The sequence below is a fragment of the Rhopalosiphum padi genome, chromosome 2, assembly GCF_020882245.1.
Source record: "Rhopalosiphum padi isolate XX-2018 chromosome 2, ASM2088224v1, whole genome shotgun sequence".
NCBI classification, from domain to species: Eukaryota; Metazoa; Arthropoda; class Insecta; order Hemiptera; family Aphididae; genus Rhopalosiphum; species Rhopalosiphum padi.
In genome coordinates this window covers 77837223-77939220 of record NC_083598.1, presented here as the reverse complement: position 1 = coordinate 77939220, position 101998 = coordinate 77837223, and the positions used below count along the sequence as shown (strand labels likewise).

At 27.0% G+C, this 101998-nt stretch overlaps 13 protein-coding genes across 30 annotated transcripts; 6 read left to right on the top strand and 7 right to left on the bottom strand.

The window, feature by feature from the left end:
* Nucleotides 1-4710: 4710 nt before the first annotated feature.
* On the bottom strand, nucleotides 4711-20110 carry LOC132919643 (uncharacterized). Of its 12 annotated transcripts, none has more exons than XM_060981385.1 (16): nucleotides 19710-20110; nucleotides 19329-19438; nucleotides 13742-13968; nucleotides 13248-13664; nucleotides 13096-13179; nucleotides 12055-12197; nucleotides 11804-11980; nucleotides 10803-11024; nucleotides 10494-10689; nucleotides 9767-9827; nucleotides 9589-9696; nucleotides 9097-9177; nucleotides 8666-8797; nucleotides 7245-7318; nucleotides 6992-7121; nucleotides 4711-5672 (listed from the first exon to the last, which is right to left on the bottom strand). In XM_060981385.1, exons 2-15 carry the CDS (start codon nucleotides 19413-19415, stop codon nucleotides 7025-7027), a joined length of 2106 nt encoding a protein of 701 aa, XP_060837368.1. In that variant the 5' UTR covers nucleotides 19416-19438; nucleotides 19710-20110; the 3' UTR covers nucleotides 4711-5672; nucleotides 6992-7024. The 12 variants fall into 12 exon arrangements, with proteins under 12 accessions (XP_060837368.1, XP_060837370.1, XP_060837373.1 ...); XM_060981387.1 differs by having other exon boundaries at nucleotides 7106-7121; XM_060981389.1 differs by having other exon boundaries at nucleotides 5489-5672; nucleotides 7106-7121; nucleotides 8666-8825.
* Nucleotides 20111-20246: 136 nt separating this feature from the next.
* Nucleotides 20247-23382, top strand: LOC132919644 (vesicle transport protein SFT2A). Its single transcript, XM_060981396.1, is given in 6 exon segments — nucleotides 20247-20508; nucleotides 20700-20781; nucleotides 21906-22084; nucleotides 22175-22292; nucleotides 22401-22412; nucleotides 22414-23382. Coding segments are annotated over 5 exon segments (495 nt in total). The 5' UTR covers nucleotides 20247-20508; nucleotides 20700-20712; the 3' UTR covers nucleotides 22531-23382.
* A 6664-nt stretch (nucleotides 23383-30046) lies between these two features.
* On the top strand, nucleotides 30047-34092 carry LOC132922137 (importin subunit alpha-1-like). Its single transcript, XM_060985486.1, has 11 exons — nucleotides 30047-30199; nucleotides 30309-30383; nucleotides 31443-31544; nucleotides 31900-32062; nucleotides 32156-32312; nucleotides 32375-32769; nucleotides 32835-33010; nucleotides 33076-33258; nucleotides 33325-33507; nucleotides 33573-33716; nucleotides 33784-34092. Exons 3-11 carry the CDS (start codon nucleotides 31473-31475, stop codon nucleotides 33859-33861), a joined length of 1551 nt encoding a protein of 516 aa, XP_060841469.1. The 5' UTR covers nucleotides 30047-30199; nucleotides 30309-30383; nucleotides 31443-31472; the 3' UTR covers nucleotides 33862-34092.
* Nucleotides 34093-34371: 279 nt separating this feature from the next.
* Nucleotides 34372-34956, bottom strand: LOC132919087 (uncharacterized). Its single transcript, XM_060980435.1, has 2 exons — nucleotides 34477-34956; nucleotides 34372-34389 (listed from the first exon to the last, which is right to left on the bottom strand). Exons 1-2 carry the CDS (start codon nucleotides 34954-34956, stop codon nucleotides 34372-34374), a joined length of 498 nt encoding a protein of 165 aa, XP_060836418.1.
* A 2996-nt stretch (nucleotides 34957-37952) lies between these two features.
* Nucleotides 37953-41656, top strand: LOC132922567 (palmitoyltransferase ZDHHC6-like). Its single transcript, XM_060986141.1, has 9 exons — nucleotides 37953-38194; nucleotides 38253-38434; nucleotides 38497-38581; nucleotides 38650-38809; nucleotides 38891-39008; nucleotides 39151-39288; nucleotides 40325-40390; nucleotides 41101-41288; nucleotides 41348-41656. Exons 1-9 carry the CDS (start codon nucleotides 38131-38133, stop codon nucleotides 41454-41456), a joined length of 1110 nt encoding a protein of 369 aa, XP_060842124.1. The 5' UTR covers nucleotides 37953-38130; the 3' UTR covers nucleotides 41457-41656.
* A 1259-nt stretch (nucleotides 41657-42915) lies between these two features.
* On the bottom strand, nucleotides 42916-45610 carry LOC132923518 (peroxiredoxin-6-like). Its single transcript, XM_060987564.1, has 5 exons — nucleotides 45488-45610; nucleotides 44296-44452; nucleotides 43471-43691; nucleotides 43314-43392; nucleotides 42916-43090 (listed from the first exon to the last, which is right to left on the bottom strand). The coding sequence occupies exons 1-5, from the start codon at nucleotides 45571-45573 to the stop codon at nucleotides 42941-42943; spliced, it is 693 nt and encodes a 230-aa protein (XP_060843547.1). The 5' UTR covers nucleotides 45574-45610; the 3' UTR covers nucleotides 42916-42940.
* A 6248-nt stretch (nucleotides 45611-51858) lies between these two features.
* On the top strand, nucleotides 51859-60972 carry LOC132920335 (origin recognition complex subunit 1). 3 transcript variants are annotated; one of them, XM_060982631.1, is made up of 22 exons: nucleotides 51859-52060; nucleotides 52230-52394; nucleotides 53246-53314; nucleotides 53390-53464; nucleotides 53526-53591; nucleotides 54220-54345; nucleotides 55058-55126; nucleotides 55187-55267; nucleotides 55507-55632; nucleotides 56173-56244; nucleotides 56309-56392; nucleotides 56542-56589; nucleotides 56670-56729; nucleotides 57155-57280; nucleotides 57777-57970; nucleotides 58641-58743; nucleotides 58827-58997; nucleotides 59060-59209; nucleotides 59278-59393; nucleotides 59451-59612; nucleotides 60260-60384; nucleotides 60463-60972. In XM_060982631.1, exons 2-22 carry the CDS (start codon nucleotides 52230-52232, stop codon nucleotides 60624-60626), a joined length of 2352 nt encoding a protein of 783 aa, XP_060838614.1. In that variant the 5' UTR covers nucleotides 51859-52060; the 3' UTR covers nucleotides 60627-60972. The 3 variants fall into 3 exon arrangements, with proteins under 3 accessions (XP_060838614.1, XP_060838615.1, XP_060838616.1); XM_060982632.1 differs by lacking the exon at nucleotides 53246-53314; XM_060982633.1 differs by lacking the exons at nucleotides 55058-55126; nucleotides 55187-55267; nucleotides 55507-55632 and having other exon boundaries at nucleotides 51860-52060.
* Nucleotides 60973-61925: 953 nt separating this feature from the next.
* On the bottom strand, nucleotides 61926-63165 carry LOC132920336 (KRR1 small subunit processome component homolog). 2 transcript variants are annotated; one of them, XM_060982635.1, is made up of 3 exons: nucleotides 63059-63165; nucleotides 62467-62991; nucleotides 61926-62395 (listed from the first exon to the last, which is right to left on the bottom strand). In XM_060982635.1, exons 2-3 carry the CDS (start codon nucleotides 62968-62970, stop codon nucleotides 62024-62026), a joined length of 876 nt encoding a protein of 291 aa, XP_060838618.1. In that variant the 5' UTR covers nucleotides 62971-62991; nucleotides 63059-63165; the 3' UTR covers nucleotides 61926-62023. The 2 variants fall into 2 exon arrangements, with proteins under 2 accessions (XP_060838618.1, XP_060838617.1); XM_060982634.1 differs by having other exon boundaries at nucleotides 62467-63088.
* Nucleotides 63166-63255: 90 nt separating this feature from the next.
* Nucleotides 63256-64079, top strand: LOC132920337 (small ribosomal subunit protein uS14). The gene is made up of 3 exons (XM_060982636.1): nucleotides 63256-63435; nucleotides 63783-63882; nucleotides 63950-64079. Exons 1-3 carry the CDS (start codon nucleotides 63374-63376, stop codon nucleotides 63956-63958), a joined length of 171 nt encoding a protein of 56 aa, XP_060838619.1. The 5' UTR covers nucleotides 63256-63373; the 3' UTR covers nucleotides 63959-64079.
* Nucleotides 64080-66701: 2622 nt separating this feature from the next.
* On the top strand, nucleotides 66702-70067 carry LOC132922083 (outer mitochondrial transmembrane helix translocase). The gene is made up of 7 exons (XM_060985409.1): nucleotides 66702-67083; nucleotides 67143-67187; nucleotides 67251-67428; nucleotides 67489-67689; nucleotides 68337-68533; nucleotides 68643-68830; nucleotides 68911-70067. The coding sequence occupies exons 1-7, from the start codon at nucleotides 66946-66948 to the stop codon at nucleotides 69041-69043; spliced, it is 1080 nt and encodes a 359-aa protein (XP_060841392.1). The 5' UTR covers nucleotides 66702-66945; the 3' UTR covers nucleotides 69044-70067.
* A 723-nt stretch (nucleotides 70068-70790) lies between these two features.
* On the bottom strand, nucleotides 70791-72216 carry LOC132919086 (uncharacterized). Its single transcript, XM_060980434.1, is given in 2 exon segments — nucleotides 70791-71819; nucleotides 71821-72216. Coding segments are annotated over 2 exon segments (813 nt in total). The 3' UTR covers nucleotides 70791-71402.
* Nucleotides 72217-74614: 2398 nt separating this feature from the next.
* LOC132921552 (carboxypeptidase D-like) lies at nucleotides 74615-86381 on the bottom strand. Of its 4 annotated transcripts, XM_060984628.1 has the most exons (11): nucleotides 85786-86378; nucleotides 83682-83982; nucleotides 83234-83361; nucleotides 82216-82367; nucleotides 81924-82111; nucleotides 80018-80095; nucleotides 79298-79483; nucleotides 78918-79036; nucleotides 78402-78581; nucleotides 77480-77626; nucleotides 74615-74768 (listed from the first exon to the last, which is right to left on the bottom strand). In XM_060984628.1, exons 2-11 carry the CDS (start codon nucleotides 83884-83886, stop codon nucleotides 74694-74696), a joined length of 1458 nt encoding a protein of 485 aa, XP_060840611.1. In that variant the 5' UTR covers nucleotides 83887-83982; nucleotides 85786-86378; the 3' UTR covers nucleotides 74615-74693. The 4 variants fall into 4 exon arrangements, with proteins under 4 accessions (XP_060840611.1, XP_060840608.1, XP_060840609.1 ...); XM_060984625.1 differs by lacking the exon at nucleotides 74615-74768 and having other exon boundaries at nucleotides 74958-77626; nucleotides 85786-86381; XM_060984626.1 differs by lacking the exon at nucleotides 74615-74768 and having other exon boundaries at nucleotides 74958-77626; nucleotides 83682-83965; nucleotides 85786-86381.
* Nucleotides 86382-93034: 6653 nt separating this feature from the next.
* On the bottom strand, nucleotides 93035-96043 carry LOC132922846 (tRNA-dihydrouridine(20a/20b) synthase [NAD(P)+]-like). The gene is made up of 6 exons (XM_060986568.1): nucleotides 95832-96043; nucleotides 95593-95714; nucleotides 95453-95528; nucleotides 95204-95387; nucleotides 93865-94069; nucleotides 93035-93786 (listed from the first exon to the last, which is right to left on the bottom strand). The coding sequence occupies exons 1-6, from the start codon at nucleotides 95915-95917 to the stop codon at nucleotides 93407-93409; spliced, it is 1053 nt and encodes a 350-aa protein (XP_060842551.1). The 5' UTR covers nucleotides 95918-96043; the 3' UTR covers nucleotides 93035-93406.
* Between the last annotated feature and the right edge of the window lie 5955 nt (nucleotides 96044-101998).

The window sequence follows — 101998 nt, the reverse complement described above, 5'->3', positions numbered from 1 at the left end:
TGCCAGATGCCTCCCCAAAAAAGCAATTATTCACCTCACACATATTTTCAACTCTGTCCTTAGACTTTCCTACTTTCCAATACTTTGGAAATACTCAATTATTATTCTTGTCCCCAAGCCAAATAAACCTCCTGACTCTATCTCCTCCTTTCGACCAATAAGTCTGTTGCCTTTTTTCGCAAAAATCCTGGAAAGACTCTTACTGAAACGTATTCTACCAAGCTTAACGACAAATTCCGTTCTCCCCGACTACCAATTTGGGTTCCGCAGTGCTCACTCAACAATACATCAAGCTCATAGAGTTATTGACTCAATTTCCTTTGCACTTGAAAAAAAATCATATTGCACATGTGCTTTTTTAGATATCTCACAGGCTTTCGATAGGGTTTGGCATGACGGGCTCTTATTCAAACTTAAAAAATTTCTGCATCCGGTTTATTTTTTAATTATCAAATCTTATCTCTCCGATAGATACTTCAGCACCCGTATAGGTGATACTCTCTCTAGTATAGCCAGAATCTCAGCTGGTGTTCCTCAAGGCGGTATTCTTTCCCCTGTACTCTACAATATATACGCCTCAGATCAACCAATCACCCCACACACTCAAGTCGCTGACTACGCTGACGACAAGGTAATTATTTCCATAAGTTCAGAACCCATCACAGCTTCTAGTCACCTGCAAAATCACCTAACCCTAATGGAAGACTGGTACACTAAATGGAGGTTAAAAATCAACCAATCAAAGTCTGTACACACTACATTTACCCTCAGACTTTCACCTTGCCCTGCTGTCTCCATCTATGGAACCCAAATTCCTAATTCGCAAACAGTGAAATATCTTGGTCTAACCCTAGATCGTAGGCTAACTTGGGCACAGCATACCAAATTGAAGCGTCTTAATCTAAACTCTCGTTTTCGTTTACTCAAATCGTTCATTAATAATAACACACACACTAACCTTAACACAAAACTACTTATCTACAAATCCTTAATCAAGCCAGTTTGGACTTATGGTATTCAGCTATGGGGTAATGCTAAAAAATCGAACCTGAACAAAATACAAACCTTTCAAAACTTAGCCCTCAGAAAACTTCTTAACGCTCCACCCTACGTCTCGAATAGCACTATCCATTCTGACTTAAAAATGAAAACAGTCCACGAAGAAGCAAAAATACACTATAAACGCTTTCATAGCCGTCTATCCTCTAACCCTAATCCGTTAATACGTGATATCGCAGTCCCGACCATTCCTGGCAATCCGCCCAGACGCCTCAAACGTAGCTGGTGTCGTGACCTCCTTGTTCCCCCCTTGTAATAAAATTCAATTTAAAAAAAAAAAAAAAAAAAAAAATTAATAAACAAACAAATAGAAATCTCTAAGTAGAAAAAAAAAATAATAATAATAATAAATCATTAGTGAGTGTCATTACTGGATGGCTTCTCATATCTTGTCTGCCATGTAAATATACATGTTTTATGTTAGTTTTCTAGTTTTAGATATTAATGTTTAATATGTTTATGTTTTTCTACCCTCTGCCTATATACTTATTGTGCCTAATGGGTATAGATTGTATATTTTAAATAAAGAAAAAAAAAAAAAAAAAAATTTATGCTTCAATGCATAATAAACAAATCAGATACATACACAAGATGACTGAATGGCTATAATACGATTGAGAACGTTCGAAATGGAACAATGAAATAACCATTGACCCCAAAAAACAGTACGATTGAGAAAAAAATATGTGCAACATTGCCGATATAGTTATATTCAAGTCAAAATAAAATAAAATAATTAAACATTAAATAAAATAACTCATAAATTAGAAAAATATGTCAAATAATAAAAAATTCATTGTCAATATAATAATATAACCTACTTATAATTCAAAAATTTAAAAATGAGTTAAATTTTAATTCCCCGATATATATTTCCTAGATATGATAAACACTTTATTAGTTTTTCGGAAGACTTATTTTGTCTTATACAACCATGATATTATAATATGTAGGTACACGGGGAGTGACCAATTTGAGAAAATTGAGAAATTTTAAACAAAGGTTTGGTTGGGATCTCAATGACTCGGGTCCTATTTGTTCACACGTTTTTCCAATAAACCTAATGATGATCGAGCGGCGTTCTGAATAGGCAATTTGGGTACACAAGTGCCGTGCGAAACCTTTTTTTTATAACCACTATGAATGATACTACGATTTATGATAATTGATAAAGTTTGATGAGTAATAATGTAATATAGCCAACATAGGATTTAATATATTGTTCATTTATAACATTTTTAATTTTTATGAAATATATAGCTACTGAATGAACTATATAACATACAATCATTATTAAATCTTCAAATATTGTTACAATATTCATTTTTGGTATTTCAGGCTATTCAAAAATTCAACATGTATTTTATATTCATTGACTAAAATGCTATTCAGCAATATCATAATTAGTATTTTTAATTATTTATTAATAATTAATAAACAAAAAAAATATTTCCTAGTGAATGAACACATTAATCATGTAAATAAACCTCTAATACCATATGAATGATGAACAAATATTTTTTTTTGCTTAAAATTTAACTCTATTTTAAATTATGATACTAATAGTGATAAAAGTGATACTAATACTGAAATTATGTATTAAGTTAGGCAATAAAAAATTGATACTGATACACATCTATTATCTTATACATATAAATATATTAATGTTCATAAAATCAAAATAATATATATAATACATAAACTTTTGTCCATAATACTTTGATTATTTCTTTTTATAATAATTTAAAACATATAGATTCTTTTTTTCTTTCAATAAAAATAAATATTATATTATAATAACATAACATTGGAACTTATGGAACTATTTTTACAATTGAATTAATCACATGTTTAAAAATAATAAAACAAATACCTTGGAACTTTATTTTCTAATAATCAATAATCATTATCAGTTGTACCTACTACCTAGATAGTTAATATAGATATATTATAAAGTTTTTTAAAATCAAAACATTATTTATAATATACAAAATATATTCAACATAACAACAGTAACAACAAGGGTAAATAATGAAAGGAGGTATTGCCGGTATTGGTGTGAATCTGCAAAACACGCGCGGTAATGTTGAAGCAGCTATAACAATTTGATTAGTAGACATTAGGCCAGTTTATAATGTTATAAATGTAATTTGTGAAAAAATGGAATTATATAAATTAATATATTGTTAGAAAAATCTAACACGTGGGCAATTGCGTAAAATAAAACACGATGTGCGTCTGTGTGTGTTGAAAAAATACTTTTGTTTAATAATTCTATATCGATATATTAAATATATTATATTATATATAATAATATAATATAAATACATTATAAATATATATATAACAGTGCTCTTAGTAAAAAAGATCGGCAACAATGATACAGGGAACAGCACCGAAAAGAACTTAAACAACGTGATGCAGAAAGAATATGATTTAGAGGAAGCAGAAAGAATGGATAGTCAGCAATATGTACAGACGTACAGTCGATTGCAAGTAATTCGAATTCAGATAATGTACAACAAAATTTAATCAGCGATCTGTATCAAGGCAACACAAGTCACAACGTTTGGAAATAACACAAAATAGCAATAGATAATATTCATTAGAGATGTTGCATTATTACATTTATATATTTTTGAATGTCTTTGTAAATCTTTTAAGTACTTCATATGGAAATAAAAAACAAAATAGTCTTATGACATTAATTTAGAAGTTATTTCATAATCATCTTATTCACCATCTATTTTCAACATTATTAGAAAATGAAAATTTTTGATGTTTCACATCTGCCAGGCGTCCCGCGACGGCTCGATTTTTTTTTAATTATTTATACCAATTTTTTTTTTTTGCAAAACCCTTCCTTTCAATTTTGATCTTTTCGAAAATCTTCATATTGATCACCATAAGCTAATATCAATATTCGTTAGTTTGTTACCTATTATAATTTTAGGATTTATTGATTTAATTCGGTGTTAATTTTAGCAGCTCAAGTTATAGATCAATAATAGCATGATAAAATAGCATGTTTTCTACAGATATAAAAGACAAACAGAAGGCATCACTTTGTAAATTAATAAATACTTGTGGCTATGGACTACAAAACTGTAGCTATTTGAATATTTCATAGATAATAAAACAATAGAAACACATGTTACTATTCACCAGTGTGAAAATTGTACACCTATAATACCTACAAAAAAACTGTACAATTCAGAAAATTTTAAATATTTGAATTGATAATCAAGGAAAACCTTGTATTAAAAAATCATTGCATGTTTATAATTTAACTTAATTTTTGCGGTTACTTTTATTTTTAATCTTTACAAATAACGAGGCACATAACCATATGAATATTCCATAGTACGATATTTTTTAGTGTATTTGGTATACACCTGAATGTTTCTTATTTACATAAAATAATACACACACACGCTTGTTTTGTTCTAAATATTTTACCAAAGAACAAAAACACATTTCATATTCTTAGTATACTATATGGTATTCAAGTTACTGGACTGTTTTTCAAATTCTAAAAATACGGCAATAAATAAGCTTTTCAAGATATTTACTTTTGAAAATTAAGATAATAATTAATAGCAGAAAGTACAGAATAACTTTTAACATAATAAGGTATTGAACACAGATAGCTATAATAAAATTAATATTGATTTATTTTAAAATGTAGGTAGTATAAACGCAAAAATATTATAGGAATTTGTACATTGTTATAAATTAAAGCAGATCGCAATAGTAACAAAACTTGCAGTCCATAAAATATAAATAGACTACCTAAACCAAAGATCAAGATTGACTAAAAATAATAATTAGAGACAGTAATAAATAAGTCCTGGAAAAAATATTTTAAAGAAAAAAATAACAAATTAGAAATAATGTTAATAAACAAAGTATTTTTATCTTATAACCACTAAATACAGTAATTAAAGAGTATAATAAATTAATAAATATTGTATTCTATATTTATAATACATAGGTAGGTACAATAAACTAAATATTTATTAATTTTATTTTTAATAACATAATTATTATTGGAAGTGTAATATATTTAATGAAAACATTTTCAACATAAAATAATAGTTGTTACTTTAAGGAATAAATCCCTTATGTTTAAATCATAATTTAATTCTAGAAAAATTGTATTAATGTAACACAAACAAAATATATAATTCATATAAACAAAACAAAGATTGACTAGTTTGATTTTGGTAAAGTGGAAAAAAGATACTTATTTTAAGCAAAAAAAAAACCCCCACATTTAAGTTACACAAAAAATAAATATATTATATATATATTTATATATAAATATAAAGAACATAAATTATACATTTGGAAACAAAACTTATATAATACAAATGGATAAACTTATTAGTTGTAGAAAATAAATGGTAAATTAAATTTTTATTTTAAATTTAACTATTAATGGAACCTTAAACATGGAATGTTTTTGTTAATACTGGTCGTAGAGAACGTTTGGAAGAAATCAAACATTCGGTAACGTTCTTCCTGCATCCATGAGAAATTTGTGCTTTAGCATGCCGATACGTATACGATTGCCAGACACAGACTTGGATCTCTCTGTCATATCACTGCACCTAAAAATATATAACACTGTGAGTTTTCAATTATATGTGATAAATTCATAAGGTATCATATTGGAATTATTTTTTGCTATAAAAATATTAATAAAACAATAAAAAATGTCTTGTGTATTTTTACATAATAATAACAGCAACAGTTAAACATAATTTTTATATTTCATTCTTTGGCTTTTTTCTATTTATGTAATGAGTAATGATTATTAATGTGTACATTATAAAATTTATTTGAAATCAATAATTATGAAAACTTTACTTTAACAAAAATCATTATAATATATATTATATACTTAAATAATTTCAATTATTCTTAGTTATTAACAAATCTAAAAATATTCTTACTTATTTTTTGTGTTAAAATGATTGACTCCTACATAATATTAAAAAATATAATATATAATCTTTTTTCCTAAAATTTATATAAGTTAACTTAATAATTAAATTATTGGGAAAAATAAAGTAAATACAAATCGAGTCTACAATGTGAAGTTTTACACTTGTGTTCTAATTACTTGGTTTCATGGTTTTAATTTTTATCATAATGTTTGACTATAGTATATTCAATATTCATTTTAACTTTATGTTTTTAGAGATGTATAAGATTATAACATTTTTTGTTTTATAATAAAATTAAATGCATTCACGAAATAAAAAAAAAACTATTTCATGTAAAGAATATAAATTGTTTTATTTAATTGTCTCTCACTACAATTGTTATTTGAATTATGTAAATTTATACACAAATATTTTTAGGGCAATACCTCAAACCAATAATTGATTATTATAGTTGATCACTTTTTATTAAATGAAATGACAATATTTACCACAAAGTTTTAATTAATTCATTACCAAAAATTACATGAAAATATGTTAAGTGTTTTTTTTTTTTTTAAATGATTACATCATTTAAAGAATGCATACTGGTACAATTTACCATTATTTAAATTCAAAATGTCTCTTGTCTTTTAAAAATATGGAATAGATTAACATGCAATGAGGGAAATAAATAATAGTTAGGTAGTTTGGAAAAATTACTACCATGCTTAATGATACATTAAAATTTATATGAACTACATGTAAATGTTTATATTGAAAAAACCTACAAATTAAATAAATTATAAAAGTTAATAAAAAATTAATGAAGCATAATTTCAAAATATTAAAATAAGGAAAGTAGTAAATGATAGTATATCATAAATTCATAACACACAATATAATATTTAAATTATTCGTAATTTATTCCACTGACATTCTATACAACTTCATAATTCATTAATATTAAGAAAAAAAATAATAAAACCCTATACTTAAACTACCTTCATGCTCATATAAGAGTGAGTGCCAGATGGTCAAAGCATTATTATAGACAAGCAGAAATAATCGAACGCACACATTGCGAATAAACAAAACACCATGTCTAGTTTATCTACCTTTCCCAACGTGAAGCTATTGTTGACAGAAATCGCGTCATTGTTTGCATAAACAAAACATATATTCCACGTGTAAATAATCATATTTTAATACAATGTATGAGTATATACATCAATTATAAAATAAATAATTAGTTACCTTATTACAGGACGACCATTTGCCTGTCCTTCTCTATCGAATGTGCATAATGTTGGAGCTGTGGTCGACCGACACTTAAAAAACAAAAACAAATACATATGTATGAAATACAGGACAACCTCATTTTTCTTATAATATTGAATTTTTAAAATCTGAGTTTTAAAATATATTTCAACCATAATATAAAATTGTTTACACTAGTTAAGGAGTGTCCTGAGACGATACAAACTTGTTTGTAATATCCTTTATAATTTAATGTAAAAAAAACTTATAAAGGATATTATTTTTAAAAATTTTGATATAGATACCGAATTCAAAATGTAAGCAAGTAGTTATTATAATGCTTTTACTAAGGATAATAGTCCTTAAAAATTATTTAAAAAAATATAAAATAGATATTATATTAAATCTAAGACTTATTCAACATTTTTACAAATTAAAACATGTTAAAGCTTCATATCTTTCAAAATTATTTTCTTCAGAACACTAAGTTAAATAATTAATAAACAACTATTTGTTCAAATTTTAATTTTGATACAGGGACATTTTTAGAAAAATTATCCATTAGTTTACATTTAAAAAACAGAAATTTGTAAATCTACAGGACTGAGGACACTCAAGTGGTACAACAGGTGCTTTTCTGTTATACGAAACTGTCGAGACTACGCCTTTTTTCTCGCGACTACCACCCAAGACTACCTCAGTTATCGCGACTATCACAATTAGCTGAACGATATCCATGCGTTGCGTTCTAGCGTCATAATTCACAATTGTTATATCTATTATATTATATATATATATCATTATTCATTACCTATATTACCTATTAGTTTTTGTAATCTGATGTTTCTCAGGTCACGGAAAGTAGACTGTTTTGCAGAAATTCTACAGTAATCTAGTCTAATGAAAGTTGTGGTGTTTGTCGTTTAATTAATTTTGATATAGACGTGTGATCTCTACCTAATCGTACACCAAGTGTGGCTGTAGCACGTAACCTGTGGCGTGCACCGTGTAAAATAATAAATATATTACAAATGACTACTGGGTATTTAAATCTTTTCTTTATTCCTTTTTTTATATATATAATTCGAATGTAGCCATCCCCACAATACCTACAGCTTAAAAAAAATATCAAAGAATTAAATATAATTAAATTGTTAAGAAAACGTCTCACCAACGGGTACAACATCCTCTTAATAATATAAATAAAAATAAGGTATAGTCTGTGATAATAGGAAAGTGTGCACATAATGGTAATCTTAGATAACAGAAGTAGTCTTGAGTGGTTTTGCGATAATAGCTGTAGTCTCGTATAACAGGAAAGTACCGTGCAACAAACCTCAAGAATTTAAATATGGTTTAAGTAAATAAACTTAAAAATTCCTAAAATCAGATTTTTAATAACTCCTATATTTACATACTCTGTCTGTTTGAGTGGCAGCATTTCTCGTTTCTATTGTTGTTATTGATGGCCGTGGTCGTTGAGCTATCTGTTCGTTGAGCATTTGAATAGTACGGTCCTTCTGTTCCATTTGTTGTGCCATATAAGCTATCTGAAACGGATGATCCGCAACTCAGCTCCTGATCAAGGAAAATGCATACTTGTCTCCGAAATGTAGTGGGATATTTATAAATACATATTTCCCTCATATTTAAATTGCTTAGCATTAAAATAATCATGCAAATCATGCTTCTATCTAAGTCATTTCTATTCAATGAGGTATTTTCAAATGAATAACAAGACACATTTTGAATTTATTAAATAATGTTTAAAATAGTAACAAGTTAGTTAGAAAATAAATGGAGACATGTATCTAATATGTATTTGAAAATTTGAAATAATTTAACTAACCTGTTGTTTCAAATCCAAGATTTGATTTTCGTAACAGCAATGGACTTCCTGGTCTTCTGGGTACGTTATATCTTGTTTGTCCTAGAATTGCACACAAATTACTTTCCATAAGAACATGAGATAAAAAAATAATATTGATGAATGTCGAATGATGATCCTTAAATAATTCAGTTAAAGGACATAAGTAAATTGTTTTTCAACCTTGAAAAATAGTTAAAAATAACAATCTTAAAATAGGCCTTGGATTTCGGAATGGTCAGTGATGTTTTTATTATTTATTTTAAATAGACGTAATCTATTTTTAAAATTGTTTTTAATTAAACTGTGTAGGTACTCGCTACAATTTGTTATATAGAAATTATTTATAATTACTATTTATCATTATTTTATATAGTCATTATCAATTATAAACAATTTTTAATTTGTAAACATCAACATGTTTTTAATATATAATATATACTAGTAAAAAATATAAAATATAATTTAAATTACCTCTATTAGGGCACGGTTTAGTTCGAATAGCATGTTCTTGATACTCGCTATGTCGTCCGTTACCTCTCGAAATCGATCGAAACTCATTAACACATCCCCATTGCTGCCCTAATAACCACTTCAAAATTACTCAAAATTGTCAATACCGCCCAAAAATTAAAATAAATTTCCTACTTACTTTGGAATCTGTATCATCTTTGACTGGAACTACTTCATCTTTGAGTGAGCTACTACTGTTTCTAAAAAGTTAAAAACATAAAAAGATTATAAATGTGTGTAGACAGGTAATACTGGTAGGTAATAGGCATATTCCATTTAAACATGACATTATCCTTATTTATTTACATATTTCGCTTAAATTTTTCTAGTTTTAGTCTAAATTTACCTTTTAAACACTCGTTTTGACTTGTTAAATGCTTTTATCATTTCGAAATTTTAACACGTTTAATGTATATTATGCATAGAGTACTATTTTATAATCTTATTTGATAGTTTTTAAGAAATGGCTAAAAAGAAACACGTAAGGAGAAAGGTTTGATACTATGTTATTAAAAAATGAGGAAAAAATAAGTGACGGGAAAACAAACTACACGGTATATGGCTAACCGGTTTAATGACTCAGATGCAGGCAGTTGTGGAACACTGCTATGTAGGTACGTAAACGTTACACGACCAAGGACCAAGGTCATTAACATTGCCTCTCTTTATTCATATACAACAATGAAATATTTTTTCCCCCACCAAATATCAATTTTTTACTCATTCGTCGGCATGCAATATACTTATATGTATACGTTACGTCTACACTCTACAGTCTACACGGTACACCATACACGGTCGTTATAATTAAATAATATTACATGCATGTAGACCACATAAATACTTAATTATTATTCAATACTCACCTCGGAGATGTCAAAGATTTCCATTCATTAAATGCATTTTGTTTGGTGTTCTCCAGTGTTTTCAATAGGTCTTCATTATCAGGATCGACTGATTTATCATCTGCTTGATCATAGTCAACATCGAGCATCAGGTCATCAGAGTTGAGACTCTCACTTAAAGACCCATCAGCACTTAGTGATCTCCTTAAGGATTTGGCTATAATTTGGGAAAAATGTATAAGCATTTTAAAATTATCATTGAACTGACTATGATATACTTTTCATTTAAATTTTAAATATTTAAAACTAAATAAATCTATAAATTATTACATTTTTTGTTACAACTGGAATGGTTTCCAAGTCTAAATATAGCATCGTCAATGTCTTCTGCATTACAAGACTCTGATGGAGGCCCACTAAACATAAGTGCAGGTTGATCAGCTATCTCATCATCAAAAAAATCTCTAGTGTCTGATGAAAAAGAACCAGATTTGGAGATATTACATCGCAAAATTGGAGACATAGTGTCACGTTTGTCATTATTTGTAGATTCTGTAAGGGTAAATAGAATTTTACTATTTTCATGTACATTAACACAATGCATATTATATCAAATATATATATAATAAAACTGTGCTCAAACACATTAAGATATAAAGATTTTTTCATAAATGTATATTATAATTTTCATTTTCCAAAATGAAAAAAGGGATGAATTATTTTCTAATTAGAATTTATGTAAGTGATAAACATCCCAGAATAATTTCAATAAATATTATTTTTTGACATTGCTATACAAAAAGGTTAATTTGTTTTTTTTTCTATTAATATAACCCTCCTGGTTTTGTTTTCTGTTTATATGCCTGACAGTGAATGGAGAGCAGTAGTGGAAGTAGAATACAAATGTAATCGCCACCTATACTTTTTTAGAGACATCATATTTGCCATAACAATTAATTACTTTAATTCTTATTTATATTTATGAATAAAATTAATATGAATTTTGAAAAATTAATAAAAATGTAATTAATTACACAAATAATTGAATAATAACATTGGAAATTTATAAATATTACTATAACAGTTTAACTTGATATTAAAATTTAATCATTTTAAAAATAAATAATATTTTATAATATCAGTTGTACTATCAACATTTTTGATGTAATATTAATAAATATTTGATTAGAAAAATGCAAGATTTTAATTCAAAATTAGAAAATATTCTATTGTATAACTTTAAAAATAATTCTTTGTTGACACTTAATTTGTTTTATTACTTACATATATTATTTGTCCTAATTTTTTTTTTTTACTAGAATATAATGTACCTGTCTTACTATGTGGAAATTCAGCTGATTCTGATTCAGTGGGACTTAAGCATTCATCATCTGGTGATGTTTCATCCTCAATTCTTATTGTAGAAGACATAGCAGCTAATGTAGCAAATGTTGTATCTTCAATATTCAATAAGACATCACGTAGTGATACAGACATATCAACATTGGCTATATAACAGAAATCATTAAAAGTCTATATTAAGACTTTATTCATTTAATTATACACTATTTTAAGCAAATACCAAATTTATTATCAATGACATTTATTTTATCTTTCATTTCTGTGAATTCTTCTACTGCTAATGCTTCACCAGGTCCATATTCTTCATCACTACATGTATCTTTTCTATCAAATGGTTCAGTCTTTTCTTTTACAAACTCCTCTCTGTTAAAATATAATTAAAATTAACTGTATTTAATAGTATGAAACATCTATAAACTAAGATACATATTAACATATATTTCAACCCAGTGTCCTATCTAAAATGTTTAATAAAAGAAAATTATTTATGGAGGATTTAAATAATAAAATCACATAAATCATAATCAGGTATAACTAACAAATAATAAAAAAAATGCTATCAGATGTAAATTTTTCCAAGTTATCAATTGTTATAAGATTATTAATATAGGCATGCGCAGAAATTTTGTATGGGGTGTGCCAAGAAGAAAATTGGGCCGCTTTCCCTTATATGAATAATAATTCAACTTAATTTTGCTATTCAATGATTCATTTTTATATTCTAATAAATTTAATTCTACATTCTTAAATTTTTAACAATTATTGTTGTATCATTCCTATATTGTATTGTAATTTGTAGCATAAATTTAACTTATCTTCAAAAAAATTTTTTAATCATCATTTGAAGGTTGTTATACAATAAAGATAAATTAATTGGGTACATAGGCATAATATCACTGCAAATCATTTAGGAATAAAATGATCTCAACAAATTATAAATGACTGTTGAAGTTATGATCATACAACTTATGTATTAATTTGTTTTTAAATTTTCATTACAATAAAATAAAATAATTCATTTTACCATAAATTGAAAATAATTATAAGTCACATAAAAACAAATCCATAAATTCGGATATGAATTTGATTCAAACCCGGATAATTTGGATACTCAGATTTCATGCTTACCACTACACAGCATTATCGAGCATATACGGATTGTGATCAAGTACTATTTTAATTGTGGTCCTCACTAGATATCTTATCTTATTGTTAATAATAATATTATTTTAGTTAGATTATTATGGAAATAAATTTTTACTTGTCGTGTTTCTCTTCATAACTGCTTAAATCTGAATCGTCATCAGACGATGTCAAATGTTTTGAAGACGAACTTGATACTTGTCTATTTAAAATAAGTTTTCAATGAAAACATAAGTAATGTATTATATTATAAATATATTAACTACTAACCTCAAATATTTATTAGCTCGTTCTCTAATTAAAGAACCTTTGGCATTTGAATTTATTGTAAGCCTTGATGGTCTATTAAAAGCAATTACTTCAGTAAATTCAACAGAGTCGGATAACTTTCGAATGGTCACTCCTTGTTGCATTTGTTTAATTGCTTCATTTTTTAGTCTCATGTTGGTAGCGGTTTTAGCACTTTTATTGGGACTTTTAGACACTTGATATCTGATCGGTATTTGAGGCCTAGGTAAATGACTAGAGGTAACTCTGGATACAGCAATTTTTGTTCCACTTGATAAAAGTTTAGGAATTTCCCTTTTTTGTGGTTCTGATTGACTTCTTCTTTCTACTTCTACTTTTTTTGGTGTTACTAGAGTAGTGGGTTGAACAAGTTTTGTTGCTGGTTTACAAAATCCAAACCTATATATGAAAAAAAAATTGAATTGAGAAAAAGGAATTTAATAACAATTACAATTTTTGTAAGGTTAGGTACAAACCTGTTGGGAGAAGGTGTATTACTTTTAGCTATACTTCTTGAACATTTTTCCGTAGGTGTTGACATTGGTTTGGGTAACATTTTAGATTCAAAATTGTTTTGCTTTTCAACAGATTGAATAGGAGCTGATATTGGTCTCATCTTATTGGTTTGGGTTGTTTTTTTGAACCCAAAAGACGATGCTAATCCTTTGGTTGCTGGTATCTGTTTTTTTGGGTATTGATTAGCCTAAAATAAAATACCTAAGTAATAACTCAACTGTATAACATTGATAGTATAGTATTACGAGTGTGAGAAATATTGTGTAATACACTAGAACACCATATGGTCATAGATGTGTATAATATAGGCATGAGTTATTGTAAACATGAGGCCATTCCCATTCCCTATTCCATAAGAGAACATTAAATTAGCAAGGCACTGTCAATGACCTGAATTATGTTTTAATAATTTAATATGGGCATACTAAATATATTTATCATTTATTAACTACTAACTAGGCTTAAAAATGTATACCGTATATCCAGCATATTGTATAAATAAGGCAAGTGTAACTAGGTGATCTTGACTACATTAAACCACTATAACTATTTACCTAAGCTATATTTTTAAAAGCAATTTAAATTAGTATTAATCAAAAGGATCAAGGACAAAGACAATAACACAACATTTATCATTGTTCAACTATTTTTTTTCAAATTAAAAAAATAGTTGAACAATGATAAATATAGGCTATATTTGTTAATGTTTTAACTTAAAATATTAAATTGTTGGGATGTTTAATTAATAGCTATCATTGATTTTAGAATTTTACTAAATACTTAAAAATTTTCTTTATTAAGTATTCTGTACCTATATTATCAGTATTACCTGAAATCTGAATAGATAGTATAGTAGGATATAATAGGGACCTATTATGTATTTTTAATTTAATATAAGTAATTAGTTTATCAAAAAATTGTGAATTCGCGTATCATTTTGGGAAATTCTGATATTATATTTTATAATATTGCTCAAGCCCAAAAGCACCCCCCCCCCCTGAATACGGCTCTGCTATACAGTATACGCACCTGTACAATAATATAAACACTACTATTATCTATTAAGCTTATGTAACTTTCATAATATGTGTACATAAAGCACATAAGTTATTAATATAATACTTTAATTTAGTATACATTTTAAACTTTAAATTTATAACTTATTCCAAACTACTCCAATATATATAAAGAATAATATTAATTATGAATGTATGCGCGATAAACTAGAAATCAGAAGAATAAAGCATATCTTAAACAATATATGCGATTAAAAATACAGATAGACAACCAATTTCACATTTAAATCAATATTATACCATGAAAATAATTTTCTCAAAACGAATACTCATTGCTCCCCACTACCGGAAATCATGGTTCCGACTGATTATTGTAATATACATTTATACACCAAAACATCTATAATGCATTGGATAAAAAATACTACCTAGAATAAATAATAGTCAAAATAGCAGAAATAATCCGAAAATCTGATCATGATAACAAATTGAAGGAATCATTTTTAATTTTAAAACTTTTTTTTTTATTTATTGCAGTAATTTATTTAAAATTATTAATCAAATAACATTTCGTATAGTCATCATATGATATTATTAACTAATAATCAAATTAACGTCCAATATTCCAATAGATATAAATATTAATACCTACCTATATAATATAACAAATCACAATATTAAACTTTGCAATGTAATAATAACTGAAATGATAAAAATATTTAAATTATATTATTGTATGAAATATTAATATTCAATATTCGTAAATTATTGTTTGTACACTTCAATAAGTAAATTACAATTTAACTATTCAGCTATAGCGGCATTTTGGAAAATGAAAAACAGACATAGGATGTTTGGATAAATTGAGAAGAAAATAATTTTTTTATATAAAAATAAAATAGGTAATTTAATCATCGCGAAATATTTTTGATTCTTCATATTCTTTTAACGTAATAACTTGTAACTAAAGTTTCACTAGTCAGTAAGGCACATCATTAACATTTTCAATGTGATAATTGTTAGATACATACTACATACCTACCTACTCCCTAGTTTAGAGTGTATTACTAGACACTACAATATATTTTCTTAATTATTCACTTTTTTCTTAAATATAGTTTTTGAAAAAGATCAAAATGCCAAAATATGTTATTATAAAAAAAATGTAATAAACGATTTCGTATTTTAAAATCTGATAAATGATTAAAAAAAAAATATTAAATTATTAATACATCATTCTAATCAATTGCACTATTAATTAATATACTTTACTTAAGAGTTAACATGATGCCACATTTACATCCGCAATACGCCTTAAGAACGTACACAACATACCAAATTTGTAGTCATCAATTCCAATTTTGAGTGCACTTATTTACTTATTTTACCATGGTAAAATTTAATAATATAGTGAATTGACATGATAGATTTTAGAACTCAGATCTGCGGATTTTCGTGGGTTATTTAATATTTTACGATATTTTAATTCTTAAAAGGACGTCGTACCCGCATGTGCTGTATTGGTCTTCGTCCTACTAACGTATACAATACTACCAAAGCAAATTGGAGTTCAGCAAAATCTATCTTATGTTTTTAACTTTAATTTTAGCCAACTTGCCAATTATCAAACTTAAAGTTGAGCATATTATCTATGGCATAACGAAAACTTTTATTGGTATTTTGATTTTAAACCAAGTTAGTTTGCTATATATGAAATATTAAAACTTTAAAATACTCATAACTCACTATAAAATTAAAATATCAATAAAAGCCTACATGGGTTGTGCTGAAAGCAAATTTTCTATGTATTGTAGTATTGTACGTTAGCAAGACGGAGACAACACAGCGGATACAATGTCATCTAGAGCACGTTATGGGTATCTTTTAATTGTAATATTTTACACTTACTTGCTTCAAAATTAAAAATTCGTAAAAAAAAAACCAGTACGAGTTTGATAATAGGAAAATTTTCTCAAGTATAGTAGAAAATTGAAACTGTTATAAACAAATTTGATATATCGTACGTTTACGTTTGTATGACTGAGATACTATGCGGGTGTAACATCCTTTTAAGAGCATCTGAGCATGTCGACGCACTATTAGTTTTCTTTCGCACATATGTTCAAATTTGTATCCAATAGAACCAATATTATGTTCTTTACTTTAATAATAGAATGAATTGACCAATGACCAAACTTATAGTTAAGAAAATTATCTATGTTTATATTTGGCTTTTTTACGATATTTTAATTTGTATACAAGTTATAAGATCTAAAATATTACAATTTAAAAAAGTTAATGCTGCTATACGCCTATACATATAACAAATATATTAAATATATTATATATCGTAAAAAATCCAACATTCTAATAAAGACAATTTTCTTAATTGAATTATATAATAGATCAATTCATTCTAATATTACAACTTATTACACTTGAATACATGATTAGCTATGCTAAATACAAATTTTCCATATTGATTGTGGGTTAGGAAAAGAAAAAAAGTTTAAGCGCTACACCTAAATGCTATAATTTAACGTCAAATTTTTAGAATTTTATCAGATTAAAATACTCATTAATGTAAATATAGATTTAACTTCCCCTAAATTTAGTTTTAAAGTTGTAAAATCTTGTTAGAAATTTTATTTTATTAAGTATACAATGTATATATCTAATATTGATATATACATCACTAAATAACTAACCCCTAAAATTTCCCTAGAATTTTTTGGCCTAGTTTCGCTAATGTGTATATCCTATATTATGATAGACGGAAATGTACAAAAAAAGACACAATATGATACTATCCACGTATTTTACATTTCTACTTATCAATAAATTATAAGTTATTGAATATTTCTAGAAAACAATTCTAGTAGATTTAATAATATTACCATTATTTTGCAGTTATTTTGTAATATTTTCTTGAAGTTTCTTGTCTAATGCAATTCTGATAAGTACATACAATTATGCAACATGGTTTAATAATAATATCACCTTAATATCAGTTAAATTGTATTTACTACTGCAGGTCTGCAATGCTATTTATAAGGAATTTTAACACAATAATATACAAAAACTCAATGTCAAAGTTACCAACAAATATTGATTTATTATTTGATAAGTTATATTTTAAACATTTAAACTATTAAATAAACTATCACGTATTACTCATTTATATTATTTTACAATGAGCACGTTTATAAAATACTGCAGCACTAATTAATATTATCAACCGAAATAATATATTAACATTTTATAATTAATTGTACTTAGAACGTTTTTATTAGATGGAATCATTTGAGTTTTAAATGTAAAGTGATTTGTCAATAAATAATGCATGCACAATGCACATTAGAAAAAATAAGTATAGAAACAACGCGAAAATCCACTGCAACTGAATACGAATAGGCACATATTATGAAAGCCCGGGGGGTTGGTAAGGTGCTATATGCACGCACCTACTGGACATGCTCAGTAGAGTGGATCAATACCGAGAACATGCCAAGTCGAAGAGGGTAGAAATGATCTCGGAAAAAAGATGATGAGTCATCATTATTTATTTTTATTTTTCTATTTCACCAACAATTTTTATTAATAATATTATTATTAACTGTGGGATGTTAGTATAAATATAATTTACATAGCTGATTAGCATATTAGATAATGCCATAACGGATTAATTGCAATATTTATTTTGTTCTTTTAATGTACCTGTAACTTAACTTATTTGGCTTTATTGCTTTAACAAAGACTTGAAAAGATGAAAGTCACCAAGGAAATTTTTTTATAGAAAAGAATAATTTCTTCTATTATATTATTGCGTTGTTTTCTTCACTTTCTATTGTTTAACAAGTTGACACATGTCTCCATAACAAAAACCTTGAAATGTAATCTGTGAAATGTTAGTTAAAAAGATAAAACTGAATATACTAGAATTTCAATGATTCATTCACAAAGGATAATAAAAAATGAAATCCATACCAAATAATATTATATTAGTATGCTTAAATGGGTAGGTATATTGTTTTGTATTCATATAAACATGCTTTATAACAATGGTTATAACTTGAACGATTACAAAATGTATAATGTCGCAATTATGATAAAATTATATGAACAGGAAATTATTTTATATAACAATTGAATATATAATTAAAAATTAAAAATATATAAATATAAATTATGTACCTACCTAATGGAATTTATATTATACTTTGAATAACTGAAAAATAAATTGTTTACCTATAGTTCTACCAAAATCGTAATTTAGATTAAATGAGTTACACAAATTGGCAGTTATTGCAAGTTGATGTATACAATTACTATATTATACCTACACTATACTATATTTTGTTGTACCTATTAATATATTTTATTACACAAAACATATTATCAATCAGTTTTTGTGCAAAAATCATACAATACATTTTAAAACAACCACATAGTATATTTTTAACTTATTATTCGTCTCTTTTATGAACATCTCAAAAGACGTGAAAACGAAAAATAATACTATTATTCTTACATTGCTGGACGGCAGGAAGCTCATGATGGGTAGTATTTTTTTTTTGTGTACAGCTTTAGACGTACTTTTGCTCGAATTACATCCCATAAATATCCAAAGAATCGCTCAAACTACAAACAGAAATATTAAAAAAAAAATAAAAATTAATTAAGTTATATTAACAATAATTATAAAAAAAATCGACGTATAGATTATATTTTATGATGATTTAATATGAATAAGAGGTACTGAAATAAAATAAATATGATTAAGTATTGAATACATGCACATCGTCGCAGAATGCAGTACTATATTATAGCATACATTTGATGTGTACAATACTTTAGTGTCTAGTATATGTATTTTATATATATATGTACTACGAAATATTATAATAAGTACCTATAATATTACGTATGGCACGACCGAGTATATTATATATGCAGTTATTATTTGCGACGGGTTTAATCGATTTATTTGTACGATGATAACAATAATACGCACAACCGTTCCAAGGTCTAACCGCGGTTTAATTTCGCTGTATCAGACACATTTCGGATCATCCGTCACATATTATAATAATCGATCACGCACGTCTATTTTCGGTATTTATCCCGACGAGCGAGTTGGATATAACACGCACAACTCACAAACAACACAAACCCACAACACCAGACCAATGGGCTCGACGGTTACTACCGTACTGGCGTACTATAACACTACTAAACGCCCAAAACCTAATAATTAATGAATAATAAAATATTATAGTAAATACAAATCGGCGCAGACAGTTGTCGACAACGTACGGTGCGGCGGTGGGGTGACGATTACGCAAAGGAAGGAGTGTACTGTGTACTACCACCACCGCCACCACCACATACACCACGATCGGAATCGCGTTGCCCCGTCGCTTTTCCGACACGACGAGTCAGGCACTCAGGCGCGCGGTGTGCCCTTATCTCTTATCAATGTTTAAAATATATTTCAACAACAAAAAACAATTATTTTTCCATTTTTTCCTCTTAAATAATTCGTAATAAAAATTGTGCGTTATTAGAATAACTCCAAAATAAAATAAAAATCGTAAACTGTAACTTCTTCAAGACTAAAAACAATTACAACACACTTGATTGTGAATAATACGTTTAACTACCATCTACTACTATTTTTTAGTTCATTACTACTGCTGCCACTGCTACAGGTTACATATTAATTCATTATTATTATTTAGGGTTACGTAGATTAAATTTATTTAATCTTGTCCTAAACATTTTTACAAAGCATCAAATTTCTTTAATACAAAATTAATTTTTTTATGCGCTAAAATTGGAAAAAGAATATTTGATTTTCAGCCCTATTTATTAGAGTATTATAAAATATTTTGTTTCATAGACGATATTTAAATATGGACATGTTAAGGAAAGCGTTGAGTGGTCAAGATCGAGACAATGATAGTTCTACTGGAATTTTGCCTGTAAGTAAATTTTACTCATTACTAACAATATTATGTTCTGCTATTGATTGAAATTTGGCATTTGCAGTCTAAATAATATTACCATTGTTAACATCACTGATAATAAAAATACTAAAAAATTTTATATATCTGTGGTTAACATACTTAATAATAATACTTATTCTTTTTGATAGCAATTGTATTATTTGTCAATTAATATTTGTGTAGAAGGATGTCAGAATACAATATTAATTTATAAACCTTACGATATTTAAGAGGTATTAAAGCAAATTTTAGAACATTAACTTCCTAAATATTAACTTTTATAAAAACATTTATAAAATCAAGTTACAGAATGGTTACTTAATGTCTATAGTATAACTCAATGATTTTGTATGTAGGGCCGGATTAAAGTTTTTGCCGCTCATAGGCTGAAATAAATTTACCACCTAAAACAAAAACAAAAAGCTATTTCGTTTTGACCCTTAAAATTTGCCGCCCTAGGCCTTAGCCTAAACAGCCTAAGTGGTAATATGGCTCTGTTGATATGGGCATTTAGTTTAAGTAGTATAGCCACTTGCCCATACATAATAATAATAATTATTATTATTATCATTATGAGGGTTGCCAGACAGATTTTGAATTGCACAAATTAGGACATGATATTTATATGCTATCTTATTAATCCAAAATTATTTACAGGATGTTAAATAATTTATTACTTATATAATTATATTTAAAAATCACTCTGTATAATAGTATACACCTAACTCTTATATAGTTATATGCAACTTTTGTTATTCTAAATGTTTGGAAAATTGTAATCTAACACTCAATTAGGGGTGAACATAGATGGAATTTGAAAATAATTTAATTTGATCATGAGTACAATAGTACAAATATATTAATCTGCACTTATATATTTGAATTGATTTCATTCCTATCCATACTTTTAATTTAATAATTGAAATTATGTTGTAATTAAATAATAATTAAAATGTAAATCAGTATCTATAAATTAGTAACCTTTTTATTAATATTTAATATATTCACTATTATTTTTATTTAACAATTGTTATTCCTAATGTACTCATATGACACATTTTTAGATAATTAACTTGAATTATAATTGTATCTGTTTGCAGAATGTTAATCAAATGTCATCATTAGAATGGTCTACTCGTATAAAAGGATTTATTGCATGCTTTGTAATTGGAATATTTTTTTCATTATTGGGTGCAACAGCATTAGTTTTACCTCTACATAGAAAAATTGCTGTATTTGGTATTTTTTATACACTCGGAAATATTACATCGCTTCTTAGGTAAAATACAATAAAATATTGTATAATACTGTATATTGTACTATAATTTTATATATTATAATATTATATATATATTTAATTAATTTTCAGTACTTGTTTTTTAATGGGGCCAGTAAAACAAATAAAAAAGATGTTTTCGTCCTCTAGAATTGTTGCAACCATCATTGCTCTTGCAATGATTGTTCTTACATTAGTTGCTGCAATTGGCGTAAGTTTCAATTAGAATTTTTTATTGAATTAATTGTTATCATTGATTATAAATACTAATAATATATAATCAATGTTGTTATATTATTTTGTATTTTAATAATTTCAGATGAAAAATGCCCCCATTAACTTTTCTTTGCATTATTTTTCAATTTCTCGCATTGACTTGGTACTCGTTGTCTTACATACCTTACGCAAGAGATGCCATTAAAAGCTCGATGTCTACAATCATAGCATAATTCATTGTTCATTTGTTTAAAAGTTAATAAATTAATAGTTAACTTAAAATTGTTATCATAGATGATAGAATACAAAAATAGACACTATTGTATCTATCAATTTGTTATACAGATTGTATTCCAGTACGTTAATTTGTTGAAATTTATACTTAACTATTTAGTGTTTAATGTGAATCCAGTTATCTGCTAAGTCATAATTTATACACATGTTTATACACTGTTGTTATTAATACTATATGGGTATTTATTTAATACAAGCATTTATTGAAAATATAGTATTTCATAAACTTAATTAATTGAATATATTGAGAATTTGGATAACTAGCAATAACTAATGAGATAAAAAATTGTTTATGATACTGTTAATTATAATTATTGTCTTCCTATAGAATCTGATTTTGTTATTATTTAAGAGAAATATTTTATTTTTTTTATAGCTAATTGATTGTAATTTGAATCTATAAACATACAAATGTTCACTAACTAAACTATGTCAATTATTATATTGTATTATGTCAATTAATTATGGTACTATGTCAATTTAATTTGGAAATGTTATAAAGTTAAGTTTAATTGTAAGCAATAATGTAATGTATGTGTTAAATTATATTTATGATTATGTTTTTTGGTTATTATGTTGATAAATATAAAATTAAATATTCCATTTTTACAATTATGTGAAATGTAAAAATTAATCAGTAAATAAAAACTACATTTATTTAATAAGAATTCATTCAAAAGTAAATCAATTAAGTTTTAAATTTATTTTTGTGTTTAATTATATAAATAGTCTACATCTATTAAATAAATATAATTTGAATTCAACAATAAATCATAGCATATGAAAAACAATTTTTATTTGAGATGGTTTGTGAGTCTATATTAGTGTTTATTATTATATAATATAATAATTTTTCTATTTTATAGTTTTATTCCTAACAGAAATAAAATGTAAGGTTGAATTATTTTTTCAAATAAAATAAAATTAAAAAATGTCATTGTGTATATAATAATATACATTAAAAATGTTAAGTAAGTATTGACTTTATTATAGATATCTATGAATAATATTTTTAAATTACAATAAAATTAATAAAATGGTTATTCTTTGTTTAATTATTTAATTTTATCCAAGTTTGAGACTTAAATGCACCTAATGTGAAAATGTACCTAATTATAATATTATATATTTAATATTTTTAAATATTATAATAAACAACCTTGCATTAAATTCAAGCCTTTGTTATAACAATTGAAGATTTCATAACTTAACAACTACAAAATAAATTGCAAATCTTAGTGAATTTCATGATTTTTTTATAAAATCATATAACCTTCAGACCATGTATCGGCTGTATCTTAAATATTTCTAAATGACTATAATGACACTTTAGGACAACCTTAAATTAAATTTTCAAGGGTTTTAACCAAGCAACATTTTTTAAAAAACATCAGGAATTTAAAATGTCTATATTTAGCTCAAAAAGAGTAGATATTCATATACTTTAAAAATGTGTTGTGACTAAGAATTGGTAATATATTAATATCATTGATTAATGATTAATGATTACCTATGTCCTATAATAGAATAGACACATAGGCAAATACCTATATGGCTATATAGCATATAGGCAATGGTATAGGAATTTTCACTGACTAACATTTTATTTATAATTGCTGCCAACAGGTAGCGTTGTATGAATGATTATATTATTATTATTATCATTTTATATATAAAAGAAGAACAGGCCTTTTTTGTGTTCCAATTTTGTGACTACACTATTTAACTTTTTCCACAGGGTTATTCCAAATACCCTTCTGAGTGTAACCACGTCACCCGGTTTTTCATTTTTTTGTCTGAGCAGAGGTAGAGGGGGGTTTGTATTTAAAAGTTACGTGTTTTTAAATAATTTAACGATTTTTTTTTTCACAAGGTAATACGAGAAAACCACTTATTATTTCTAATTTTATTTTATTTGTCAGTTTAGTTATAAATTAAATTAAATTATAAAAATATTATAAATTACATTTCTAGGCTTTAATAAGAATCGATTATTTAACACGAGCGAAGCCGGGTTATTCAGCTAGTATAGTAGTATAGTATATAATATTATATTCTCATAAAAATGGAAATTTAGTTAACACACGCTAAATTCGACCAAAAGCAAAACAAAAATATTTATACTAACAATAATATATATATAGATCGAAAAAAACGATTTAATGAAATACAATACTTATATAGTTATATCTATTGTTAAACCATCAGTTCAATCCTACAGAATAGTCAATAGATAAAATGATTCCTTATACCTATTACCTAGGTAGTACTTTAGTTAATGGCGAATCCAGGAGAAGGGCCACAGGGGCCATGCCCTCCCCTCGTTGGCCATATTTACTAGTTTTTGTTTTTTGTTTTTTTTTTTTTTTTTAATATAAGTATATTTACAATCTGTAATAAAATTAAAACAATAAGTAAATTTGATATTTTTTTTTTTTTACAAGGTTTGGAGGCTTGAGTGAAAGGGTAGGAGGTACCCTACTTCAAACTGGTTTTTTTTTTTTATTTAGCGAAGTAAATCACGAGGCCAATTTCAGTAAAATATCTATATCTGTTTGTGTGAGAAAGGCTTTTAATTCATTCATTTGGTGGATTAGACCGTTAGCATTCCAAGTAATATTGTTAGCGGGTGACTAATATTTTGAGATCTATTTATCATTGCTTAAAAGTTTATTTATGACTGTAGTTAAGAGAGAGATAAGAGGATTTATTGTGGCTTTAAAATCATCTAGAAAGGACGATAATTTTTGGGTTAAAAGATCTATGTGAGCAGAGGAGGGGATGTTAGACTGATTGTTTTTGTTTACATTGGTAGTATTGGTTGCTTGGGCATAGGTTTTTTTTTTCCGAATCGGTAGTTAAGTTTGAAGTAGTGTTTACATTATTTAAATTAACATTAATATTTTTGGAAACAGGTTTTTTTTTGGATATGATAGGTTTTTCTTTTTGATTGTTGAGTTGATTGAAATTCTTTATGAATCGGGCAACCTCTATAGTTGGCTGGATGGTTGCCTTCACATAAGGCGCATTTTGCAGGGAGGCTTTTTGATTATTGGCAGGTGTCAGAAAGATGATTTTCTCCACAACGGACGCATTTTGGAGGGTGGTAGCAATAAGATTTGGTGTGCCCAAACCCTCGACATCGAAGGCATTGAATAGTTTGGTGGTTAAAACGAGGCTCTTCAACCTTAATTTTGGTGTAGTGTATAAATTCGATTTTAAATATATCTTTGTTGTTTAATGCGGGCTCTAAGTCGATAAAAAATATCGGTAGTGGCAGTTTCGTGGTGCGTTGAAGAACATTCGTGATGTTTCTGGCAGTATGGCCTAAGGATTCTAGTTCATTTTTTATTAAATTTATCGGGGTAGTATAGTGCAAGTTTCTGAGTACTACTCTATATGCTTTCTCTTGCTTTAATTGATATGTATGAAAGTCTGCCTTATTTTCTTTCAGGAATCGGATAACAGATCGATATGACTCTGCTGTTTCCGTGGAAAGTTTAATACCATTTATTGAACTTTTGCAAGAGAAATTGTCACATTTAATTAACTCCTTAATTTGTGTACAAAATGTGCTATAGTCATTAACTGTTCGAATAAATATTGGCAGTGGAGGTTTGATCTCGACAATCTGTTCATTATCTAATTCCATATTGGTGTTCTGATAATCAGTGTCGACCGTTTCATTTGTGGCATATAATGAAAAACGATTTTTAGAAACGTAAGTAGCTTGTTTTTTTTGAATATTATTCCTAGGACCTAGGTGATTGTGACGGAGAGAAGAGTCGTTTCGAATTTGTAGGAAAACTGAAACCATATCCATCTCTAGAGGTAGGTGTTGATGGAGAGTTTGGAGATTTGTTTTGAGATTTATTTGGCACGCTCTGTATGCGAGACTTTTGAATAATTAATGGAGAGACGGTATTTTTGTTACTCATTATGTGTTTATATTATCACGGGTAGCTGGTAGGATTGGGTAATGAGTGATTAGCGGGCCGGCCGAACGGCCGCCGTGAGCTTAGATAACTAAACCTAATTAATTAGTTAATTAAATTTATTACCAATTTGAAAATGAGACGGTCCAGAGTCAATGTAGAGATGTGAGATGTCGCGTATTGGACTAGGTGAACTTTGGCGAAGGAGTATGTTTTTTTTGTGGAAAAATTTAGAGTACTTAACACGTAATGAGAAGAGAAGAAAATACGTTTGCCGCGTATGATGTTTCATTATCAACGGTCACGACCGAACTGAGTTTTTGTTTTAAAGATTTATATTTATTTTTATACATGAACGCATACTAGACATATTAGTCTTATAAAATTTAAGACAGTGTGTGCCCTACGCCCCTACCTCTAAAAAAATTCTGGCTAGACTACCTAGATAATAAACCAATTCAAAAACTTCCACTCAATGGAAAGAGCACTTTTAAAATTGGCTATATTAATATTATCTCACCAATTTATCCAAGTCTAAGACCACGGCTACCATAAAACATCTTTTAATAACCTTTATTTTTTATTTAACTATTTATCAGCAATAGTACATTACTTATTATTTATTATTGTATATAGGTACCTATTTGTAAATTGTAAAATTGTAAAATTCGTTTTATTGTAAAAATATGAAATAAAATAGAATAAATAAAAAAGAAAAAAATATATGAAAATGATACCTAGGTATTCATTATTTTGTTTTAAAGCTCATTGTTCAAAAGCATTAGCCGTAACTCGTACTGCTACTACTAACTTGTACTAAGTACATAGCCACATAGGTACAGTTTTATGTGTATTATTATATTTTAAAATGTAATGATTTAAGCAAAAACTAGTTTAACCTACTATATTACAAAATAACAATATAAAAAAAAAATAACATGAATTATCTAATATATTTAATGATACAATTATAGTCTGAAGTCTCCGCTAAGAATCGTTTTTCAGCTATATGTAATAAAAGGTATATTATTTATAAACCAGGATTAAGATAATTTTGGGCCTGGGCATGGGCGTAGCTAGAATTAAAATCAGGGGGGGCAGTGGCATAGTCAATTTTAAATCATTAAAATTCAATTTATAAGGTGTAAGAAATTTAATTTAGTTTAAAATGCAAGGGGGGGGGCACTTGCCCCCCTGTCACACCCTCGCTATGCCCATGGGCCTGGGGCTAAACAATTTTAGTGGCCCACAACCATAATCAAAATATTGGTGACCCACAAATAAAAATATTTTAGACAAAAATAAAAATGTTATTTATATAAATAATTGTACATGTTTCTTTTGATATACGAAAATACGAAGTATACTTTTATTATTATATCATTTATATCCAAATATTTTTGATTTAATAAAAAAAAAATTGTACTATTCACTAGTCGCCCACTATTGTTCTGGGGCTATGGCCCCCATGCCACCCTTGATCCCTTAACTCAAATTTAAAAATATTTGTTCTGTGGTACTGTAATATATAGCGTGGTAATTGGTCAAAAAGTCTGGATTCAGTTTTTATAGTCGGACAAAAAGTCTGAACACATTTTTAGTAACGGACAACAAGTCCGAAAATACAAAATATTCTATATAATTAATATTTATTTTAAAAATTTAAAAATGTTTGTAGACATTATATATTATACACATTATACACATATTATATTATTATATTTTTTCTATTTTCTTATTTTCATTTATAATTATATAATTTATTATTCATTTTAATAAGTACGTTGATACTAAATACATAATATTGTATTTAAAAATATTAACATGCAATCACACGATATCTTAGGAATAACATTATCAAAATTTATTTGGAAAATTGTAATAAATATATAAAACTACATTTTTTTATAATATTAATTTAATTTTAACTATCAAGTATTATACTTTATTCTTTATACATATTATTTAATATACATAGGTACCTCGTACCTAACTATAGTGGAATTCCGTTTTATTTTTGTTAGTTATACGAAAATATAATATAAATTATAATAATATATTATGTACAAATATTTTTTAATTTTTAAAACTAATATTAATTAATAATTATATAAAATAGTTTGTACTTTCGGACTTTTTATCCTCTAACTTTTTGTCCGCGATTCACATAGCATACCTATAGGCCAGCGTTTCTTAAACTTGTTTTATCCATGGAACCCTTTTTGATGTCCACTTTTATCATGGAACCCCTACTTTTTTTTAGGATATTTTGCAAATAAATTATAATCATACAATAATATTGTGTTAAAGGTATTTAATTCAAAAAACATGTTAAAATAAAAATCAAAATAATAGTAATTGTATATATATATAATATATATAATAATTCATTAATAATAGTTACTTTAATTAAACTAAGTATACATTTCAATGGGATAATTGAAATTGCTTTTTATTTTTACAAATATTCCTAATATTGGGCTTTATTGATGAAAGTTGTATTATAATATTAGGTTCGGCATCAAGTCTGTTGCGGACGTTGCGGTATTTTGTTTTTGTCGATACATAGGTGGAGAACCCCGTTTCACACATATAAGTGGTTGCAAATGGTAAAAGTCCCAACACGGCCTTTTGTGACAATTGCACCAAAATTAGAGATAGCTAGCTGATAGGCTATTCCAGGGGTCCCCAATTAATATTTTTGAAGGGCCACATAGGGATTTGAAAATTTTTCACGAGCCATCAAAATTCTAAGTACATATTTACATTATTTAAAAATCAATAATATTTATCAAAAATAATAATTTAAAATAATAACACATATAATGTTGTCGTGATATGTATTATTTACTATTTGTCTGCGGCTCGGATAAAATGTGTTCGCGTGCCGCCATTTGGTGACCGATGGGCTTTCCATACGGCTTACATTATAATTTAATACAAATATTGTTTTTCTATAATGCAAACTTTTTTCTCCACTACTAATATTTAATTCGATATTTTAAATTAATTTTCTTGAAAATTTTGAAAAAATTACTTAAGCTTCGCGGAACCCTGAAGTGATATCACAGTTTAAGAAACGCTGTAATAGGCTATAATATATTATTACTAATTACTATCAACACTGTCTAACCGCTTATATAGTTGTATTTTATGAGTTACGGGTTGATGGACCATTTGTCAACTTTTAAAACTATAATACTAGCTAATATGTAATAATATCATTAATAAATTTATAAATTATTATAAAGAAATAAGAATTTGAGACTAATCGACCTCAACGATATCAAGAATTTATAAATAGATTGGGTTGTCCACGGACAACGGCTGACCAGCCACTAACATAGACAAATATAATGTATAAGTAGTCTATAATGGTTATGGGAATTGGGAGTTATGGCATATAAAACCATACATTGCTACATACTGGCATACTATTGTATTTTTCGTTCACAATAACTAAAACGATCGGGAATTTTCGGTCATTAATAAAATAATGAACATATTATTATATAATAATATTATACAGTCTGATAAGTGGCACTGGGCAGTGACCGTCGACTTCGCTGCTGTGATCTTAATACCTTATTCGATACTTCGACCAACAATCAACAAGACAACGTTGTACAGTTAATTTAATTCGATTTCTTAACTCTTGCAGTCGTGTCTGTTGGTCAGCTCTCTAAATAATTTAATTATTGCTTAAAACAATTTGCTTTAGACAATTTCGAATAATACTGATTGTGTAATAATTGTAGTTTTATGTAATGTTCATATTATAGATAATAGCTGTCCGTTCTTAAACTTATTCCTATAAATAACCACCAAAATACCAGGAAACGAATTTTAACAAAAGAGTAAGTATTTTTCCGATTTACCATTTCCTTTTTATGTGTTTAAAATTTTAATTAAAACATTTCTTCTCTACTGTTATAAATAATACCGGTACCTTATGGTTATTCATTGTTAGTTTTAATTGGAGAGCCGGAGCGTATTTTCTGTTTTAGTTATAACTTTACAAATTATGCATAACATTCTAAAATAATACAATTTATCATGTTGATAGATATTATTATATTAACGTTGAAAAATAAAAACAATTTCAATTACTGTTAGCTTAATTGCTTAATACCATGAATAGTTAGTAGATAAACTACGACTACCTACGGGCTAGTAGCTATAGGTACTGTAATATTTTTTAGGGATGGGGGAGTAAAAAACTTTCTTATTATGTATTTATATTCATACATTACATTACATTTTGTAAACACAATATTATTTAAGCCTTATACATAATATAACTGTCAAAGGGGAGCCCTCCCCCCATTCTTGAATCCACCACTGGTAAGAAAATTATCTTCTAAATTATTAGATTAAATATTAATAGAGGTAAAATTCAAGTTTGTAAAATATTAAAACCACTTGGTAGATAGATTAGTTTGAATATATGCGTATACCAAATCAAAAAATTGAATGGGATTTTTAACATTTTTACAAATTGCTATCAATATTACATGTTGAATATAACTAGAATTTGGAGCTTAAAAACCTAGAATTTTGTAGGAGTTGGAGTTTTTTCCTGTATAATAAACAATTTTTCTGAATAATTAAAATTTAGTTGATCACAAATAAAAAACTTTTTTTAAAAGAAAAAAATTGTCAAGTTTTTAGTTTACATTTAATTAATCATTTATAATTTTCCAATTTAGAATTTTGATGATTTGAAGTTGTCTGACTGACGCTGTACTATATTATTATTGTGTTACAACTTTGATAAATTACAATTAATAATTTTTAAGATTTCATAATATTATCATAGTTTTATTATTGTATTTTTTATTTAATATAATAATGTATATTCGTATATTACTCACCTTTTTTATTACCAAAGTTTATTGAATACATTTTTTTGGTAGGTTCAAAACTTGGGATTGTCAAAATTAAGAATGCCTGTGAAAAAAACCATTCTCAATAGTCGTAGTTTTGATGTATACCAGGATAGAAATAAGTACTATGAGGTAAAAGTATTATATATTATTATTAGTATTACATAATAATATTGTTATTCATGTGTATAATTTTCACCAAATTTGACTGCCATAGCTGAAAAAGATACCTTAAGTATACCCAATGAATTTATCTATATTTATTTATATTATATAATAATCTTCATTAGAAATTTTTTTTGTATTTGATTTGATTTAAAAATAACTAATATTATATATATAATCAAAATTTCTGTTTTATAAATTAAGATATTAATTATAATTTATTTATTTATATATATTAACAGGCGGAGCCCTATACAACAATTTAGATAACATATAGAAGTTTAAACATGTTAATAATTCAATAATTTATATTGTTTACTAGGATTTACGTCGTAAGCGCAATGATGTAACTATTGAATTGCGGAAAACCTTACGTGATGAACAATTGAAAAAGCATAGAAATATTGTGTTAGATGCCCATAATGATGAATTGGAATTAAAACCTGAACCTGAAGTTGAATTGACAATTGATGATATCAAGGAAGGTGAATTTAATTTCTTTTTTTCAATATCTTATTGGTTAAATTTTTTTTTTTTTTGCTTATAATTTTAACTTATAATACAAATATTGTGTCAAGGTTTAAAAAGTCATACATCATCAGTTAACAAATTAAATTGCTTAAAATATGCTCGTAAGATGTTAAGTTCAAGGAAATGTGCTCCAATTGATGACTTTATTAAAGCTGGTATTTTACCAATGTTGATGGATTTCTTAACATCAAAATATAACAATAAGTATGATGGTTAATGGATATTCATAAATTGTTAATGTTTTTACAAGTATGAATTTTTTACAGCACTGATTTCCAGTATGAATGTTCGTGGATATTGACAAATGTAGCATCAGGATCATCAGCAAACACCATTTCTATAGTTAATGAGGGTGCAGTTCCTTTACTTATTAATTTGCTTAAATCACCAGATATACGTGTGATGGAACAAGCTGTTTGGGCTTTAGGAAATATTGCGGGTGATGGACCCCAACTTAGGGATATTGTATTATCTAATGGTATTGTACCAATTTTAAACAGTTTATTAGAAACAACTGAACAAGTAACTGCACAACAGAACATAGTATGGACGCTATCAAATCTTTGTCGCAGCAAAACTCCTCCTCCAAATTTTAATTATTTACTTCCATCTATACCGTTGTTGGTTAGAATGTTAAGTCATAACGATTCTCAAGTTATTTGTAAGTAACTATTGAAATAATACTAATGATATAATAATAATATTATATATATTTGTACGTGTTAGCTAATGCTTGCTGGGCCTTATCGTATTTGACTGATGGGAGCAATGAAAAAATTCAAGTAATTATTGAGGCTTGTGCATTGAAAGCAATTTTAAAATATTTAGAAGTTGATGACGTTTCTATTCTTATACCTGCACTACGAGTAGTTGGTAATATTGTTTCTGGTAATGATGTACAAGTAAGTTATTGTTTTATTTTATACAATTTTTTATTTTAATTATTTAATCTATGAAATTTATGTAGACAAAACATGCGTTGGATCATGGTATACTTAAATACCTTCATAATCTATTAAATCATAGACGTATTCCTGTTGTGAAGGATGCTGCTTGGTTGTTGTCAAATGTGATGGCTGGTAGTGTAGAACAAATTCAAGCAGCTATTGATCATAATCTATTGCCAGTTTTGATTAGAGCTCTACAACGTGTAAATTTATTACTAAGAATTATGATTGAATAGGTTTTGAAAAAACATTAATGTTATAACTTATAGGGAGATATCAAAGTACAAAAAGAAGCTGCTTGGGCCATAAACAATCTATTTAGTGGTGGTTCTAATGATCAAAAATCTCATCTAATTGATATTGGAATATTGGAACCTTATTGTGCCTTATTAATCTCTTCAGATGATAGAATGGTAGAGATCATATTGGAAGGTCTTAATCAACTATTGGAAGTAAAATACAATTGCTTTATTACATTTTGACACATGTCCTAACAACAGTATTTTATGCATTAAAGAAGTCTGACTGCACCAGAGGCAAGATTTGTATGTTAATTGAAGAGGCAAATGGATTAGATCACCTGGAATCATTGCAAAATCATTCTTCACAAAAGATTTATGAGATGTCATTCAATATAGTGGAGAAATATTTTCAAGGAGAGGTTTGTTTAACATTAATCATTTCACATGTTAATCATAAAAATAAATGTTTTTTTATTTATAATTAAGGATGAAATTCAGGAATTTGACTTGGGAATAATTCCTCAAGATATGAGTTCAGGAAATTTGTTCAGTATTGATAATTGACAAGAGAAAATTTATCTCAAATATTAAGTATAACTGATTGATATATAATTAACCGGTTCTTATTTTTCATTCAATTATTTTATATACCAAAATCATTAAATTTATTTTTATGTTATCGAATTACTTATGTTTAGATTTTCAACTAGTTATTTTTTTATACAAATTTATATATTAAATATAATGTTTTTTCATTGATTATAATGCAAGTACATATATACCATTATACATACACTGTATGGCTTTTATAATTTGAAAAATTGTATATAATTAGGGCAGAGAAGTTATAGGAGGTAAAATTGGAAAAATATGCACATAAAAAATTGAAAATATGCATTCAAATTCATTAAATATGCAAGATAATATGCACAAAAAAAATTGAATTATATTATAGAAAAATAAAAAAATTAGATATAAAAGAAATATAAAAATCATTGTATTGCACAATTAATTTTGTTTTAAATATTTTCTACGTCGAATGATCGCCGATTGTTAGTATGGTTTTCTTCAATCTCAAATTTTGGATTTATCCTTAAAATAAATATTAAATATATATTAATACAAAAATAGTTTTAAGAACATTTTTCTCTCACCTGATAAATTATTGCATTGCACAACTAATGTTTTTTTAATATTTTCCACGTCGAATGATCGCCGATTGTCGGCCAGTATGGTTTTATACCGAGAAAAACTTCTTTCGACGTCTGTTGATGTTACTGGTGCATATTTATAAAATGTTAAATCATTTCCCGTTAGGTCTTCTGGTAAACCATCCATCGATGAACTTTCTCCATTCAAAATTTTTAAAATTTTCAACAGTATTTCAAACCCAGAGTTTTTTTCTAAAACTTGGTTAAATTTTGTATTTACTTTCATTCCAACGTCACCTGCTACTTCGTCCAATTTATTTTTTGTGAACATTACTGTTGTTACTGAATCAGTTAGTGATACACCTTGTGATTCTAATTTAGTTATGGTTGATGGTAAAAACCCATAATTTGAATGTATAAAAGTCAAATTTGGTTCCATTGAAATTTCATTTAGAAGGGCTTGAGATTCTTTTATAGATACAGCATCGTTAGAATCAAAATGTTGCATAACTTCTCGTACTTGCTTAAAATATTGGCAGTAATAAGAAGTAGCTTCAATCCAAGAACCCCAACGTGTAAGTACAGGTTTGGGAGGAAGTGGGATTCCGGGAGCTTCTGTCTTAAAAAATAAAACACGTGAAGGTGCTTTTAAAAATACTTGCTTTCCTTTTGCCACCAATTTATCAACTCTAGGAAAATGACTCCGAATATTTTCTGCCACTCTATGTAATCCGTGTGCTATACAAGTAATATGGATCATCTTGGAGTACAAAGCCTTGATAGTTGTACCTGCTTTCTTCATGTATGGCGCAGCATCGCTTAAAAATAGGAGGACGTCATCATGACGAACACCGTCGGGCCACAGGAGAAACATTGAGCTGTCAAAAAGTTTGGTTATTGTAGAAAAATTGGCTTTTTCTAAAACTTCAGTATTTAGTAAAAATATTTTTCCGGGTGTATCCTTCAGTAGAGTTCCGATTATTACGTTTGCAATATATCTCCCTTGCACATCTGTCGTTTCATCTATAGAAACCCATATTTTATTTCCTACAACGTCTTTTCTAATTTGATCAATAGTTTCTAAATAGCAATCGTTTGTATAAGTTTTCCTTAACGTTGATACACTAGGGATGTCATTTAGAGTATATTTTTCAAGAAACGATCGGAATTGAACATTAGAAATTTTATGTAAAGGAATGTTTGCACACATCATAGCCTTGCATAAATCATGTGAAAAAACAGATTTTTTGTTTGGCGGCTGTGATATAAATTGTTGTTTATTTTCTGCAGGTTTATTTCGACGAGCTAATAATCGTTCGTGTTTATTTGTTTTTATATGTTGAGTTACTGTAAATTTTTTCTCAGCACTTACTTTAACTTCGCAAATCTTACAATAAACCATAGTACCATCGGTAGCAAATGTATCTTCACCAAACTCTTTCACATACTTGTTAAATATATTCGCATTTAATTTTGGCATTGTGCAAAATGTTAGCAACAAAAACAACAAACGGCACGCACTTTCGTATCGATTGACACTTAACACCATACTAACGTAATATTACTGACGGACACTGGACACATAATAATGTTGATATAAAATTTAATATAGATACTTAAATGCCAATTACTTCAACATGAAACTAATAAAATATAATAATAAAGATAAACCTTCTATACTACATAGTCTACACGGGCATCGGGTGGTGTACAATACTGGACCGCATCCGGCCCGAGAACCTTTTTTATCTTACTATAGAATGACGGTTTAGAATCTTTTGCTCTCTATGGCGTGCTAGATTTTAATTTTCTAAGTTTTTATGTAGAATATGCATGAAATATGCACAAAATAACGAAATATGCAACTTTCTTTTAAATCTTTAAAATATGCAAAAATATGCAAAAAAAAATTTCAACTGGGGGGCCTATGATTTATATTTATATCTTGGTTTGCTATAAAATAGAGGACCAGAATAAAACATGCAAATCCTATAACTTCTCTGCCCTATATATAATTTAAAAAATATTTTTTTTAGAATCAATTGTATTTGACATGTTGTGAAATGTCGTACATTTACAGTTATATTAAGTTTATTTTAAAAACATAAAAAGTGTAAAATATTTTATTTCTACTGCTACCACCATTTATTTTACTTTGTGTCTATGTTTACCAAATCATTTATAAAATTTGTTCTTTTAATTATAAAACATTAGATAATTATTGTGTTCATCGTAAATTTCTATTAGTCAAAAAAAATATTGTTCATGTTTAAACTTGAAAATAATTATACAACACTAATAATAACACAACAATGTTTAATTTAATTTATAACAGTCAACCTACATATTATAAATGTTGTAATCTAAAGTAAAACACATTTCTAAAAGATGGATTCAATATTGAGCTAATTCTTAATTTTAGCAAATACATATTATTCACTGATTAGTGGGATAGTTAAGGATAATTTTATAAATTTGATTTTCACTATGGTTAAGGAGTTTTAGTTATCAAACTAAAAGTTGTTATTTATCTGCTTATAGAATATATGAACATTAAAATTATGTAATTAAAGTATTAAACACCAACAAGTTTAAATCACTGTGGATTGAATACTTATGGTAATTTGGACAAAAAGTGATAAATTTTATAAAAGTCATTATGAGAAAATAATATTATTAAAAGTGTTATACTATTAAAATATAAACCAAACATGATTTTTTTTATGCTTTCAATAAATGTGTTTGTCACTGCTGGTTGTCAGTAAAACGGGGGTTATATATTACATTATTATAAATTATTACAGTATATTGGTGTCCTGTATAATATCAATGAAAATTCTATTAATATTTTGTATTATATTATTTGTAGCAGTAATAATAATTATCTACAAATTGTAGGCACTATGTATGTAAGATAAGATCATAAGAGGGGGGATTTAAATTTAAATTTAAATATGATCCTTAGCGAGAAACACAGTTTACTAGCCTACATTTCTAAAGTTTTTTATTAGGTAATACTAATACTCAGTGCTCGACTTGAGGAGGGATGGAGTACCCCAACTAAATTTTCAGACATTTTAGCGTACCCCTACTATTATTTTTAAGGGGAACGCACGGGACGCTTCATCATTTTTCTTTTTTATCTAAATGTACGAAATACCATAATATATGATAAATATAATAGGGGGCGAATATTTTTAATTTTGCCTTGGGCGCCAAATCTTAACGGCACTGCTCAAGGTACTGTATATACTATATACTATATATTATATATAAATATATATATAGCAGCTACGATCCCTGAATTAAAATATATGTACTTAAGGTATAATATATCTTGATGAATGCTACGATCACAGAATAAATTTTATACATTTCATGCATGCTACGATCAACAATATAATATAGTATATTTGTATATTATAGTATATACATATACTAACTGTTGTCTGTTATGCTGTTAACAGTGATAACACAAATTATATTATCATTGATAAATGATTATAGTCTGATGAAACCTATATTATTTTTATTTTAAATTTTTATATTTGAATACAAATAGATACATTCGTTTGAACTAATAACTAAACTTTAAAGGTTTCTTTAATTATTTATTTCTACTTTTCCGCTATGAACATTATATTAAATTAATGGAAATTTGTTGTGCATCGACTTACCCAAAATGCCTTCCGTACGTCAATCATCTTTAACAAGATTTCTCCATTGGGGACCAATTTTGTCAATTAGTAAGTTTTTTAAAATTTGTTTAAGTATGAGTGTAATTTTTGATTTTTATTATTTCAGTAATTTACAAATTTGTAACACTGACAACGTTATATTTTACGGAAATGTGGTGGCCATGTTTTGGTTCATTGGGTGGATTTCTCAATAATGCACTTTTACTGACATTATTCGTTATTAGTTTTTCATGTTATTTGAAATGTGTTATCGTTGGTCCAGGATTTCTCCCACTCAAATGGAAACCGGTATTATACAATTAAAATATTTTCAATTAAACAAATAACTGAATTTGATTTTTGTTTTATAGGAATTTGAAAAGGACCAACAGTATTTGCAGTTTTGTACAATATGTGATGGGTATAAGGCACCCCGTGTACATCATTGCCATAAGTGTATTAATCTGAAACATTTTTAAATGTCATATTTATCTGTTTAATGTGTTTTAAAATCATTAATTTAGGTAACCGTTGTGTGTTAAAAATGGATCATCATTGTCCATGGTTAAACACTTGTGTAGGCCATGCAAATCATCCATCTTTTGTGATATTTATTTTTGTATCCATAGTAGCAGCTATTCAATCATCCACATTATTACTCAGGACCCTTCTGCTTGTACTGGCGTAAGTAAGTTTAGTTTTTAAAATTAATAATGAATTTAATTAAAATTTATTTTTTATATTTTGTATTACATACTTAAACAGCCAGTATGGACATCGGGTATTGGTTTTTTTTCCATTAAAGTTAACCCTTTTATGGCTTACAGCGTTTGGATTAGCTATATGTTTAATCCTCACTCTCAGTTTACTGTTATTTATACAAGTTAGTGCATAAGTAATTATTTAAATAAATATCTATTTACTTAATATAACTTGTTTAGAAATAACAAATTGTATTACTTTGTTTATACATGTAAAATTTAATGAATTGTTTAAACTACATAAATAATATATTGATTTAACAGATGAAATATGTACTAAAAAATTGTACGAATATCGAAGACTGGATTGTAGGAAAAGCAATATCAAGACGTGAACAAGATCGGAATTTGCCACCATTTATATATCCATATAATTTAGGAAAATTAAATAATATTAAAGCAGTAAGTGAATTTGTTTTAAAAATATAGTTATACTTACTAAAATTAGCTAATTTTGGGCATCTTTAATTTTATCATGAAATCTTAATTTAATTTAATTTTAATTTTTGGTTTGGTTATACAGTGAAACCTATATTATATTTTAACAGATAGTCACGAGATCATCAAATTTGTCTGTTATAGACAAGTGTCTGTTTTAGATAAGTGTTAGTATTTATTTTGTGAAACTCGCATTTTGTATCCATTGATTAAAAATATTGTATTTTTATGAAAAAAAACTGATGTTAAATATTATTAAATATATTTATATTGCTTTACTTAAAATAATAAATATACATACATAATTATAAATATATTTACAATTAACGTTAATATTATCAGCAATATGAGAATATTGTATCAGGTATCATTTGTGCCTTGTACAGTAAAGTGTTGATTTTCTGCTCTAATTGGCACTAAGAAAAGGGGGGTGCAAATAATCAAATAACCATTAAGAATAAAGTTAAAAACTAATTTACTGTGTGAATAACGTACCTATAATAGTATAATATGATACATTAAAGTAAGCCATAGTAGATAATATATTTTATATAATTTATTTATTAATCATTTATCATTTCATAATCTGTACTTGATAAAATTAATATAACGAATGATAAAACTGAATTAAATTAAACTAAAAATAAATTTGTACAAACATTTTGTAGTGTGGATAATCGACACTACTGTAAATGCGTTCCACAATCGCAACAGACTGGAAACACTGTTGTTGCATAGTATATTAGTATGTACAAATGTATGTCATTATATTTGAGTTTAAACTTAGATTGTTATTTGTTTTAAGGTATTAGGAAGAACTGGAGAAATAATACTATCTGTGTCTGTTTAGATATGTCTCAATACATTAGAATACCTATAATTTGCCAGTACTCTATATTATTTTGTCTGTTGTGAGAGATATCCATAAAGGTCAAGTTAGGTTTCACTGTATACAAAAAAATGCTGATCATTTTTTTCATTGCTTGTTTTTTTTCTTTAGTTTTTTTCTAAAGATGATGGTATTCATTGGGCAGTACGAGATGAGTGTGGTGAATATGATTTAACTGTAAGTAAAAAGATAGAGTTCTCTATATTTATATATATATATATATTTATATATATATATATACAGGATGATTCTTTTATCATGAAACACTCATTATTTCAAAAAGTATTCATGTTAAAAAAAAAAATTATTTGCCTTGGTACAGTTTTCTAAATTTTGAGCACAGAAAAATGTTAATTTATTTTAATTTAAAATGTTTATAATATTACTGTTTGTTTATTGTTCATTTCTTGTGATACTTAACTGAGTATTAAAAATATACTATAGATACATTTTTATTAGATCATTAAAATATTTTTATTTAGTTATTTTTTAATTTAATTAATTTAATCTATAAAAATTATATTTAATAGTCATTTAACATGCTACTTTTTGTGTGGTTATCATATAAATACAAAATAAATAAAAAATAATTTGATGCCATAACTGCTACACATTATGTTATCATATATTTTTTATTTGTGCAAACATTTCTTTCTGTGATGAAAAAAAAATATAATACTACCTATTTGTAAATGTGTTATATATATATATATTATAATACATAAGCAATGACACTTTTTGAGTTAATATTAAATTAATACTTGTTATTACTTCTAAAGATTACTTATTAACTATTATTATAATTTATAGGTAAAATCCATTGTTGTATCTTGAATAGAGTAACATATTAACTAAGTAATATTTTATTAAATTGTATATTTTTAAAGATTGAGCAGTTAGAACAAAAATTAATTAAAGAGTCGTGGAAACAACCTATGGTAGTAATTAAAGAATACAATGGCAGATGGTTTCCATTAATGTTTGGTGTGTGTGTTTGTTGTCAAATACCATGGACTGACGAAACACGGATGCCATTGAATGTTGGTGAGATTGTTCAAGTCACCAGATTTCGAAAGTAAGATATTTTGTTTATATTTTTTAACATAATTTAACAATTGACATTTTTTGTGTCAGATATTGGATGTATGGTCATAAAAATGCTTCCAATGGTACTCGGCAACGAGGATGGTTTCCAAAACCTTGTGTGTATTCAATACCTAGCACATTGAAGAAAGACAAATAAATTCTAACAATTTTATTTTGCTATTTATGTTGATATATATTCTATACCACATTTGTGTTAACATTACTTGAATTATTTTAAAGTCTTTGTAAAAAATAATTTGTAATATTTTTATTAAAATTAAATAATTCAATAATAAGATTGGTTTTACTTAATTATAATATTTATAAATATATTATATTATATATATTCTTTAAAAATTATGTTGAAGTTCTTTTAACCAAAATTTGTAGATCTATATGCTATAATTAATATTTTGATTACATTATTAAAAGGTAAGTAATCTAACTTCTAATCACTTCCAACAGAATAATAGTTATGTTAAGTGGAAAAATGTTCTATAAGAAGCGTTATGAAACCAATATGATGTGAACTTTTATTGATTCAATAATCTTATATTGTATTTAGCATAGGACACTTCCAAATTTTAAAATAATATAATCTACTTCAGGAATTGAAACCATTTTAAATTTTAATGGTTACGGTTTCGGTTTTCTAAATTTTCTAGTTTTTCAGAAAACCAGTTAAATCGTTTTCGATCCCTGATCTGCTTAGTAGTTATTTGGTGGTTGACATGGAGGACAAGATAGGCCATTTACAGCTAATTTATCGGCTAGTGCAACTGTCTCCTGAAATAAAAAATATAAATTATTTATGAATAATTTAATATTGTACTTATACACATTAAAAACACACTATTCTGTATTTTTAAATTTTTCATAATATGATTGACTGTTATTGAAAGTAGGTATTAAATTTGATCATCATAATTTGTAGACGGATATCTGATTTTATAAATATTTAATCATTGCAAAAAATACAAAATAATGACGGTCTTTACCTAGCTAGTTCAATAAAACAGACAAAGTATGGCTGAAGGAATAACAAATATTAAATAATGTTAAATTTAAAAACCATGAAATGATTCAAATAAACAAATATTTTTATTTTATATAAATAATTAAATAGTATAAAAACATGACACATATTTTGTTATATTTAGGCACAAATAGTACAAATAGGTACCTACATCTTATTCTTATGCTTATAATAAGTATTCTAATAAAAACTATAGTTATTGTCGGTATATTTATCGTAAAAAAATATTGAACTATAAAATTAAATTTTAATAGTACTAATTCCTGTAATATTACAATTATTTATTGATCAGATAGCATTTTAAAATAGGCTACTGAATGTTAAAATGTTTTATTTTCGTCTTGGAGACTTGGACAGTGTGTGACAATGACCTGTTAATTTATATTATTAATTGTTAAAAAAAAAACAAATAAAAACTAGACAAATGATAAAAAAAAGATAAATAATAATAATAATAATTTATTTTTAAAAATAACTGGTTTATAAATCAAACAATTATAATAAATAACAAATAGATTTAAGTAAATTTTAATCGGAAATTATTCAAATTAATTCTATTGTACTATTTTTTAAGGTAACTTTAACATTTTTAAATGCATTAATTTTTATTTTTCATATTTTCTATTGACCTCTATTTTTGAAACAATGCGCATATAATCTTTTCCTGATGGTAATTCAATAACAGTAGTAGTAGGAAATTTTTTTTCAATTTCATCTTTAGGTATTTTTGACGATATCAAGCAATCCGTGACAGGCTATAAAATAATAAAATAATAGGTATACAATTATAAATTATAGTTTATAAAGGCAACACCAAAACTGCACAATTAAATTAAGCATCCTTATGTTCTAATGTAATGTCTAAAAATACCTAAAGGGCTAAAACAATGTTTTTATATTATTATAAATTATAATTAAAATTAAAATAAATAATAAAATATAGGTAGGTAATTTATATATTATATAACAGGTACAAACTTTCCATCCACAAGGAGTATACAAGTCGTTGCTGAATTTGAAAGTCAGCTGTAAAGCATCAATGGTTCTAAAGATTTCACTAAATAAGAATAGATAATTATGTTTAATTATGTTTAAAATAATCAAAAAAATTTAAGAGCTCCAAAAAGATAGGTACTTAAAGTTACGTCCAATAGCTTGAGGGTAAAAATGTATAAGTTGTATGGTCATGTCAGGTGCTAAAACAAATGCTGCTCTACAAGGTAAAGGTATGCCGTCGTCATCCATGCATTTTGCATCTAATACGTTCAGGTACAAGGACACCATACGATTACGATCTGATACAATTGGAAATGGAAATTCTTCTTCATATTTCAATCCACTCACTTTTTTTATATCCTTAATATGGATAGAAAAATTATTATAAGTACAATAATTTATCATTTTCAAATTCATTTAATAACTGTGTTTACTGCTTACCTTAAATCTTAATTGTATTCAGAGCCGTGCCGTGAGGGGCTTAGGGGCATGCGTCCCGGGCGCATGGTTTAAAGGGGCGCCAAAAAAATTGAAATGCATAATGATAAATAAAATAGGGGGCGAATATTTTTAATTTTGCCCTGGGCGCCAAATCTTAACGGCACGGCTCTAATTGTATTTATGTATTTCGTATAGACTATTACAGTAAATTCCCGTTACAACGAATACCAACACAACGAAAAATCCCGTTATAAAGAAAGTCATAAAAGTCCCCTGCCGAAAAACAGGAGCTTATTCGAATTTTTGTTACAACGAAATTCGGCCCCCTGGAGTTCGTTGTAACCGGATTTTACTGTATATAACTTAATATTTTATAAAAAGTAAATTTATTATTGTAAATTTAAACTTTATAAATTATAAGGTTAATAGGTGGTATATGTATAATTATTATTTATTATATAAACTATTATATAAATTGTTATATTTTTTCAAATTAATAATTGTTAATATTATTATTTATTACCTCTATCCATTTAGTGTGAGAATTAATAGAATCACAAGACATAGCCAATATTTTTACACCTCGAGATTCAAATTCATGAAAGTCTTTCACTAATTGACTCAGTTCATTGGTACATACAGCAGAAAAATCAGCTACATAACATACTAACAAACCCCAACTATAAAATAAAATATAAATTATAAAATTGTTAAAAACAATATAAGCATGACAGTATATCACGCAAATCGGAATTATATATATTATTTAAATTCTAAGAGCGGTGTGCTGCAGTGTTAAATTATTTGTTATACCCAGGTTCAAAAATGTACAAGTACCATTTTCTACCCCTACATGATGTGGTTATGAGAAGTAGACCATCAGCTCTCTAAAAGAGAAAATGTAGCGCCATAAAGTATATATATATAATATTAATATATAACTATTATTAAAAAATAATTTATATAATTACCGTTCATAAATTTTAAATGTATTTACCCCCCCCCCTCCCCCAATAAAAATGTAAATATTAAAATATTATAGAAGATAATTTTATATACATATAATAAAATAGAGTGATTTTGTATAATTATTCTTAGAATTTATGTGGTACCAGTTTAAACAATAATTAAAATAATAAACGTCAAGAGTCTGAGGGAATATTTGTTACCCATCATTTGTTGCATCTTTATAATAATGATTATTATTACAGTATCATCTATTAAATACAAGTACTTAAAACTTTATTAAGAATAGATTTTTATGGATATTTATTGTAATAACTTTTCAAACAAAAATCATGGTTTTTTTTTTTGGAAATTTAAATTTAAAAAAATTATATATAATTTAATATATTCCCTTAAAAAAGATAGTAAAAATGTCATTGCTTCTCAAAATATTTTTTGATAATCATTGAATCATCTAATATCTTCTACTAGTTCTACTAAAAATAGTATCTTAGAAATAAGAATTGAAAATTACAAAATAACTATAGACAATTTTGTCTTCGTCAGTGAAAATTCGTGCCATATATGATCGCATATAATTGTGTATTTAGGGACTAGGTAGGTATATAGTAAAAAAACTAGATGAATGGGTATACGCCGTGTACAAGTACAATGTACAATAAATTGTGAATTCTACAGTTCTGAACTTAATACAATATAAACTTCACTGTTGAGTACCTATTATAGTTCTTTACTTTAGATCTTCTCACCTGCCTCTGAAGTATTCGTGTACGCCAAATTCACCAACGGTCGTCTTTAGGCTAACATCCGCCACTGTCTGTCCTATTCTCAACATTTTATTTTGAATTTTAGGGATAATGTGTAGTCTATGTTGACAATCTTTCAATTCATCATAATAAAACAGAAAAATATGTGAATGTAAACGAATTAAACACTAAGCGAAGTGATGATAGATTATGATATAATAATATAAAACCAGTTTATATAGTTAGAATGTTATATACCTGCTTTGTACCTGCTATGAACTCGCAAAAAAATCTGATACCTTTACTACAATTATATTGTTATGTACCAATGCTAATATATTACAGCATTGCAAATTCGTCCACGGATTTCCGGTTGTCTTACTACAACCATAGATAAGAATATAATAATAATTTATAATATAGTCAATAATATAGTATTATGAATATTAGGTATACATATTAAATGGTATAATAATTTATTTATACATGATCATGCAGATCACGACCTTAGAGTAATAAAACACGACCGGCCATAATTTTAACTGTATAGATCGGAGATCGATTTCCAGACGCGTTCGAATTTTTGAATGATGATCTTATTATGGAATAGAATAAGTCCAAAGATTGTGTAGATTTTGTCTGTGGTATTGATATTACACCATACGAGCACGAGAACTGAGGGTCATGTACTCATGTAATAAGAATACATGGATTAAAGTCGGGTAAATTTATGCTTATACACGTCCTATACGCTATATGGGTACATCGTGATTTATTTATTGATTTACGGGTACCTTATTTTGCCCAATTACAGCATGTATTTGTAAGGTTAAACATTCGGAAAATAAAAAAAATGTTTATGGTAATAACTAATAATATAAAAGAAGTAAAATAGAAATATATGTATACTCATATAATACAATTGTATTCAGTGTACATATGCTTAATAATAATATAGTTGTAGTGATAATAATAATAATATAAGTTTTAAATTCTAATTTATCATGTAAAAATTGAGAAAGAAGCGTCGGAGTTTGCAAAGAACATACAATGCAGTACGCACAAGAGGTTAATTCGGACCATAGAGCGTATAGAGAATGGAGGAATACTAAATGGATATGGCGTTTATTAAGAGAAGGGACTTTGGACGATACAGATGAAAATAGGGTAGAGGAATTAATATCACCAGATATAAGCTTTGATAAAAACTTTAGATTGGCATGGTGTCTCCTGTCAGTTAGTGTAGAAACAGTTACAGTACCTATACCACTTTTTTAATATTTTAAATTAAATCCTACAAGAAATTTTTATAATAATAATATGCCCGCCACCGGACCCTGTGAAACGCACAGTTTCCATGGGTCTGGCTCCGCTGGCGTCCGTGTTCTTTGCTCAAAACAATATATCATCGTCACACAGTCTAAAAAAAAAAAAATTAACTGGCTGTGAGTTCTAGAAAAAAGCTCTCGAAAAAAAAATAAGAAAATGAGCGAACTTCGACGTATTTTCATAATTGGCTGGGTAGTACTAATACACATTGTAGCACAGGTTAGAAATTATTTATAATTATTATTCTATATTATAATATTATTAGATCTTTATAGTATTATAATAATTAATGACGTGATTTAATATTATAATTATTTATTACTATCGATATTATAATACGTACTATTTTAGAATTTAACACCTAACCGCGAATTTGAAACAGGTATAACTTCTAAAATAATAATTTTCGGAAAACTTCGTGAATTAATTTTAATAATATATTACTATATTATATTGAAATAATACAGTACAATAAATATCTAATATTTTATAGAAAATGAAGAGAATGGGACAGATGTCGAAGAGGATGAGAATGTTGAGAATACTGAGAAATGTAGTTCTGGGGCAATTGTCGAGGAGATTAATTCTGATGATAACAAAGATACAAATCTAAATGTGTCCGAATTTATGTCATTGAGATTAAGTGAAAATGAAACTTTGAATTTCAAAGATTGTGGTACATGGCCTGAAAAAATAATAGATTCTCAAAGAACTTATATTGTTAGAATGAGAATGAATTATATTGAAAAATTGGATCTTACTAGATCTGAAAGAGAAGGGTGATCTGTTAATGTTTCCTGGTTTTTCGAAAATCTTGTTAATGAAAATCAATGTCGTCGAACTTGGCTTAGCTACTCCAAATCAAAAAATTCTTTATTTTGTGTACCTTGCAAATTATTTTTAAATTCAAATGACAAAAATATGTCAAAATTTGGGAAAAAGTGTCAGAAAAAATTCCAGAACATGAAAATTCTAATATTCATAAAAAGTATTATTTTTTCATGGAAATTGCTTAAAATGTCAATTTGTGAAGGTAAAGGAATTGATATAGAGTTACAAAATGAAATAAAATAAGAAGAAAATCATTGGAGATTAGATTTAAAAGCAATAATTGACATAATTATGCACCTAGCAATGGAGAACAGTGCTTTTTGTGGAACTGACGAACTTGTTTCTAATATAGGTAAATCTAATCAAAGTGGAAAATTTTTAAATCTGGTAAATTTAGTACCACATTATAACGATTAACGAGCCTCTAAGAATTCATCTTGAAAGTCATAAAAAAGGAAGTGTTACATATTTTTCACACGAAATTCAAAATGAATTTTTAGAAATTATTGCAAATAAAGTTAGAAATACAATTTTATCACAAATTAAAAGCACTACATATTATTCATTATTATTCGACTGTAAGCCAGATATCTCACACGAAGAGCAAATGTCTCAAGTTATTCGTTATGTTGTTGTAAATGAAAATGGATGTGAATTCGTGGAAATTTTTCTAGGTTTCTTACAAGGTTTTAAAAAAATTGGCGAGGCAATAACACAAGATATTTTGAGAAGCTTATCTAATCATAGTATTGATTTATCCAATGTCACGGTCAATCATATGACAATGGAGCTAATATGGCCGGGAAATTGATATTTCAAGCTAGGATCAGTTCTATAAACTCTTTGGCTAGGTTTATTCCTTGTACGGCCCACAGTCTAAACTTAGTAGGCTTATATGCCGCTAAATGTTCACCAGAATTAGAAAAATTCTTTGGTATAGTTCAAAAATTGTTCAATTTTTTCTCTAGTTCTACTCAGAGATGGGATATTCTTAAAGAACATCTTAAATTTTCATTAAAAGGTTATAGTACGACCAGATGGTCTGCAAAGCAACGCGCTGTTAAATCATTATATTTGCAGCTAGCCCAAGTTATACATGTTTGTAAGTTACTCAAAAATATTAATTTATGTGAAGAAGCGAGTGTTGAATTAAATGGTTTGTTGAAAGGGATAACAAATTTTAATTTTATATGTATGTATGTATGTTAATAATATGGAATAAAATATTAACGGCAATTGATAGAGTTAATGTGATTTTACAAAAATAGAACATTACAATCAGTGCCGCAACTACACCAATTTGGGCCCGTGTGCAAATAAAATTAATGCCCCCCCCCTGTCTTGAAAATTAATTTTTCCAAATTTGAAAACATACTTTGGAATTTTGAATTTTTACTCATACAAATATAAACAAAAATAAAGTTAACATAAGGAAAACACATACAGGTATGTATTTACAAATAAATAAATGTAATAATTTGTAACCTTTTTTTATTAATTTTAAATATAAATAATTATCAAGTAACAATTTAATTGAACACACTATACATAAGCATTAACAGCCAATTAAAAAATTGAAAAAAAAAATACATTACTCACTTTAAAAAATTCTTTTTTCTTGCCTTTTTGTTGGCAAAATTGTCAATTATATTTTCTATGTTAATATCATTTGTTTGTTGTCTTTCAATATTAAGCAAAGCTATACTTGAAAGTCTCTCTTGACCGATGGAGTTTCGTACGTAATTTTTGATAAGTTTAAGCTTTGAAAAGGATCTCTCAACTCATACTATATAGGCCGGTCAAAATACGCGTTCCTTCGCATGACGCGCTTTAATCAATTGCAACCAAACTATTTTTAATTTCGGTTATACGGGCCGCAAAAGAAACGTTAATATACGATAACGTTGTGTTGTACAAGACAAAATCGATCTATTGTTCAATAATTATTAATTATTATTATATTATTATAACAAAATCTTTTTATTTTTTTCTTTCTACATACTTTTCAATTTTTATCATTGGGCCCCCCATTATAGGTTGGGGCCCTGGGCCCGTGTGTTTGACACACGCAACACACCCGGTTATTGCGGCACTGATTACAATAGATATAGCGACTCAACACTTGAAAGGTCTGATACATTTTATTGATGAATTTAGGGAAGAAGGTATTGAAGAAGCACTTGATGAATCAAAACAAAAATCAACTGAGCTATCAATAAAACCGGTATTTCCATAGATTCGAGCTAGAAAAAAGAAAAAAATGCCTGGTATAATAATTATTAAATATAGGTTTAAGTTCTAAATTATTTGTTTTTTATTGAAAATAAACATTTCCATAATATATAAATATTAAATATATGTATAATATATTTATTAATTGTATGAATATTTAAAATTTAAATCGCCTATAATAATCCGTATTTTGACACACTTTAGGACACATGTATTTTATATTTGTGACTTTTAGGGGCGCTAATATTATGTTGTGCCCCGGGTAAAATAATTTGTAGATCCGGTACTGATCATACCCCACAACAAAATAGTTGAAATAAACCACTTCCTATCTAGTCCATTACCTATGACCCTTCCACCAAAACACATCAGACCCAGTGAAGTCTAGTTCATAATCAGTAAATTTGCGCGTCATAAGACTCCGTGGGGTACGACCTCATTACATCAGAAGTCGCTTCCCAACTGCCCAAAAAAGCCATCTTATCACTTACACACATTTAAAACTCTTGTTCAACCTGTACACATCAGACCAACCCACTACCAACCTTACCACCACTGGTGACTTCGCTGACGATAAAGCCATCCTAGCCCTCCACCATGACCCTCTTGAGGCATTCAACAGAATTCAAACCCACCTCGACATGCTCTCGGCGTGGTACAAAGAATGGGGATTCAAACTAAATGAATTTAAATCCATACACTGCACTTTCACACTCAGACCCATAAACTGCCACTATATCACACTTAACAACCAACCTCTCTCAACCGCCCGAAATGTGCGTTACCTAGGTCTATATCTAGATCACCGACTAACATGGGCTGCTCACATACGTAACAAACGACTAGTACTCAACAATCGTCTAAGACAGCTTCGCTTCCTCCTTTCATCCAAACATATCACACTGCATAATAAAATTCTCATCTATAAGGTACTCCTCAAAATCTATCTGGTCCTATGGAATTCAACTTTGGGGATCAGCCAAAGACTCCAACACAAACAGAATCCAAACATTCCAATCCAAATGCCTCCGACAGATAACCAAAGCTCCTTTTTACGTATCGAATAATACTCTCCACAGGGACCTCCTTATTCCGACAGTCAAAAACGTCGCTAAAATCTTATATATATATATATCTTATATATATTTTATACAGATTGTACAAAAAAAAAATATTGTAATAATATTGTAATAACAATTTAACTGTTAATTAGGTCTTTTATTCGAAAAAATTCAAAGAGATGATCATTTTTGGAAAACCAAAGTCCAATTAAAAACATTTTAAATGGATTATCTTTTAAAAGAGTTAATAAAACAAGAATTAAAATAATATTAAAAAAACGTTTATTTATTTTTTAATATTCATCGTAAATTTGTTTAATAATTGATGATAAATAATTAATATAATTAATAATTAATTGATGATTATTTAATTATTATAGTAGTACATCATACATTATACATTTATGTAACATAGGATATTATTTAGTTTTTCATATTTTAATATTTTGATTGTTTTGTTACCAAAGCTTTTGAAAGTATGACTAATGAGAGAAAATTGAAAAATATCTTGCTAAAAATTAGGTAAAAACTTTAGTGTAAATAGGTAACTGAAATTAATTTACGTGAAATAAGACATGGCGCTACGGCGGTATCTGCTGGTAGCAGTTTGTCACACAAACCGGTTTTATATAATATTGTATCGTTACTTATTATCATTGCTTTGGGTTTCGAAGAATCCATATCTCACGCACACTAACGTTCATTTACTTTACACACATAGACAAGCAAATCGCGAAGGCTACAAAGAATTGCCTATACACAACTCCTTAGAAAGGTCGTACTGCAGTCCCGTGCGGAATCCACTGTATTCTTTAATAATATTATATAAGTGTATAATCTAAGCTTATTATAGCCACGCTTTATCATGGATGCGCCGGTCATATGTTTCACGATAACGTTTCCCGCGCATTCTTTACTTCTTTGTTGTCGTGGTACATTTTTGATCATTGTTATTATTTACTTTTTAGTTTTTACTGTTTTTAGGTTCTGTGCCTCTGTTAGTAACATATTTTTTTCCTCACTGATTGACGTGTTGACGTGTAGTAATCTTAGTTGTTATTTTATTAGTGTAATAAGCAAAATATTAGGTCATTTGGTAATTATATTAATTATTATTTAGAAGGTAAATATTAACTATTATTAAAGTATATCAAGTAAATTTATGTTCACTCTTTCTACTTTGTTATTTCTTGTATTAAGTTTTCTTTCTGGTCTTACAAAAAATAATTCTTTACCCTTTGTTAAATTCAATTAAATATTAATTTTTATTAACATATATTTTTGATTTTTAGATGGTTAACTCATCATCAAATAAAAGTACAACTCCTTGCACTCGGCTGAGATTGAAAAATGAATTGTCTTCTTCTAGAAGGTCATTAAGATACAAAAGTACTAATGAAATATCAAATGAATGTGACTCACATAATAATTCTTCAAAAACAAAAACTCCAAAATCTGTAAATATAAAAATAAATTAATATATATTTGATAAGGTAATAAGGTACTTTATATAGTATTAGTATGAGCATAGTAAATACTAGTCAATCAAAAGGGATGAAGTATTGCTAATACTCAACATAATCGCTTAAAAATCAAAAAAATCATAATCTTGTGAAGGAAATAAATATATTAGATCTCTACTATTTTTAGGAGAAAGGGGACAAATAATCTTTTTGCCCCTACCACTTGTACTAGCACATTAGTCTATAATAGCAGTTGTCAAACTTTTGGGTCTCACAGACCACTAAATTTATAACTTTAATTCTACAGATCACTTATACTTTATACTAAAAAGTTTATATTTTTATAGTATTAATACTATAAATTACAGGTCCTTATCCAAAGATTTTGATCCAACGACTTTTTTTTTTATTTATAACAATTTATTATGATTTCATTACTACATTGTTTGCTATTTACCAAACTGAACCTACCCATAGTGATATAATATAATATTTTTGTATATAATGATTATACAACATACAACTGCTGGTTAATAAAATAAAATTGCAAATAATGTTAACATTCTTCTGTAGACTGCCAACATTTTTTTGGAGATCATCAGTTGACAATTTCTGGTCAAGAGAATATAAATTAGCCATTTGGTCTTTTTAAACTTATTATGCAAAGACTAATATTAGAATTAGGACTTCATTTTTGTATCATGATGTTAGTATAAAATAAATATTATTTCACTAATATACCAAATATAAAATCATATTATATAACATAATGATGTAGTAAATTTTATTTATGTTTAAAATTAAGATTTATAAAGATTGAATGTAAATTTTGTATTTAATTTTAGACTAAAAAAGTAGACACTGTAACTGAACCAAATAATAGACGTCTTGTTGAAGATACAATTATAGAATTAGTAAGTTATACCTTATTACCTTCATATGTAAGCTTAGTTAAATTTATTGTATTAATAATTTATTTTTTTAAATAGTGTGAATTAAAATTGAATATAAAGCGTATAGATGAATCGAATTATGTATCAACACTCTCTCCTAGCATGTTAAAAGTATGTTGTTTTTAAAAATATTTAAAAATACAAAATATTAACTTTATTTTTTATTTTTTAGATGACAAATGAAAAACTTAAAGGTAATGGGTCGGACAAATTGTCAAGTCTTCCATCTACACCAAAAGTATGTCATATTTTAAATATGTGTATTCACCAGCCATAAATTAACAATATATAATCAATTACTAGGCACCCAATCAATATTATAATTAACCTTAAACTTCTTAAATAAAAGCTAAAATTGTTGGAGTAACAACTTAGTATATGTTATACATTTAACACACAGTTATTACTTAGTATTTGACAAATGGAAAATTATATGTATTTGGTAGTAATAAAGAAGATAACATCAAACTCTCGTTAATGTATAATAATATTATATTGTCTCTGTAATAACATAACAAATTTACATTTACTAGAACACTTTGTGTTAGCTTTAATATTAGTGTAAATTTACCTATTATCAAATTTACTCTAATGTTAAAATTCCTTAGGTAATATTTTGATCATAAAATGTTACAATAGGCCAATTTACTCTAATAACGAAATTGATTATATTATTGATTATAGTATAGGCTATTTTTATATCAAACATTTATTTTCCATGTTTTAAGTTTATAAGATGATTAACAACATATATGAGTGTGGAGTCTGTTCCATTTACTCATCCATTTTCCTCAAATTAGTTTAAATGGTGTATATTTAATAGAAGTTAAAATCTAATCAGTTCATAATTGTATTGGATATTACAGGGGAATTCAAGGAAATCACTGCGTTGGAGTGAACGTCACGATAATGATCTTTTAAATTTAGTTGAAGAGGCTTTGGTTGAGAGTGACATTACTGATACTGAAGATGAATTATCAAACATACCAAAAGTAATAATTCTATAAATAATACCGGGCTTGAAACATACTTAATACATGATACTTGTCATGGTTTTTAGAAACCCAATATTCAGTGGCGGTGAGCATGGGCGGGCTATTGCCCTCCCTGAAAAAGTGAAAAGTCCCTGGCCCGCCCTGAAATTTTATGAAAGTTTAAATTTTAAATAATAAAATTTTCATCAAAACCTATATGTATAAAATATTTTTCATTGTTTTTATTAACCCCACTAAATATACGTAATCAATAAACCCCTGATTATAAGTATTATATATTGGCCCTTCAGTAAAATTACATACCTCAAGTTGGCTCTACCAGGCATAAAATCCTTGCCCCACCACTGCCAATATTGTTAATAGCTATACTATTTATCACGAGAAAATGCATAATATGAATCATACATCTAAATAACAAATAATGTATGCAATTTTCCCACTATGTGACTAACGTTTTGTGTGAAAATGTGTAATGAAAGACAAATTTCTATTGTTGACATATTCATGCTCTTGTGACACATAGTATATATTCTAATTTTTGAATTCAATATACTGAAAATGATAAATGATTAATATTTTTATTGAATTCCTTAAATTATATATTAAAATTGAGAACTTAATAGGTCAAAACCATTAAACAATTTGTGTTTTAAGCCCTGAATTATATTATAATAATAGTTTTTTTTATTAATTTAATGTAATTTTATAGAGACGGTCACGGAGAGTTTCTTCATCATCTTCTAGAAAATCAAATGATGTTACTAATATATTATCAACTGTATGTAAAAAAAAATATTTATGAAACTTTCACCTATAACTATAATATTAATATTTGTAGAAACGTCTAAGAAAATCTGTAGATCGATTAGGTGATGTGATAGATTTGAATGAAATTGAAACACCAGATTCTCCTGAAAAAGTAATTAAATTTCATATTTTAATTATATTACTGCTTTTAATTTTGCTTAAAATTGATTATATGATTGATTTTTTGTGTTGTAAATCTTTAAGATGAATATAAAATGTCAGAGTGTGGAGTCCTTGCATATTATTTTATACTATAAATTATAAAAATATTTAAAAATTAGTTTAAATGTTGTATATTTACTAGAAATTTAAATCTTATCTATTTAATTTTACAATTATTTTATATTATAGAAGAATTCAAGAAAATCACTGCGCTGGAGTGAACGTCATGATAATAATCTTTTAAATTTAGTTGAAGAGGCTATGATTGGTGGTGACATTACTGATACTGAAGATGAATTATCAAATATACCAAAAGTAATAATTCTATAAATAACCACTGGGCTTGGAACAAAAATTAAGTATCAACATGTTACTTGTTCAATTTTGTTTAAAATTTGTTAGAAGAATTTAAAGAAGATAAGACAATAAGATGAGAGTATCTGCTTATTTTCAAAATATAATTGATGCATAATAAGATAGAACAGTATTACAGTATTTGGATAGAATATTAGAATGTAGTACTATATCTTGTATTCTGCTGATACTGGTCCACAATCAGGATATTTTATTTCATATATCAAACTTGTAAAAAAAATTTTAATTGATAAAATCTATTATTAGTATGATTGATGATAACTATGTATTTTAAGTTTAGTAACCAATAATGAAAATGGTAAAATATATTTTATTATTTCTGTATTGAGTTTACCAAATTAAATATTAAAATCTACTATAATCATCTAAAACTGTGATTAAAATCAAAATCTAAGACCAACAATTGTATTAAATAATTTTGATTCCAAGCCTTGAATTAAATAAAAGTAGTTTTTATATTAATTTAATGTAATTTTATAGAAACGTTCACGGAAAATTTCTACTACGTCATCCTCTGGAAAATCAAATACCATGATTAGTACAACACCATCTGTATGTAAAAAAAAAAAAAATATTTATGAAACTCACCAATAATTAAAATATTAAACATTTGTAGAAACGTTTAAGAAAACCTGTGGATCGATTTGGTGATTTAGTAGATTTAAATAAAATTGAAACACCGGATTCGTCTCCTGAAAAAGTAATTTAATTTCATACTCAAGCTATATTAATAACTGCTTTTAATTTTGCCTTAAATATCTTATTTTATTATTAAATACAACAAACTAAGCATAGTTCAATATATTTAAAATATAATTATTTTTCTGACTTTTTTAATTTTAATTGTAGAAACGAACGAGACAACCTGTTGATGAAAATATAAATACTCCTAAAAGTGTAAATATTTATTTTAGTTTTTAAATTTTTATTTTATGAAAAGCAATATTTTGTTAATACATATAATTTTCTGGTCGTAGAATAAAAAAGGTAGAAAAATATCAATAATTAATGAAGATATTTGGAAGACTCCAAAGAATGTAAGGATTTTTAAATGAAGTACATATATTATGTTAATATGCTATTAATTACATTTTATATAGATTTAAATTGATTATCATACTCATAGATTGGTATTGTTTAAACTCTAAAACAAGTAAAGATAATTACCTAATTTCAGCATTTAATTATTTAAGTTTGTAGCTTTAAAGGTTAATAATATATTGACAATATTATTGACATAATTAGACATTTGACAATAATATGTTAAATACCTGAATTAATCTTAATACAAATGCAATCAACCTATAATATACTCTTATATAGCTTTACTTTTTATGAAACATAACATAATATAAGTAATTTATTTTATTTTTGTAATAAATAATTAATAAACAATAATTTAGAATTAAATAGTATTGATTATAATTAATATTAATTAAGTTATTTTCTCTAAAAATTTCAGAAACATTTAACACAATCTGTCACTCCTCGCTCTGGCTCTAGAGTGCGTCGTAGTATTTTACAAGATATACCAGAAAATAAAGAAATTGAGGTTTCGACACCAAAAACACCAAGAAAAACTCCCAAAGTAAAAAATACGATTTTAGTAATACTAGTTTGGTACACACCTGGGAAAAATATTGTGACATATTATTTTTAGACCCATAACCAATTGATGCTCATATTAAATTTTTAATTTATATTTATGCTCCCAAATATGAATCTATACTCAACCTGAAAGTGTATTTTTCATTATAGATTTGTCTAGAATGCTCTCCTATTGATGGATATTTTTGTTGAATTGTATAGTTTATGATGTAACATTAGAAAATAGTCTTCATTTCTCTTAATTTATATTTTTTTTATGGTCAGAGTTTAATAAAACTTTTTACCTCAATTCTGATGTTACTTAACTAAATAGCTGTTGTAAATCAAAATATAATTAATGATGTACTAAATTACTGAATGCTGTATAGGTACTGGGATGTGTATTAAATTAGTACCAAATATTTTAATATTAATTTATTGATATATCTTTAAAAAAAAATTCCTTAATAATAAGTTTTAATATTATGTTATATTAGACACATGTTAAAAACTTAACAGCTTCAGTGAGTAAAAGATTGGATAGTGGAGCAAGAATTCCGTGCAGTCCTTTAGAAAAAGCAAGAGCAAATTTACATTTACATGCTGCTCCTAAACATTTACCATGCCGTGAATTTGAATATAAATCTATACATTCTTTCTTAGTTAGAAAAATTAATGATGAGTTAACAGGGTAAATTGATCAAATTAATATTACACTGTTTACCATGGGCGTCACTAGAGTCCAAATTCTGGGGTAGCAAAAAAAAAAATTATCTTCAACAAATTTACATTGCATTTATTTTTAGAAAGTGAAAAATTATTTTTTTTTGCCAATGTATTTAGTATTAAGTATCAATGTCATGATATTGATAATTCACAATTTATGGCAATTTATGAAATTTTAGGTACAGAACACAGAATAATACTATAACAGAAACAATAAACCAAACAGCTTACAAAGAAAAGAAAATTATTAGTTATCACTGTTATCAGTTAAACACACTATTACAATATGCGCGATTGACGATTAGTATGACGTTATATGAAACTAATAACAAGTATGACATATACGTATACACTAATCGTTCGAATTAGACATCATAAAATATAAATATTTTGGACATTGGACATAATCACAATTATAGATAGTCTTAAGTCTATGTTGTACACACTTGAACAATAAACATTGAATATATTTTTAAAATCCAAGACTTTTTTTTGGGGTAACAAAACGATACACTTGCTACCCCCAAAAAAACTCTGAGGTAGCAAAGAAACCCCTCGATACCCCTTAGTGACGCCTATGTTGTTTACTATATTATTTTAGTAATTAATCATTTGTTTACATTATACTTATACAGGAGTATGTATATTAGTGGTGTTCCTGGTACTGGAAAAACAGCAACAGTTAAGAGAGTAATAGATTCATTAAATGCTGATTTATTGATGAAATATAGTTTTAAAGTAATTTTAAATTTAACTAATATATTTTAATAATAATTTTTCCATACGATTTATAACCAATATTAAATTAATATTTTATTTAGTTTATTGAATTAAATGGTTTAAGACTTGCTAATCCACACCAAGCCTTTTCGGTCATATGGAAAGAGCTAACTGGAGAAACAGTATCATCTTCTCGAGCTCAAACACTTCTTAATGACTATTTTTCTAGCAAAAAAGTTAAAGAGTTGTCTACAATTTTATTAGTTGATGAAGTAATTTATTATATTTAAGTACTCAATAAATTATTTTTAATTATTGAACTTAAATTTGTTAGGTGGATCATATTTGTAATCGTAAACAAGACGTTGTATATAATATACTTGATTGGCCTAGTCAAACTGGTTCAAAAGTGGTTGTAATAACAATTGCTAATACAATGGATTTGCCTGAACGAGTGTTAAGAGGATGTGTCACTAGTAGAATGGTAGATTATATATTACAAATTGTTACATAATTGATTGTTAAAGATTTGTTATTTCATTTTCTTTTTAGGGATTGACCCGATTAGTATTCAAGCCATACACATTCCAGCAATTACAAGAAATAATAATGAATAGATTGATAGGAAATTCTACATTTGATCCAGATGCTGTTCAACTAGTGGCAAGGTAATAATTGTTCATTAATTTGTATATTTGATTTAAAAACATGTATTTCCATAATAGAAAAGTAGCAGCAATATCAGGTGATGCAAGACGAGCTCTGGACATTTGTCGTCGGGCTATTGATTTAATTAAATCTGAAGATGATTCCCAATTAATAACCATTAACCATGTAGATCAGGTGTTAAATTCAATACTTTCTGGTGTTCGTGTAACTGCTATCAGGTATGTTAAAACAGGGCACTGTGTTGATGTATATATTATTTAAGATAAGCTTCCCCCCTATGATATATGTATGCAGACAACCTGACTCCATAAGGGTACTTTGACTGTTATGACAGTTGGTTGGAGACTTGCATTGGGTATTTAACAGGTATAACAGTTTATCTTTTTTTACATTCTTGTTATTAAATTTAATATTTTTATAATTTATATTAGGGATGATTAATTGTCATTATTCAACTTTGTTAAATTTTGATCAGTGTGATGTATACTATACTACAATAGTTCTGAAGTAAATATATATACTTTACATCACTCATTTTGATTATATTAAATATTTTATTATAATTTTCCAAAATTAACGCTGCTTGGACATTTTTACGGTGATGTTAAAATAGTATTAATTTCACAAATATTTGCTTTCTTACTGATAGTTTGAGTTATTTTATTTAACAGACAAAAATTTAATTATCTTTATGTATTTCTACATAAATTTTATATATATTAATACATTATTAAATGTTTTTGATAAATAAAGTATTAAAAAATTTACATTTCAAGACAATATGTATTGAATTTCAATAGATGTAATATATTAAATACTTACATTAGTATTATTACAAAAATATAAATTTCCAATTTTTTTTTAGGTGTTGTTGTCTCTTTGAACAATTTTTTCTCAGAGCACTTAGAGATGAAACATCTAGTACGGGTATCGAGCATAGTACTATTGAGTCAGTTTATACACAACTGAAAAGCATTTGTTTGCTTGAAGGTACTTTTTTATTGTACTACTATAAATATAGTTTATGTCCAAAAATTAATTCCTTTATTTTATCATAATACGTATCAGGTGAAGAGTTGCCAAATGAGCAACAAATACTTATAATAGCATACAGATTAAGGGATAGCGGTCTCATTTTTTTGGAAAAGAAGAGATGGGACATATTCCGTAAAGTATCACTCAATGTTAGCCCAGAGGATATCAGTTACGCTTTAGATAAATATAACGATTAGATAAGTTTATTCATATATTTGTATTATACTATTTATTTTTTCTTACTGTGACTTATATACTTGGTATACCCATTTTAAATTTTTATTTCATTCATTTGAATATTTTGTTCATTTATATTTTTAATTTTTTTTAAATGTTTTAACACTACAACCTGTAAGTACTTTTATGTAACAATATTTTTTAATTTGAATTGTATTTGAAATATTTATTAAGTATATTTTTGTATAGATCTTCCACTTTTTATTCCAGTTGTATTATAGTTTTGTTTTAAACATTTACCAAATTTATAAAATAAAAATAAATAATAAAGTATCTAGTCGTGGACTGTAACCATATCGAAAATAATCAATTTTGGAATTGGAACTTTTAAAATATATTGTGAACCATTATCCATATTTAACTAACGAACTGACGTATGCCATCAATTATCATTCCCAACAACTTTCCTAAAAAACTTAGAAGAAAATGGCCAAGAGACTTGTTTAATTAATAATAAAAAAAACTACTTCTCCTCAAAACCCATTAAATTTATAGCTAAAACTGTTTTTAAAAAGTTCTTTGTTTCTGAATTTATTACTTGCTTATTTTAAACAAGTATAAATTCTTATAAAATACTGAAATACTGTTTAACATTGAACATTCTCTTGATAATCAATTAAAGAAACCACCCAGTGGTGGCCGGTGACATTACCAGTTGATTTGTTTTTTATCATTATAATTAATTTTTTTCAAGTTTTAGTAAAAGTCTGTTTAAATATTTTCTATATTTTATGTATGGAAATATATTAAATTAACAAGATGTCTCACTATCTACAATTTGTCTCATCTTAAAATTGTGTTTCATGGCAGTTATGTAAAGCAGTTTTCATTTAAATGTTTAAATATTAGACATCACCCAAACTTAAAAATAACAACATAATCAGTGCCTTATTAAGAATATTTTAATTTTTAAATAAGTAACAAATATTTTTAATTTATAAAATTGTACATGCTTAAAAATTATTTCAGAATTAAAATACATTTTTGATTAACCTCAGAATATGTTTTTTATCTTTAAATTTAATAATAGCTAAATTCACTCTAATGTTTGAACTGGCAAAGGTAAATGAAAACTGTTAAATGTAAATTTGCTATTTTACACACTTGTAATATGGAGTCATCTCATATGCTGGTAAATTGTAAGACAGTCTTTATAACTATTATTTAAAATAAAAATTTGAAATTTTTTTTTTCAAAATGCATGATTAGTGGCATTGCTGTCTATCTTAATATAGATTAGGTTAAAAAATAAGAAATAATTACCATATCAACTTATTGGTATTATATTAAAAAAAAAAATTAATAACATTAAAAATCATTATATTTTTACCTATATACATTTACATTTTCTTATTTTTTATTCAACAGGAGGAATAAACGCCAAATTACGTTTTGCTTCTCTTTTAATTTTAGCTTCCTTCTGCTTGTCTTCTTTGATTTTCTTTTTCCTTTTTTGTTTCTCGTCTTCCTTGAGGAAGTACTCGCCTGACTCTAATAATTTGTCTATCTTACTCTCTGTTGGAGCAGGTGGGAACGGAGTGTATGGTTTCTTCGCTTTCTTTGTAGATTTCTTTTTAGGCACATTCTTGGGTTTGAAATTTGGTAAAAACCTATCCCAATTTTCATTTTTCAACTTGGGATTTCTCTCCAGTTCACGTTTAATCATCAATGCTTTTATATTGTAAATGGGATGAATATTTTTCATTGTATCCGTCACAATACGGCGTACCTGTAATACCATGGAATGAAACAATTATATCACCAACAACCTGTCAGTTAATTGAAATGATTTTCACATACCTGTTGTAGTCCTTTAAAGGGTCCTAGAGCTGCTACAGTTTGCCCTTGTACAAGCACATAACAGTTGGTCAGCAATTCAACAGACTTCAGCGTGCAGCCTCCTGGGCCAATGAGTCTTTGTCTTCGTTTTACAAATTTATCACGATTTCTCACCATTGAGCCGATCTTGATTATATCAGCAGCCATATCGTCTTCCATTACGCGTACAGCATGCTCATACGGAACACTCCTTGACAACAGTTTGATTAAATCTCGTGCCTTCAATATCGATGCTGGGTCCCAGGTTTTACGTGTGGTGCGCACACTCATACTGCCTTCTAGCAAATCCAGATCAGCCTTGATGTGAAATTTTGACAATGAGTTTTGCACTAACGGCCAACATTCTTTCAGATACGTTTCTCGGTACTTGGGAAATAATGTGGCGAATGAACTTTCCTCCAAAAGGCCGTGAGGATTGTCTTCTGGCCTGAATTCTGGAATTTCAGTTTTCCACGCGTTTTCCATTGTAAACGATTCACCAATGCTCTACAAAAATAATGTAGACATTAGACAATTTTAAAATATAAACTTTTCAAATAATGAAATAACATACTCAATTACTCAGTACGCGGTTTATCACGTGTTATCTGTATACATATCGCAATATCGCTGTATTGTAACAGGGTGATATCACAACATTTCGTTGTGAAAATTTTTTTAACATAACCTCTAAAAAACCATTTTGGGAGACACTGTGTCCCGTTCGGTTTATTCGTTTCTATCGTCCATCGTGTATTACACGATTTTCACGAAATAATCATCACTCAGTTCACTTCGGCTGCCGATTTTTAAGAAACTCACTTTTGCACTACACGTGTTAGTTTTCTGTTTCTTTGTCAGTCATTTTACCGACTTAAAACAAATCAAAATGGGTTTCGCCAACGTATGGTACTCGCATCCAAGACGCTACGGTCAAGGATCCCGTTACTGGTAAGTCAAACGCATTTCATAGTTATTTCGTGTACTCCACGAACGGCATACATAACATGTCATTTGTGTTAGTATGTATACTGTATATGGCGGTGCATTTAGAGGTTGCGACGCTTTGAGATATGATTGGTGGTTAACGTTTTGAATCATGTATAGTGTGTATGATATAATCGTAGATTTTGTCTAGACTTGTAGAATCGCTCCAATGTGTATTTTATTTTTACAAAACGTTTTTTACCTCGTATAATGTACACGTTATAATGATTGCTAGGTATCTGCTATCTATACTATGTACAATAGTAAATCATATTTTTCTGTATTAATCATTGGCCTACGTTTTATTTCAGCCGGGCGTGCACAAACAGGCACGGTCTCATCAGGAAGTATGGCATCAACTTGTGCCGTCAGTGTTTCCGTGAATACGCCAACGACATTGGTTTCAAGAAGGTGAGTTCTTATCGACAGATTAGAATCAGCTATTTAACTTTTTCTAACTTGTTTTTGTTTGTTTCAGATGGACTAAACATTATTTTTTCCACGATCTTGGCTGTTTTTTGACCACTTAACATTCGCTACTCATTGCAGTCATGTAATTTTTGTCTATACTATTTAAGTCAATAAATGAACTTGAGTTGAAAACACAATATACGGTGTTATTTTTTATCAACTGTATTCTTTTCTTTAATGATATTAATTGCAATAATTAATGATATAATTAATAATTGGGTAATAAACTTAAAGATATAATGTGTATCAAAAAATTGGTGTTGAAATAACATTAGGTGCCTTACCCTAGTTACCCTTATAATATTGTTGTACCATAGATTAACTTTAAATTGATACTTTATTGGATTCTTGTTTACCTGTTGGCTAAAGAGTAGAGACTGGTTATCCGGGGAATATGGTAACAAGCCCACGCATTAACCTGAGGTTTTAAGTTTGTTTACCCGAGTTACAGAAATGTAGGAAATGCTTACTGCCATAGCCCCACTATTGCCTGATAAACCAAAAGTACCATAGGCTTACTTAAATCAATAAATGTCTTAATCTTATTATTCAATATTTGATGCAATAAACTTTATAAAGTTTTAGTCCTAGAATGTATTCTTTTGAAAAACTTATCTTTTCTACTTTCCTACCATTTTCTTTCTTTTCTTTTGGATTTGTCGTCCATATTAAGACCATCCCGTCACACATCCAATAATCCAGCTTTCCCTATCCAAAGCTCGTACTTTCCAATCCATTAAACATAATATAATATTTGGGTCCTGACCTTTAATACAGTGACATTAAAATAGTCCATTTATGTGTTTTTAACTTAATAAAATTTATTTGAATACTTATTACCTACATGGTACCCATACATATAAATACCATTAAAGTATATGTTTTAGTCGATACATTTGAGAATAACCATCATTGTTTCTAAAAATACCAACTTAATTATTTCATTATTTGTTTACTATCTGTATAGATTTTTAAGTGCCGCTTGTCCATTCACATTTGGTACCTTTGTTACATTATTATATGCTACCAAGAACAACATATACTATAATATATATTTTCACATTAACAGTCTTATATAATATTTTTTATTATTTTAAACTATTTTTGCTACAGTATATTACATTAAGTAATACGATGAGTAAATTTGATCAGAGAAAAAAATACTTGAAATTCATATGATCAGGGAAGTGGTTTTTTTAGTGTGAATAAAACAAAATTGTTGTTTCTGAAAATTTAAAAGTGAAAGTAAGGGCTTTTGATTTATCGTGTTCAAAAAAATATTCTTTTTATTTTTGTTATTTAATTTATTCATAGACATCAAATCTAAAATTAATTGTGGTTTATTACTTATTAGATATACTTAAAATTTAAATTACATCAAGACATCAACTAAGTATTTTATTGGCATAGACTCAAGTTTTGAGTTTTTATATGACCTTAATCAATTGATGGCTGATAGCTATTGAACATGATATAATTTTTTGCAAAGGAATGTTATTACTTAGTAGGAGAAAATATTTTTAGGTATGTAAGTATCAGTAATTAATAACTACAACATTTTAATAGAATACAAATCCTATTTCATTAAAGGTATACAAATATACAATACATTATGTATACTTCAATAATCTATTGGTATGTCTTAATTTAAAAATAAAACTTTATATAGACCATCTAACAATTTTGAATTAAATTAGTAGATCTTATTTTACAGAAAATCTAATATAAATATAAATGTTTTAATAAAAACGAGTATGCAGTATGTACCGCCCGCGTTAAGAACCACTACTATAGACTATTCAAAAATTGATAATTTGTACCAATATTTCAATTACTTTAGGTAAGTAAAATACAAAATATGTCTTTCCGCAGTGTTTATGTTGTGCGCAAATGAGTCGTCAATTGCCAGGTAAAAAATGTTGAATGTACGCAAATGAGTTGCTCCCGTGTATTGTGTATATGTTACGCTAAAATTACGAATGCCGGTAAAACCTAGGACAGGGATCGCCAATCTTTTCAAATATCTAGGAGAATTTAGATTTTTAGGAGGAAATTTGTTTGACGAACAAAAAAAAAGTCTAAGCTTCAATGATTGACTTATATTTCTAGAAAGATCGACCGGTTGATCGCAATTGACCTCTGATTAGGGATTTACCGATAAATCTTGAGAAATGATATCCGAAATCTGAAATCCTGAGAGTAGCTAATAGTACCTAATAAACTCAAATAATAATTATCATTAATTGGTAAAAAATTTAGGATATTTATTAACGCTGGTTGTTTATCCCACAGATATTTAAAAATACTTTTTAAACGTGAGGTTGATTTTTACCAATTTTAAGGAATTAATAAGACAGAGATAAATATATTTTTTAATTTTGATCCGTGATTATAATCTTACAATACTAAATGCTAAAACAATATATTATTATTTATACATTTTTTTTCAATAATTATTATCATAGTATATTTATTAATTTATTAAATTTTAGCTGTACCGGCGCAGCCTAAAATTGAAGCAGGGCAGTCAGTCCAATGCCTATATATAGTACAGGAAAAAATAGGGCCACTAATATATTATACCCTGCGACACCCCAAATGACGCCCTTGATCATAATAATAATATTTAAATCTTGTAACTTGTTCTATTTATGACGTTCCATTCACTGATAATTGGTATATACCATTGACCTAGTCAAAGGTAACCTTAAAACAATTTGATAAACCATTTTAGGTTATGAACCTAGCTGATACGGTCATAATTTTTAATTTTGGTAGTTTAAAGTTTTTATTTTAAAAAAGTCTGATCATTTTAAAATGCCTTAATGTTTTGTACTGAATTCTCTTGCGTACTCTGTCATCGATTCTGTCAAATATTAATTAATTTTTTTTACGAATTAAACAGTAATTTAATTCAACCAACAAAAAATTCCAAAATACTATTCCGAACTAACATTTTTCTAAAGTTCTAAATATATTTTTGTGAATACCTACTGTAGTAAAATGGAAATGAACAGAAATGAAGTTATATCGTTAGTTATACGTATGACTTTGTTGTCAACATGTGCTTATTTTGGTACGAAATGGTTGATTGGACAGATTGATCCAACTAATCAGCAAAAAAAAAGATCTAAGGAGACTGTGAGTTAACCTTGTTTTAATGTTTAATATAGACGTGTAATTATTTTTGTATATTCTAGGCACTTAGCAAACTCAGAAGTCTGGGTCTTCATAAGGTGAAAAATGTAAGTTTAAGTCATTGAATAAGGTATAATAAGTTATGTTGTTGAATTTGTGTTTGATTACAGTTAACTGACCATGAGTTGATGATTGCCAGTCACTTGGTCAATCCATATGATATCACTGTTTCCTGGAATAACATTGCTGGACTTAGTCAAGTAATAGATGAAATTAAAGAAACTGTTATATTTCCAGTGCAAAGAAAAGAACTGCTTAGGAACTCAGTTTTAACAAAACCGCCAAAAGGTATATTTTTTATTGAATATTTATTATTTCAATTTTTAATTCTTATATACATTTGTTTAGGAGTTTTACTTCATGGACCTCCAGGCTGTGGAAAGACAATGATTGCTAAAGCAACTGCCAGGGAAGCAGGAATGAATTTTTTATATCTGGATGTGTCATTACTTACTGATAAATGGTATGGTGAAAGTCAAAAGTTAGCTGGGGCCGTGTTTAGTTTGGCTCAAAAGCTTCAGCCTTGCATAATATTTATTGATGAAATTGGTAATTTGATTATTTTATCAATTATTTGATATTAGTTATTAGGAAGTATCTTCAATATTTTTAAGTACTATTACTAAGTGTGGCTATACATATATATTTAATACATTTTGACAAACCGTCAGTTAAAACATCATTAATAAAATATATTAATTTCAATTTTTATTCATTGATATTCAATTTATTTTTTATCAAATATTATTGAAAATAGTCTTATAATGTTCTTGTACATTCTTATATTTTCTTAAATATTATCCATTTGATGTGTAAAGAAGTAACTTTTTGTAACAGTCTTTATTTTTTTATAAACAAATAATATTGTTACAATTGTATGAAATATTAATTTTTTTAATGAAATTAATAAAAATGTATGAAACAATGTTTTTTATTCTTGATAATTAAAATGCGATTATTAAGACCACAATGTGTCTAATGACATAAATATACTGGCACAACTAATGTCGAGCTAAGACATTTCAGTTGCATCCTTAAAGTTTCTAATTTTAATTTATTTTTAGTAGTATACTTAGTTAAGGTAATTTAAATAAATAGCTATTTAAATAAACTTTAATTAGCTCATATTATTATGAGATAAATATGCTGTTATCAGTTGATGTTTAACAAGATATTTCATGCTATACTTTTTTCAGATTCTTTTTTGAGATCTAGAACACAGCATGATCATGAAGCAACAGCTATGATGAAAGCTCAGTTTATGATGTTATGGGATGGTTTATCAACTGATCCAGAAAATACTGTGATTGTAATGGGTGCCACAAATAGACCTAAAGACTTAGATCCTGCCATACTAAGAAGGATGCCAGCCACCTTTGAAATATCATTACCGGTAAATATGTATACTTTTTAAAGATAATATTTGTAACAATTAAGTATTGGGTTATTGTAATTTATCACTTAAATTATTATATGATGAAAATTGTATTAATAATTTTTAGGGTGAACAACAAAGAAAAGAAATACTGACTTTAGTTTTGAATACTGAACAATGTGCCGATAATGTAGATTTACATCAATTAGCCATAACAACAAGCGGGTTTTCTGGCTCTGACCTTCAAGAATTGTGTCGTATTGCATCATTATTTCGCATCAAAGACTTGATCAAAGAAGAAGAACTCCAAAAATGGTGATTAAAAATGTTTTAATCGATTTTCTGTTTGATTAGTAAGCTAATTACTAAATTGTTAATATGTTTTTTTCTTATAGTACTTTGAACTCCAATCCAATCAATGCAGGCAATATTAATATGTTGAGGCCTATCAGTATGGATGATTTGCTTGCATCGGTTAACAAGATGAAAGCATCCAAAGTAGTTAGTGCTACTCAACCTAGGTTTTAATGAGTTGTATGATACAATATTTGGTAGTCTGGTTGAACAATCAATTTTAATGTTTTGTCATCCGTAATGTAATGGTATTAGCACGAATACTGTTATAGTAACGGGCGTTTTAACTCTTAGTCCTAGTTCAATGTAAGTATAAAGAGTATATTTTCTCTTCTAGAGAATATACTTTGCCATTGGACAACTTTGTTATTTATATTAATTACTTTTTGTTTTGTATTGCTCATAAGTAATTATTAATTACATTTTGTTAATTAATGACATATTTAAAAATGATGACTTGTATTTGCTTAACACCATTTGGAGAAAGTTACTATGGATATTTATGTAAATAATGTTATTATTTTCATTTGTATTTTAGTAAATTACTATTATAATTTTTTTCGGTTATTTCATTGTTATATTAATTGTACAGCTTCTTTTTAACATACAATATATCATATTCAAAACTACTAGATAAAAATTTAATATACATAATGCTTTTGATCTAATTAATTTAGATTTGTATATATCTTGTTTTCAAGCTTATTCAGAGGTCTTATAATAAGACTTAACAACTGTTATTATTAAGTTACTGTTGTTGATAAGAAATTATAACATTTTATTTATTAGGTATTCAAAATGTATAACTATTAACTTAAATTAGAAAATAAATATCTGATAATTATAATTTAAGCTTTATTATTTTTTTGGGATGAACAATGCATACTTAGGTCCTAGACTTTAGTTATACACATTTCAAATTTGTTTTTACTTATTATTTTTCAAAAATGATTATTCATAAATTCACTGTTCTTAAATTATAAAAAAAACACAATATTTGTGATTACTTTTAAAATGCTCATTCTCTTTTTATAAATGTCAATTTTTGAGAGTTAAAATTAATTGTTTGGCAATATGCCAATTTGCATGAGACAGAATTGGACGGATTTTAAATTTAAGCATTTCAACATTGGGTAGGAATGTAGGATTAAATCTACAATGTAAAGATTAGAATACAAAATAAAAATATTTTTTTCAATTACCGTTTACTTTTTAATTTTTATAGAACGGCAATAACACTATTCTCTGCAGCGTTTTACTAAAATGATTGTCATTTGTCACAAATTAAGTGCCAAACACCAATACTGTTTCTTTATATCAACATTAAATCACATTCTTTAAAAATATTTTACTTATTGTATTAGTTACTACAGTACTACTATAGTTAGCTGTTAGGACAATGTAACTAATATTTAACAAGATACTGTGTTAATATTTGCACTACTACAGATATACTTATACATAATATAGAATATTATTTAAACAAATAAATAAAATAAGTGCTTTAAATTGAAATTAATATAATAATTAGGCTTCACTAATTGAAATGTTCTGCTATTTTTGAAAAGTCATATTTTTATAAGCGCAGAATAGAAAAATGGTTGCGTAATTCAATGATGCAAGATTTATTAACTATTAGTAATTTATTAAAAATAAAAATAAATAAAATTCAAAATAATTGGTGAAAAAATATTAAAATTACTCATTAAAAGTGATTATAAACTATGAATGTAATAAAATATAAATACCTACTTCAAGTATTATTTAATTTTAATTCACAATATTATTTTCATTTTATATAATACAAGTTTGTTGTCGCTTGTGATTGTAAACCTAAGTAAATTAGAGCAAGTATTGAGTATCCTAGGTCGGAGATAAAACTTAGTCTCTTTGAGAGAAACTTTGGTAAGTAATCGTACGCAGTGGCGTATATAGCAGTTAATTTCGTGGGAGGGAGGGGGGTTATAAAAAAAATTATGTTGAATTAATATTATAAATAATTCAATTTTCGAGTCAGGGTCATAAAGTGTGCAATGTGTGCCGTACCAACAATAAATTTCGGGAGGGGGAGGTTGAACTTATAGTGGTTCAGCCTCCTCCCTCTATATATGCTACTGTTGCACGTTTAGTTTTGTGATGTGGTAGGCCGTGACGTATTTAGTGGGTCCAGAATGATTCTTCTTCAAATCGACCACCGTGTTGTGTAGGTAGTGTTCATCTACCATTATACCTACTTGTAAAGCATAAAATATGTATTTATACGTATACTTATTACTTAACTAGGTATAGTAAATTTTTGAGTTCGAAAAATAAAAAACTTTTTTTTTTTAAAGTTATAACGTATATATAGTTTGAAAGCATTACAGTATTACACGGAAAACAATTTAACACGTCATCAGCCCTTTGCTGCACTAATGCAAGCATCGTAGCCGGTAGTCACTCTTCACTATTGAACTTCCACTGCAGACACGCCCAATATAAGTAGAGTGTTTCCTAATACGATGAGCGGTCCGTGTGAATAGCGAATAGTATACTACTGGTTGTGATCCTCCAAGATCATCCAAGGCTGGTCACATGTTGGCATGTTTGCAACCTGAAACCGTTCGGAAAATATCGTTCGTGCGGCTGTTGCGTGCAAAAGTCTATATAGCCGCAAATCACCTGCACGTAACGGCCGCGGGAACCACAGCACGCGGTCGTGACTAATAACAAGTGCGCAGCGGACGGCGGTCGTCGCGTTAAGCGCTGTGATGTCGTTCACAGATCGGTCCTGGCGAAATCGGTCGCCGACTACGACCTTTGCAACTTTGCAAGCACTGTGCTCCTCAGATTCACTGTCTTGCGAAGATGTGGGTTCCTGGGGCTCTAAAGCGGCGGCTATCAGGTTACGCGTCATCCGGTCGTTGACAGCCTGGTCTTGTCGCAATTGATCGCCAGCCGTTTTGACAGTGGCCGTGGGTCGTGGCCTTCTCAAGGGCTGTGCGCCTCAGATTTATGATATCGCTAAGTCGCTGGTTCTCCGCGTCTAACGCAGCTGCTGTGGCCTCGCCACCGTCATAGCCGGCCCGCTGCAATTCATTTGCGAAACGCTCAAGCTCGACCGCCGCTCTGCCCGACGCGGCTGCCGCGCGCTCGTTGTTAGCTTCGAGCGCGAGCCGTGTTTCGGCTACAGCGTTCCGCAAAGTCCGGTCCACCGCGTCGGCGTAACGCGTCCGCCGCTCGATTTTGGTCCGCAACAGCCTCATGAACGACTCGTCCCGAACGGCCGCCGACCGCGACCACGACGATAGCTGTCCCGTGATCTCGGACGCCCGCAGTCGGTAGTACTCTGCACACGATCCGCTCATCGCGGTGTTAGTGAATTATACTTGATGTATACGACGTGTTCGGGAGCTGTACCGGAAGTTCAAGAGAAAGAGATTTATCTGCGGTGTTGCAGAAGTGGTTGAGTACGATAAATACGATATATGTTATGCTATGATTTTTTACATACCTACCTAATATTAAAATTGTATAATAATATATTTATTATTTAAAAATCGCTCGAATGATAGTCATATTAATGATATCACAACGATGTTTGTTGTCTGAGCGATGGGCCGGCGGCAATATTTAAGAGATCTATCAATAACAGGTAAAAAAAAATTATTTATTTATATGAGACAAAAAACTTACGTGGCAATCCGGGTCTCGTAAAGTGGTTACTGCCTTACTGGTCAGTGTCTCGTAAATGGCGAAAAACATCAATGTACACCTTTTTTATGGGTCTGGTACGAAACGTCGACAATCAAAATATCGACAAGTTAAAATGTCGACGGTTGAAACATCGACAAGTACAAAATGTCGACGGGTCATTATAACGACAAGTACAAAATTTCGACAAATTACAATGTCGACAGGTACAAAATTTCGAAAACAAAAATTAAATTTTATTATTTAACGTTGAGATAAAATGAACGGTATTCTTTTATATTTAGTAAACAAAGATAAGGATAAAATAAATAGTAGGTATTTCTTATGTGATGGTGTGGTCAAATCAAATCATTTCGATCATTTCGACAACGCGCGTGTACGATTATTTATTTACAGTACCGACAATATTCCACCAGTTATATTCAATTCATGCTCCAGTTGAACATTGTACAAATTCGCGAATTTTACCTCTGGTTTTTGCTCTCTTAAGTAGTACCTAAGTCTAAACAATGTTATATTCGTATGTTTCAAGATTTACAAGACTATGCATCGGAAAATAATATAGTTTTACAGCCTGATTATATTTTAACCGATTTTGAACAAGCGGCTATTAGTGCAGTTAAACAAGAGTTCACAAATAGTCAAAGTCGATTATGTCTCTTTCATTTGGAACAAAGTATGTGGCATTATAATTTTATTTTATTTCATGTTTCATACATTTTATTTTTATTTATATCTATAGAAAAAATTTACGAGTATGAGCATATAAAATTTAAATTTTTACGAAATCGTGTAAAATAATGATATATTCTAAAGCGATTTAAGAAATTAAGATACTTGTTGTTATTCAAAAAGTATAAGTTGTAGAAACTTACAACATTCACCAGTAGTTGAGATTGGCATTTTTATTATTATTTTTGGTATTTTTAACAATATCTGTCGATTACAATTTTTACATGCATTTTATTAATTTTTGTTTAATTTTCGTATTATATATAATATTTTATATATTCTGTGAGCACTGAGCACATCATGTGCAAACTAAGTAAGAAAAATAAAAAATCTAAAAAAACTACAAATTATTTAATTTTTTTGTTTCACATCTTTTTTAATTTAAAATATTTATTAGATTAATAGTTTTTAATGAATTTAAATATTCAATTTACAGCAGTTATATTATACAATTATTATACGTTTTATTATTTACTATTAATTAATTAATTAATTTTTATTTATTGTATTATTTTATTTTAATGGTCATTGGTCATACTTCGAATATTATACAAACACATGGGCATTTGAGTATTTGACTTAAATGTAAAAATTAATATTAAAATGTTTAATGTATATTATATTAAAATATACTTATAGTTTCTATTATAGTTTTACATAACACGTTTATGGTAATGAATTTAAATTGTAATCGATATTGATGATATATTTTTGTTAAAAAATTAAGAATTATTATTTCAAAAATTATATTTACATTTTAAATTAGGAGGCTTTTCAGGCACACCAACCACACGCACGGCCATATGGAAAAATAATGAAGGCGTCCAATCGTTAAAAATTGTATTCCTCTGTATTATTTTCCTCCTGACAACATTATTATTATCTATTTGTTTCAGATTATTATTTAATTTATGTTTACTCAAAATAAATTGTATAGTTTATTTGCATACAAAGTTTTACAATTTTATTAAGATAAAGTACATTCAATAAAATTGATTAGGTTAAAGGGTGTTAAACTATAGTCGATAATATGTATTAGCGATGATTATTAAACAATTTTTGTGTCGCGATGAGACGTTAATTAAAGTAGCAAATTCTCTCTATGCCAAGATACACTCAAAACATGTTATACAGCATTTCTTCCACGGCTTTTTAAAAATTGTATTTCTCATGACGTGTTTTTCACACGTAATGCATATAGAACGGCTAACCGTATAGGCAATATAGGTACGTTACTGCGTCGTAAAATAACACCAATCAGCCTATACAAACCGTCATCCAATATTTTTTCGCCGATAATAAAAATAGAAATCTCATAAATAAATCTACTAGGTATATGTATATTATTATTATATTTATATACATATTGATCATTAGAAAATCGTACAAATAGTGAAAATCACAAGACCATTAAATATATTATACGAATAACGGTTAATATTATAATACTGCCGGCGTTATAATATGTTGATGCCTGAAATAGTGAAACGAGAAATTATGATACGTATAATATTATAAATTTATAATAATATATTATTATTACGATGAATATACATTTCGCCATTTCGGTTTTATTGCAATAAACAATTTTGATAATACTGAATAGATTTCCACCACCGGATTAATAAACAATAGGGTCGTTAGATCAACACATACACAAATATTATTTAATTAATATAATTATATTATTATTTATTAATTATTAGTATAATAAAATATAAATATTACAAATATTGTAATCGAATGGTTCGGAATAATTAAAAAAATAGTTTTAAAGTGCGAGTAGTTTAAGACATTTTGTACATTATACTATTATTATTCTATATGAACGCTGCACAAGCTACAAACACCATGTTAAATTATAATATAGACATACAACGTACACAATAATATATCAATCATAAGATGATTAAACGTATAACCTACGTTATTTTATATAAATTAAAAAATATACATATGTATGAAAAGTTATAGTTCAATGTTCATACAGCTCGAAAACAAAAACATACACGGAACTAATTAGTACTAAGACATTTCACTAGCAAAATCTTATAGTATTATTAGTAAATATTACTATGCCATATACAAATTACCTAAATATTTCAAGTTGTTATTGTATACACAGTGCACACACAATAACATAATGAAGGTTGACAATAGAATACAATAACATAAATATAAATTATATAGTCGAAGGGACGTATTTATAGAATAATATTTTACAGGCGATAATCGATAGTTAAGAACTAAGTATAGATGTGTATACGCACGTGGCACGTATATCTTATCTTATACACCTACTAAAAATAACACAACTTTTATAAAAAGTACATTTTCTTTAATGAATAATTGACACCCGACACCCGCGACCCGTGTCAATGTTATAAAACGAAACAATATATAATGATATGAAAAAAAAATAATCGATTTCGATTTACCTAATATATAATATTATAATATGAGTAATATGACTTAATATTCTTATGTACATTTTTAACAAGTAGTACATGACTTAAACTATGGTTATAGGTAGCCTTATAGGTATTTCAAACTTATACAAGTGGGCAAGTGGAGTAGTTGACCAACATTTTGCTAGATACCTATAATAACACAATAACTATTCGTCCGAAATTTAATTAATACTTTATAAATAACAAAATATTCCAATTATTTTTCTACTTTGAAATATGAAATTAAAAATGTATGTTATCTTAAAAAAAGTAAAAACTTTAAAAATTATTAAATTTTATATGTACAATTATTTAAAAAAAAAACAAATTTTTGTATACATTTAAATAATTATAAACAATTATTGACGAAAAAAATATTTATTACTGTTTCTTTATATGTTATAATATTTTTAAGTTTTTTTTATTTCAGTTAATGACAAGAACATCATGCATATTTTATTTATTTTGCAAAGCAAACTTTTTTGTAAAGTATTTCAATACATAAAAATCGAATTTTGGACGAATAGTTTATGAGTAATAAGTATTTAAAGTTTAGATAAGCGGAGTGGAAGGGCACTCTCTCATACAAATGTTGGTCTCCTACTCTGCACATTTTTCATAAAGTTTCATAAGTTATAACTTTTAAGTATATTCTGCTTAGAAATATAAAATAAAAATGCATGTTGTCGTTTAAAAAGTTAAAAACGTTTAAAAGTTACTATACAATAAAAAATTATAAAAATATCATATTTTTTTCAAATGTTGGTTTTTTTAAATAACCACTTAAAATTATGTAAAAATATTTTCAAAAACGTTAGCCTTCTAAAATAATGAGTATTACTTTGAATGGATAAGAATGATTATTTTCAGCTGTATTGTTATAACCTGATGATCAATTAATAAATAATGAACTACATTATATATTAATTATAGGTATAGTCGTTACAGATTTGAAATTATGTAAAAAAAAATTTTCAAAAATGTAAATAGTTTTTAAATTAATGCGATTGTCTACGTTAACATAATCATCAAGTATAATGCATTTGAAAACGATGGATGAATATTGGACACATTTTTGTAAACCCAAGATTTTTAAATGTGCGTTTGCCCGCGAAGTTACCATGCATGAAAAAGACATTGAGCTACAGGTTCGCCGCCACCTAGTATTGTAACTATCAGCTAAAATTTGTATAAATAGCGTTATACTAATTTGTGTACTTAGTTAAATGACAATATATCCAAGAACACGAGTATGATGAATGATGATATTATGATATTATTGATATTATAATACAAATTAAGCTAAAATCGTAATCATCGATGACGACAATTACAAGAATACGTGTACATTGAAATACGAGAACCGCAATAGGTACAGAGACAGCGTTGTTACCACGCCGGTTACGCGAGGTGGAAAATTGTTACTGGAATGAGAGGACGATGACTGAACGGGCAACGGCGGTCGCATCGATTGCAGCCGAATGATGTCGTATCTTTTACCATTGCGGACGGAGTATTCGTCATTGTTATCGTCGTCGTCGTCGACCTCCACGTCGACCTCCAATAATAAATGTTTATCGATGGACGATTTGTGTACGTTATGCAAAGGCCGATCCGCACCGAGAAGTACGACATCATTATCGGCAGACGTCTCCGCCGCCGCCGCCCGATCCGTCGCGCCATGTCGGTCACCGTTTGACACCCAATAAGTGTTGTGGTGATCGTTGTCACTTACGGTGCTGCTGCTGTCAGCTATCGTCTTCTTCTTCGTTGGTTCCAACTGGACATTCACCAATTGTGGCCGAGGCCCTTGCTCCTGATACTCTTGTTCCTCCGGCACCTTCACTCGAACGATTTTCTCGTCGTATCCGATCGCTTTCACCTGCCCAGGTTCAATAAGCGGTAGTACATTATTATAACATAATTATTAATACTGAAGAACAGATCAGTGTTTATTTTTTTAAATACATTTTAAAAAGAAATTATAAAAAAAAAATATGATAATTATAATAAATTGTTCACTGCAGCAGTTGTTTTAGATTTATTTTAGTACAAGAACTACTAAACACCAAAGTTATATACATTTTTTTCTAGGCAATATGATAAGTTATTAAAAAGTAATTGAATTAAATTAAGAATTCGAATTCAATTATTGTTTTTTTTTTGCTGTACTTATAGATTTTTTTTTAATGGCGTAATTTTTAAAAAGTATCATGAAAAAATGTATTTATTTTAGTAATATAAATAACAAAGTAGTAAATGGTTGGTTATTAATGTATAAACCACTCGAGTTTAGTACTAAATGAACGGTGGTTATTATAGTAACTACTTCAAAAAGGTTTAAATCCTCAATTCATTAACTTATCTTTAATTATAACAACTTGAATAAAAATAGTTGACACGATTTATTTTAGATGATGTATTAAATTTACCTTTTAAAGGGTTAAACTATGAGATGCAAGACTGCACCGATCGATGCAAACTTTTTTAAGCTTGCAGTTCCTCTCTTTTCCTACTACATGAGTGCCACTTAATCTAATACCACATTTAAATTGACGTATATAGTGTGTTTCGGTAGATTTAGTTTTTTATTTTATCGCACATTATAATATATTATACATAATATTATAGATTTTTTACTTTTATAAAATACTCACGCGTAACTTGTATACACCGGAAAGTAGTATTTTCCAGTATTCTCCGTTTACGGTCGTGTTGACATAATTTTCACGATCTGTAAGGCTAACAATGGCGTTTGATATGGGTTTTCCAGTTATCCTGTCCGTGACGATACCCTTAATGCCTCTGTGCGCTTGTTGCATCCATGTCAAAAGTGGCTAAAATCAAATCAAACCGATAATAATTTGTAATTACGAGTATTATAAAGACATATTATTCGTTTTTGTCTAGACATGACTATAATATGAGACTGATATCTATAAAAAGAAAATATAAGAAAATATAAAATATCTAGAACACATAATAAAAGTAATAAAACTAAATGTATTATTACCATACTACCTAATTTATCGTTGTAAATTTAAAGATTTTTACGAGTACTATCAATTATCATAAAAGTTATAGTATTATATAGTGTTCTATAATACTTTAAAAATACGGGTATTACATATAATTTTATCAATAGTTGGAATTTTGTAATAATTATATGTTACCTTTAAATGATCTTCCCAGTGAGATTTCAAAAATGAGGCTGGTGGATACTTGCAACAAGACATTTCCAAAGTGATTTCCATACATCCATGCCATACGTAATTGTAATCTTGCATGCTTCCTGTGGAAAAATGTATTAACTTTACTTTACTTATAATGAAAACTACAGTTTATTTTTATATAATATAGTGAGATAATGAATAATATCGTTTATGTATTATAATTTATAATTATACATAGTATTAATATGTATACCTAACATATTAACATGTAATATACGATATACTGCGTGATCCATAAAGACGTGGAGTACCAATTCTTAATATATCATAGTTCTCATAGTTTACATTTATAAGCTATGAAGTTTTAAAAACATACCTACCTATTACTTGATACCAAGCAGCTCCATTTGTTATGCCATCTTTGAATTTTAAATAGTCATCTCCACAGCTTAGACCGTTATGCATAGTCGGGTGCAAAACGGCATATTGTTTAGCTAAAAATCGAAATATGTCATCGTCTGGTGTTAAACTTTCCGTATTCTTGCTATTATGATTGTAACTAGAATCTAAAATTTAAAATAGTAAAAATAATTAATTAGACACTTAAAAACCGTGGTATTAAATTATTTACACATGCTAAACAATTTAATAAAAAAATATGAATTTTTGTTATATTATTTTATTGATTATTGATTATTATAATAATATTATGTCATGTTAATCTCCTAAAAAATGTTGAATTAGTTATTACGGGCTGATATTACAAATTGAATTACTATAAATACGAATTCATGCTTTATAGAGTTTAGATAACGTGTATCTTAGTATAATTAATAATATAATTAGTTAGTCTGCAATGAGCGATATAATATTAATATCTTAAGCCATAGTATACTATACACAATAAGTATTTATAAGTAATTTGATCACTTAGCGTAATATTATACATAATATGATGTTCAAGTATATTATTATTGGTTGTGACTTTTTTTTTAAGCGCCCTAATAACAAATTTTGTGATGTGATGAGATTCTACATATTATAGGACCACGTGCGTAAAATATGTATTCATATTTAAAATTTCATTTTGATATTTTTACCATTTCGAAATATTTCGTAGAGTTCAAACACATCGGCGATTTTCAATGTTTCGTTTAATTTCTGCAACTTTCCTGGTACTGTCATGATAAAATACAAATGATAATATCCATATAAAAATGTTATAACGGAATTAAAATTTTGAAATATATACACTAATATATATAATATGATATAGGTAATATCATTATGTATGATGTTATTTATTTATAAAATTATAATCAAATCAAATCATTAGAATATTAAACAATATTATTAAGTGCAAAAATACATACCTATATTTATCGAAAATATCAAACAGAGGCTAGGCCAAGTAATAATGTAATATTATACAATATTATACATTATTACAAATTAATGAATAGTAGTTATTGTTGAAAAGTAAGCGGCATTATATACATATATGTATTATATATTATATACAGATTATATTTATAATGTTCTACAAGTTTTAATATTATAATTTATAGAGCAGGGGTGGGCGGGGTGGCCAACTGGTCGATCGCTACACGAATTCTTCGTCTTTTCTTAAATATTTTGCAGAAAACAAATAAAAATAAGTTAAAAGTAATAATTTGTTATCAAATATATTAAAATACGTTTTGTGTAAGACTATTAAATTAAACGTTATTGTTATTACTTATTAATATTCTAAAAAAAAATAGATCTATATAAAAAAAGTGTAACGTGCATGTATATAAAAATATAAAATATATTTTTGTTTTTGATCGATCATAACGACGTAGAAAAATTCAATCTCAAGTCTATTTAAGTTGACTACACTTGTTATAGAATAATACAAATATGCATCTAACTTATCATATATAACAGTGTTGGCCAATTTTAATAGACTTGTGATCGATTTCTGAGTTTTTCCAGGTTGTTGCGATCGACAAAAAAAATGTCAATAAACAAAAATATATTTTATATACATGCGTGTTACACTTATAATTAGTATTGTTTGATTTCACAGTTTTACACAACATGTATTTTTTTAATATATTTGATTACAAATTATTGCTTTTAACGTATTATTATTATTATTATATTATTATTGTGTTTATTTAATTAATTTATATTATGTATAACCAATGTACCTATACTACCTATATGTAGCTACGTATAGCTACTCGATATCAGTGTATGTTGTATATAATTTCGTTTTTCATAGTTATTTATTACCTTTCTCTAAATCTAATTTCTGTACTCACGGGATAAACAAATTTACACAAAAAAAAAAAAAAATGTTTTATTTGTTTTCTGAAAAAAATCTACAACTTCAAGAATATGCGAAAGGAAGTCGCGATCGACTTATTGGCCACCTTTGATATAATATAGGTATATATATATATAGGTAGATATATATATTGTTATTTTTGGATTATTTGATAATAATATTTGTATAAAAATTCAAAAACGACCAATCAATATATTTGAATTTGTAAAATTGTACTTATAAAATAACTTTATAGATTTATACCTACATAAATTCTATGCATATGAGAGAATATATTATCAATGTTGGCGAAAATACTGATTACGCTCGTCTTAAAATTCTTAAAACCAAATTATAACTTTATTTTATAATTATTATATTTTTGTACCTTTGAACCATTGGTATATAAGTGATGAAACAATTAATATTTTTTTTTTAAATAATTTTTCACATAGTTACGCGTATACGTTATAATATGTTCAGAATTATAAAGTGTATTATCGATAGATTGAAATTAAATAACATGGGCGATACAAGTACAAAATAACATATTTAGCATGACGATATTTATTTAGGTACTTTATTTATTAGAACTCTTATCTTCAACTCAAAATTGCTAATAGAATCGAATTATTTTATTGTTATAGTTTTATATATATATTAGTTGTCAAATAATAAATAATAATACTCACCCGAATCCGGTGAACCATCGTAAGGGAAATTGGCCACCAAAGCGCCACCGTGTAAGCTTAGAGACATGACGAACGGTACAGATTTTAACCACCCCATAATTGCTTTGGTTTCGGGTTGCAGTGGCACTGTGTGTGGATTAAACATGTCCGGAAAATTTCGATTTAAATCAAAAGTGTTTGCGTTTCCTCTATAAATAAATAAGATAATATAGTGATAGTCAATTAAATAAAATCAACAATAGCTTTCTAGGTAGAAAAACGTAAATGATAAATAACAACAAAACTTTTTTACCTAGAACCTGAAATATGCATCCCATCGTTAGGACAAGGTTGAGGCTCAGAAAGTTCGAATCCGTCCGGATTCATGCTCGGCAACAAGTGAATGATGGTGGTTCGCAACAGATTGTTAATTGCTTTGTTTTTCGAATTGTTATCCAATAAATACTGTAAATTTTGAACATAAACATGTTTTATACTTTGAATTATTAAATATATACGCAATAGCCAATAAATGTGTGTAGTGATGGGCACGTGGCTACACTAACTAGTAAACCAGTAAACGTACATTTTGAAATTGAATCTATATTTTTATAATTTTTCTTATAACTACTATTGCGTAAATATTACAATAAAAAAATAATTAAATCGAAATTATATTGTCTACATCTTTATTTTCATGGGCTGTTTGTTTTTATCTTGCTCATTGTTCTATAATTGTATTAAAGAACTCATGCGTTTTAAGATCAAATTAGAGTTAAAGTATTCGTTTTCAAACTTGAATTAGAGTACTAAAATATATTTGTTGACTAATTTATTGTAATGTTTTGATTTTAAAAAGGATGAATATTGAATAGTTTATGAATTATTAATATTTAAAGTTTAAATAAGTGCGGGCATAGTGGAGTGCAGCCGCTATGTGTATACCATAAAATGTTAATCCACTACTTCACTTATATAAATTTTTACCTTTTAAATACTTATAACTAATATATTTATTGTCTACTATTTGTCCGAAATTGTTGTAGGTCAAAGTACTTCGAACAATATACTGTTTAGGAAATGTGATATTAAAAATTTGTGTTGTCATTCAAAAAAGTAAGAAACTCAAAAAACGATAACAATAAAACATAGTAAATAATATTGTTTTGTAACAATATAAAATTATGCAGAAGAAATATCTTCAAAAGTGTTAGTGTTTTTGAAATAATGAGTGTCTTACATTAAATGATTCATCTCAATAGTGTGCTTATATATCAATCTCTTAATATTTAAAATTTAAAGTTATTTATAATCTCATGTGAATGACTTACTTGAATCAGATGTAAAATGATTTCTCTTCCTACGGGCTCGTTACCGTGTATATTCCCGACAATTTTAATGTTTGGCACACCCAGCAGTTCAGTTGCAGTAGTTAATTTGACGGCCCACAGTTCACGTTCTTTATAGGGAAACGCCGAATACAATATTATAAATATAAATAAGTATACGATATTATATTAAAATAGTTGTCTTTGTTATACATAGGTATAGTGAAGACATTACGTGAAGACATGTATGTATACTAAAATGAAGTGGTGTAAAATCCGATTTTTGTATTGAAAGTTAATTATTAAATTATTATAATAAACGATTAATTCAATTGCTGAATATTGTATGCCCATATATCCTACAAGTTACAACTTCTTTTACTGTTTTTCTCTAGTTCTTATTTTAATAATACCATTATACATATACTATAGCATGACGTGTTATACGTACTTAAAACTGACTTGCCAATCGAATACAGCGATGAAATGTTGGAAAATTCTTCAGTTATTTCCATTAAATAATTAGTCATCTCTTTGTGGTTGTGGTATTTATCGAATCCAATCCTTGAATGAGATGCTGAAGACGCTGCGAACACGATCGTTAGCACGATTATAGAACTCCGCAGAGCGTTGACGGTGTTCATAATCATAATCATGCTGATTGGTGTCAATCGAGGCGTTTTGTATTGAAGATAAAATATACGTACACACGCTTATCAATGTCGTATACACTTTCTGTAATGATATTTTTCCTGAGGTTTTAAAACAACAAATTAACAGAATAGTTCTGAACAAAATATATATGCAATATTTCGTTTTATTTTTAAACAGTCAGAACAATTTTTATAACCGATTATAGCCGATGTGACGATTATCGTTACAAATGTATTCAATGTAAGAACAACAGGTTTGTTATCTTAAAAAAATAATATTCTGTACTTTAAAAAAAAAAAATGATATTCTGTATTCTTAAAATTTAGGTTTAGTGTCTATTCTCTTGAAACATTTCATTCCTCCAAAAGCTCATTCTATCAACCTATCTTCGAATCCAATTTTAAAGTTCTGTCACAAGGTACTCCCATGTCACTCATAATACCGCTTGACAATAATATTACCGTTAAATTATTAATTAATGAGTTATTAGGTGTTATTGTGCGATTGCCGATTTAGGAGAATGTTGTAAGCACAAATCACAATGTGTTCATACTTCATGGGCCTTACTTTAGTTAGGTATGTATTCAATTTACCTTGGTCATTTTTAATCTAGTATATCCAGTGCTGCCTTTTTTTCACTATTAAGGTAATATTTTTTTATAATGGTCAATGGGGGGGGGAATATTTTAATATTATCTTTATCGATGCACTTACTTTTAATTAACATATATTACATGTTATGTGATAAAATAAAAAAGTATTAATTGTACTAAAAAATAAAAAAAATTAATTACCTTTTCAATACCTATGATTATATTATACTAAATACGATTTAAGATAATAAAACAATAATGATATCTTATATTATATTATATATTATTAATATGTAAGATAATACTATATAATATACACAAATTAAAATGGCATAACTTTATAAGCATTTTAATATGTTGATATATAGAAAGTATATTAGGGGCGCAATAAAATATTAGGATAGAGATCGCATTTGCTCCACTTGGACTCTATTTTAGTACCAATCTTGCTCATATAATAATGTACTAATAATATGAATAATGATTATTATAATAAAGTGATCTACGAGGCAAGTATTTTATTTATTAGGAACTGAATTTCAATGCAAAATGCATTAATTTTAGGATGCTTTAAGACAATGTATTCCAAGTTTATAATTTATTTAAAGTAAGAAAATGTAATTTAATGTATTTCAAAGGTAAAACTTATGTTTTTAATTTTTAGATTAATTTTAGCATTTTCAATTAATTTTATTAATTTTTAGTGCTTATTATATGAAAAAATTGAACGAATTCTTAATGTAAATTAAGAAATTCCAAATATTATATCAAGTAATATTGTGTTAATATTATTTATTTTAATAGTTTTTAAGTATCCGTACAAAATGTCGATCGTTATATATGTGTACATATTTGAATATGATAACATCTTTATCTATATTTATCCTTAAAAATTATTGGATACCGTGTCTTACAGGAACTAAAATAAATAAAAAATAATTGATCAGTTGCAGACATATATCGCAATTACATTTATTTTCAGTTTACTGTTTATTTATTTTGGATGCTGAAGTTCGGTATTTTGTTTTTGTATTATTGATAGTTTTGTTAAGATATAGAAATTTAAAAATAACTAAAATTAAACCTCTGTTTTTTTTATCATTTGCATAGTTGCGTGCCTATAAAAAAAAATTGGTTAATTTTTAAGAGAATTATTGTGTTGAAAATAAATTTTTAGGGAAGTTTTTGATAGTTTTAAGGGAATTTAAATCTGGGCCCCATTAATAATTAATAAATATATAATATTATATTTATATCATAATCGCGTCGTATAATTTATTTATATATTATTATAATATATGTACGTACCAGTAAATTTATTTGATGAATTGTATAGATGTTTTTACGCCTATGTATAACTCTGTATACTCTTCATGAGTATATTTGCGTATACGAGAGGATTGCAGATCGATAACGTAACGTCGATTCGCTTTGGACGCGTTGCGAAACTCTGCGCATATACTTATTGGCGTACTATATCATAGTCGACACAAGTGGCTGCATAATCTCCTCGCTTAGTATAGATGATAAAAAATTATTGACAATAAATACGACGACGACGATAAAAAAAAAGTTATCCAAAAACACGATCGCCGTTCGACGCTGTGATGTACACCTGCAGCTATACTTTATGCTAGTCTAATTATTATAAAGGCAGCTACATAATAAAAATCACTATAAAATTCGTGTCATATACACAATGGCACGAATAGTATTGATGGGATCGACGTGACTTTAAATTTTTATACTATGCAGGTCCCACGTAAAAATTACAAACCATAAAGTCTATTTTATTGGCAAAAAGATTGACATACACAATAAAAATCTGTCGCTTCGGAGCAAATTATTTAACTCGATGCATTCGCCTTGTATCGACGTCGACCAGCACGCGCAACTAATAATATATTACATGTATATGATAATATATGTATCTAATTTATATTACTACGCCATTTAAAATTGAAATAACAAGATAATAAAAAAAAAAACCTTTGTATTGCGAGAACTCGACAATATTAGTACACCATAAATGTCGCGTCAATCGTACGAGCTATATATACATATTTTATAATTATGATATAAAAATTATGTATCTTCGACCATATAATATGTCTATAACTATAGTGTGCACTTCAAAAAATAAGTACAAATATACAAAATAAAAATAATAATATTATGCTATTGTCCTGTTATATAGATTGTATTTTGTGTAAATAATCTATCGCACATGTAGGGTATGTGATAATCGGACGGTTGTTAGCCGGAAAAAGGATATCATTATATTATTACGATATTATGTTATGTTGAAGAGTTTACAGATTACGAGGTATCATTGCGTCAACCAAATATTTTAAAATAAAAATATTTTTGATATTTGTTTTTATTATTTGTAATTCTTATCGTCCTTTAAATTTGAATCTTTCCAAACGTGTATAATATCAGTGCCGTGTTCAGATTTTTTTATTGTTGAGGCATATATGTATTTCTTAATATTATCAGTCCATGTTGTAATAAAAAAACAGAATGTATCCTTACATTTACTTGGAGGTGTTAGGTGCTTGTTAATTATAATAATATATCATTAATTGTGTGTAAGAAGAATTTGTATATTTCAGTATTTTATTGAATTATTATTATTAGGTATTTATAATAATTGATAACGTTTAAGTGTAAATCACCCCGTGATAGCGGTAAAGTAAATATGCTAACAATAAATTATGATTGATAAATTGAAAAAATGCATCAAAGGGTGGGATATGACATCATCACTCTCTCTCTCCCATTCGTAAGCACACTTCTGCTATGTATAATTATTGGACGAGTTTATATGTATGCATTGTTGTAAATTCTTTTTTTTAGTCCGTTTAATAAAAAGCTATTTTTAATACTAAGGTAAATGGGTATCTAATATCTATGTATGTAAGTGATATATAAATAAATGTTTAACTAATAACGAATTTTACTTATTGATAGATATTTCAATATTTCATGTTAGAATGATTGTTTTACTTACTTATTATTTAACGATTTGTATGATAATAACAATATATTAAGGACGAAAATTAGGATAGGTTTCTGCAATTTACCAAATGACATTCGTTTTACATAATTTGTATATTATACAACCGTGTGTCTTCAGTGAATAATTTTAAATTACTTATTTAAACAAATCCCAATTTATGAAATATGGACTTGGGGCAATTTAATTTTAGGGGCCTTTAATATATGTTAAATGTAATTTAAAAAAGACAGTGAACTTTAAATAACATATTTGCATTAGTGAACAAAAGTTTTATTTACAGACTATAAATAATTTTTTAATACTTGTATAATATTTAAATATAATTATTAACTATCTATGTAGAATATAAATAGTTGTTATAATATTAGTAGGTACAAATTAAAAATATTAATTAATATTTATTGATATACATCATGTAAATGTCTAACAAAAGCAAAGTAAAATTTCACATTTTAATATTTATAATTATGTATAATTATGAACAGGGGCTTGGGGCTGTAGATCCCCTAGCTCTCCATAAGTTGGGATTTGTATTTAAGATATTGTTTTTTATAATTACTTAATGGATAATTTTATAGTAATTTTAAAATGAATCTATTAAATGCTAGAAAAAAATATTTTATTTTAATTACCAAATATTAACTATTTAAACTATATATTGTAAAATATTATGAAAGATTTAAAAATATGTAGTCGTACATTGTAATTAATTTCATATCACCACTAATCAAATTGTTATCCAACTAATCACGAAAAAAAATTTAAAAAAAACAATCAAACATGAATATATTAGAAGTACTATTTTTTAGTCTATACTGTATTATATACTCTATAGTTTATACCATATAATTTTCAAACCATTCCTGGTTAAGTTATCCATTTTTTAATTATTATAATATTATCTGATTGTAAAATATGGCTTTCTGGTTTTTAGTATAATTTTTACAAAATGTTCCTATTATGTATAAACTCTAAGATATAAGATACGTAGGTGATCACGCAGTTATGTATATATTATTTATTTGAATACAAACGCGGTGTATCTATACAATATATTAATACATACAATACATATGATACAACTATACTTTTTTTGTTTTTTTATTTTATAAGAGATTAGGTCTACTAAATATGTTTTTGTTGTAATATTGTCTATGTTTAATATTATGAATAATGACGCAAAAAGAATATAAAAAGTGGTTTTACAGTCAATCCTCATTATACACGTCGTATTCGCGAAACACTAGCTGTAGATATGATAAATATTATTATAGGTACATTGTATAATTTAAAACGTGTAGATAAATCGTTATTTTTGAAGTTTTCAAATTGTAGAGTAAACACAAAAACATATAACAAGTACATAGGTAGATACATAATATGCATAATAATATTAATAATGACAAGTGTCGCCGTGTCGGTCACGACATTAATAGTCGTTTAAGTGATTTTAACGTGACATAATATCTGGCTGTGTCAAATTGTGTAGTTACTCAAAAAGAATAAAATTATATTTAAATTAATAAATTACTAATGCCACCTTTAGAATCAACCATCGAATAATATCTTCCACACAAATTGTAGAATAAATATCCGTGAAAAAAATTGAAACATTATATTATTTTAACTAAATTTAATAAGTGATCATTTTTATTCGTCAACATCGATATAAATATTTTCATATAAAACTGTGAATAATTATTGTATTTATATTTTTTTAAATTGTTTTTTTGTTTATGTGTGCTGATAAAGTGATAAAACATTTTCTTACGATTGTAATATATTTAAGATTGTGTATGCCTATTTATTTTAGTTTTATCAATTTGCTTACCATGCAATTCCTTTAAAAGTCCTATATGAATATAATATGATATATTTTAATAATGCTTAGATTTAAAGAAAAATCATAATATATGCAGCCTACATGGTGGTGGTCACGTATGACGTATCTCTGTTCGTTGTAATATATGTCATATTTCACGAAATTATGAAATAGTTCTCATGATATTACAGTATATCATCTAATACATAACGATCATTACCACGGTCTTGGACGATTCAAAAGTGATTAACTGGAAGTTGAAACTAACCTACTAGAAATGTATCACTGGCCACTATGTTGATTATAGATTGAAGTTAAATTTATTATAAATGTATTATTTATAGTATTTAACTAATTACTAATTTAATTTAGAGCAAAACAAAAGTGTAATATAAATTAATTTTTTTTTTTTTTTTGGTTCTCGGTCATTATTGAGACCATTTTGTTAATTATTCTTTTCCATCCACCTTTTTCTACTGCTGCTACTCTCCATAGTATGTCTGGATAAATATATTATTTAAGTAAGTTTTCAATTTTCAAATAGTCTACCTATACGTAGTTATCAGAGGCCTCTTACCAGTAGTGTTCTCCTCGATAGTTCTAAACTTCTAACTATACTAATTATTAAACCTATTTTCGTTGCTTTTTTTTTTTAATTTCTCTTGCAATAAGCGATATTTGATAATATTTGAACCATTTTATAGGTTGTTAATTTTGTAACAATTGATTCAATAAGAAAAAAACCAATAATTAATTTTAAATATAATTTTTATTTTTAATAACAATTAAAAAACACCCAATAGCAAGTTTCACAAATTAAAGAATAGAATCAAAATTCTTGAAAGTAATTAGGAAAATATTAGATTATGTTACATAATTGCATTAATAATTCTTTTATTGTGTGTGTATGTGTAGGAGAAGTGACAAACAGTACAACACACATAATTGGAATGCATTATTCATATCAAGCATTGTCATTGACGAGACTGAACTTGGGTGCTGGAGCCGCTGTTCTGTTAGCAAGCAATCTATTGCCTCCATCATGTTCACAAAATATTTACCAATAATAAGACTAAACATTAATTTTTTTGACTTACAATCGTTTAGGAAACACCGAAACGCCCAATAGCAAGTTTGGCAAACTGAAGAATCTCACTGGAGTTCTTGAAAGTATAATTACGAAAATATTAGATGATTTGTGCAGTAATGCAGTAGTTTTTAACCTTTTTAACCATGCGGCACACTTCATCTCCTACAAAGTGCGGCACACGTCCAATCCATATAATATGTGAAGCATATTTTATATACCTTATACCTATATATATACATATAAATACATACTAATAAAACTATTAACAGATTTTTCGCGGCACACTTCAAGAGCGCTCACGGCACACCAGTTGAAAACCACTGGTATAGTGTACAGAGGTCAGAGACGAAGCAACAAAAAAATTCTACACACAATACATAAAATAGGAATGAATTATCCTATCAAATATTGTCGCCGACGAGACTGAACTTGGGTGCGGGAGCCGCTGTTCCGTTATCAGGTGGGTAGGTATGCACCTGCACTCCCTGAGATTTCAGGTGGCACCATGAACTAAAACAAATTGTTCAAAAAGGGGGCTAAACCTCTTAGCCCCCTGAGTACCTACGCATCAGATGGATATACGTCATTTGGTCGCGGTAATTTGGTCGTGCGTCAATTCGTCGCACCAGGTGCACCCTCTGTGTCAAAGGTCTGGAACTCTGGACATGCCTGTAACCGTCTCCACGGTTTGAAAAAATCTGCCATCTGGTCAACATTTTGAAGACAATTGTCAATTAATAATTAACTCAATTCCTGAATTTTTAGATCTTCCTTAAGACTGTTAAGTTAAAAATAAGTTTCTGGAAACCGAGTTCACGCAGCCTTTTGTACTCTGTCCGATCTTTTATAAACAAATTGTAAATAATTGTAAATTCAATCTTCTGATTTGTAAATCTCCAGAAAATGTAGGAATTAAAGAACAAAAGTCGGAAAGCGAATTCAAAATCACGTTCGACTTTTATTCGTCAATTTCGAAGTTTTCCGACGATTTAATAAAAAATTATTTACAATCAATTAAAACATGTTTACAATGTATTTAGTTGCTATGAAACAGAGTGCAGAGAACTACATAAACTTGACCGTCTGAAACATATTTAAAAAAAAATCAGGAATTGAAAGGTTTATAATGATTTTTAAAACTTCTGGATCAAGTCAGATAGCTAACTACACAGGTGAGTCGTTCTAGCACCCGTAAATCAAAATTTTAAGTCCAGACCAATTCCATTTTTTTGTAACTGATTTGTAACCATTTGTAACCACGGATCATCTACTTACGTAATTTCTGTAATATTCCGAATAAGACTAGTTTTTCACTATGACCATATTATTATTTTTAAATTGTTGAATTTATCACACATTGTTCGTATTGGATACAACTGAGTACTGACACACGTGTTGTATTTATATGTATAGTTTTGGTCAGTATGTATAATTAAATCAATCATTATTATGATTTATAACTAATAATTATTGTAATATGTTATAATATGTTATATTATAAGGACTAATCATACACATGTCGTCAATCATTATTCATTAGCATCGTCGTTTTTACAATTATTTAAATGTAAAATTATTGTAATATTATATTCATTAACCTGCAAGCTCTAAGTACCAAAGTTATTAGAAATTTCTTTGTGTTGATGCTTGCATTTATTCTAATACTTATTTAAGTATTTGAGTACATTCTACTCATTCTAGTGCCTATGCATTTTATTAGGTTAATTTTAAAAATTAGACTTTATCAAATATTGTATTGTTGTTGAATATGGTTTTATATTTTTACCCTTTCACAATCAATTAAAGTAATAACAAATATATAAAAATTTAAGAATGGGTAAAAATGCTTGAAAATTTAATTCTTTAAAAGAAACATTTTTTTTTTTATATATACTCGTATATATATCATATATAAATAATTAGTATAGGTTATATGGTTATATGTTTTTTTTTCCAGAAAACTAACTATTCATGTTTTCAAGTAAGGTGCAATAGATTGAGCCTTCTTTTTATATATTTGTATTAAGATAAATTTAGTTTATTGAATTATTGCACTGATATAATATATCAAGTTTAATTTGACTATAAAACAGTGGTGTCCAAGGTGCGATGGTATTTTGTGTGGCTCGTCACAAATTTATAAATAAAACAAAATATTCTAAAAAAAGTAAAATTATATTTATTTATTTATTTTGTAATAGTAATAATAATAATAAATTTGTTTAATGTGAAACTTCAACTAGTATTTGCTTTACTAATAATGAAAAATCTGGTTCGAATTTAGTTGTTCTAATCTTCATAATTAAAATTTAATAAGTAGGTGTTAATCCGTAAGTCGCGATCTATGAACTGATTTTATTAATTTCATTCGTGGAAATAATTGTTCACAAATATTCGTCGAGCCAAATACAGTTGCCATTTTCATTATAACGTTTCTTAAAGCAAATAAATCTTCGTGTGAAAGTTGAGAATAAAATTTTGAAATATCATTTTTTGATATACTTATCATTGTATGTTTGTATGTACTTACAATTTATCTTTTCAATAGTCAATAAAAGATAAGATATACTCCATATATATTGTACACTTTTATGTATAACAAAATTATATTATTAGATTAAGATTGGGATTATTTGTACTTTTATATTTGTTGGCCAGATCGGAGATGATTGTTTATCAAAGTGGCACGCCGAACAAAAAAGGTTGGGCATCATTGTAGTATAAAACATACTTTTTTGCCTTAGAATTTTTCGAATGATGTTACAATTGTAATCAGCAGGTAACAACATTTCATATTTTATTTTCACAATTTTTATTTATAGTACAAACAAAAAATGTATTTAATACATACTTAAAAAATCTATTATTAATTATCATAAAAAGTGTTCCCAACAAAATAAACATACAATATAATACAAATATTGAAATATATTCAAAATTTATATTTTGTTTAATTTAATAACTGTCTAATAATGTTTATACTATTGGTATCTATTCAATCAAATAAATTGATTATGCTGTCCATAATATCTTCAGGTGGAGAAGAAACCGTTTCTTTGATACCTACATTATCATAATATGCACCACTAGTTCCACCAGGTTCCTTTCCTAATATTCGATTACTAGGGAGTACATTTGGTATATCCAATTGGTTTTCTAAAAATGATATTACATCTGATGCTTTACGTAATTGATTGAAAGTATTTCTTGCAGTTTTAGTTAGTAGATTTTCACACATAAATACTAAATGATGATGAAACCATAAGTAATTTGTATGGTTAATATTTAGCCAATCTTGAACAGCCGAGAGTGGCGTATTCTGATAGCCAGCAAACAAGCCAGGATTATGTAATATACCTCTTGCACTCATCATTCCTAAAATATACAAATAGATACATATTAGTTATCAGGAAATAATAATCTGTTATAGTAATATTAAATTAACTTTATTACCTCTACAACCAGTATATTTTTGCATTGTGATAGCATCTGATAAACTTTTTATATCACCATTTAAAACTACTGGAACACTAACAGATTCATTTATAAGTTTCAAGCATTCTTGATCAATAGCTTCATTTTTTTGAAGAACTGTTCGCCCATGGACTGTGATAAAAGACACTCCAGTAGCTTCAATTTGTTGACAAAGATCTACACTCTTTCTGAAAAGAAAAAATAGTAATAAAATAAATTTTCTTTACAAGTTCTATCATTAATCATTATAATGATGACTTAAACAAAAAACTAATCTATAATTTATAAAACAAAACAAATAATCTACATATCTATCTTCCATTAGTATTAATTTAGAAAAATTAAACCCGTGCACAGGTAAAAGAAAAAGTTTTGAGTAATAATTTGTGTAAGAGTAAATAGTAAAAGTTTATCTATTTCATATTACACAATATTGTCATATTTTCCTTATGTATAATTTATTTTGACATTTTATAAAATATTATACTGAAATAAGTATTTTTTAAATGTGTTGATTTATATTTATTGTTATTTAATATAGTAATTACAATATTAATTAGTATATTATGCATTGTTTAACCTTATTTGAATTAAAAAAAAAATCATGTGTAAAAGTTAAGTAATAAATCAATATCAAATGTTTAAAATCGAATAAGCATAACGTTTTATTGATTTAAATTTTCAAAATTTTATAATAAATAGTTCTTTAAAGGAAACACATTTAAAAAAATTTAATACTAATAGTTAGTAAAAAAAGTGTACACAAAAAATATAATAATGGAAATGAGAAGATTTTATAATTTTTTAAAAATAAATGATTTTTATGTAATTTATTTTTATTTTTGCATTTATTATAATCATATAATCTAAACACTCATAAATCATATGTTATGCACAAATCTATATGTCAATTATCACCCATAATTTATTAAAATGAACATATGGCTTTACTTTAAACTTTTATTTAATTTTAATGCTAATAAGATTGATTTACAAGTGATTTTAATATATTAAATTTTTAAGCCCAAGTCATTATAACTAAACATACAAATTTTGATATTTTAAATGGATTTCAACATCTCACTACATTAACTTTAGAACCAACACGAGCAACATTTTTTTTTTATTTATCTCAAAAGCATAATTAGTAGTTCAATATTTAAAATGTATACAACATTTTTAAAGTAAAATTTTGATAAGTGAATGTCTAATCCAGTGATAGTTTAGAATTACAAAATTTAATAATAAAAGTTTCTTTAAATATAATATATAAGTATTATTAATTATTATTATTATATCGAGTCATAATTTTTAATACCTGCCTATGATTATCGAGTAATCTTAATTTAACTGATATAGTCTTGTTAGCAGGTAAATGATTGCGTAATTGACGTACACAATCTTTGATAATTTCTGGATTTTTCAGTAACTGTGCTCCATATCCATCATTTAAAGCCCATCTTTGTGGACAGCCACAATTTAAATCAATTCCATCACAATATCTAAAAAAAATAAAAATATTTATTCAATTTAATTCAAAGAAAAATATATATATATATAGGCTTACGGAATAATCAAATTAGAAGCATTAACAAAATCTGATGAATTATTAGCACCAAATTGTACAATAAGTGGTCTATCGTCTATATAACAAAAACAAAATAAAAATATTTTTAAAAATAATTATATTATTTGATATTTATTTACCTGCATCAGTTTGGAATTCATGTGCCCTAGCCTTAGCTGACTTAACATAAGAATCAGCCATTATCATTGGTGTGAAACATAAATCACATTCATACATACGAATCAACTTCCGGAATTGTAGTCTAAAAAAATATGAAACCATTAAATCTTTATAATTGTTAAAAATTCATCAACATACAACTATTAAAGCTTGTAAGTTATAACACAGTATTTTAAACACATGTTCATGTTATACTTACTTGCTATAACGGACCATTGGTGCACATATTTTAACAAACTTTTTACTTGGATCGTCAAATAAATCAATAACTGGATTATTAGACATACTTTAAACAATTTTTTTATTATTTTAAGTGTTAAAATGTAGGTAGTATAAAAGACGATATCTCAAATTAACATTTATCTTTAACATACAGAAAAATGAAACGTTACAAATAACATTAATTACAATAGCAATGTTTATGAATTCTTATCAATTTTTAGTTTTGTTATCAATTATAAAAATAATAACAAATACCCACAGATATATATAATAATACTATATATTATATATATCTGTGCAAATACCTAATACTAATCAAGCTTTCGTGGAGGTAACGAAAACAAATAGTTAGCTGACTGTTTGCCGATACGGCATGTGAAATTATGAAGTTCATCAAAAACTAGGTATTTTTAATAAACTATCTATTTAGTACATCCACGAAAATGCGCTTAATGTAACTAAATAAATTTATAGCAAAGTGTATTTAATACATTTAAATTTACCTTGTTTTATAGGCTATAATATTATGACTAGGACACTAGGTATATTAGGACAGAGTTGAATAAATTTAATCTATTTTGTGATATTAGTGTATTACTGGCATTACTGCACAAAAATAATTAACAGTTACCTATATCTTATATAGAATCAAATAAATACCTACAATATATTATATTAATATTATATTTATATAGTAGTCATGTATAGTATACTAGTACTTATAAGTTAGGTATAACTTAAACCAATTAATTAATTGGGTTTGGGTACCTACCTATCTACAACACGATGTAAAGAAAGTTAAATTACAGGTACCCTAGGTAGATACATCATCAATTATTATTGTTATAAAATTCTGCTCTTTTGAAATATTGATTATGAAGTTGAAAGTTCCATTATGCATTATACACTTTAATATTTATAACTGCAATTTCTGTGATCAATAATAAATAATGTGACACATAATATTATGATTTTTTTAAAACGCAATTCAATAATATATCTATTTCTACCTAGTTACTTTTTTACTAAGTAGGTAGCTATAAAAATATGGCTAGAAAAATAAAAATTTAAAAATTCCAATAACCACATCTTTAGTGTATACCACGGTTAAATCTATAAAAAAAAAAAATTAAAAATGGTCGATTAGGAGGTAGGTATAATTAATTAACCACATTTGACCAAAAACTTGGTATTGTAACTATAGTTAATAGTAGTAGGATATACCTATCTTGGTTTTTTATTTACTTAGATCAGACTATCAGAGATTGGTTCTTTGTTGAGTCAATTCTTTTATCGGCTTATAACTTTACATTTAGCGAAGAAATCGATCGTTTTCTATTCGTAGGTACATACTACATAATATCTGTGATTGTAATTTATTACTTATACAATTTACAAAGAATTCAACGATTTATTTTTTTTGCAAATTAATTCATATTTGATTGGTAAGTTAAAAGAACATTCAAAAATCAAACTTTATATTATATTGGTACATAAATAACATAATAATATTAAATAATATGTGATATACCTATACCTTTGTGGCTTTGTATCATATATATTATATACTACTTGCTTGCTGTTAATTATTATATCATTATTCATTAGACATTAGTTATTAGTTATTCATTAATGATTCATTACTTATCATTACTCAATTACTGTATCCTTATTCCTTATTAATAGAATTGTCTGGGTATAGAATTAACGTTGCAAATGTCCATAAAACTATAAAAGCAATGCAAATTATTTTATTACTTATTATATTATAAGTTATGCAATGTAATAATAAAACACAAAAATTTTATTCTAACACTTACAACCCGTTTGGCCGTCGGGGATCAATATAATATAAGTATTATATATAATATAATACAGGTGTCAATTGAGAAATATAGATTTGGATATTATGTAACATTTAAATATAACTCATAATCTAGCTAATATCTATATAATATAGACTATAGAGTAGGTATAGACAATATTATCTGACTATCTATACAATTATTATCAATATAATTTATCTATGAATTTTTGTTTTATTTGAGTTGAAATATTCTTAATTTTTTTTCGCCAATATCGACCGAGTATTTTTTTAATACCTATATAGACTTGATTTATAATAGCTATTAGCTGTTACTCAATTTTAGATATATAAAGAATAGCTATTAGCCTAAACGAGCTATATGACAAAAAATAATATTTTATCCAATCACAATACCTAATTATTTTATTATATGTAACCAATGTGACCCTATTATAGTTATTTATAAACAAAAAAATATTCGATTTTCTTGAACCAAAACAAAATTCACTTGTGAACTGGAAATTACCTGTTTCTACTAGTATACAAATTACAATTATAAATTTATATAATACCTACACATAATATTTTTCCATATTTTTAGAGAAAATTGTATATTTATATTATAAGTGTATAATTGATAATCACTATTATTATTTTTTGTTTAAACTTATTTATAAAAAATGTGATTATTTCTAAGGTTTATTTAAATTTTAAAATTATAAAGTTAATAGTTATAACCTTTACCTAACCCACAAGAAATTAAACTTTTTTCTAACGTTTCATATTATATAATAAATACACTTGGTATTTGTTTATAAACAGAGTGAACAATTCAGCGTTAGACTCATACTTAAAATATCTCATAAATTATAATTGATTATTATAAAATCAATAGTCTTACGTTAAATGGATCACTCCGTTAAAATATTTTGTGATCGATAAGAGATTTATGACGTACAAAATGGATATATGTTTATTATTTAGGAATATATGTTTATATATTATAAGATAGGAATTTTATACTTTAAAAATAATCACATTTTTTAAAATCCAAAATAATGATAATTAATAGTGATTAGAGGTATTAATTATATAGGTATTTATGTAGATGAAAATACAACATTTTCTCTAAAAAAATGAAAATTATAACACAGAATTAGAAGAATTGTATAATAAACCAAGTATAAAAATATGTTATATGCCCAAAGGCTTGAATGGGCCGGCCACATGTGGCGAGCAGACAAAAAAAATTATAAAAACCGTAGTGCTAAGAACCTTACGTGGAAAACGGCCACGTGGAAGACCCTGGCACGCGCCAGGGGTGGATAGACAGAGTAGCGAAGGATATTAAATCGATTGACGAATCCAAGAATTTGGAAAATTCAGAAGATCGGGAAAGCTGGAAAAATTTAATTGAAGCTGCTAAGAGCCTACAAGACTTGTGAAGAAAAAAATAATTTAATTTTACCATAGCAGGTATAATATTAGCGGAAATGGTTCGTGCCCTAGAGCCACCTTTTAGTGAATTGAAATACGTAGCTACAAACTCTCCCAAAAGCTTAAGAAATTTAATGGTATACATTTGATTGAAAACGTTAAACGGCTCAGTAGTTTTTAAGTCCACTGAAGACGAATAAAAAAAGATGTATTTATATAGATACAGAGACTAGAGAGAGATATAAGTCCACATTATAATATATACTACAATAGTTAATAATAATTATAGTTTATTTTAAAATATGGAAACATAAAAATCCTATTTTGTACACACATTATAAACAATATTAATTTTATTTTATAAAATAATAGTTATATTATGTACTCATATTATGTATAGGTACTTTGGATCATTGGTTTTCAAACTTTTTTTAAACACGGCACTACATTACTACAATAATATGTTTACGATCCATTTTTTGGTCATTATTTAATTGTTCATATTAAAATAGGAAGTTAGATAAATAAAATATATTTTTAATTTTTTTTTATTATTTATTTTTGTGTATTATCAAAATTGTTAAGACTTTATTTTCTTTTATTCTCAACTGAATGTCTGAATTATTCGGAAAAAATCGATAGTTATTGTTTGAAAATCACTTCTTTGAATTATAAACAAGATTTATAAATACTTAATATTTATAGTTGTATTATTATTATTAACAACATAAATACTAAATTTGAGAGGACTTTATACCTAGGTTAGGTTCTGTCTTATAGTAACGTACATCGTAGTAAATTTGCGTTCAGCAGAATACATTTTGTGATGTTAACTTTAATATTAGAGTAAATTTACCTATCATAAAATTTAAAGGTAAAATTATTATCTAGACCAGGGGTGGGCAACTGGTGACCCGCGAGCCTTTTTTATCTGGCCCGTGTTACATTTTAAAATTACATCATATAATTTAAAGTCAATCGTCTATACTCTATGCTACATCTATGCTAAATTAAAATGCATATTTTTAATGACCTTTATTTTGCTCTTTATACTCTGGCCCGCTAAATTTTAATTGGCCCTCTAATAACTTTCAGTTGCCCATCCCTGATCTAGACAATGTCATATGCTATTATTGATATTGTCGTTTTAAAGTGAGTTATGAACATTTTAAAGTAGTAATAACGTTTAACGTCCTCTTATAAAGTATAGATTAAGTTTATTTAAATCTTTTTGGTTTATTGTTGCGTATTTCAACGTTGTAAATTTAAGTAATACCTAATTAATATGTATAATACGTTATGACTAGGGTCCGGATTTCAATGCAAAGTGCATATTTTTTTGGCTGATCTTACACAATGCTTTCTAAGTACATAATTCGTTTCATGTAACGAGGGTTTCAAAGCTACAAATTTTATTTTGCATTTTTTTGCATATTTCGAAATTTTTTCATTTTTAGAGTATTTTTAGCATTATTGGGTTATTTTATTGGTTTTTAATGCATATTTGTTCAATATACGATAAATAGAAGATCTTTGGCGTTTGAACATATTAATTTTAAACAATATATTATTGTTCAATGTAATGCTCAAAATTTAGTAAGTACAATAGGCTCTTAGAATTTTAATTTTACATACATTTTAATCTATATTTTGGTATGTTTAGAATGAATAATATTTCCCTAAAACGGCCAAAACGTAAGCGTGTTAGCATAATAAAGTCATCATTTCAAATTTTCAGTTTTTTTTTTTTTTTTAAATAAAATAATAAATAATGATTATAGCTTATTTATAAATTAAAAATTGAATAAAAAATATACGGCATTTTAAGGTCATTTTTGTGGTAAAATGCATTTTTTAAAGTCATTTTTGGCTATTTTTTAGAGCATATTTGTATGGTTTTAAGTGCATTTAAATCCGGGCCCTAGTTATGACTGTTATATGAGTAATGAGTAATGAGTAATATGTTCCTACTAAATGATTAAGAAATGACAATATTCTTATGCAAATCGTCATTTATAAATTAATAAGGTATGGAGTATGAAAAGAGAAAACAAAAATATCTTGAAAAATTGAAAAAAACATCATCAAAAGGATTATACAAATCCACAGGAGCTTCTTCAGTGAGTTGATTTTAAAATTATAAATAAGAATTATGTACATTTTTTATAATATATTAATATCTATTAATTCTTATTTTATCTGATTTTAAATCCCTTTAATATTATTAATAATATAATATATTATCCTATTAATAAATGTAATAGGATATTCAAAATGATGATTCATTATGTTTCAATGAAAGTAATCAAAAATATGTAGAACCAAAATGCGAACCTAATGATTTGTTGGTAAGTTTTAAAACAACGTTATTGTTTTAAAGTATTTTAAATTTATTTTATGAACTAGGCTAAAGTTGAATGTTATATTAAAGCAAATCCATCGTCTCATATTACTAAGAATCGTCTAACTGTAAGATTTGTATAATTTATTTTTTTACAATAATAATTACAAAAATACCAATTTAAAATTTTAATATATTTCAGGTCAAGAGAGGTTTAGACCATCGTAGTTTTGTGTCAAATGTTCAAAATAGTAGTTATATATTTTATTTTGATGAGATATGAATGTATGATTGGTATGATTAATAATAATTGTTTTCTATTTTTAAATAATTTAGATATTGTTCATAAATCATGTGATGTACAAGATTTAGAGAATGTAATTTCTTTCATAAAACCAAAACGGAAGCTAATGGACTATAAGCCAGATACTAAAATAAAATTTGGCCCTCCAGATGCTACTTCCACAATGAAACACAAACAAGCACAATCTGATTTAATAAGGTAAGCAATACAATATAAAAAAATTGTAAAAGTATTAGTTACTATATGAAACATATT

Bases quoted from the DNA above. Each gene is read 5' to 3' on its own strand.
- LOC132919643 (XM_060981383.1), bottom strand. From the start codon at position 19,415: ATGGGATGTAATTCGAGCAAAAGTACGTCTAAAGCTGTACACAAAAAA. The intron at 9,828-10,493 runs GTGAGTATTGAA...TTAACTTTTTAG, and splicing joins AAATCTTTGACATCTCCGAG to AAACAGTAGTAGCTCACTCA. The intron at 9,697-9,766 runs GTAAGTAGGAAA...AGTGGTTATTAG, and splicing joins AAGATGATACAGATTCCAAA to GGCAGCAATGGGGATGTGTT.
- LOC132922137 (XM_060985486.1), top strand. From the start codon at position 31,473: ATGCCTGTGAAAAAAACCATTCTCAATAGTCGTAGTTTTGATGTATAC. The intron at 32,770-32,834 runs GTAAGTAACTAT...TGTACGTGTTAG, and splicing joins TAACGATTCTCAAGTTATTT to CTAATGCTTGCTGGGCCTTA. The intron at 33,259-33,324 runs GTAAATTTATTA...TATAACTTATAG, and splicing joins TGATTAGAGCTCTACAACGT to GGAGATATCAAAGTACAAAA.
- LOC132919087 (XM_060980435.1), bottom strand. From the start codon at position 34,956: ATGCAACATTTTGATTCTAACGATGCTGTATCTATAAAAGAATCTCAA.
- LOC132922567 (XM_060986141.1), top strand. From the start codon at position 38,131: ATGCCTTCCGTACGTCAATCATCTTTAACAAGATTTCTCCATTGGGGA. The intron at 38,195-38,252 runs GTAAGTTTTTTA...TTATTATTTCAG, and splicing joins GGGACCAATTTTGTCAATTA to TAATTTACAAATTTGTAACA. The intron at 38,582-38,649 runs GTATTAATCTGA...TCATTAATTTAG, and splicing joins TGTACATCATTGCCATAAGT to GTAACCGTTGTGTGTTAAAA.
- LOC132923518 (XM_060987564.1), bottom strand. From the start codon at position 45,573: ATGTTGAGAATAGGACAGACAGTGGCGGATGTTAGCCTAAAGACGACC. The intron at 44,453-45,487 runs GTGAGAAGATCT...TTTATTTTATAG, and splicing joins CACGAATACTTCAGAGGCAG to TTGGGGTTTGTTAGTATGTT. The intron at 43,091-43,313 runs GTTTGTACCTGT...ATTATTTTATAG, and splicing joins ATACTCCTTGTGGATGGAAA to CCTGTCACGGATTGCTTGAT.
- LOC132920335 (XM_060982631.1), top strand. From the start codon at position 52,230: ATGGTTAACTCATCATCAAATAAAAGTACAACTCCTTGCACTCGGCTG. The intron at 58,998-59,059 runs GTAATTTATTAT...TAAATTTGTTAG, and splicing joins CAATTTTATTAGTTGATGAA to GTGGATCATATTTGTAATCG. The intron at 59,210-59,277 runs GTAGATTATATA...TTTTCTTTTTAG, and splicing joins GATGTGTCACTAGTAGAATG to GGATTGACCCGATTAGTATT.
- LOC132920336 (XM_060982635.1), bottom strand. From the start codon at position 62,970: ATGGAAAACGCGTGGAAAACTGAAATTCCAGAATTCAGGCCAGAAGAC. The intron at 62,396-62,466 runs GTATGTGAAAAT...ATGGTATTACAG, and splicing joins CCTTTAAAGGACTACAACAG to GTACGCCGTATTGTGACGGA.
- LOC132920337 (XM_060982636.1), top strand. From the start codon at position 63,374: ATGGGTTTCGCCAACGTATGGTACTCGCATCCAAGACGCTACGGTCAA. The intron at 63,436-63,782 runs GTAAGTCAAACG...GTTTTATTTCAG, and splicing joins GGTCAAGGATCCCGTTACTG to CCGGGCGTGCACAAACAGGC.
- LOC132922083 (XM_060985409.1), top strand. From the start codon at position 66,946: ATGGAAATGAACAGAAATGAAGTTATATCGTTAGTTATACGTATGACT. The intron at 67,084-67,142 runs GTGAGTTAACCT...TGTATATTCTAG, and splicing joins AAAAAAGATCTAAGGAGACT to GCACTTAGCAAACTCAGAAG. The intron at 68,534-68,642 runs GTAAATATGTAT...AATAATTTTTAG, and splicing joins CCTTTGAAATATCATTACCG to GGTGAACAACAAAGAAAAGA.
- LOC132921552 (XM_060984625.1), bottom strand. From the start codon at position 83,886: ATGATTATGATTATGAACACCGTCAACGCTCTGCGGAGTTCTATAATC. The intron at 80,096-81,923 runs GTGAGTATTATT...TTATCATGACAG, and splicing joins CGATGGTTCACCGGATTCGG to TACCAGGAAAGTTGCAGAAA. The intron at 79,037-79,297 runs GTAGGTATGTTT...ATTTTTCCACAG, and splicing joins TGCTTGGTATCAAGTAATAG to GAAGCATGCAAGATTACAAT.
- LOC132922846 (XM_060986568.1), bottom strand. From the start codon at position 95,917: ATGTCTAATAATCCAGTTATTGATTTATTTGACGATCCAAGTAAAAAG. The intron at 94,070-95,203 runs GTATTAAAAATT...CTTTTCAGAAAG, and splicing joins TACTCGATAATCATAGGCAG to AGTGTAGATCTTTGTCAACA. The intron at 93,787-93,864 runs GTAATAAAGTTA...TGTATATTTTAG, and splicing joins AAAATATACTGGTTGTAGAG to GAATGATGAGTGCAAGAGGT.